The sequence below is a fragment of the Miscanthus floridulus genome, chromosome 2 (genome assembly GCF_019320115.1).
Source record: "Miscanthus floridulus cultivar M001 chromosome 2, ASM1932011v1, whole genome shotgun sequence".
Taxonomy (NCBI): Eukaryota; Viridiplantae; Streptophyta; class Magnoliopsida; order Poales; family Poaceae; genus Miscanthus; species Miscanthus floridulus.
This window is the reverse complement of record NC_089581.1, coordinates 73,231,632-73,353,854: the sequence shown is the minus strand read 5'-3', so window position 1 is coordinate 73,353,854 and position 122,223 is coordinate 73,231,632. Positions and strand designations below refer to the sequence as shown.

At 42.1% G+C, this 122,223-nt stretch overlaps 6 protein-coding genes, 2 non-coding genes and 3 pseudogenes across 13 annotated transcripts; 6 read left to right on the top strand and 5 right to left on the bottom strand.

Annotated features, from left to right (window-relative positions):
• The first annotated feature begins 733 nt into the window (after nt 1-733).
• On the top strand, nt 734-12,169 carry LOC136539124 (ent-copalyl diphosphate synthase AN1, chloroplastic-like). Of its 6 annotated transcripts, none has more exons than XM_066531064.1 (13): nt 734-1,103; nt 1,615-1,797; nt 6,403-6,506; nt 6,648-7,350; nt 7,442-7,562; nt 7,713-7,825; nt 8,740-8,966; nt 9,137-9,252; nt 9,363-9,461; nt 9,553-9,789; nt 10,547-10,673; nt 10,757-11,002; nt 11,780-12,169. In XM_066531064.1, exons 1-13 carry the CDS (start codon nt 1,040-1,042, stop codon nt 12,002-12,004), a joined length of 2,565 nt encoding a protein of 854 aa, XP_066387161.1. In that variant the 5' UTR covers nt 734-1,039; the 3' UTR covers nt 12,005-12,169. The 6 variants fall into 6 exon arrangements, with proteins under 6 accessions (XP_066387161.1, XP_066387160.1, XP_066387163.1 ...); XM_066531063.1 differs by having other exon boundaries at nt 6,645-7,350; XM_066531066.1 differs by having other exon boundaries at nt 6,394-6,494.
• A 21,568-nt stretch (nt 12,170-33,737) lies between these two features.
• LOC136539123 (exocyst complex component SEC15A-like) lies at nt 33,738-37,871 on the top strand. The gene is made up of 3 exons (XM_066531060.1): nt 33,738-33,864; nt 33,945-34,038; nt 35,095-37,871. The coding sequence occupies exons 1-3, from the start codon at nt 33,766-33,768 to the stop codon at nt 37,470-37,472; spliced, it is 2,571 nt and encodes an 856-aa protein (XP_066387157.1). The 5' UTR covers nt 33,738-33,765; the 3' UTR covers nt 37,473-37,871.
• LOC136536715 (GABA transporter 1-like) lies at nt 37,867-42,663 on the bottom strand (annotated as a pseudogene).
• Nucleotides 42,349-45,370, bottom strand: LOC136539122 (probable myosin-binding protein 5). The gene is made up of 3 exons (XM_066531059.1): nt 44,514-45,370; nt 43,145-44,426; nt 42,349-42,719 (listed from the first exon to the last, which is right to left on the bottom strand). Exons 1-2 carry the CDS (start codon nt 45,022-45,024, stop codon nt 43,237-43,239), a joined length of 1,701 nt encoding a protein of 566 aa, XP_066387156.1. The 5' UTR covers nt 45,025-45,370; the 3' UTR covers nt 42,349-42,719; nt 43,145-43,236.
• Nucleotides 45,371-45,958: 588 nt separating this feature from the next.
• On the bottom strand, nt 45,959-51,620 carry LOC136539121 (flowering locus K homology domain-like; annotated as a pseudogene).
• Nucleotides 51,621-62,447: 10,827 nt separating this feature from the next.
• Nucleotides 62,448-62,556, top strand: LOC136540995 (small nucleolar RNA R71). The gene has a single exon (XR_010780111.1). It is a non-coding gene; the product is annotated as a small nucleolar RNA R71 (small nucleolar RNA).
• Nucleotides 62,557-66,880: 4,324 nt separating this feature from the next.
• LOC136539120 (probable glutathione S-transferase BZ2) lies at nt 66,881-67,880 on the bottom strand. Its single transcript, XM_066531058.1, has 2 exons — nt 67,446-67,880; nt 66,881-67,314 (listed from the first exon to the last, which is right to left on the bottom strand). The coding sequence occupies exons 1-2, from the start codon at nt 67,785-67,787 to the stop codon at nt 66,937-66,939; spliced, it is 720 nt and encodes a 239-aa protein (XP_066387155.1). The 5' UTR covers nt 67,788-67,880; the 3' UTR covers nt 66,881-66,936.
• Nucleotides 67,881-69,363: 1,483 nt separating this feature from the next.
• Nucleotides 69,364-71,427, top strand: LOC136536714 (LRR receptor kinase SERL2-like; annotated as a pseudogene).
• An 840-nt stretch (nt 71,428-72,267) lies between these two features.
• On the top strand, nt 72,268-73,237 carry LOC136536713 (zinc finger BED domain-containing protein RICESLEEPER 3-like). The gene is made up of 3 exons (XM_066528915.1): nt 72,268-72,607; nt 73,007-73,140; nt 73,226-73,237. Exons 1-3 carry the CDS (start codon nt 72,268-72,270, stop codon nt 73,235-73,237), a joined length of 486 nt encoding a protein of 161 aa, XP_066385012.1.
• Nucleotides 73,238-73,388: 151 nt separating this feature from the next.
• LOC136539119 (zinc finger BED domain-containing protein DAYSLEEPER-like) lies at nt 73,389-74,754 on the top strand. The gene is made up of 3 exons (XM_066531057.1): nt 73,389-74,401; nt 74,490-74,547; nt 74,732-74,754. The coding sequence occupies exons 1-2, from the start codon at nt 73,402-73,404 to the stop codon at nt 74,540-74,542; spliced, it is 1,053 nt and encodes a 350-aa protein (XP_066387154.1). The 5' UTR covers nt 73,389-73,401; the 3' UTR covers nt 74,543-74,547; nt 74,732-74,754.
• Nucleotides 74,755-106,612: 31,858 nt separating this feature from the next.
• Nucleotides 106,613-106,721, bottom strand: LOC136541002 (small nucleolar RNA R71). Its single transcript, XR_010780118.1, has one exon. It is a non-coding gene; the product is annotated as a small nucleolar RNA R71 (small nucleolar RNA).
• Between the last annotated feature and the right edge of the window lie 15,502 nt (nt 106,722-122,223).

The following is a 122,223-nucleotide window of genomic DNA, read 5'->3' as shown; positions in this document are numbered from 1 at the left end:
GGACGTGTCCGACTCCGATCCCTGCTTCCTCTTGCTTTTCTGCTGCTGCTGCTGCATGCACCTGTCGCTTTTTTTTTTATTTCATTATTCATCAAAATAAAGCAACCAGCAAGCTGCTTCCACAGTCTGAATCTGTGGAGTTAGAGAAACATTATTTATTATCCGTCCCTCTGTACGTCCTAGTTTGCCATGCATCTTTCCCTAAAACAAAAAGGAAAACACCCGTCCCTTGCTTGTTTAGCTATTTGTGTCATTGTGCGTGTGTGTATACGTACGTACGTGTGTGTATATATTTTATATATAAATATACCGGCTGTGGACGGATTATGGAGGGCATCTTGTTGTGACGGGGTGACGAATGTCCGTCTCTCACCACCCGTTCCGTTCACAACAAAGCTAGGCAGCAGCAGCAGCAGCATAGCGAGAGGGAATTAGGGAAACGGTGGTGGGTTTTTGTCCGCTAGCCGGTGCGTCCCCGCACGAGAATCATTCGGGCGGCCTCCTCGCCTGCTGGCTGCTGCTCCCACTCCCACTCCCACTCCCACTCCCAGTCATACACCTAACTCCTGGGTAGGATACGTGAGGTCAGGCCCGGCCCGGCCCGGCCCTCGCGCGCATCGCAGGCAGCAGACAACGCGCTGGCACACTCCCTCCCTCTCTTTGTGCTACACTGCTATATATACATACCACGCTACGCTAGCTATAGCTTAGGCGCTCACAATATAATATCATCTGCTGCTATCCTCTCTATATATCCCTCGCTCTCCCAATGAATTGAATGAAAAATGATTAGTTGCCATACTTGCTCCGCCTATTAATAGCTACCGTGCGTTTTTGGTGCCTTTTAACTGACTTCCTGGGGGCGTTTCTGTGTTTTACCGGGCACAAATTAAACACCCATCCATCCATCCTTATCGTCTCCCGGTCCCGTCGTCGGCCGTGCCGGTGCCGGTGCCGGTGCCGGTGCCGGAACCGAGCGGCGCGTGCCTGCATTGCAATTCCAACGATCGAGGGGCGCAGCGGCGGCGGCAGCGGCAGCATGCAGCCCCTCTTGCCGGCCGCATCATCCTCACCTTTCTTCCCTCCTCGCGTCGTCCTCAAAGGTACGAGCTCCGCCGCGCCCGGGTCAGCCGGCGGCCGGTTCCATGTCTATCGATCTCTATCTTCGCCTGTGTCATCATATATATATTTTGGCATGGCTGCGATCCAATCCAAACAATAACCTCTGTTTCAACAAAGTTCAGCTTTGCATAGTCCTCTCCTCGGTTGCTATACAATACAAACATTAATCTTGGCTGGGTTTAAATAAATAAAAAAATTGTACGTATCTGGGTTTGGTTCCTCGTCGTCTTAGGCTTAGGCCGATAGGCAATCGGACAAAGAAACAAACATAAGCAACAGAGACCTGCGCTGCTGCTGCTGCTGCCCGATCAATAATATCTCCTGTAGCTAGTCTCCTGCAGTGCTAGGGGTTGCTTTGTGCCTTTCTTTGTCTGTCCGGCCTGATGAGTTCCTGCTCGGCTGCTCCTCTTCCTGTACTACGACCGTCCGGCCTGCGGCTTCCTCACCATTGCTTTAATTTGCTTTTTCTGCTTTCACTTGCTCGTCAATCAGGTCCATGCCGTATCCGTATCCATGGCAAAGCAGGTGCTGATGCTGGAGGTGCGGGCGCGACGGGGCCCCGCGGCAACCTCAGGCTCGGCGGGCTCGCCGGGTGGTGGAGACCGCAGCAGCATCAGCAGGCCCCGTCCCCGGCGACGACAACGCAGCAGCCCGACAACGTATCCAGTGCTAAAGGTATAGTTGCATGGTCATTTGACTCTCATCATCATCCCAGTCAGTCACACAGATATATAGATGCTCTCGATCTCTTCTGTTTTTTTTTGGGTTCTTGCATTATACGTACGTGTTGATTTGATGAACGAAACACTCACAGTCACAGATGCTGTGCTGCGCCGCGCTGCGCCCGTCGTAGCCTCGCTCTCTTTCTCTGCCATGTTGCACCCGCGCTTGTCGCTTTCCTCTTACTATATCCCCTGCTGCTGCTTTTACTAAAGCCCAGAACAAAAAGTTTTGTGCTTTTCCTAATTTGGCTTTACTTATTAATCAGCCCGGCCGTTTTGTTTATATGACCCTATTATTAGCTTCTGAGTGCTAGGACTACTTATATATACTAGTATTCCTTTCGTTCTAAATTATAAGTTATTTACGTTTTTACCGACAAAATTTAGGAAACTATATACATATAGGATCGGAGTGCCATTCCCCAACAAAATCTAGCTAATTCATTATTTTGTCTTTCTCGTTGGCCGTCCATCGTCTCCTGCTTTGAGTAATATATAATAATGGAACGAGTATATTTTTTTGAAACGAACGATTATATTAAGAAGAAGATACCCAGACTGGGTAGTACAACGAGACTACAACACAACAAAAAACTACAACAACACAACTGAAGCGACCGAAACAACTAAAACAAACACCGTTACACACCAAAGATCCAAACCTCTATATACTCCTCCGCAATAGTCAGCCAAGTGACACGTACGCATCACACGGACAACAGGCGTTGTAAAAATACCAAAGTCGCACGTGCGCCGTCGTTCATGACCCCTGACGAAGAGGCAGAGAGGCCTCTGCCACAAAGTCCCAAAAGGCCTACTGCAAAATAGTTCCGTTCCCCTCAAATTTACCACACGCTTGTTCTATCACTACGGGAATCAAGAGATTTGCCGAGTGCCCCTGCCACTCGGCAAAGCCTAAAAAACACTCAGCAAAGGGTTTGTCGAGTGTGATACTCCGTAAACGACACTCGGTGAATTTTTATAGGCAAACAGACTTTGCCGAGTGTTTTTTGTCGGACACTCGGCAAAGATTTCGCCGAGTGCCCAAAATACATTTGGCAAACATTTTTTTTGAAAAAAAGCCACCACAAACATTTTTTTTGAAAAATAAAAAAAACCACCACCGGCCGGTCTCCTCGGCGGCGCCCTTCCCCTACGTCTCGCCTTCGCTCCCCGGCTTCACGGCCGCCGCCACGAGCCACCACCGGCTACCACCACCACGCCACCGCCGCCACCACCACCACGCCACCACCCGCCACGCCGGGGAAGAGAGGGAGAGGAGGGCGCGGCCGCCAGATCCGGGGAAGAGAGGGAGAGGAGGGGGCGGCCGGGCCGGATCTGCCGCCGGGGAAGAGAGAGGAGGGAGAGGAGGGGGAGGGACGCCAGCGGTGGTAAGAGAGGGAGAGGAGGGGGCAGCCACGCTGGATCCACTGCCGGGGAAGAGAGAGGAGGGGGTAGCCGCGTCGGATCTGTCACCAGGGAAGAGAGAGGAGGGAGAGGAGGGGGAGGGACGCCAGCGGTGGTAAGAGAGGGAGAGGAGGGGGCAGCCGCGCCGGATCTGCTGCCGGGGAAGAGAGAGGAGGGGGCAGCCGCGTCGGATCTGTCGCCGGGGAAGAGAGAGGAGGGAGAGGAGGGGGAGGGCGCCGGTGGTGGGAAGAGAGGGAGAGGAGGGGGCGACCGCGCCGGATCCGCCGCCGGGGAAGAGAGAGGAGGGAGAGAAGGGGGCGGCCGCGTCGGATCCGCCGCCAGGGAAGAGAGAGGAGGGGGCGGCCGCACCAGATCCACCGCCGGGGAAGAGAGAGGAGGGAGAGGAGGGGGAGGGGCACCGGCGGTGGGAAGAGAGGGAGAGGAGGGGGCGGCCGTGCCGGATCCGCCGCCGGGGAAGAGAGAGGAGGGGGCGGCAGCGCTAGATTCGCCGCCGGGGAAGAGAGAGGAGGGAGAGGAGGAGGAGGGGCGCTGGCGGTGGGAAGAGAGGGAGAGGAGGGGGCCTCCCCATGCGCCACCGTCGCCGGATCCGCCTGCGCTAGGGCCGGATCTGGTGGACGCGGTGGAGGAGGGAGGGAGGTGCGCCGGCGAGGGAGGAGGGGAGGGCGGACCGTGCCGGCGTCGGAGAGGGAGGATGGGAGAGCGGGGCCGTGCCAGGGCTGAGAGGGAGGAGGGGCGGCGCGTGCGCGGGGAGGGGACGGCGCGCGCCCATGCGCGGAGAAGGGGAGGGGGCGTGCGGACGCGGCGCGGGAAGAAGGGGAGCGTGCGGGGAGACCTAGGGCACGTCCGCTGGGGTTAAAAAAATATTTTTTTCGTTTGCCTAGTGTCCCAGATCTGGGCACTCGGCAAAGATTTTTTTTTTCTTCTTTCTTTCCTAGAAAAAAATATTTTTTTACTTTGTCGAGTGTCCTAGATCTGGGCACTCGGCAAAGATTTTTTTTATTTTTTTCTTCTCTTTCTTTCCCAGAAAAAATATTTTTTTTACTTTGCCGAGTGTCCTAGATCTGGGCACTCGGTAAAGATTTTTTTTTCATTTTTTTCTTCTCTTTCTTTCCCAGAAAAAATATTTTTCCCTTTGCCGAGTGTAAAAAAAACACTCAGCAAACCCCATCTTTGCCGAGTGTTTTTTTTACACTCGGCAAACTACCTCTTTACCGAGTGTTTTTTTTTGCCGAGTGTTTTTATGGCAGCACTCGGCAAAGAACTTGTTTGCCGAGTGCCCGAGTGAATACACTCGGCAAACACAAAAACACTCGGCAAATTTGACGTTTCCGGTAGTGTATATATGAGCGGTTAATATTCCAAAAAAATCTAATAATAGCTACTCCCCTTTGTCCAAAAAAAGGTTGTCACTTAGGATTATATTCATGTCAAACTTTCTTAAGTTAGACTAGACCTATAGAAAAAAAAATATTAGCATCATTTGTATCTCCAAATAAGTTTATTATAAAAATATATTTAAGGATTAATCTAATAATACTAACTAAGCACCATAAGTATTAATGATTCCTTCTGTATTTGGTTAAAGTTAAAAACATTTGACTTCTTGGAAAACAAGAGTGACACTCTTTGTGGGAAGGAAAGAGTACATACCAGGTTTACTACTATTTATGGTAACATGAATTCCTGGTATTCTGCACTGTATCAATACTGCAAAGATTTAATTTTTTTATTAAGTTCACAAGGTTCACATTTCATTATTTATTTATTCATTTGAAAAAAAAATCTGCTAGTTTATTTATTAGCTAGAGAGCACTCTCTATTTCATTCCTAAATGTTAGAAATAAAGATTTTGGTAAAAAAACTATCCTCCAACGACTTATCTAAATGGTTATCCAAATATAGCCATCTTCTATTCTGAATTTTTCGCTAGTCCAAAATAGAAAACGAGAATGACTCTCTAGACTGCTCATGAGATATAGAAAAACTATTGAAGAGTGAAAAGATATAGAAAATGATTTTTATGCAAATGACTCTCCAAATTATGATTTAGAGAGTGAGGATTTAAAGAGACTCTCGGAGAAGCTTTAAGGCGCTAACCATGAAAGGAACTTTAACCCATTCACGGCGATCGTTCGATGCATGTGTGGGTGATGGAACGTCGATCGCTATCAACCGTACTGCTCAACAGTAGTTGACTGCGAAATTAAGATTCTTGTTGTGTGATTGATTCTATGGTAACTGTTCACATTGTCCTCTTTGTTTCTTGAGCCCAAATCCTTAGTGGACTTTCCTCAATCACAAAGGTATCTCTATGTGTGGATGCAGCATGCTAAGGGATCCTGTCCTCTTTAATTGTACCCCGCTGTTCTTTTTAGCCAAGTAGCCAGTGGACCAACTTGGTGCATGATTGATGAACACAAAGATCAAATATCCAATCAGGAATATCGTCGTAGATATGGAATTTACAACCAACTGTCCGAAACAAATGATTAGACTGGACCGCAGAGGTATCTTTAGTTTTTGCCAAGATCATGCATGTACTCGCGCTCACAGCAGAGAATCTGATGGGTAGGAAAGAACTTTTGTAAGGAAAATTTTAGAGGCGGGCCCGGAACGTAAATAAGAAAAGTTAAATCTAATTGATTTTGGTTTCTTATATCAGGCCAACTTAACTTCTGATCATTATTGGATTCCTGTCTAGCTTACTGTACTTATATGGGGCCGGGAGAAAAGAATGCAATATGGGTAATGGAGTGCTGAATGTTCTGATGCTCTATTGCTATACTATAGTTGGTAGTGGGCATTGGACGGCACTACTCTGCTCAGGCCAGGTTCTTGATCCTTTGATGCATGTCTCATGCTGAACACTTACTAGAGATGTATGTGGGTACCTAACATCAACAGTAGCTCAATCTGATCACTCACATCATTTTCTTCAGTTTTCTTGCTTTGAAATTAAATCCAGTTTAGTTCATTTCCATGAGTTTCAGTTTCAGTTCAGCCCAATGGCTTAGAGTAATCAAAACTTGCATCCCGGCAGAAACTAACTACTTGTAATGTACAGAAATGTTTCAGTGTTGGTGTTGGGTTTGAAGCAAATAAACTAACTGAAAGTTGTCAGCACCTGCAGTGTTCCAGACCACCCGTGTCGAAACCGAGACTGAAACTGCGAAATGGCCAGGCAAACCACAAGATCTTGATGACTACCAAGTGATCCCTGAGGTGGTACATACCGTACGTCTTCTTTTCACAGATGTTTCTTTCTTTCTTTCTGGACGACATTTGTTTTCTGGACAGGGACGACAGATGGTATAATCAATCCCATAATTATAAGTTTAGTTTGTTGCTGAAATTAAATTTGCATGTATATAGCAGGCTGATGAGACAGAGCTGCAGCCACTTATCGATCAAGTGAGGGCGATGCTAAGATCAATGAACGACGGGGACATCAGCATCTCGGCGTACGACACGGCGTGGGTGGCGCTGGTGCCGAAGCTGGACGGCGGTGGCTCCCAGCCCCAGTTCCCGGCCACCGTGCGTTGGATCGTCGACCACCAGCTGCCTGACGGCTCCTGGGGCGACTCGGCCTTGTTCTCTGCCTATGACCGCATGATCAACACCCTCGCCTGCGTCGTTGCACTTACGAAATGGTCTCTCGAGCCTGAAAAATGCAAGGCAGGGCTCTCGTTTCTCCACGCGAATATGTGGAGACTAGCAGAGGAAGAGCAGGAGTCGATGCCCATCGGCTTCGAGATCGCGTTCCCTTCTCTCATTCAGACAGCTAGGAACCTGGGCATTGACTTCCCGTATGATCACCCGGCTTTGCAGAGCATATACTCCAACAGGGAAATCAAGCTGAAGAGGATCCCAAAGGACATGATGCATAGAGTCCCTACGTCCATTCTGCATAGCCTTGAAGGAATGCCTGATCTGGACTGGGCAAGGCTTCTGAATCTCCAATCAAGAGATGGATCATTCTTGTATTCTCCTTCGTCTACTGCATATGCACTTATGCAAACTGGTGACAAGAAGTGCTTCGAATATATCGATAGGATTGTCAAGAAATTCGATGGAGGAGGTATGTCGATCGTCCATGACATAGCATATATGTACGTGAATGCTCACAATATTAGATACTCATCTCAAATTGTTTGTCGTCACCATTTCAGTCCCCAATGTCTATCCAGTCGATCTTTTTGAGCACATCTGGGTCGTTGATCGGTTAGAGCGACTCGGGATCTCCCGCTACTTCCAACGAGAGATTAAGCAATGCATGGACTATGTGAACAGGTTTTTGCTTCTGCGATCGATCCCCTCTTTTCAGCACTATTGTTTTACCATGTAAAGGCAGATATATCATGCATGGCAACACTAAGCTTCAGTGACAGTGGGCACCAAACCTTATGGTGAATTTCTTTGGCTTGTCTTCTCATTTTGTAGGCACTGGACTGAAGATGGGATTTGCTGGGCTAGGAACTCTACTGTAAAAGATGTGGATGACACAGCTATGGCTTTCCGACTACTAAGGCTACATGGATACAATGTCTCCCCAAGTATAGAGACCATTCCCCTGTTTAATTTAAATATCTCATTGACTTATGTTTAGCTGAGTGCAAACACAAATTAAATAGGCTAATCATAAAATTAGTAGCAAGTTTCTGTGGTGAACCAACCGATGCTCAGCTAACTAGTGAAGTGATATATATATATATATATATATATATATATATATAGGGAGAGGCTATTCAGTAGCCGGCTACAAAATAAGTTATTCTGTAGCTACCTCCATTTACTATAATTTTATATACTAATTTACCATAATATAAATACATATTTACGATAGTTGGGTCACTATAACACATGGGGATATTTACCATAACGTTATATTAAACCACTTAGTAAGGAGTTACTATAATCTCGTAAAATAACATAGTAATTATCGTAACTCAAAGTGGCTACAGAATAAGTTATTCTGTAGCCAGCTACAGGATAGTAGTTCTATATATATATATATATATATATATATATATATATATATATATATATATATATATATATATATATATATATATATATATATATATATATGTTAATTTACGAGATTTACAGTAACTTCTTACTAAGTGGTTTACTATAACGTTATGGTAAATATTCACATGTGTTATAGTAACCCAACTATCGTAAATATGTATTGACATTATGGTAAATTAGTATATAAAATTATGGTAAATAGAGGTGGCTACAGAATAACTTATTTTGTAGCCGGCTGCTGAATAGCCTCTCCCTATATATATATATATATATATATATATATATATATATATATATATATATATATATATATATATATATATATATATAATGAACAGCATGATATAAATGTCAAAAGTATTTCACACAATCCCCTCTGCTCTTCAAACTTCATTAAGATGTTACATCTCAGACATAAGTCGATCGTGTTCTGTAGGTGTGTTTAAGAATTTTGAGAAAGATGGACAGTTCTTTTGTTTTGTGGGGCAATCAACTCAAGCCGTCACTGGGATGTACAACCTCAACAGAGCCTCTCAGATAGCTTTTCAAGGGGACGATGTATTGCACCGTGCTAGGATTTTCTCATATGAGTTTCTCAGACAAAGAGAAGCCCAAGGCATGCTCCGTGACAAATGGATCATTGCGAAGGATCTAGCTGGCGAGGTAATCCAAACTATTCTACATTTGATGATTTTAGATCGATTGAAACATGAATAGAGGCGAAAATATTTTTCCATAAAGGTCATGATTGTGCCCTTTTATGCCGATATGCTATGTACAAAAATATTTTCCAAATAATATATGATAACACATATGTCTATGTTGATCGATAGGTACAATATACACTAGACTTCCCTTGGTATGCAAGCTTGCCTCGTGTCGAGGCAAGAACCTATCTAGATCAGTATGGCGGTAAAGATGATGTTTGGATTGGAAAGACCCTCTACAGGTGCACACTTATACTTCATAGCTAAAAAATTGTTCATAAACTATGCTGCATATTCATTAGTCAAAGTAAGAGAGATGCTTTACTTATATGTGCGGGGCCATTTTTGGCAGGATGCCTCTTGTCAATAACGACACATATCTTGATTTGGCAATAATGGATTTCAACCGTTGCCAAGCTCTACATCAGCTTGAGTCTAATGAGCTTCAAATGTAAACACCATAATTTCATATTTCATTTCATGAATTTTATTTTGGAAGGTTAACTTTCATTTAATTTAAAATATTTTGGCACTATATTTAGGTGGTACATAGAGAATTGCCTTGACACTTTTGGAGTGCAACCGCAAGATGTTTTAAGAGCTTATTTTTTAGCTGCGTCTTGCATTTATGAACCTAGTCGTGCTGCTGAGCGGCTTGCATGGGCTAGAACATCAATGATTGCCAATGCCATTTCTACACATCTTAATGACATTTTGGCGGACAAGAAGAGATTAGAATGTTTCGTGCACTGTCTGTATGAAGGAAGTGATGTATCATGGTGAGTACTACACCTTACCTTAGTTGAGCATTGTATCCATTTATGAATCATCATGTGGCACAGGTCATGTACCAAGCATCATTGATGTTTAGTTTCTTAATAATATGAAAAATAGAAAATAATTTGAGTAATAGAGCAAATAACTTCCATAATTATAGGAATATCAATAATGATCATTTTAGCTATTAGGAATTATGTACTTACATAATATTTGGTATACTCATCACATGATATATATAACAATTAATTGTACCATTGATCTATGATATTCAGAATGTGCATTGTTCTTTCGATTCTAAATTTTAATCCTCACACTTATCATTTATTGCATGAGTCAATACTATGTGCATTACTTACATATATTACAAATGAGGTAAAGATGGCATCATATTCTTTGTTGTAAGCCCTGTTATGGTCAATAGTGGTAGCCATTTAACCTTCCTTTTTGTCAAGTCATGTGGATTGATTGTGCTATACTTCGGTGGCCAATATGGCATGCCACTTAAATTTTGATGTATTATGAATGCTTCATAAGTTATGACCTCCATGAAAAGTTGCATAAGTTTATTGTTGATATATACTCTAGATGCTTTTACGTGGATGATGCAATTTTTAATTCACATTGCATTTTACAGTGACCTATTTAATTGTAGGTGTTCCATTTTTAACATTTATCTTCCATTTTTACTATGGCACCTATTACGTACTATGTAAAATTGAGAGAAGATTATTTCTCTGACATAAGCGGTAAATTTAGGCTTAAAAGAAATCCTAATGATGCTATTCTCGAGAGGGCACTTCAAAGATTTATTAACTTATTGGCACAAGAAGCATTGCCAATTCATGAAGGACAAAGGTTCATACACAGTCTACTGAGTCTTGCAGTAAGTTATCCTCACTTGTGCTTAATTAGATTATACCGATGTCTTCTCAACAATCATTCTAATATCTTTGTCTACACTTATAGTGGACCGAATGGATGCTGCAAAAGGCAAATAAGGAAGAAAACAAATATCACAAATCCAATGGTATAGAACCACAATACATGGTTCACGACAGGCAAACATATTTGCTTTTAGTCCAGGTTATTGAGATTTGTGCTGGACGAATTGGTGAGGCTGTATCAGTGATAAACAACAAGGATAGTGATTGGTTTATTCAACTCACATGCAATACTTGTGACGGTCTTAACCACAAGGTGTTACTTTCCCAGGTATACCCTTTATCACAATAAAATTATTTTTACTCTTTGTGCATAGCTAGATATATGTATGATACAATGATTGTTCCCTTAGGGGAAAATAATAATTTGAGAATCAAACCATTGCATATATAACTATTTGTTAGCACCTCAATTCTGCACTAAAGACTAGAATTTGTTCCTAGTTCCTTGCAACCTCAAGTTAGGGGTCAGGTCAACTGTTTGTGTAGATTTTCTATACCTTTTGATGGCTTAGTGAGTTTAGAACCTAAGTTTACGGCTATATTTAACTTCAATATTTCGTGAGTTCCGATCTTCAAAATATCTACACTAGCAAATTACCTCAACCTTATTCAATGCAATATCGTACAAACAAACTTTATTTCCTGCAATTTAGATGCTAACTAAATTTCCATATATTGTTCTAGTTTCATCATCGCTATTACTCACATGTATAAGTAATCCTTCCTTAAGTCATATTTCCATCTAAGGACAAGTGAGTAAGTTTATATTTGAAATGCTATTGAATATATTTTTATTTACTTTTGAATCTCTATATGGTACATGACCAAAGTAATATCAAATCTTTCTTTTTTGTAATATATATTTAAGAAAAGTATAGATACTTTCTTTCTCGACAATTATAGCAATCATGAATTCTAATATGTTCCATGACCACTAATTTAGAATAAGTAAAATTGTTGATAATTTGTACATATAAATCATGTTTTCCATAAAATCTTTTTAGTTTTTCATGCCAACATGTCGAACTAATCATACCATGCGCAGGATGCCGAGAAGAATGAAGCAACAATAAATTGCATTGACAAGGAAATCGAGTTGAATATGCAAGAACTTGCTCAATCTCTGCTCCTGAGGTCTGATGAGAAAACCACCAATAAGAAGACCAAGCAAACCTTATGGAATGTCCTAAGAAGTTCATACTATGCTAGTCATTGCCCACAACATATCATTGATAGTCATGTTTCCAGGGTTATCTTCGAGCCCGTTTAAAAACGTTTAAGTGGTAGATCATTAGGTTTAGGTGTAAATGTGTACATAAAGAAAGTATCATAAGGAGTAATGGTAGTGGAAGCATGCAATTGTAAGTTTATTTGTAGTCGCTTAGGATGGAAATTAGTGTAGTTGTAATATCAAGAATGTTCTATATGAGTAATCATATTGTGGATAGAGGTGTTCATTTGAATAACAGTTTTGCATGGTAAGTGTTATCTAAGTTCATTCCTAGAACCTTTTGAATTTTTTTTGGAGAACTTCTCTGATTTCTTAGCATCAAAATACATTTCATAGTTATTAAAGAACTAATAAGAAAGACATGTTAAAATAACAAATTTATGAAATATTGAGAATAAATTCTTGGATTTTCTAGTATTTCAAGATATTTGAACCTTTAAACTAGAAAAATTTTGTAGAAATCATTAAAATTTCTAATTTTTTCTCTACAAAACCATGTCCATAGTTAGAGAGAACCACAAGCCATATGCTTCCTGGTTGTGACAGCAGTAATCTCCATCTTCAAATCACATGAAGCCCTTATCACATCGCCTAAGTCATAGCCCACTCACTTCAATGCACTACCCTTTGTAGCATCCCATTCCTAAGTGTAAATCACATTTATTAAACATTTGTAATGATAATATCTTCTTATATCCATTTTTGTTTATTGATTTTACTCACACATGTATAAGCTTGTGCCATTTCATTATAAACAGAAAGAAAGTACAAAACACAACATCAAAAGTAAAAGGAGGGAAAAGATTGTAGAAAAAGAACACATTGCGAGAACAAAACCAAGAAAAATAATATAAACAACAACATGACAAATAGAGGTTGTAGAGCAAGGTCATCTAAGCCCTAGCACACTTTCATAGGACATTTAGAATCTTTGTCCATATATTCTACATGAGGGCTCCAATGCCTATTGTACAATCATGTGGTCAGTATGTATATTGCAGATTTTCCCGAGCTCCCATGCATGCACCCATGCCAAATGAATCACCAGCAAGTGAGCCCTTTTCCATTGTACTTGCCAACCCATTGAATTGAACACCAAGTACAAATACAGTGCTCAGGAGCCCCTTCCTCCCCATTCTCCATGCACCCCTCATCCTCCTATGTTTGTTGTATTTGGACCTCTCTAATATACAAACTACTACATGCACCCCAAACTATATTATATACTAGATAACACCTCGTGCATTGCTGCAGGAATTTTGTAGTATTATATGAAAGGATTCATAGGGTGAGAAATAATGAAACCCTGAAAGAAAATATGCACATGTTTCTTTACAGTCTTCATATGAGATTCCGAGCACCGCGATGACCATATGTTGTTCCTTCGGCCATTCATGCAGTGTCTTTGTAACAACCTGGTGTTAAGATTTGTATTTGGCACTTATGTTTCATGAGCACAAGCATCATCCAAGCATGCATGAACATGAGCATATGAAATTTCATCACATTCTTATACATTATCACATGAAATGTTGATTTTATATATATGCTTATGCTTGCAAACATATATGATCAATGTATGAGATGGTTGTGAGGTCATGAAAACACCTTAGACACATCTAAAATGATAAATGGAACAATGTTTGTATTCAAGACATAGGCCACATTTGCTACTAAGTGTTGGTTTCATTTGAAATGTCATTTTCATGATACTAGTTTGACCAAAGTTGAACAGTAGCTTAGAGTGTTTGCATGGCTGTGTGACCTAAATAAAAGTTGTAGTACTTAACTAGGGTAACAACTTTTATTTTTAGGTCAAGTCTAATTCAGTGCATAGCATGCTCAAAAATAGCTCACAAGTATCAACAAAATGTTGTTTTGTGACTTAAGAAATTTTCTAAGTGTTGAAACAGTTTTTCAGTTTCAAAGTACCTCAATTTAGAGCAATGTAGTTTGTAAACCAGTGAAAATTTGATGATGGTTCCTAAACCAAAGTTGGATATCTCACGTAGCTCTACAATTGTTATTAAGGAAGTTTTTGTTAATTCGCCATGGATTAGGAGGTTATAGAATCGCTAAGTCACGTTGTCAGATGGATTTAGAGGCACCTAAATCGGCGCCGCACACGCGCGCGTCGTGGCCAACCGGCCATAGGCCGTGGCCGCCGCATGGCAGCCGTACGCCGACATTGTTTTTGGCCGGTCAGGCCAGAGCGGGCACATAAGCGCCGCGCCGAGCTCGCTATGCGCCGCTGCAGCTCCGCCGCAGCCGCTCGCCGCCGACATAGCCTCGCCGACCGATTCATCTCAGCCACAACTGCTCCACCATTACCTCCACCTCCTTGATCCACTAGCATCACCTATTGACCCTAGGTATAGTGGCATTTAGCCTCGCTGTAGCCGTCGTCATCACAGGAGCGCCGCCGCGCTCGTGCCTCACCGTTGCCCGACCATTCCACCACACCGCATGCCTCCATCTTCTCTGGTCTAGCACTACGCTAGAGTCTAGATGCTTAGGCTAGATCTAGGAATGATGCCACCGCTTGACTGTGTCGAAATGAGTCGCCGCTCCGAGCGTGGCCGCCATGGTCGCCATGGCACTCGAGCTCGCCGCCACCAAGTTGGTTCACCATCTCCCTCCTTTCTCTCGTGTCTTAGGTCGAGTAACCCTAGACCTAGCTAGTGGCATGATGGAGACCCACCTTTCACCACTGTCTAGCTAGAATAGTGAGTGCACCGTTGTGCTCCTGTGCGCCGCCGCACGGCCATGCACGCAACCAAGCTCACCGACGCCACCTCGAGCCCTCACCTGCATCGTGTAGCTTTGCTAGGTCACTAGGATGGAGTAGCCATCCTCGCCTAAGTGTGCCATAGCTGGAGATGGCCGATGTACCACTACCCAACCTCTATCGTCTGCCATGGCCGTCGTCGAGGTTGATCCGGTGAGCCACCAAGCCAACTAAGCCTACTAGTCGATGCGCGGAGGTGAGAAGAGTGCAACAGTGAAGACGCTACCGCTGGAGACCTCACCATCGGCGAGTTCTCGCTGGTCAGCGTCGTCCCCTGTCTTGGTCTCGCTGACGGGTGGGTCCCGTTGACCATGGGCCCTAGCTGTAAGTCAGATTTCGAATTTGATTTTCTAGATTTATTTCATAGATTTAAATGCATGTTTCAAAAATTCATATCTAGAGCTAGGAGTGTCCAAATGGGGTGAACCAAATTTTGTTGGTTTCATCTTGAAGTTTACTATTTGAAAAAAATATGAAATATACTATTTATGGTATTTTCTTAGAGAATTAAATTGGGCAAGATAAGTGCTTTTAAAATAGTTTATATCTTGTAAAATGCATAACTTGAGCTAGGATGGTGATAAAATTGTGATTCCAATTTTGCTGGTCTTGTGTTGACATGCTCTAGCTAGAAAAAATATTAAACCTATAGTAAGCATATTTAAATATGGTCTTCCAATTTAATCCTAATTAATTGCTAGTTTCTAGTGAAATTAATTAGGGTAAAAATACATAACATATGATCATACAAATTTTTTACATAGTATTCTTATGCTTGAATGAATAGCTTGACCTAGGTGAGTCTAGTGGGTTAGGTGTGGTACACACTTGTCAAATCTAGCACTAGGCAGCTCCAAAATAGCCCTTAGATCAATTGGAGCAAACTTCATTCACATATGATTACGAGTTTGAAGTGAATGGAGGGTTAAATATTGATTGGACACTAGTTCTGGTGTGATCGAACGCTGGCGTAGAGTCCGATCAGTTCATTTAATCAAGGTGAAGTCATCTGGAAGCGACCGAACACTGAGTAAAATGTGACCAGACGCTGGATGCTAGAGTCCGATCAACTCCTGTAAGGTTCCAGAAAGAGAGAATTCTGATCGAACGTATCTGGTCAGTGTTGACTGGACGCTAGTCAGGTTCCGGCTACTGATCGGACGCAGAGCAGCAAAGTAACCGAACGCTGGGTGCTAGAGTCTGGTCAATATCAGTAAGGTTCCACAGAGAAGTTTTTGTGACCGGACACGTCCGGCCAGTGCTGACCGGACACAGGTTAGAGTCTGGTCACAACTTAATGGCTCAGTGGTGGAGAGAACTGACCGGAGCATCTGGTCACCTTGACCAATGCGTCCGGTCACCCCACAGAATGCTGACTCAGGCACATAATGGTTTGTTTTGAATGAGGGGGTATAAATACTTCCTCTATTCATTCAAGGGAGTACTCTTGCCCATTTCAACAGCTGAGAAACACCCTTGAGAGTGTCAAGGAGAGTAAGAGCCTAGTGAGGTGATTGAGATTTGAGAATCCAACATTAAGGCCTCATTAGCAAAAAGAGAGTAGCAAGTGTGCATCCACCCTTCTCATTAGGCTTGTTGTGGTCAAGTGAGAGTTCTTGCTTGTTACTCTTGGTGATCGCCATCACCTAGACGGTTTGGTGGTGATTGGGAGCTGGTTGATCATCCGGCGGAGCTTGTGGATGACTCAACTCAAGTTGTGAGCGGTTGTGGGTGATTCACCGTGACGGAGTGTCGAAGAATCAACCCGTAAAGAGCACTTGATCCTTGCATGGATTAAGGGGGAGCTACACCCTTGCATGGGTGCTCCAACAAGGACTAGTGGGGAGTGGCGGCTCTCCAATACCTCAGTAAAATATCACCGCGTTCCTCCTTCTCTCTTTACTTTAAGCATTTACTTTGAGCAATTCAATTCTTGTCTTTATATTCATAGAATTGCCATGCTAGAGTAGGATTGGAACTTAGGTTGCAAAACTTTTGTGTGGTAGAACATTAGAAACATATTCTAGGCACAAGGGGTGAAGTGGGCTAAGTGTAGGGTTTAATTATTGCAAAGAATTTTAGAATTAGCCCAATTCACTCCCCCCCTCTTGGGCATCTTGATCCTTTCAATTGGTATCAGAGCCTCATGCTCATGTATTTAGGCTTAACCACCTAGAGAAAGATGTCTCACGGGGATGGACCTCCTCCTATCTTTGAAGGAGATGATTTTCCTTATTAAAAAATCCACATGGAGGCGTATTTAGAAGCTCTAGGTTTTGGAATTCTTAAAGCCGCCTCTCAAGGTTTCCCAAACCCTAGGGATCCCACGTACCGTCAAGGCGATGAACTACGAAAAATGGAATGCAAAGCCTAGAAACACCATCTTTAGAGGTTTTTGTAAAGATGTGTTTAATCGGGTAAGGAACCACAAGGACGTCCATGCACTATGGTCGAACATTTATGCGCTCCATGAGGGAACTAAGAGTGAGTGTAAGGAACGCTATCATCTCATAATGAAAAAGCTTAATTCTTTTGAGATGCTTCCTAAAGAGAGTGCTAATGAAATATACTCACGCTTCAATGTTCTTGTAGATGAAGTCAATGGGCTTGGACTTGCACAAATGTAACCATCTGATGTTGTAAGAAAGATCTTGAGTGTCCTCCCCATTGACAAATATGGGCACATTGTGACCGTCCTTCATCAAGGTGATCTTTCCACCGCCACACCAATTCAAATCTTGGGAAAGGTCAATGCTCATGAGATGTACATGCACATCACACCACAAGATGGCTCATCCTCTACCAAGAAGAAAGACAAAGACTTAGCATTCAAGGCTAGCCAAGAGAAGAGCAAAGTAAGAATTGAGTATGAGAGCTCAAGTGATGATGAAGTTGATGATGCAAGTCTTGCTCTCATGATGAGAAGAACCGCCAAGATGCTAAAGAAGCTCAACAAGAATGGCGTCAAGTTTGATGGCAAGAAAAAGAAGTTCTTCACTAGCACTAGAAGGAAGCCAATCTCTGAGATGGATTGCCATAATTGTGGAGAACTTGGTCATCTAGCACATCAATGCACCAAGCCCAAGAAAGAAAGTATAAGAAGAAGTACAAGGGCAATAAAGATGACTCAAGTGATGAAGATGAAGATGAGAAGAAGAAAAACAAGCCATACAAGAAGAAGGATGGCAAGAAGAAGGACTTTCATAAGAAGAAGAAAAATGGCAAGGCATACATTGTCAGTGATTGGCTCATGGACATTGATTCATCAAGTTACTCATCCGATGATGATGGTGACAATGAGAAGGTGGCCGCCATTATGATTGACTCTTCATCATCTTCACCGACACCACCGCTACCATCCTCCACACACCTATGCCTTATGGCCAAGGGTAAATGAAAGGTATCAAATGATGATGATAGTAGTGGTGATGATCATGCTAGCAATGATGATAGTGATAGTGATGATGATGAATTTGAATCACCTTCATATGATGATCTTGTTAAATTGCTAAATCAATACACTAGGATCATTAGAAAGTCAAGAGCTAAGAATGAAAAGCTAGAAATTAAGAATGACTCTCTTTTAGCTAAATGTGACATAGCGGAAAAGGCTAGTGTTGAGCTTAGAGAAGCAAATGATGCTATGTTATCCAAACTCAAGGAGCTCAAATCTTCTAAGAAAGAGCTTAAAGATAAACATGATAAACTTAAGGGGATGCATAAAGAGCTCATCACTAGCTACAACATGCTAAAAGAAGAATATACAAATCTCAAGATCAATCATGATAATCTTGTTATCTCTCATGAGTTTTTATCCAATGAGTCACATGATGCAACTAACGATGTTGTTAAGATTGATATAGCTACATCATGTGATGATTTGATTATTGAGAGCATTGAGCAAGGTTCTAGTAGCAAAGGCAAGCAAGTGGTTGAGTTCGATGACTATGATGAGTATGTCAAGATCAAGAATGAGAATGTGAAGCTAAAGAAAGATCTTGAGAAGCTATCAACCACCAACACCATTGTGTTAGAGAACCTTGATCATGATTATGATGTAGAGCTCAAGGAAGAGAATAAGAAACTCAAAGAAGAGAACAAGAAACTAAAGATGGAGAAAAATCATGATGAGCTAAAAGAAGAGAACAAGAAGCTCAAGTTGGAGAAAGAACATCTCAAGATTGGTTTGAGCAAGTTCACAAGAGGCAAGCATCTTCAAAGTGAGTTACTCATGAATACCGTCATGAAGATGGATAGAAGTGGAATTGGATATTTGGCAAATCAAGAGAAGAAGGCTCAAGCTCAACACCAACAACACAAGTCAAAGACAAAGCCAAAGAGGTGTTTTGAGTGTGGACAAGAAGGTCACTTTGCCCAGGAGTGTCAAACTCCACCACCACAACCCTTGCCCAAGCATGCTAGACCTTTTGCTTTTAATGCTCATTACATGCTTAGAAAAGGATTCTAGTGGTAAAATGAAAGTCATGTTCTTAGGGCCTCCCAATAAGAATAGGCCTAAGAAAATTTGGGTTGCAAAGTCACTTGTTGAGAAAGTCAAGGGCCCTCAACAAGTTTGGGTCCCTAAAGCTTAATCTCTTGTGTGTAGGTGAACTACAAGACTAATGGAAGTCATTGGGTAATTGATAGTGGTTGCACACAACATATGACCGATGATCCTCATATGTTCATCTCCCTAGATGAAGTAGATGGCCAAGAAAGAATTACATTTGGAGATAATTCAAAGGGCAAAGTCAAGGGATTGGGCAAAGTGGCAATATCAAATGATCATTCTATCTCAAATGTGCTATATGTTGCTTCTTTGAGCTTCAACTTGCTATCCATTGGACAATTGTGTGATCTTGGCTTCCAATGCTTGTTTACCGAGAAGGAAGTGGTTGTATCTAAGAAAGATGATGATCAAGTTATATTCAAGGGATTTAGATACAACAACCTATATCTAGTGGATTTTACCTCCAAAGATGCTAACTTGAAGAAATGCCTATTCACCAAAACATCACTTGGGTGGCTATGGCATAGAAGACTTGCTCATGTTGGGATAAGCTCACTCAAGAAGCTTATGAAGAATGAATTGGTGAGAGGGTTGAAGGATGTGAAATTTGAGAAGGACAAGCTTTGTAGTGCATGTCAAGCTGGCAAGCAAGTTACAAACACTCATCCTATAAAAGCTTCATGTCAACAACAAGAGTCCTAGAGCTCCTTCACATGGACTTATTTGGACCAACAACATACAAAAGTTTGGGAGAAAATCTTTATTGTCTTGTGATTGTTGATGACTACTCAAGATACACATGGGTGTTCTTCCTTCATGACAAGACCGAGTTGCTTCATGCTTCAAGAAGTTTGCCAAGAGAGCACAAAATGAGTTTGAAGTGAAGCTTAAGAAGATTAGAAGTGACAATGGTAAAGAGTTCGACAACACAAACATTGAAGCCTATTGTGATGAAGTTGGAATCAAGCATGAAGTATCCGCAACCTACACTCCTCAATAAAATGGTATAGTTGAGAGAAAGAACCGGACACTAATCACACTTGCAAGAACAATGCTTGATGAGTACAACACACCCGAAGCTCTATGGGCGGAAGCTATCAACACCACATGTTATGCATCCAACTGCATATTCCTTCAAAAGTTTCTTAGCAAGACACCTTATGAGTTGCTCAATGGGAAGAAGATGGACGTCTCCTTCTTTAGGGTGTTTGGTTGCAAATGCTACATCTACAAGAAGCGGCAACACCTATGGAAGTTTCAAAGACATTGTGATATTAGTTTTCTTGTTGGTTACTCACCAAAGTCCAAAGCATATAGAGTATTTAATCATACCACCGACTTGGTTAAAGAAACATATGATGTGGAGTTTGATGAATCTAATGGCTTCCAAGAAGCACATGAGAATCTTGACGATGTAGGTGATGAACCATTGAGGGAGGCTATGAAGAATATTCTGGTTGGAGACATCAAGCCTAAAGATGATGATGATGATGTACAAGTGATTGATCCACCTTCTTCATCAAATGTGCCACAAGATGGTGATAAAGATGGAAGAGTAGAAAATAAAGATACTCATGTCTCTCATGATCAAATGGTGGCTCAAGCATAAGATGTTGATGCTTCACAACCTCCCCCTCAAGTGGTTGATAGAAGAAATTCACCTCTACTACAAGCTCATCCACAAGATCTTATCATAGAGAGTCCATCAAAGGGTGTAATGACTCGATCTCAAAAGCTTGCTTCTTTTATTGAACATCACTCTTTTGTCTCTTATGTTGAACCTAAGAATATAGAAGAAACTCTTTAAGATTCCAATTGGATAAATGTCATGCATGAAGAGTTGAACAACTTCGCCCGCAATGAAGTTTGGACTCTTGAAGAGCGACCACAAGGTGCAAGAGTCATTTAAACAAAGTGGGTGTTCTGCAATAAGCAAGATGATCAAGGCGTTATTGTGAGGAACAAGGCAAGACTAGTTGCAAAGGGATTCTCTTAAGTTGAAGGGTTGGATTTTGGAGAGACCTTTGCACCTGTTGCAAGACTTGAAGCCAATCGTATCCTCCTTGCATATGCATCACATCATGAAATGAAACTATATCAAATGGATGTTAAAAGTGCATTTTTAAATGGCTTCATAAATGAACTAGTCTATGTTGATCAACCTCCTGGGTTTGAAGACCGTAGATATCCTAATCATGTTTATAGGATGTCCAAGGTGCTATATGGGCTTAAGCAAGCCCCAAGAGCATGGTAAGATTGCCTTCGGGATTTCCTTATTGAGAAGGGCTTCACCATTGGGAAGGTCGACACCATGCTATTCACCAAAAAGCTTGATGGAGAGATCTTCATTTGTCAAGTATATGTTGATGATATCATCTTTGGATCATCAAATGAAGATTCTTGCAAAGAGTTTGGTGAATTGATGTCGAAGGAGTTTGAGATGTCTATGATTGGAGAGCTTACATTATTTCTTGATTTTCAAGTCAAGCAAATGAGAGAATGGATTTTTATCTCTCAAGAAAAATATACCAAGGATCTTCTCAAGAGGTTCAATATGGATGAATGTAAGCCAATCAAGACACCAATACCATCTAATGGACATCTCGACCTAGATGAGGGAGGTAAAATGGTTGATCAAACTCTCTACCGCTCTATGATTGGTAGCTTGTTATATTTAACCGCATCTAGGCCTAACATCATGTTTAGTGTGTGTATGTGTGCTAGATTTCATGCTAATCCTAAGGAAGCTCATTTGATTACTGTTAAAAGAATCCTTAGGTATCTTAAGCACACACCAAGCATTGGCCTTTGGTATCCTAAAGGAGCTAGATTTGAATTAGTTGGCTATTCCAATTCGAATTATGCCGGTTGCAAAGTTAATAGGAAAACACATCCGGAGGGTGCCATTTGCTTGGTAGATCACTTGTGTCTTGGTCCTCCAAGAAGTAAAATAGTGTGGCTTTGTCCACCGTTGAAGCGGAATACATTACCGTGGGAGCTTGTTGTGCACAAATACTTTACATGAAGCAAACTTTGCTAGACTATGGTGTAGTTCTAGAAAAAGTACCACTTTTGTGTGACAATGAGAGTGCGGTAAAACTTGCTAATAATTTGGTTCAACACTCTCGCACCAAGCACATAGATATTCGCCATCACTTTCTTAGAGATCATATTGCTAAGAATGATATATCATTAGAAGGTGTAAGGACCGAGGATCAATTGGCGAATATCTTCGCTAAACCGCTAGATGAGGCTATATTTTGTCGGTTGAGGAATGAGCTCAATGTGCTTAATTTTAGCAACTTCACTAGAAAATGAGCTTATGTTGTCCCTTGTATTGCATTGTAATATACAGCATATTTAATTTTTGATAATGCATTTAGGGCTTGTCTAACATGGTTAAGATAACTGCCGAAATGCATGTAAAGAAGCTTAACCTTAGATCAAACTTGACAAGCAACTAGAATTACTTTCAAGTATTGCATTGCATATGCATGTATGTTGTTTTGTCGTTTCTCTTCAATTACCCTTTTATTGCCTAATTTCTTAAAAAGAATTATAGCCTAAGGCAAAATACTTGAAAATTTTGAGGGTTTGAGAGAGGTCACTCACATCAGTCCCAATTGATGTTTATTTGGGTCTTATTAAAGTTGGAACTTGATTGGGAATAGGCAGCACGAATGAACTTTGAAGATTTGCTAAAAAAGAGTGACCGGACGCTGCACCGGACTCTGAAGTCTAGCGTCCGATCAGTTCACGGGAGGTGAACCATTGCTGCGAAGGAGTGACCAAATGCTGAAACAGTTCTTTCCCTACGTTTGGTCAGATGATGTCCCAGCGTCTGGTCAAGCGAGGAAGAAGATCTAAGGATCGACCGGACTCTGGCTACGTCTGGTCAGTGGTGATCGGACGCGTCCGGTCGCGACTCAAGAGGTTTTAGACCTCTCTGGAGTTGACCAGACTCTGGGTGGCAGCGTTCAGTCATTGCCACCAGAGTGTCCGGTCAGTAGAAATCGTACGGGTTCCAAACTCTTATTTGTTTCCTTACCCATCACGTTGGGGGCCACCGTAAAATCGAGCCACGCTTTGACCTAATCCAATCACCCGCACTGACTTCACCGTGCCCTAACCACCATGCTCCCATGCTCGATTCACCGCCGTGCCTCCACTGCCTCGCACCAGTGTCCTAGCCACCGCCTATAGCGCCACCGCATCATGCCGCATTGTGCCTCCTCATGCCCGTGAGCTGCCTCTAGTCCCACGCACCGCCTGCGCCTTCTCCATGCCGTCTGTCACACCGCCTCCCACGCCGCTTGCTCGAGCCATGAGCCTATGCTCGAGCGTCGCCATGCCCCAACTCAGCCACATGCCCGCACTGCATCCTCGCTAGAGTCCCTACTGCCATCACTAGTGCCTACATCTTGATCCTTTCAATTGTGTTGATCGGCCGTCGCATTGCAATCCTAACCCTAGGCGATTCTCGACAATTCATTCCACTGCTCTTTGGTTCACCAGTTCATCAGGTAGCAAGCCATCGCCTCTAATTTCACATCTATTGCTTGCTTCTTAGGGTTTCATATCTCTGGATACATATTGAAATTATTCATATATCTGATCTATTCTATCGTGCAGCGAGTTGGTGTTTCTGAGGTTACTTTGGCAGTTGATAGTTAACTCGGGGCCAAGCGCGCGAGTATGGATCGAGGTCAAGCCTTGAAAGTGACAGTTGGTAGTTGATTCTTATCAGTGGCAATTGTTCTTTCTAGCTCTAGCAATGGCACATGTGAAGAATGCTGGAGGTGGTCCAGGTGATGAGGATCTGAGGCCTCTACCTCGCTTGCCTACTAAGGTGAAAGGCAAGGGGACAAAGAAGACTACATCCAAGAAGCAGAAGTTTGTAGATGATGATACAGCGAGAGTAGCCATAGTTGCAGCCACCGTAGAGCGTGCAGAGAGAGGAGGAGCTCGGAGTGGTGTTGTCATTGCAGATCAGCTTTCACCAGCACAGAGGGCAGCTATTGAGCAGGTTGAGCATCATCATGGTAGTCCAGCTAGGACTGTCATGCTTGAGGGATGGCATGTTGCTATAGAGGAGAGTCAGCCTCATGGGGAGCCACAATAGTAGGCTCAGTCAGCAGAGCAATCAGAGCAGACTCAGCAGGCAGAGCAGATAGAGGAGATAGAGTAGGCACCTTAGCCATAGTTACGCCGCTCTGGTCATACTCGAACCCAGGTGACACCGAGGCCAGAGACACAGAGGAGGGGTTCTCGTCCACCTCCTAGATCATAGGGTCTGCCTCCAGTGACTCACCTGGATTTGAGGGCTACCACGGCCAAGCAGGTGCAGCAGCTCAGGTTCATACAGTTCAAGGACTAGATCCCGCCAAGGAGGGATGAGCGTGCTTTAGAGGGTTTCTATACACCACTATAGGAGGATTTCTATAATGCTTATTTGAATAGTGGTGTGGCTTTCAGATCTCAGAGAGTATGCTCTATTGTGGCCATTGTAGCAGTAGCTAGAGAGCAAATCCACCCTCACCTATCTTATCTACCAGGGTTGACAGATTTACTTGGACGGACTGGCAGATATATTCCATCATAGGTCTGTGAGTTCTATGCTACACTTTGGATTGACCTAGGCCATAGGTTTATTCACTTTGCATTCAGAGGCCACGACTACAGGCTGATGAGCTTCAGGGCCAGAGAGATCCTCAGGTTACAGGAGTCACCCATCCGCATTCACAAGGTTTGCTATGGACACACAAAGCCTCCTAGACACCCTCATGGTAGTCTTGTGCCTCCCATAGATCTCATCTAACCTTGCTTCATAGAGCCATTCGGTGAGGGGTCGAGCAGGACACCCAAAGATCTTACTCCTATAGCTAGACTGCTTGATGCTATCATGAGGAGGACCCTGCTACCGAGGATGGGATATCGCGAGGGATTGACTCACATTCAGTTGTGGCTACTGAACGCTCTGATGCAGTAGACAGTGTTTGATGTATGGGATGTCATTCTTTTTGAGATGGAGGATACACTTGCAGAGGGATTCAGAGGTCACAGGCAGCTGCCATATGCTCACTGTATCACTTTTCTGATTCATAGGGCAGTCACAGTGAGGCCTCCTGAGATGTTGGCAGAGTATTTAGGAGCTACTACAGAGTTTCCAGCATATAACATGACTTAGATGCTCCACCACAGTGTAGCGAGGACACCTAGCCAGTCACGCCATCGCCTAAAGATGCCCAAGACTATAGCCCAGTAGGATGATATCATCAGGGGCATAGCAGCTATAGAGGAGGAGCAGTTAGATGCTCAGCAGGAGGATATGGTTGAGAGCGACCCCAGCGACAGTTCTGATGATGACTACCAGGATATCCCTTGGATGCCTCCTCGATGACATGATGGTGAGGCCAGTGGCTCTAGCTCAGCTCCACAGGCACCGTAGATAGACCCTGCTCTTCTTGCTATACTTGAGCGGATAAGGTAGGATCAGGAGACCATAGCTGCTCTAGCGTAGGTTCAGGCCAGATAGGATGAGTTCCAGTGATAGCAACAGGCTATCCAGCAGTAGCAGTAGGCCATGCAGCAGCAGTAGCTCCTCATGTAGTAGCAGTTATATGGATTCATGCAGCATGTCATCTTTGCTATTGGGGCTCCGCCACCATAGCTTACACCTCAGCTCGGCCAGCCTGCCACCACTTCACAGACTCCAGTTCTATAGCCCAGTGGGCTTCAGAGTTAGGGATAGCTAGCGACTTAGTTTGCTTCACCTACAGAGTAGGTGTCCTAGTGGTTTGCTTCGCTAGTGATAGCCCAGGGTCCGCAGTTCACACCGCTTCGCACAGGCTTCACACCGGCTCAAAGTTCATCACTGCTTGTGACTGACACCCTAGTTTTCAGGAGCCTTGGTATCACTTTCAGCGAGTTAACAGGGCAGCCTACATCGCTAGATCTACATGTCCCCGATCCTTCCATAGTTGCTCCTATTACTAGGACTACAGAGACACTCCCTTTATCTATTGCATCATTAGAGCCGCCTGCTTCAGTGATACCTGCAGAGTCACATGCCACACCAGTCCTAGATCCGACCCAGACCGCTTCAGCGTCACTTCCAGCGATAGAGGGTCATACAGCTTAGAGCTTAGGATCAGATGATGATGATGCCCACTTCTAGATCGCTCATCGCACCTTAGCGCTTGACTCGTCCGCTGCTGCCCCGCCGACCGACCCTTAGGTTTTGGTGTTTGACACTAAAGGAGGAGAGGGATCGAGTATGATAGACTTAGGGGGAATAATATATCTAGGGGGAGCTTATCTATTACATTTGGCTTTTTATGATTGATACATTATTATGCATTCATGTTTACTTTCATGCATTGAACTATATACGTGTGATCGTGATATTAATGTGATAGTCATATTTATGTGATATGTGATATGTGTGCTCTCTACTTTGATCTTTATATATGTCATGTCACTTGGTTATGCTCATTTGCTTTGCTTCCACATTTTACTCCAATGCAAATGAGCTTTACTTCTTGTACTTATGATTATTTCATATCTATTGAGTATATCATGTTGGCTTGGGTCATATAAGCTTGCCTAACTCTTTTGTTCTTATTGTCAAAAGCTTATATGAACTAAGCATGTTGAAAACCTCATCTCTTTTACATACTCGAGGTTGTATTGTCATCAATCACCAAAAAGGGGGAGATTAAAAGCATCTAGGCCCCTAGTTGGGTTTTGATGATTAATGACAATACGAGATTACTGTGACCAACGTGTGTTTTGTAGATGCAATTAAGTTAGGTCATGGTAATGGTAATTGATTGGGCAATCATGGTTGTCATGCCCCTACGATGGAAATCGTTTTGGTTTTCAAAGGATGGACGAGAAGGTTAAGGATAGACTAGTTCTAAGTGTCATTTGGTGTTGAAGAGACACTTAGAGTAGTTTAGGACTTTGTTTTTCCTTTGGTCGTACTATTAAGGGGGTATGGACTAGTAGCTTGACCTAGGTGAGTCTAGTGGGTTAGATATGGTGCACACTTGTCAAATCTAGCACTAGGCAGCTCCAAAGTAGCCCTTAGATCAATTGGAGCAAACTTCATTCACATATGATTGTGAGTTTGAAGTAAATGGAGGGTCAAATGTTGACCGGACGCTAGTTCCAGTGTGATCGGACGCTGGCATAGAGTCTGGTCAGTTTATTTGATCAAGGTGAAGTCATCTGGATGCGGTCGGACGCTGAGTGAAATGTGACCGGACACTGGGTGTCAAAGTTCGGTCAACTCTAGTAAGGTTCCAGAGAGGGAGAATCCTAATCAGACGCGTCCGATCAATGCTGATTGGACGCTGATCAGGTTTCGGCTACTGACCGGATGCTGAGCAGTAAAGTGACCGAACGCTGGGTGCCAAAGTCCGGTCAACATCATTAAGGTTCCAGAGAGAAGTTTTGGTGACCGAACGTGTCCAGTCAGTGCTGACCGGACGTAGGTCAGAGTCCAGTCACAACGTAACGGCTCAGTGGCGGAGAGAGCTGACCGGAGCATCCGGTCACCTTGACCGGAGCATCCGATCACCCCATGGAATGCTGACTCAGTCACATAACGGTTCGTTTTGAATGAGGGGGTATAAATACTTCCTCTATTCATTCAAGGAAGTACTCTTGCCCATTTCAACAGTTGAGAAACACCCTTGAGAGTGCCAAGGATAGCAAGAGCCTAGTGAGGTGATTGAGATTTGAGAATCCAATATTAAGGCCTCATTAGCAAAAAGAGAGTAGCAAGTGTGCATCCACCTTTCTCATTAGGCTTGTTGTGGTCAAGTGAGAGTTCTTGCTTGTTACTCTTGGTGATCGCCATCACCTAGACGGCTTGGTGGTGATTGGGAGTTTGGTGATCATCCGGCGGAGTTTGTGTATGACCCAACTCAAGTTGTGAGCGGTTGTGGGTGATTCACCATAACGGAGTGTCGAATAATCAACCCGTAGAGAGCACTTGATCCTTGCATGGATCAAGGGGGGAGCTACTCCCTTGCGCGGGTGCTCCAACGAGGATTAGTGGGGAGTGGCGACTCTCTGATACCTCGGCAAAATATCGCCGCGTTCCTCCTTCTCTCTTTACTTTAAGGATTTACTTTGAGCAATTTAATTCTTGTCTTTACATTCATAGAATTGCCATGCTAGAGTAGGATTAGAACTTAGGTTGTACAACTTTTGTGCGGTAGAACATTAGAAACACATTCTAAGAACAATGGGTGAAGTGAGTTAAGTGTAGGGTTTAATTATTACAAAGAATTTTAGAATTAGCCCAATTCACCCTCACTCTTGGGCATCTTGATCCTTTCAACTATTGTATGCTACTAAATAATATACCACATGTTTGGCATAGGTTAGATGCTAATCTAGAGATGAATAGCTAAAATTAACATGATGACCGAATTATAACTGTATACTTGAATTGGTAAGCTTTTTATGTAAAATGTTGTCAAGCTAGCTCCACTTATAAAACCTTGCATAATCCTTAGAGTCACTTTGTTTTTAGTTTATGATGGGTAAGTCTAGCAGAGTACCTTCTCATACTCAGGGTTTTATTCCTATTATTGTAGATGGTATAATTTATCATGGCTATTGCAAGAACTGCTTCTGTCCCGCCGTGGATGAGGAGTGAGCCCTGGGCAGGCATCTCTTATTAATACTTCTCATATGATTTTGTGGATGTGATCATGAGCAGGCACTGTATTTGAACTATAATGGCATATGTTAGTTTCAAACTTTAATTTGCTTCCGCTACTATTTTACTGAACTTGGTTTGTAATAACCTAAAGTCATACTCTGATGAATGAACTATATTTTGTGGACCTTATGTAGCATGTGATATGTATGTTGAATCATGTACGATTTTGGTTGTATGTTGATGGTTAATCGAGACCCTTCGTGGTACTCGACGGACTACCGGGTTTATATGGGCTTAAGTATGACAGAGCGATCACTTGCGCGCTGCCATTGTACTTGTGCTCTTATAAATTGGTCGGTTCTGCTATAATCTTGATTCGAACTACATGGATGAATATGCAAGAAAGATGATGCGTTATCATTTAGAGTTTCACACCGATACATTCGTGATACTACGCAAGAGAACCAACAGAGTGACCGTTGGAAGGTTTCCTCCATAGACTTGATCCTAATCACATAGACGTTGTTGGGAACAGCTTATCGGAGAATAAATTTTAATTTGATTAAGATTTTCTGATAAGCTACTGTCTAAAAATCTACAGTGTGAAAAAATTGGGCGTTTAGCAATTTTGATTATTGTCACATGGATTCTTCGTGTTGAGCGTAAAGTAACTTATATGCCCTTAGGTTGATAATAGATAATTTGTTGATCAAATATTAGTGGAAAGCGATTATGGTAATATTTTTCTTATTTGTTACACCACATAACATAAATAGAATTTGGATAGAAATTGAAATGAATAATCGATAAAATTCACGTACATATGTTCACTTATATAAGGATCCACTTCTAATAAAAAAATGACTTTGTCCCAGCCGTCGGCTCTGATTGGATCCTTTGCAGCTCTAATTTTTGGTAGCGGCGCCGACGCCGAGGTAGGAGGCCCAACTCAGACATCAGGTTATGCCGCTTCATCCTCCCCTGCGGGCATCGACAACTCTGATTTTAGGTGGCGTCGGCGTGGAGGAGGAAGGAAGCCCAATTCTTGTACACATTGAATTCTGCAACTTCATTGATCTCCTCTGCATGCTTGCGTGGTCGAGCGGGGCGGCCTGATGAGCGGGAGGTCAGTGGGAGCGGACGGCCTGCAGAGCAGGAGCTAGCAGCGGTCGGATGAGCAGGTGGCCAAGCGACCAAGCATTTCAGAGTACAAAAATAGCCTCTCAGCTGCCGCATAGTTGCAGGTGGGGATGATTTATTTTATAAGGAAGATTGGTCATAGACGTTTCACATCACGATGCATGCGTGATAGTGGCGTTTAAATTCATGATGCATGTGTGATAGCTAGTGTGGGGAGGGTAGGAGGAAGGATCGGTGGAGCACTGGAGCCTGGAGGAGAATCGCAAGCGTCAGGAAGTGCCGTAGTTGTGAGCAAGGGATGGATGAAATCTGATGACGTGGCTTCACGAGAAGCTAAGAAAAAACACCTAGTGGGGATCTCCTATTTAGGTATAGGAGATAGGAGATTTCTAGCTTGTCAATAGGTCCCACCAACTAGAGAAGATAATGGTGTCAAGCTATGGTACCAAAACGATATAACTCAAGCCTTTGTTATAGAGAATCATATTTGCTTCCGTCTGACAATGACACAAGAAACAAATAGGCAATGAATAGCCTCACCAATTTGATCACAAAAGTGGGCTTCTTATCAAATGAGGTAATTCACATCTGGCCACTCTATTCACCATTAGAAAATATTAGAGTCACAATACATAGGAAAACTTTGCATTGTAAAAGCTTGTAATATTTCCATACTCACTTCTAAGGCACCAATTTGATGATGGCACACAAAATTTACTTGTAGGTTGAGTTACTTAGGTATGTCGTTATCCAGACAATCTTGGAAGCCATTAATCCTACATGTCATATTGAAGTCACATCATCAAGTAAATCATATACTTGAAGGTATTCATCAAGAGCACACCCTGATAGGACACCTCTGAATATTCCTTATCTATAATGATCAACTGATGCATGTCATGGTACAACAGCTACAAGATAAGGCACTATCTTATTAGCATTATTAGCCCTGCTACATAGCAATAGGCCAACTAGAAGTTGGTATTAGCTATGCATTGGCCAACATCATAGTGACCATTACAAAATTCTAGTCTCAGCCTGTTGTTGAAGGAGGGGAGATTGTAGGCCCATTAGTGTTTCTAGTTTTGACCTGTCTATGGTCCATGTGTTGTGTTCTGGTAGAATTAATATAGCATAGGTTGTTTAAATAGGTATGGTGCAGTTTATATTCTTATCGCTCCAAACATAGCACTTCCAGGTTAACCTTTTTACATGAAGCGAGGACAAAAGTGAAAGAGAGGTCATGCGCATATGTAGGAATGTTCCAAGTGAGTGCGGTAAGCTTTAGAGGGCATCAACCCTAAAGGAGGGGAGAATTTAATACCTCATCCCATTAGTGTTTCTGATGGGGGAATGTAATACCCCGCCCCATTAGTATTACTGGTGTCAGTCTTTGTAGCCCATGTGTTGTGTTCTAGAATAATTAGCCCCACATCGGGGTTTTAAAATAGGTTTATGTTAGCTTATAATTCTTGTCGCTCTAAACATAACACCACTGGGTTGACACTATACAAAACAAGGACACACTCGCTCTACATGAGAAGCTAGGCTATAAGTAGATTTTGGGCGCTGGTGTCACAAGTGCTATTTGTATATGGCTACTTAATGGCTTGGTCCTATGGAGCCAAAGCCACTTATGAAGAGACCATCCAAGGGTAGATAAATCATCTGCACCTTGTCCTCTAAGTTGGATTGGTTGGCAAACCCTAGGGTAGAAGCTAAACAATTATGCCCATTATCCTATTTTGTCCCTTCAATAATAATCCTCTTCTTTGTTTGTCAATAGCCATTTTATTTAAGTCTGTTGAAATCAGCTAAAATATTGATACAAGATTAACCTACACAATAGATAAATTGGGGACTAACATATAGTCTATGCCTCCATGGAGAACAACTTAATAGGGGTTTGCCATACCCAAATTTCATGAGTATTCCGCATGCATTTCCCAAGTCAAAACTAGTAGCTTTCACAAAAGCCCCAATACAACATTTAATCCACTAAAATGTAGTAAAAATCTATGTACGGTGATTCGATCTATAGTAAAGAGGAATAATGAGATATCAAGTCATTAAAGGAGCTATCACCCCCATGATAGTTCTACCAAAGTGAAGAGGCACCATCACCATCTCAATATCCTTCATCTTCATCTCATGCGTTTAGGATCAATAGACCAAATTCAACCAATGTATGTGGACATCTATTAACTTTTCGTGATATTATATGTTCTTCATTCATTTTCTTGCTCACGTTTCATGATGTTCTATGTTCTTCATCCATTTCCTTGCTTGTATTTCGTGATATTCTATGTTCTTCATCCATTTCCCTGCTTGTGTTCTATTCATGGTGGGTTAGTAATTTCCATGGAGCAGGCGGACACACATTTTTGTGATGCGTATCTTTGTTAGAAAGAACAAAATAATTTTGTGTATCTTTGTCATGTTCTTTTTAAAAATTTTATGTTATGAGAAATTCTCAAAAGTGCTTTGACAAACATTGTCACTTTGTTTCATCTATGGGCCGCGTTCCATGATCTTGTGCATCTTTCTAATGTGATGTCTTATCATTTCTAAAGTTTTATTCACGGTGCATGCCTTAGGTTAACAACACGAGACCACCTTCAAAAGCCATTGCTTGATAGCATTGTACACGTGAAAACGTGATAAATTTCAAGATGCACTTATACCATAGTAAACTCCATTCAGTTATACAATGAATGCTGAATTCGGACATTACTTTTTGAAAATTATTTACAAATAAATCACACATTTCCTATTGAATATAACATCTTTTGTTATATTAACAATGAAGTCTGTTATTTAGGACAAGGCTCTTATTCATTGTGTCGGCATCGATAAGGCTATTAAAGCTCATCTTCTTCTTCCTCACAACTCCTCATATCTTTTTACCTCTTTCGCTTTTCTTCTCAAATCTCCCACCTCTGACACTATCACCCTACACCTGCCTCCCAATTGACGGTGGGCTTTTGTCCCCGATGCCATAGACACACGTCTTGCGACCGCTAGCCATGATTACCCCTACCACTTTCACATTGTCGTCTGCATTTTGCCCCACTGCTTCTACCCCGCGCTTCCTAATTTAGGCGTCCCTTGCCCCTACACCTATCCACAACCAGCCACCTCACTGGTTTGGCCTGTATCCTGGGGCTTCCTTTTCTAACTCTAATGGCCATAGAGCCCTCCCCGAACCCCGCAAACCCTAACCTCTCTTCTTCGACTCTAACTCTTTGGTCTCATGAAAGAAGACGACAATTTGGATGTAGGCTCTACTGCGGTCGAAAATTGCATACCACAATGTACATGCATCAAATAAGACTTTGGTATTTAGAACAACAACTTCCTATTCTTTGAGAATGTATTGCCATTTTTTAAAAAAAAAATCCTAAAAATTTATTTTCACTTGTTATTTATTGTTTTTAGAAACATTTTGAAGAAAACACTTTCGCTAAACCCTTTACGAAATGCTTTTTGCAAAAAAAAAAACGTTTCAGTCTAGTGTCTTTATTAAGAAAACTTTTTTCTAGATCACACGACGGACGCAGGCAGGCAACATTGGACGTAACCGGCGCGCAGCCTGGAACCCAAAAACCCATGGTCGCCTGCCTTTGTTTTCTCCAAGCAAAACCTCTGTGGAAGTGGAAGCCGCTAAAATCCATTCGGAACTGATGACACAGAAACGGACACCCCCTCTTCTAGTTTCTCTCTCTCTCTCCGCCGCCGTCCGCCGGCCTCCCGCACCCCGCCGGCAACGGAACCGATCCCAGGTACGGGCCGTCGCCCATTTCATCATTCTCCCATCCTCTCTCAGCCCTCCCTCACACCACCCTATCCCGTTCCCTCACAGGACGCCGCCGGTGGCCGTCAATCGTGCCCCACTCGACCCGGGGACTCTCCGTTCAGGTCCTCCCCCGAACGCGCACTGCTCTCCGTTGTTTCAGGTGAGGATCTCCCTTAATCCTTCTCCCTCTTCTCCTCCCGCCTCGTCCTGTACCTGTGTATGTGCGCGTGATGGGACGCGGGGGCCGTTAATGGTTGCGGAGGTCGGCGGCGGTGGAGGAACTCCAGCGGCTGCTACCTTGGCGACCGCCGCCTCCGGATGGGCCCAACCAGCCGATGGGAGCCCACTAGTACTTCCTGCCTGCCCTAGTGGCTGTGATCCTAGCACTCTGTTCCGTTCCGATTTCTGCACCGCGTGTTGACATCTAATGGAACACCAAGTCCATTTCCCTATCTTATTTTGGATCTGTTTTCCCATCTTATTTCGTGATGTACCTGTGTCAGTACAATGGTGAGTGTGGTGCGGATGAGATGATATATTGATTTCCTATTTTTAGGACAGCCTTTACCTGTTATAGATATGTTTTGGGCTTATGTATTCATGAAATTAGGAAAATTTAGAGATCGGCAAAATTGATTCTTGGTAATACTACTCATGGATGCATGATAACATCAACTTTTTTAACCTAATGTGCTAAGTTTCCTTTGTTTAGTATATATGGCATTTCTCTAATTGTCCACATAAAAGTATGAAAGCTTAGGCACGTCTACTTCCTAGGCAGAGCCCAACTGCTTGCCTAGCACTTTTTAATACACTACCTGTCATCAGTAGTGATGTGCTCTGATATTGTGCACTGTTGTGTATCTTCCATGTGCAATGCTTCTGCCATGTAAGACTCCACTATGCAGTCACTCAGATTTGTATCTGCTCCGGGCGCCTTTTACCAGCATGACTCGTCTGGGGGAGCAACGGTACTAAGTACCTGTAACGCACATCTATTCAGAATTTTCCCGCCTCTCTCTCTCTCAAAAATGATGTGGTTTTCATGAATTACCATTTCTCTCTCTCTCTCTCTCTCAAAAATGATGCGAATTTCATGGATTCCCATTTCTCTCTGCTTGGGTGGTGTTCTATTCTGTGCATTTGTGGCATCTAATAAGCACTTTGAAATAGTCCAAGCATGTCTTATCTTTCGGTCTTTCCTTTTGTTTTGCAGTTAAAAACATGACTGCTCAGACAAAGAAGAGGGGCGCTATGGAAAATGGGGATGGCGGTGTTGGTTTGGGCCTTGCTGCCTTCATTGCAAACAATGAGGATGTGGGTCCCATAGTCCGGCATGCTTTTGAGTCTGGGAAGCCTGAAGCCCTCTTGCACAGCCTCCAGAACATCGTGAAGATGAAGGAGGTTGAGATTGAAGAGATTTGTAGACTCCACTATGAGGAATTCATCCTTGCGGTCGATGAGCTTCGTGGTGTCCTGGTTGATGCTGATGAGCTTAAGGGCACATTGTCTGATGAGAACCTGCGGTTGCAAGAGGTTGCTAGCTCCTTGCTACTGAAGCTTGATGAGCTTCTTGAGATCTATTCTGTAAACAGTAATGTTGGGGAAGCCCTAGCTACATTGAAGATTTGTCTGCAAGTAACCAATCTCTGCAAGATATGCAACAGGGACATTGCCGACGCAAAATTACTTTCTGCATTGAAAACATTGGAGCTGATTGAGAAGGACTACCTGCAAAATATTCCACTGAAGCTTCTAAAAAAGATTATTCATAAACAAGTTCCTATGGTAAAGCTGTACATTGAGAAGAAAGTTTGTAGTGAGTTTAATGAGTGGCTTGTGTATATCAGAAGGACTGCTAAGGAGATTGGACAGGTCGCAATAGACCAGACATCTCTGACTCGTCAGAAAGATGAGGGAATGTGTGCCCGACAGAGGGAGGCAGAAGAATCTAGCCGTGTTGGGTTCGACGTGAATGCTTACACCTTGGATTTGGAGCACATGGCTGAGGAAGCAATGCTGGAATTTGATCTTGCGCCAGTGTACAGAGCACACCATATCCACATAGGCCTTGGTCTTGGGGAGAAGTTTCGAGAATATTACTACAATAACAGGCTCATGCAACTCAATTTGGACTTGCAAATTTCTACATCACAATCCTTTGTTGAGTCCTATCAACCTTTCCTTGCTCAGGTAGCTGGCTTTTTTATTATTGAGGACCGTGTCCTTCGAACTGCAGATGGGCTTCTATCTGAGAGCCAGGTTGATACAATGTTGGAAACAGCCATTTCTAAAGTTACTCTGATCTTAGAGGAACAGTTCTCCCTCATTGATGCTGCCAACCACCTCCTCCTCATAAAAGGATATGTCAGTCTTTTTGGTGCAACCCTGAAGAAATATGGATACCGATCCATGTCACTGGTTGAAATTCTTGACAAAACTAGGGACAAGTATCTTGAACTTCTTCTTTCTGACTGTCGGAAGAAGCTCAACTATGTCTTTTCTAAGGACTCATATGAGAGGATAGTTATAAAGAAGGAAAATGAATATGACACAAATATAGCAGCATTCCAACTTGAACCCATTGATGGAGTACCAAATTTGCCATATGTTGCTCCATTTTCCTCCTCTGTTCCCAATGCTTGTCGTATTGTGCGATCTTTCATTGAGGAGTTGGTCAGGTACTTGTCACACAGTGGTAGCACAAACATCTATGATGTGGTGAAAAGTTACTTAGACAAGTTCTTGATTGAGACGTTGAATGATGGTTTTCTGAACCTGATACATGGTGGTTCCCTGGAATTTCCACAGGTGGTGCAGATTGCAGGAAATATTGCCATTCTTGAGCAGTCCTGTGATATGTTCCTTTGGCATGCTGCTCGACTTTGTGGTGTCCCTAGGTGCCTCCTTGAGAAGCCCCATTCTGGTTTGACTGCTAGAGCTGTGCTCAAAGCCTCCCGCAATGCAGCATACAATGGATTAATTACTTTGGTCAATTCCAAGATTGATGAGTTTATGTTGCAGTTGACTAGCATCAATTGGACTCTGGAGGAAGCTCCAGAGCATGCAAATGACTACATGAACGAAGTTATTATCTATCTTCATGAGGTGGTATCTTCTGGGCAGCAGATTGTACCAAGAGATGCCTTATTCAAGGTTGTATCTGGTGCACTAAGCCACATCTCAGATTCTATAACAACGGTACTTCTTAGTGACCGGGTGAAAAGGTTCAACGCAAATGCTGTTGCCAGTATTGACATTGATCTGAAAGTGTTGGAGGGGTTTGCTGATGACACATACCAGATGACTGGGTTTTTGGACCTGAGAAAGGAAACAAGTTTCAGAGATTGTCTAGCGGAAATAAGGCAGCTAATAAATCTTCTGCTCAGCAACCAACCTGAAAGCTTTGTGAATCCTGTAACCAGGGAGCAGAATTATGGAGCCCTAGACCACAAGAAGGTTTTAATAATTTGTGACAAGTTCAAGGATGCCCCAGACAGTTTGTTTGGGAGCCTTTCAAGCCGAGCTACAGTGCAGAGCGCCCGGAAGAAATCCCTGGATGTGCTGAAGAGAAGGTTAAAGGATTTTAGCTGAGATTAGCTGTGCTACATCATTAAATAAGCTAGTACTCAGTTTTAGGAAAACAATGGTTCAGTGCAAGTCTTACCATTTCAAACTTATTTCCATCCTTCTTTACTCCCTTTTTAATCAACTTCTGTTTCGCGTTTGGGCGAAATCCTTGGATGTGCTGAAGAGAAGGTTAAAGGATTTTAGCTGTGATTAGCTGTGCTAGATCATTAAATAAGCTAGTACTCTGTTTAGGAAGACAATGGGTCGGTGTAAGTCTTAGCCATTTCAAATTTTTCTTTCCAACCTTACTTATTCCCTTTTTAATCTGCTTCCGTTTCACATTTGTTTTGGAGCTAATGTAGATGTAGTGATCTGTATAGATGAAATATTCATCATTATTATGATCAGTACACTTTGTTGTGATGTCGGGAAACAAGGTAACTTGGTGCCGCAAAACCATCACCATATCACATATCATGGAAGAACTTATAGGTTTTGACATCGAGCGCGATCGATCTGATTGCGCCAATGCATGCCAGGGCACCTATGATCGAGAACAAGATTGCGACAGCAGCGCCGAGCATCTTCACAGCACACTGCAATCCTGGGTTATCAGGCATCGTCGTGGTCTTGAGAAGTGCCAATGCAGGCAGCACGAAGTCCAAAGGGGTGAACCCAATTGCTCCGCAGACTGATACAAAGTCCCCAAAGAATGGCATTGCTGCGGAGACGAGCGTGATCACGGCCATGTATGCAGACGTGTATGTCAGCCGGCACAGGCAGGATCTGCAGCTCCTGTTCTTCTTCGCCTGAATCCTCTCCTCGAAGTGCGCAAACGTCGGCCTGCAGTATATCTTGACGAAGAATTACTGTTACTTTAGCCACCAAATTGATTGCAGATGGGAACAGCAGGTGTTTAGTTTACCTGGAAGCAACCTGCTATCTGAATGACTGCAAACAGGTTTGCCATTACAGTTGCCCATCTTGGAGCTGTCAGGGAGGACAGGATGTAGGGCTGGACCTGAGAGCCAAATGCCCAGTAGCCACTGAATGCGAGGGTCCAGTAGGACACGACGATGACCGTGTACGCTGAAGAGACGCCTCTGTACATGTTTGCCCTCACCGGTTCCCGCACAGTGCTCTGAATTTCAGATTTTCAGTCCAGAGTCTTGAGAATGGCAGGTTACGGCATACATGGATCTCATCATATGTGAACATCAGATCAGAATCAGATGGGCACCTGAATTTCTGGCAGCATGGCGTCGCCGAAGGAGAACGCTATCGTGCCCAATGCGTTGAAAGCTCTGAAGATCTTAGTTGCGGTGCTTCCTTGTAGACTGTAACTGATCCCCTTTCTTTCGATCCGATATCCTGGAGTAACCCATATTCATCAGTGACAATTCCACCCCCATCTTGTTCTGCAGACAAAAAAAAAAGTGTGCTAATACTATATTACCATCATATATTGTGACACCAATGGTTGTCCCCGCAAATCCAACGGTGCTGGCAGTGCAGATAGCATTGACCCACCGGAGCGAATGGATGTCAGGGAGCTGGGAAAGGAGCAGCTCCAGTACACCGAAGACAAGGATGAACTGCTGCAGGGTCATTGCGCCGTCGTCAGCGGTGTGGTAGTGCTTGTACACGGCCTTGAGGCTGCTGCCGGCTGCGATCTGGATTGCAATGTTGTTGCCTACCGATGCCACCTGCTGGAAGAACGAGACGTACCAGTAGCCCCAAGGACCTGAACAAATTAAAAGCACAGTTGTAAGTAACTTTTCAGTTGCAGTACTGCTAACAGTGTTACTCTGTACTGAAATGGAATTCACTAACGAGGAATCAAAACTACGTACAATGATCAGTCTCTTTTCAGAAAGTTTCTCTGTTAGAATGCTACTATCAGGCATAAATAAAGAGAGAAGTTTATTTGCTATGGCAAATAATGCTATTACTGACCAAAGATGCTCTCTGCCAGGAGCCGGTAGTTGGTGTGTTTCTCCCCATTCCACCGCCACAGCGAGGCCACGACCAAGCTCGAGCACCATGTAACCAGTGTCCCAATAACCAAGCTGCAGACACCTGAACGTGGTCAACCAATTAAGCTCCCGTTAAGTACCCAAGCAAGCACACAAGACAATGAAATGAATACACTGACGAAGCCAACCACTTGCACTCACCAAGAGGCCAGCCAAGGGAGGCAACAGCAAAGGGCAAGGGGGCGTAGGCCGCCGGCGTGGCGATCGTCGTCGCCACGTGGAAGGCCCGCGTGCCGCCACGTGCCTCTCCCAGTCTCCTCCACGTCGGCCTCCGCCTGATCCTCCAGTGCGCCGCCGGCTCTCGCCGGTGACGAACGACATGTGTGACTGTGAAGCTGCTGGCGGCGGCTGCTGCTGCTGCTCTCTTCACCTAGCTGCTTCAGGCAGACGAGACGAGCACGTGGTGCACCAGAGGGCAGACCGGCAGAGATGTCAGCTGTTTAGTGGTGGATACTCAAGTGAGTCAGAGATCTCGAAAGGGACCTACAAGGAAAATGGCGCACCGATTTGGCTTATCTTATTCTTATGTTGACTACAGAGTACAGAGCCGAGAGAAAGATGTCCGTCCTCTCATGTTGGTGTCGGACAACAGGGACACTGGAAACACAGCCTGTAATGACGTCGGACGACTCTCCTATGGAAGTAGTATCTCACTGACATTCAGTGCCACAGGTTAGCCTAGCATAGGTGGGCATATCGTCGATCTATCCAGTTTTGTGTTGTGTGAGCTTAAAGCGATATTAGGGTCACGAGTACATGAAGTGAGTTTGACGTCATAATTACGTGATGATTTGAAACAGAGGGTTTAGTTCATATGTAAGTTTAAATTTAGTCGAGGCAGAATATGCATTTGAAAGGAAGAAAAACAACTCCATAATCAGAACAAGCTTTGAGCGGCAGTGGAAAAATGTGAGCATCATATAATCATTGAGCAATCAACAGAAAGACTGACTTTCTAGACTAGGCTAAAATTTGTGAGCACCGGATGGTTCGGTACCCTTTTCCAGTTTTTCAGTGCTCAAAATATATATCCACTAGAAAGCAAGGGTAATACAAATCTTTTGGAGCTTCACCACACGAGTTGGGAGCTTCATCGGCGACGTCTAGCTGCCTGGGGGCAAAGCTGAAAGCATCTGGACCCCATTTGGGTTTTGGAAATGGAGTGAGAACATTAGTGGACTACTATGTTTCATGTGAGTGAAGGTGATGTTTAATCCACAAGGAATGTTGAGCTAAGTCAACGCTAGCCAATGGAAAATTTGCAGGTTGGAGACAAGGAAATTGGAGGAGAATTTTTGTTTTTTAATCTTTTTTATTCAATATTTTAATAATAATCACTCCTAATTTTTTTTACAGATTTGACCCTTTTGGTCGCGCCAGCGCCGCTGGCACAACCAAATAACGTTGTCGCGCTACATGCATTTGTGTGACAACATCTGCCATGTTAGACGGCGTTTCCGACATGAAAAACATTGTCATGCCACTCCCGCTGGCGTGACAGAATTGTTCTATCATGTCACCAGGAGTGACGACAAGACAAAACCTTTGAAAAATCATAACTCTTTGATACAATGTGAGATGAAGATGAAATTTATATGAAAACTGCAGCTCTTGATGAGATCTACAACTTTATAGTTTTGAGTTTTTTTTCATTTGAGGATGGTAAGATGTTAAAAAATATAATATAAAATTTTAGGAGCATAATAACCACGTACTAATACTTGTCGCATTAGAAAAATAATATCTTTTTTGTATGTCGTCAAATAAAGATACTTTTTACATGAAAGTTGTAGCTCTCAAGGAGATCTACAATTTTATAGTTTTCGGTTTTTATATTTGAGATCGTTAAGATAAACAAAAAAATAATATAAAATTTTAGCAGCATAATAATCGCATACTAGCGTTTGTCATATTAGAAAAATAATCTCATTTTTGTATGGTGCCAAATGAAGATACATTTTATATTAAAGTTGTGGCTAGTAGCGAGATCTACAAGTTCATAGTTTTGAGTTTTCATATTTGAGGTCATTAACGTACTCGAAAAACTAATATAAAGTTTTAGCAGCATATTAATCGTGTATAATAGCTTATCTTTTTAGAAAAATCGTATATTTCTTATTTGATGTCATATAAAAAATACTTTTTAAATGAACTTTGATATAAAAGTACCTTCATTTGACACGATACAAAACGATATTATTTTTCTAATGCGATAAGCGTTAGTATGCAATTATTATGCTACTGAAATTTTATATTATTTTTTTGAGCATCTTAACGACTCCAAATGTGCAAACAAAAAACTATAAAGTTGTAGATCTCATTTAGAGCTACAACTTTAATGTAAAAAGTATTTTCATTTAACACCATACAGAAAGATATTATTTGTCTAATACGACAAACACTAGTATGTGGTAATTATGCTCCTAAAATTTTATATTATTTTTTAAGCGTCTTACCGTCCTCGAATGAAAAAACTCAAAACTACAAAGTTGTAGATCTTATCGAAAGCTATAATTTTTATATAAATTTTATCTTCATCCAACATCGTATTAAAGAGTTACGATTTTTCAAAGGTTTGGTCTTGTCACGCCGCTCCCGGTGGCATGACATGTCACACCAAGTGAGAGTAGCGTGAGAACGTTTTCCACATCAGAAACGTCGTCTAACGTGGCAATAAGTTACCGCGCCAATACATATGGCGCGACAACGTTATTTTGTCACGCCGCTCTAGCGTGACCAAAAGGGTCAGATCCGCAAAAAAAAATTAGGAGCTATTATTATTGAAATATTGAATAAAAAATGATTAAAAAAACCGAAATTGGATAGTCATGACACCTTGCATCCCAGAATACGGGATATTCACTGACTTTACATGAACTGCATATATCATGTACAATTTAACTCCTCTTGGCAGGAACCATCAAGGTTGGTTACATCTACAGTACAGGCTTTGCTCCTAATTTCAACAACCACCATATCACATACACGAGATGTTTCATCTCTTTCAGTAATTCTTTTTACAGTTCCATCTGTTTCAGGTAATCTGCAAATGTCGACGAGAAACTCAAGTGCAAGAGATGGAAAATTTTGGTCTTCTATCGAGTCCGATCAGAAGTGAAGAGCATGGTATTCCTGCAATGGCATCCATCTTCAGGTTTGTACGATAAGATAGATCGCATTGTGGGCACTCACTGGAAGCGCTCTCTTTAGCCTGCATATATCTGCATGAGGAGACCTGTAAAGGCATTGGATATTTAGGAACTGTAAACACTAGTATCCACAGCAAAAATTTTGCTTCAAAGAAAATTGAAATGACAAATCAGTAGGTTTCTACTGTGTTGGGAAAATATCAAGAAAGTATATATAATCTAGGCAATAAAGTAGGCAGTTGTTAATCCGGGCAACTTCTGAAACCTCAATATGGTGAAACAGCTATATTTGTCATTTTTAGGGAAGATGCAGGTGGGCTTGAGTTTCAGCACATAATAAGCATAAGGTTTCCGTGATGAGCATTTTAAAGTTTTCATGCATCATGGCTAATGAAGGTTTCAGGTTCTCATTTGTTATGATGTTTGCATAATATAAGCAATGCTATAAAATTTCTTTGCTTTTCAGAACATGCCCCCCCTGCAATTAAAAGATGACTAGAATAGTTCTTACATCAGGATGGCCAAATAGTGTGAACTCGGGGCAAAACCATTTTCCTTAATGAGTCACAACTCTTCGCAACTCTGCTAAATGGCTGGTTTTCCTTAATGAGTCACAACTCTTCGCAACTCTGCTAAATGGCTGGTTATCTCCTGTATACACTGCAGTCCATCACTACCACATCGGAGGGAACTCAATACCTGCTTGAGAAACTCCTGATCCTCTTCAAGTGCCCTCAGTCTTATATTCAACAGAGAAATTTCAATCTTAAGACTTGCTACACCACTCAACTTGTCACTGTTGGAAGGAGATCCATCAGCTCTTGTATGATCTTCAAACAGTATGTCTTCTTGACTATTTCTGGCGTCACCAGAAGCAAGTCTGTTCGTGGAAATGCCAAGATTTTCCTCCAATCTGCTCAAGGATTCCAAAATGTATGCCTTATCGTCTTCAAAATGCGACATGGCGCTCCCCACAAAATCTGTGTTGTTCATTGTATCAGTTCCATTAAGTCCGTCACCATTGAATGGATCGTTCTGCAGGAGCCTCCTGCAGTGTGCAAGTTCAGCGTCCAAGTCAAGCAATTCTTTCTCCCTCTCTGTAAGTAAATCATGTAGATCCTGTATTGCTAGATGGTCGTGGTCCGCCTGCTGTTCCATCATCCTCAGGTACTGCAGTGCTTCCATCTGCATTGCAGCCTTCTCCTCCTGCAATCTATTGATCATGGCCATCGTCTGGCTAGCTGCGACTGCCGAAGCGCTCCTTTCTTCCTCAAGCTCTTTGTAAAGAGCAGCCATTGACTTCTTGTTGAGCTCAAGCTGTTTCTTTACGTTCTCGAGAGAACTCTCCCCTTCAACATCGTCGGTGAGGCTCCCGTCTGAAGGTTCCAGCACAGAATAGTTCCTCTCGAGATATGGCCTCTTGCTCGTAGGGTTGCTTTCTTCATTCAGAGCATTGATACCAGGGCTGGGAGATCCTTCACTGGAAGAACTATCGAGGCCCCGTACAGAAGATATCTGAGAAAGGAGTGCCTTCACTTCTTGCTGGGTTGTTGAGTTGCTGTCCCTGGCAGAGATAATTTCTGATGGCCGAGGAGATGTCAAGTTGACCCTAGGAACGGAAGCATTTTTCACGCTGCCGTTGCGGTCCACAGCAATGCGTGTTGGTGCGGCCGATCTATAGTTGCTCTTTGCTGTCCCAACATTCGCAGAAGGGGCGCTGTCCTTTCTAGATTGTCCATGTGAGCCTGGTGAGCCATCTGATTCATGGACTTCCTCAATACCCACCACAAAAGCTACATCAACAAATATGCGTGCAGTTAGTCAGAAGATCAAAATATATAATAACTCTAGAGTACAGCAGTATAGATAGCTACACATACTCTTCTCATTTGGATGATCTGCAGGTACACTATCCCAAGACTCGACAGCATTGGCTGCTTCAGAATGCTTCTGCGCGCTGCGAGCATTCTTGAATGGATCCGAGCAACAAGAACACAACCTTGTTGACCTGCTGGATGCAGACCGAGAGTTCACCTCCACACCGACACCTACCGCTTTGCATGAAAGTAGGCATGCTTTGCAGAGATCACCAGAGCGTGCAAGCTGGTCATGGCTCTTGCAGTGAGCCAGAGATGAGATCTCAGAGCGATGCACGGCACAAACCAAGTCCCCGGAGAACCATGGCTTTCCATGGAGGGCGCGGTCCAGCCTCGTGCACATGATGCAGGGCGGCCGGAGCCCGCAGATGCGCGCCAACCTTGTGGCTGCGTAGGATGCCAAGGCAGCCACGTAGAGCAGTATGATCACACATAGCTCGCCGCAAGCGTAGGACAGCATGGGCCAGAACCTGTGCCCCAAGTCTTGTGATCCCGAGCCGTCTTTCACAGCCATGTCTGGTCAGTTTACATCAAAATTTACATACAGTGACAGCGCTTTCTCAATGAATCACACCAATGCTTCAATGCAGCCTAAGGAAGTTTGATCTTTGCCTCAATGCAGCCCAAGGAATTTTGATCTTTATATATAATATAAGGAGCTTCCTTGAGGAGGCCGAACGAATGCCAGAACCAATGTATGAATGGCTGATTGCACGGAGAGAAGTGGAATGGATGAATTCGAAATTTTGCACCCGTTGCAGCAGAAGTTACAATTTTCCCTGCAAAAAGGCTGCAGCAACGTTATTATGTGGCATTCCACACTGGTCAAAATTCCTCTTTGCGGCATTTGATGATAAAAAAGAAAATCAAAACTTTCACAAAAAAACATTCCACATTCCAGAACATAGATCACATCCTGACGGATTATGATGCAGTACCCTATGGAGAACCTCGCCGGAGAATCGAATCGGAAATCCTAAAGAAAATTCGGTACAAACCCGTAAGAAATCGTGGTTTCTTGGCAGGGAAGAGGAGGTGGCCGCTCCCCTGTTTCTCTCTCTCCCTCTCCGCGCGGGAACGAAGAGAAGAGAGAGAAACGAGGAGCCGAATGCGTCTGTCTGCCTTGCAGCGGAGCCCCCAAACGCGGCGTTTTCCCTCTCTAATGCCTGCATGCCCAACAGCGTCAGGCGAGAGGTTTCAGCGCAGCCTCACACATCCGGTACCAAAAGGTTTTCTTTCCCATCATATCAAATCAGAATCAGAAAAATTAAAAACACACATGTGGAGCCCCTGATTTTCTCGAGGAGGTGCCTTTGTGCAGCAGCACCCAGACCCAGTAAACCAGCAAATATTAATACTAACAGATCGGGGACACTAGAGCAGCTAACAGAGACAACAAACAATAGGTATCTCATGGAGCAAAGATTAGTACGAATTTGTTTCAGCGAAGCGCAACCGTTCAATCATCTGGGCACACATATCGTGCTACCCCATCTTCGCAGAATCGACCAAAACTTTACTTCCATATATAGCATATGCTCAGGCTCTCTAGTTTCTAACGTTCAACCCATGGAATGAATCAAGGCTACAACAAAAAAGGGTCTAAAAGTAATCCAGATGAAATCCTTAGGGTTGAAATTGTAAAGCTAGATAGTCTCAGGATGAATATCAAAACATCTTCTGAATTTACTGTCTCTGGTATATTCCTGTGTTGCCGGTATTGGTGCTTGGCTATCTTTGGTGGTATGTGCAGAAATAAAACTGTTGGGGATATTCAGTAAATCATTTGCAGGCGTCGTTCTGGCAAACTGGACACTTCGCTTGTCCCAGGGGGAAGCAAGAACATCAGCTTGGGCAGATCTGAGTGCTGGCAAATATGATGGAATGAAGTCGAAACTGTGACCAGGGGAGGCGGCAGCTGCTTCGGCCATAAAGTTCTAGAAAAGGAAACAATGATCAAGAGTGTGAAAAGGCAATGTTTATAACCCTGATAACCATAAACAGAACAAAATTTAAAGCATCAGCTTAAATTACTACCTCCGCCCCAAAGATAATGTAATCCTAGGTTTGGACTAAGTTAAACTCTCTCAAGTTTGACTACTCCCTCAGTCCCAAAATATTTGACGTTTTCGGTTCAGACACCAGGCATTAAGAAATAGTGAAAATGTGTGATGCACAGAAAACAAAGAGAGAGATAGAGAGAAATAGAGATAGAGATGTATTGGGAAAAGAAAAAGGTTTGTTGGGGGAAGAGAAATGTGTATTTGGAAGTGAGTGTCAAATATTTTGGGACAAAATTTTAATCCTATAAGGTCAAGTATTTTGGGATGTAGGGAGTGCATTTATACTCCCTCCATTTCAACTTATAAGACATTTGGGCTTTTCTAGATACATTGTTTTTACTATATATCTAGACATAATGTATATTTACGTATTTAGAAAAGCCAAAACATCTTATAATTTAGAATAAAGGGAGTAGACATAGTATCAATATTTGTATCTCCAAATAGATTTACTATAAAAATATATTCTATGATTAATCTAATGATACTTATTGCGCATCATAAATATTAATTCTTTCTGTCTCATCAAAAAGTGAGGATTACATCCTTTTTGGTATTAAAAATGATCTCTTTGAGTAGTACAACAGCAGAAGATAAGATGGAATGCAAAAACAAGTAAATTTGAACCCTGACACTGTACACTGCTCACACTAACAAAAGTATTGAGTTGTTTCTTTGGTCAATCTCAATTTAAAATCAGGTTACAATTGAAAGACTCAATTGTAGTGCATTTGAACGTTAACAACTAGAATGTGCAAGCACGCTTAGACTAACATTGAGTATCTGAACAAGACCGGCAGCATCTGTTGAACGGAGGCGTATTCTTACCCGAATAAGTATCAATTAATCAAATATATTGAATACTCTAGACACTGAATGTAGGCCTCCCACCAAAGAAACTACTTTGTTTTAAAAAAAAGTACAGAAAAACTTTATGTTTTACATGTGTAACCACAGAGGAAAGTATTCAAATATATTGAATACTCTAGACACTTGAAGGGCGGGCCTGGTGCAAGCGGTATAGTCTTACTGCCTGTGACCGGAAGGTCCCGGGTTCGAGTCGCGGTCTACTCGCATTGCACAGGCGAGGGTAAGGCTTGCCACTAACACCCTTCCCCAGACCCCGCACAGAGCGGGAGCTCTCTGCACTGGGTACGCCCTTTTTTTTTATGTGTAACCACAGAGGAGTCAGATGGGAAATTTAAGTATTTGCTTATCATATAGCCTGGGAATGTCCTATGTAAATGATTAATATTACTATCTCAGCAGAGGTATGAAAAATTTCTTAGAATACCTTAATCAGCTGCTCTGCAGTTAGAACATCTGTTGCAGCACTTCCAGTGATCTCAATAGACATTGCGCCCTCAGAATTGGTTATCAAAATGCTCGACCTGCTGGTACGACGAATGTATTCAATTCTTTCACCAGCTGGGCCAATGACAGCTTCAGCATAGAATATTGGTACTTGCATCTTTTTCTTAACCTGTCAAACAAACCACCAACCAAATAGACACAAATCAATTTTTTAGCAAAACAATGAAAACATGTGGTCAAGCAAATAAATAAGACTCCTTGGAAATCATACAGACTTGAGAAGCAACTGCTCGACTAGTTGATGATGTTGGAGCCGGATGTAGTGGTAGTTGTGCTTCTGGTCCACATGCAGATACACGACAGTTTAGAAGATTTTCCACAGTAGTTGGTGGATGCATTCTGAAGCATGGAGATGCTTCTTGTCCACATGCAGAAATACCGGGAGATGGAGGATGTTCAGTAGAATCTCTCGGAGATACCCTAGTTGGATGGGCTTCACTTCCATGTAAAGATATTCCGAACCGTGGATGTTTACCCAGTTTAGCTGATTGACATGTCTGTTTCTGTAGCCGTGCTTGTTGTCCATACACAGATATAAGGGAGCGTATTCTTTCAACAGAATCTGTTGAATTAACTGGAGATGAATGCCAACCATTTTGAAGGTTGTGGTGTGAATGTAATTCCATAGGAGCTGATAGATATGCTTCCATAGGTGATGATGCTTCTGGCCCATATGCAGTTATAGCATGATTTGGTGGTGTAACAGATCGATATCTCCTGAAAGGTGTAGGTGCTTCCCATCTATATTCAAATGTATCAGCATGTCGAAGATTTCCCATAGGATGCCTACCCCTCAAATAGACAGTGTCAATCCATTGTTCATGTTGGAGATCTTCAGCAGATACAGAGTGATAACCTGGACTAACTGGATGCACAGGGCCCTCAGGATAGTCAATGTAGTGACATGGGGGCATGTCCATGTGCAAGATTGGCATAGGTACCTGAGAAGCAACGAGTCCTCAGAATTACATATTGGTGAGCATACAAATGTGCACCGTTTCCAGTGTGCCATTGAAATTGAATAACAAATGCTCAAAATAGTGGCTGACAACTTACATGACAATCAAACAATGGGATCACACTTCGATCAACCAGGTACTTTCTCAGATGAGAAGCAACAAGTTCCAAAGCCTTATGCACTCTTGCAGGCAGTCCCCATATTTCAACAACCCTATCTTCTTCCAGTGCAACAGGAGGCAGATCACCATCTAAACAGTGAATGGAACAATTTAGATACAGATAAGGTAAGAATCGTGCTTCATCAAATCAACAGATAGGTCGAGAAATCAAGCAGAGAAGTCAGTGTTATGAGAATTTGATCAATTCATACTTGCCAGTTGCCATGAGCAATCATTTTCAGTGTTAAAGTTGCTATTACAAGATAGGTCGAGAAATCAAGTAACAAAAATAGTACATGAAAATTAAGGAGCTCAAAAGTTATAGCACAGTTTTATACTTTATCAGAACTCTTTGAAAGTAGCTGAGTCCCAGTTCAGTACAAGAAGAGACCATGTACACTGACTTCTCTGCTTGTTCTGTAACTAATAGATTGATTGATTTTTGTCAGAATATACCCAAAGACTTAGCCTTAGATAGGAGTGCTTGGAAAATAGCTATTCACGTGCCTGTACCCCTTGATTGCTTCTGCTGGGTTTCAACTCTAGCCTACCCCAACTTGTTTGGAACTTAAAGGCTTTGTTGTTGTTGTTGTTGATTTTTGTCAGAATCAAATGGGTAGGCACGACCATTAAAGGATACGGATATCTGACAGCATATAGAGCACATGTGTCACTAACAATTGCGACAGCAACAGTGCAACACTACATTTCAAAAGTGCATCTTCTGCCTAGCGTTTCTAAGTGCAACCATGTTTCATAAAAGATCCAGTTTGCAATATCAGTTGGACCTCTGTGATGGTAGCAAAACATACTTTATCTTTTCAAACATCAGATTTACCAGAGCAAAGTTCTGCAGCAACAGGACTAACTATATTTCAGTAAAACACAAAATCTGATGCTTCCTGGCAGATTACTCATATTCCAATTACTTCAGTGCAATAATCGATACACAAGCACTGAGCAGAAGCAAATAATAATTGTCAAAAACTGAGCTGAGAGGTTACATCAAATTAAGTTACCAAGGACAAAGATGTCGGTTTGAGAAGCTTCCATGATTGAATTAATCATCACACCATGCTCACCAATAAGGCTTGCTGCCTGTTCACTGGGTGCAAGAATCCGCCTCACAATCACACTATCGGATCCCACATCTAAAGAGTCATCGTTAATAGTTTGCTGATATACTCTTAGTAGGGCATCCACGGCTGGAGGTAATGGCTCATCAGGCTGTTCCCTTCCAAAAATGATTACCTTTCAAAAAAAATGAAAGCAAATTTTAGGATTTCTTTTTTGAATTGAGCCAAAACGTAAATCATGTTTTTCTTCTCAGGCGCCACCAGGACATATTTAAAGGAATTTTTAGCTGTAGAGGATCAGATGATGGCTATCTTACAGCTTGCTCTGCCGCACAAAGATGACCGCCAATAATACGAACACAGGCTCTTGTTTCCTCACACAGTCTTCTGACCCTCTCGCCTTTGTGGCCGATTATTGCACCAACCTTCTGTGCAGGAATCAGCATCCTGAAGACACTAGTTCCAGGCCAACCAGGATACTTGCTTTCACCAGCAGAGGAAGTGGTATCACCAGAGTCTTCATCGTCAACAGCGTCTTGTTTCAGAACAGTCTGCTCATTAGATTTCCTGGCGACTTCATGAACCTCTTGCTCCTTCGAACTTGACTGCATCTGAGCCATGGTCACCAGCACTGAAGCATCAAACAGATAGACAGCACAGGTGAAACAACGCCCAACAATAACAATAGGCGTATCCTAAATGGGTAGAAGATATTAGAATTTTGAAATTAAATATCAGTGACATATATGTGTTGGCAGAGTGAATGAAAGCAAGAAGGTTGGGTAATGTACTAATACAATCAGGGTATTTCCACAGATAAATAATAGAACCACACAACAGAAATATAACCTAATAGGCCCGGAAATCAGTGTTACACGCAGTCTCACAAATACAATACAAGTGAAATTCACACTCAAATGGCAGGTGCATAAGGCAGCAACGTCTGATGCTGCTCTCAAGCAACAACATTCATCGTCCAGACCATAATCAGTCAAGCACAGTTTTTGAGTGGCAAAAGGGGGCCCAACGCGGGCATCAGATGAGGAGAAATCCGCATACATAAACCCAAAACTAAGCAAGCATCAGAAAAGAACAAAAGGAAGAAAAACAATCCAGCAACATAGCTTGCGATTGGGTCAAGTTGACGCGGTTTTGCACCCCCAAACGCTCAGGTCTACTCCGTGTGCTCCATCAACCCAACCCCTTCCCCCAAACCTTAGAAACGGAAGCGCCGCTCCTATCCGCCGACCGCTCCGGCTCGCTCTCCGAACCCGCCGGAGTTCACGCCGCCGCCCAGCCCAACCAGAGGGCGTGATCCCCGGGACGCGCGCGCACTCACGCATGGGAAGCAGGACAGGTAGTAGGTAGGGGAGAGGCTACCCTTACCTCCGAGCAGCAAGGGGGGCGGTGGGGAGGCATACACGCGGAGCACGTGGAGGAGGCGGCAATGGCGGCGGCGGCGGCGGCGGCGACGAGCCGCGGCGCGTCGGAGCACGTGAGGGATCAAGTGGAGAAAGGAAGAAAGAAACGGGTTTTTAAAGTTGGTGGAGAGCAGCAGCGACCAGCGAGGGGTTTTGTTGTTCTTTTCGGATTTTGGATTTTGGATTTTGGATTGGAGCAGACCACAACTGACACTCGGTCGGCGCCGCGAGTCTGTTGTTGGGCCCTGTGCGGCTTTATAGTGGGCTGCGCTGAAAAAATTGCTCATGCATTGTGAATGGTTCGGACCTAGGACGTTGTGTGCCTAAGGATAGGAGGGATGGGCATTTGGATAACCAGAAAAATTCGGGTAGCAGGTATTTAGAAATTCAGGTATTGCGAATACTCGATATTAAAATGCGGGACAAAGACAGAGATTTTTGCTATTGCATATAAATATAGATACATAACAAAATTTTATTTTATATTAAAAGAGTCAGGACGACTTTTAATTTAAAAATAGAGGGAGTATTAATTTTGTCCTTTTCCTATATTAATCATATATTTCTTAGGTGCACACACCTAAAACATGAAACTTTCCTTTGCGTTTAATTTTATAGGAAAAAAATCATCCACTCAAAACCTCGTGTGCTTGGTTCCTGTGTTTCTCCTGTAGTTCATCCAAGTACCTATTTCTACAAACTCCCTGTGTTTTTCATTTCTCTGTTTTACATATGCATTCTTATCTTATTACTGTGTTTTTCCTATTCCTATATTTTTTTCCAATCCTGCGTTCCAAAGGGGCCTAATCAGAAGGTTAGAAGAGTCTAAAGTATTGTACTCTAGAGAATAGATATTGGGGGTAAAACAAAAATAAATATCCACTAAACATATAATTAACGTGGATTTATTGGTCCAACTCAGTTCTTTAGAGATATTCATAGAGATAAGATGTGCATATGTACATGCGTTTATAGGGATGAGTATGTCGTCGCGCGTATAAGCGTTTTTGTCCATACTTTTTAGTTAAAAAAAACGTAGACTAATAACAAAGGGCAAATTGGGCAAAGTACATGTTACCGACGTCCGTACCTGATGTATCGTCTCGGCGTCTGACATACTCACGTGGCGTCAGCAGGCCAGCAAAATTTGAGCCTCTGCTCGGCCTTTTTTTTTTTTTGTCTTCGTCCCAGTACAGAGGACGTACCTTCAGCGGCAGCAGCAGCGCAGCCGATCAGACAAAATGGTGGAATTCTCTTCGGCTGTGAGGAGAAGAGAGGCTCTAGTTTGATGAGCTTTGTGAAAAGAACTAAGACTATGAATGCTCAAATGAATGGCGTTCATCTATTCAGTTGTTCTAGTCATCGTCTGTGATTATCGAGTCATGTTATCAGACGACCGACGGACATGTGAGATGCTTTAGTTGCAATGTTCGTCACCTTCTTTTGTTGGAGGATAAGTCAGAGTTTTGAAGGCTTTGCCCATATTTCACTTGGTGGCACAAGAAAATAGAGGCAACCATGTCAAGCTATTTCTTAGTAGTTGGACTATAGGTTGAGATACGTGGTTTTGAGCTGTATATTGAGTCTAAGACCCAGATGCTTAGTGCTTATTGGATCCCATTCTTCTTTCTTTCTTTTATTGTAAGGCCTGTTTGGAATACACAAATATGTAGGAATTTTATAGGAATCAGTTCAATTTCACTGAAAAAACACAGGAAAAGGAAATTTTCCCGCGTTCCGAACAGGCCCTTGTGGTTGTGTTTCACTTCATTACAGAGACCGGAGCTTTATTTTTAATAAAGCTTCTTTCATAAAAAAAATTCTAAGTTTCTAGTGCTTAGTTAAAATAGTGGCCTTGACAATATAAAAGGGTCATTTGTTTTCCTTTGACATTTCTTGTGGATATCTAGGTCAGATGTACACAGTAAAAATTACTCCCTCTGTCCCTAAATATCACTCTTTTCGCTTCTCGAGAAACAACTTGGACTTAATATATATTAAAAAATATTAATATTTATGTTACATAATTAGTATTATTGGAAACATATTTGAATGTAGTTTTTTAATAAATTTATTTGGAGATACAAATATTGCACGTATTTTCTACAAATCGAGTCAAACCGTAAGCACGTGCACTAACGACGACAGTTATTTAAGGACGGAGGGAGTAGTAGTATGAGTAAAGTTCCTTTGATGAATATTTTAATGGATTTTTTTGGCACAATAGGGGACTGTGGCGGATAATATCAAAATAGTTTTACTACATTCTAAATTTATCTTTCGGTAAACTTGTTTAAGTCTTGGAACTTAGTAGCCATGTTGATGCCAGATAGGCAGTAGAACATGAACTTGATCTCCTATAAACCAAAAAAGCTTTACATTTAATAAATTCTAACAAAAAGAACAGAGAAATGAAAAAAGAAAGAGAAGGAATTAGGCGAATAGAATGGATCTGTTCATGACTACTCTTAAGAACACAAAAGAAATATCTTCAAAGCTTGACAAAAGGACCCTCCTGCCATCGCAGGGCGTATCTCACTTGTGGCCATTTAAGTGCCATTGCAGGCCGTTTTTCCAAGTCTTTAAGTGCCATTTAGGTTCCACAAATATGTTAAAGTTATTCAAGTGGGTTAATTAAGCAAAGAAATAACAAAAGTCATCGAAAAGCCTGACAGTGAAGCTCTGCTATGGTCTACCCACCAAAAAAGAAATAACAAAAACAAATTAGGCGATCTTTTACCAAGATAAATAAATAATTTAGGTGAAGAAAAATATGTTGTTCATTAATGCCAACTGGCAATAAAGAAATAATAAAGAGGAGAACAAGACTGTTTTTCTCTGTCCGTTTGTAATCCACAGCCTCAAAACCAGAAAAAAGAAAGGCTCTCTTTTCTGTAGCAGTAGGCAGCAGGAGCACGGTGCCTGAAGGCCGTAGTTTCTTAAGTGCTAAGCCTGGAATCAAAACAGCCGGGAAATGCAATGCAATGCAATTATGCAAAGCTAATATAAAGAAGCCCCCTATAATAATTTGGTCTTTGCTGGGGAATAAAAATCATGAACTGATGTCAGAGTCAAGCACTCCTGAAAGAACAAACTTTTTTACTAATCCCTTTCCCCTCAGCAGCAACTCAATATTATGCTTAATCATAGCCAAGAATAATAAGCGTAATGATGATGGCTAAAATTTCACAAAGGACTAATTGACTTTTGTGTCTATAATCTTATCTGCTTAGTTGACTATTATTCACGGAATCTTGGTGCCAAGTTTTTGCATAATCATCATAGCTGAACATATATTACTCATGATTTCGATTTGCGACTAATTAAATGCATAGTATGCCCATATTCAAATGCATGACCATGATTAAATGTCTCGGTCAGTCCGTCCCCTTGACATAAATCTCCTTTTGACATTGCAGACATGGCGTTGTGATGCGTAGACAACGCAAAGATTTGTGTTGGTGTACTTGTGCAGGCAATGCAAGGGGATTGCTTGTGCACTTGACGCCATTGCCTGCCACAAGGCAGCATCATTTGCCGCAGGCCGCAGCCTGTATAAGCTCGCGATCGGTCCTTTTCCTCCTCCGTCTTCCTTCGTTCTGACGATCGTCTTGTTGAGGGGAATGTCGTCTGGCGCGAGACCGGACAGTCGGCCGGCGGCGTCCTCTCGATTGGACGGTCTCGGACCAGGCTTCATTCCCCTCAACAGCTCAATCCATCACAGAGTCAGGGAAGAAGACGGTGATCTCTGCTGTGATCTGAATAACTCGTGCTTGCTGCTGGCAGCAATGAAGTCTTCTTGTTTGCAGTAAGTGTTTCCATTCTCGTTTTGATTTTTTTTTTCAGAGTTCCAGTGTTGATTCACCATGAATCTTGCAGCCGGTTCGTCCATCTTCAATCAATCGTGCTCTATCTTCAATCAATCGTGCTCTGAATCTTCCAGCTAGCGTCGTTTCAGATCAAGTCAATACTGTCCATGTCTTGATGAAGATTATTGAAGAGGAATGCGTAGAGGCCACACACAGCTTCAGACCTGCATCTTCTCGAGCTAAGCTACCAGTATCAATTATTGTATTCCAGTGTTTAGTTCCGTGGTTCGTCACCGCAGCCAGGAATGGGTATGTGATGAACGGAGCAGCATAGTAGTTTGTAGGTTTGGTTAATCTTGAGTCGTCGTGGGGCCGGGCGGGGCGCCGTGACGGTGACGGTGATGGTGATGATGACCAGTGTGGCCTCATCTGCATCGGTTCTCGTGTCGTCCTCGTTACGAATCTTTCCGATCATGGAAAGATGGCTTCCAAGATTGCTTCGTCAGTCGTCTACACGTGCGCGTGCCAACACCCAGCTCCCCGTGCGTCCACAGTTGAGCTGGCGGCAGATGCAATGCAATGTGCGGGGTGACATGACAAACAGGCAATCATCAAATTCCAAACGCCAATGCGCAGCACCTACTCGTACTAACATAGCAGAAGGACAGGGTTTACAAGGAAAATTCATGGACCATGTGCTCCATTCATCAGATAAAATAATCGTCACTGCTAGCGTTCAGACGGACGCGCAGAGGGATGTGTGTGTCCGGACGCCCGGGCCTGCTACACGCTCGGGGCAGCGCACGCACAGACAGGGGACCACCCGCGCCGTTCTTGTGCTTCCGGCTTCCCCTCCCCCTCCCCTCCCCTCCCCTCCCCTCCCCTCCCTGCCGCTCCAAGCACTTCCCTGCTGCGCTGCTCCCCTCCACGCCTGCTGCTCCCTTGCTACCTGCGCGCACACGGGACCGCATGCGCCCGTGCCGCCATCTTCCTCTCCTTCCCCCACCCGCCGCCGAGCAATGCTCCATCCCTCCGCTCCCCCACGCGCATGCACGACGCCCCAACAAACTACAATAGGAGGTTGTGGCAGGTGGGGCACATTGCAACATGTGGAGAATCCCAATCTATTATTGAAACATTCAGATGAAACACTTGGAACATACATCCAAAACAGATGAAACGTTTGCAATATAAAACACTTGCAAAAAACACTTGAAACATGTGTGTAGCAATTGTAAAACATATGCAATATTCAGATGAAACAATTGCAACATACGTATCAAACAACTGAAACACTTGAAACAAATGCTTGCAACATCCAGATCTACTTATGCAACATTTAGATGAAACACTTAAAACATATGTTTGAAACACCTGAAAATACTCAAAAAATACGCTTGCAACATGCATATATTGTCATTACAACATATGCAACATGCCAAAAATATATTTTTACAACATAAAGATGAAACACTCGAAACATATGAAACACTTAAAATATGGTGTCGCCGGTAGCCACGGCCTACCTGGTGAGGAAGTGCAGTAGCCAGCAAGCTCGGGTCAGGGGACATCGAGAACAACGGCCCAGCATACCCCCAAGCGCAGGTGCACTGGCGGCGACCTCCTCCTAGTGGCGCCGGGGTAGTGGTGGTGCGATGAACACCATAGTCGCGACAGACGAGGTGAGATGGGGGTGCGGCGCGGGATTGGGGCGGGCGCGGTGTGGGATTAAGAGCAGCGGAGGATGGCCTTGGCGGTGAGGCAGAGTAGGTGCGGGAGGACGGCGCGTCGCAGGCGCGACAGGCGGATTGCACAGTGACGGCGACTGTTGTGTATGGATGGGCGAACGAGAGTTAGGAAGGCCAGATGCCGATGGGCTGGGCCGGTATGCAAGCCCAGTAAGCAAAGCGTCCACATGATTCCCTGACCCTATCATTGTCGTAAAATAAAATGACCGGGCCTCTAGCGTTTAGTCCAATCAATATCCTACCTACAGATTTCCTTTTTTTAACGAACCGGCTGAAGACGGTGTCCAATTCTATTGATAGATAAGAGAGGTACAATCCCTAGGGACAAAGCAAAATCAAAGAAATCAAAAGCTAATTACAACATAGCCGAAAGATTAACCATGTTGAAGGAAGAAGATAGAAAAGGAAAAGAGAGGAAAAAAGAAGGATATTATCGATATTTCATCCTTTTATCTATCGGGAGAAAATTTTTTCTAATAAATGTTTCTCTAATCAATGAAGTCGAAACCATGCAGTATCATAGAAGTTATAGTTTTAGTTATTTTGGTGGGAACTGGAGCTCTACAAAGCATACACTTACTATATATCTAGACATAATATATATTTAAATGCATAGCAAAAGCTATGCGTCAAAAAAAGACAAAATATCTTATAATTTCGAATGGAGGCAATAACTTTTAAATTATATAAAAAGGGTAAAATATAGATAGGTATGTACTCCTCCGTTCCAAAATAAGTGTTGCTCTCGCTTCCTAACGAGTCAAACACTTTTAACATTGACAAAATATATATACAAGAAAATATTAATATTTATAGTACATAATTATTATCATTAGATACATAGTTGAATATATTTTTATAATAAATTTATTTAAAGATATAAATGCTGGTAATATTTTCTATAAATCTAGCCAAACATAAAAAAAATTAAGTTTAACCAACATAAATACTATATCAACACTTATTTTTGGAATAGACAGAGTATCAATCACGTTCTCTTTTTTCTATGAACGTTAGATAGTTTCTTTTCTCGTTACGGTGCAGGACATATTAGCTAGTCATATCAAAAGTTACGATAAAAATTAGCTTATTGTTTGGAAGGGAAGGAGTATATTTAATCGATAGAGCTTAACCAGTAAATGAGAAGACAACTCATCCCATGAATCATGATAACCAAAGGGGCGATCTCGACCGTCACGATCGAATCAACGGTGCCTACTGCCCGTGCCTTCTCTGCGACTTGGCAACTGACAGGCCTCCCAGCGCCGCCGTGACTTCAGAAGTCAGTTGATTTCATCACGTATGGCAGCTCATTTTTCTGATGTGTAGCGTCTTTGCTTCTGTCTAACTAGTCGGGCGCTAGCTAGTAGACCAAGTCTATGCTTGATTACTTCTCTAGGGATCCCAGGCATATCAGACGGCTCCCAAGCGAACACATCCTTATTTGCCAGGAGAAAAGCAATGAGCTTGAATTCCTATTTGGGATCAGGCTTGACCCGATATTGGTGGTTTTAGCCGGATCAGGATCCATGACCTCCTTCATTTGAGGAGTTGAATCGATAACTTTCGCCAATTCATCGTCATCTTCGTGGCTTTTGGTGGCAGTGGCCGCTAGTTGCTGAGCTGGTGGTGCCAGGGCCTTAAGCCGCGTTGCAGCTGCTTTGGAGCACTTGGGGTCTTTAGGTGCCTCTTTTGTCTTCTGGGTTACTGGAGTCGAGGTCACAAGTGTGGCGGTCTTGTACTGTTTGACTAGTGGTTCTTTTGGGTTTGCTGGAACTTGCTTATACCGCCTGATCATGTCAAGGGTCTTCATATCATAGACAACAGCACCCTTGCGATCACCATGTATAGTCATCGGACCATAGGGACCGGTAACTTAAGTACCAAGTAAGTAAAATCAGCGACTACCATGAATTTCTTCAAGACTGGCCGACCCAAGATGCAGTTATATGCTGACTCGAAGTCTATGACCTCAGAATTTGGACCTAGTGTTCTCACCTTCTTTAAAGGTAACTTGTAGGTCGATTCTCCTGAGATGGTACGCTAACATGCCCAGCATTATCCCATAGAAGGGCTCTTTGACTGGGAGGAGACGGTTTCTGGGCAACCCCAAGTTGTCATATGCATTTGCAAAGAGCAGATTGAGGCTGCTGCCACTGTCAATTAAGGTTCGACCGACCTTGTAATTCCCGATGTAGGGTTTAATGATCAGCGGAAGCAATGGACCATCGTAAAGATTTAATGAGTGATCCCGAATATCGAGCTGTATCGGTACCTTTGACCACTTGAGCTTTTTGTTTGAGGGCTGGGTGCTATTCATCTAGCGCTCGACCGACTTTAACTTGGTCTTGGAGGCTGTTGTAGCCATGCCTCCATAGATTATGGCGATCTTGTTGTCCCCCAAGATGATCGGATCATCATCATCATGGGGGTCAGCTCGTCGTCTAGGAGGCTCTTGCCTGACGAGACCCTCTGGCTTGCATGCCTGTTCCTCCTCCTGCTTCTACTTCTTGTAGACGGAGCACTCCACAAAGTTGTGCTTGGTAGAATGGTGAACAAGGCAATATGTAGGAAGGTCTTCAGGTTTACCTTGGTGTCGAGGTGGACCGAGCACTCCACAACATTGTGCTTGGTAGAATGGTGAACAAGGCAATATGCAGGAAGGTCTTCAGGTTTACCTTGGTGTCGAGGTGGAGCCTTTCCCTTTGCGGTAACAAGGACTTCAGTTTCTCTGGTCTTGCGCTTCTTGTCCTTATTCTTCTTCTTGTCCTCTAAGTCAGACTGTCCATGCACCCGTGCTCGGGCGTCAGCCGCCTTTACCATTGCATCAAGGATCTTGTAGAGTTCAGCAACCATCTTCAGGTTCTTGGTGGCAAGCTTCTCCACAGTTCGCTCATCCTTGCACCCTTACATGAAATCCACGATCACCCAATCTTCACTCATGTCAGGGACTGTGTTACGGATCTCGCTGAATCTACGGATGAAGTCCCGAAGATGCTCATCGAGCTTCTAAACACAAGCGAATAGATCGTCCTCATGGCCTGGGTGATCGTTGAATGAAAGTTGGCTTCGAATAGCTGGCATAGATGGTCCCAAGATTGTACTGTGCACTCGGGCAGATTCATCAGCCAAGTTCAGGTAGAACCTTGAAGGACAGTTGGTAGGTAATTGGCCTTTACATGTTCATCGCCTGATGCTGCCTCGATCACCATAGAGTAGATCTGAATCCACTCCTTGGGGTTGGTAGTCCCATCGTATTTTTCAATGGCCCCAGGATGGAATTTGTTAGGCCAAACCACCTGGTGTAGCCTGTGCATGAATACTGAATAGGGGGTGACCGAGTAATTCCTATTCTGAGCCTTGTTAACATTGATGGTTTCTCGAGCATCGCAGCCTCTGCGATGCATCTCAAGTTCACGCCGTAGATCTCGACCTAGCCTTGGTTGATAGCGGTTTCCTACCGATCGATTAGATCTCTCGGGAGGAGGATTGCGACCTCTAGAGTGAGATTGGGATTGGACTGCCTTGGCATCGATACGCTGTTTCATCGGGATAGCCAAATCTTGCGCTTGTTCGATGATTTTTGCCAAAGGTGTACCCTCTTCTGCTAGAGCCCCTATTGTGCCTAGGATCGTTCTGAGCTAAATGTTGTCTTCCTATGCTGCTAGGAAGTCAGAACTTAGATTCCTTGGAGCCAGGGTTGACTAGGTCACCGCTCACGATGGAACCGTATTGAGCGTTGGCACATTGCTGAGACATGGAGGTGGCCGATAGCCTCATCTGCTAGAGCCTGATCAGGACTAGCCATGTAGATTCGACAACTTTTGAAAGGATTAATCTCATCTTGTGAGTCCTCAAAGTCTAGATCAAGTTGAGTGGTTTTGTCGTTCATCTCCTCTTCAGTTGGGTGTCTCCAGCACGAGTGAGATCGGGATCATCGATTCCCATCCACTTGAGATTGAAATCTCCATCATGCTCGAATACCAAACTTCCAAAGTGGATAGTTGGTGGCATGTTATAGGATGACAAATAGATTTGAGGCCCTGAGTGGTAATCACCCATGATCTCACATTTGGCTAATGTAGGTAATGCCTCAACGTCGGAACACATCGGATCGGCATACCAAACTCCACTGATAATCGGCATGATCAATCTTTTGCATGAAATCCCCCTACTTGGTGTGACTCTGTCGGTGTTTTTTACCGGTAGATATTCGGTTCTTAGAGGAACTCGCTTGGTGCAAAGAATAATCACAATTGAGACATGAGATTTATATAGGTTTGGGCCCTTGGGAAGCATGTAAAAGCCATACATCCAGTTGCTACTTGTTTGTATCACGATCTCGTCGAATAGCGAGATGGCGATTACAAGATGGCTATGTATATGAGAGTTTTGATGATTACAACAGGGGTATGGCTAGCTATTTATATCTAAGGCCTACTTGCCCTACAAGCTACTTAGTCATGACATAGTCAGAGTCTTGGCGTGATCTTGAGATATGCTTCCTTGAATGGGTGAGTCATGAGGCTTCGGGTCTTCCTCGGTATGGATTCGGTAGCCAGCATATCCGGTAGTCGGAATTTCTAGAGTATGGCATCGTCACTTACCTTTCTTGTTTGGGGGATAGCAGCAGCAAGCTGAGCTATTTGTGATTCTAGCATTTTATTAAAGCTAAGCTGATTCTTTATAGTAGATGAGAAACTCTCCAACTTATTATTTATGCTTTCTAAGATCTTATCATTAGAAACAAGCTTTCTAGAAATATTGTCATTAATTTTAGCTTGTCCAAAAAGTAGATTTTTCAAGGATGGTTGATTAAAAGAATTATTGAAGTTATTACCTTTATAGTTACCTTGATAATTACCTTGATAACTAGGCCTTGATTGTTGATTTCACCCTTGTCCTTGTTGCTGAGGACGATATCTATTAGAATTATTGTTGATGAAATTCACATCCTCTTGTGTCTCAGGACAATTGTTACCCGAATGTCCAGTGTTTCCACGTACTTCACACGTCATATGTGAATGATAGACTTGCATCACATCATGATTTTCATTAGGTTGATTTTCAAGTCTCTTCATGAGCAAATCCATCTTAGCAGACAACATATCTACTTCCATAAGTGTGTGCATTCCTCCTCTTTTGTAGTGTTGAGGTGGTTGAAGAAAATCTTCTGACCAGCCTAGGTTTGAAACCATTTTCTCTATCAAAGTTGTTGCATTGGTAATTGTAAGCGATAAAAATGATCCTCCAGCAGCAACATCCATATTTTCATGGGCACTATTGGTCAACCCATGGTAGAAAGTCTGCATGAGTAACCAATTCTCCATCCCATGATAAGGAAATTCTGAAATGTATTCTTGAAAACGTTCCCTAGCTTCAGGAATTAATTCATCATGTTGCTGTTGAAAGCTTGAATTTCTTCCACGTAGAGCATTGGGTTTCCCCATTGGAAACAACTTTGCTAAAAATGCACTGGAGCACTTTCCCCATGTATTGATGTTATATTTGTTGGCGTAGAACCATTGCTTCGCCTTTCCCAAGAGTGAGAATGGAAAGAGACGAAGTAACATGACATCTCGAGTGACTCCTTTGATAGTAAATGTGCTGCAAATTTCTAGAAAGTGCTGGAGATGGGCACTTGCATCTTCATGTGCCTTTCCACAGAATTGGCTAGCTTGCACCATATTGATGAGAGTTGGCTTGAGTTCAAATGAATTTTCTCCAGTGTTCACCGTCAGTCTAGTGCGAATATTTACGATGCTCGGAGCAGAGAATTAACGGAGAGCCTTGTCAGCCATGGCTTCAAAAACTAGTGTTGAGCTTCCTCCTAATTGGTTTGATTGAGAAGTTGATGCTTCTTCGGTCTTACTCTTCTTGCTCTTCCTGATAAGAGATTCTAGATTTTCAAGAAAATATGTAGGAATGTTGAATCCGGTCATGCATTACCCTAGATATAATATAAAATAAATAGAAAACAAGGGTAAGCAGTGGTGAATAGTTTTGGTACACCAATAAGTATAAGTTGATCAATTCTTTTAATTGCCTTATGCCTTTCATTCTCTGGCAATGGTGCCAAAAATGCTTGTTGGTATTTGATAAAGTGCATAAGAAAATAAGGAATTCTGCAAGCGCACAGAAATACCATTGTAGCATTTTAGGTATCGTTATTTATATTTTACCACTAGGAAAGATGGTGGCAATAAGAGATTGATAACTTATACTTTTGATGAACCAATGGACTAAACACATACTCTTAGATAGGGGTAAATCAAATGATATAATATATATGATAAGTATAAATACTCAGAGAGACTCCTATAAAGTAATAGTTAGTTTAATTAGAATGCAAGTGAGTTAAATTCCTAAGTTATCTTAATTACAAGTCAAAACAATATATGGCATTGTATATACACAATATTAATAGACTTAACTTGTATTTATACCAGGGGACATCATCTATAGACAAGCATATAGTAATAGACTTCTCTATAGTGAACATTATCCTGCTAAACATACACCCAGGGAGTGGACTACAAAGGATCTAATTAGGTCACTACCACATAAATCCACCACTTCCCAAAGTATAGTACACCTCCACTAGCAAGATAATGTATAAGCACCATGCTTACACATGATCTGGCTACCCAACCTATTCAAACACTGAGTCGGGCGCTCTGTGAACCAAAGCATAGATATAATGCTATTTCTAATTATACCAAGCATAAACTCAATATATACTAAGAACATAATAACCAAGATATTAATATAAATGAAGAATAATGTCATCAAGTAGATAAATATAAAGGATACAAGAGCTATACCAAGCCTCCAATGACTAGATCTAGAATGCCAAGCAGTGGCTTGACTCTACTTGATCTAACTAAACTAAACTAAACTATGCTATGAATGTATGTGGAGGTCTTCTCTCTTGAGTTCTTCGGTGTTCTCTCAATTATGAGTTCTGAGTTAACTTGAATGAATTTGAGTGCCTTCTCGGAGGGGGTCTGGGGGTCCTTTTATAGGGAGAATTGAGTAGGGAGCAAGCAATCTCCACGTCATCAATCCTCACCAATTATTACGCCCACCATTGGATCAAACCGACTTGAATCAAAAGTGGAGATTAATCCTCAAGGTCGGTGGAGAAACCGTAGTGCCGACAGGTGGGGCCGGGGAGGTCGACCGACCTATATGTAGGTAGGGTCGGCTAACCCCACCATGGCCCCCATCCATGTGGTGCTCCTTCTCTGGCCTGTGAATGATGGTTTAAGGCCCAGTAGAGTTGGTTCCGTCGCGATTGGTTCTGATCTCTTACGATAATATGGCCTGCTTTAGCCTGTTTTCTAGATAAATTCTCTGTAATTATAAAATCACCAAAACTTGTGAAAATAGTTAGCTTCAAATCACTAGTCCTATATTGATGATTGATTTTAAATATAATTATATATTATTTTAATAGATTATAGTTGACATTATCGACCGTCAACACTATCTTGCCACCCAAAGGGAAGGAGAGCGAAGCAATCCATGGGTCAACAAAGAGGTCCGTTGCACCCAGCGGTGGAGGCAAGATCGGGCGCGCACATCCATACAAGAGACCCACCAAAGGTACCCTTGGCCTCAAGAAGTTGCTTCCTGAAGAAGGTGGTTCGAGCCGCAAAAGGAGTGAAGGCTAAAGGCCCTGGAGATCAGTTTGAAATGCATGAAGAACTATCCTCAGGAAATGTGACTGAAGCAACCCACCAGTTTGAAAATGCAGTTGACTCCCATTCACAACCATCATCCCATGGTAGCATCCCTGCAAGTGGAATTAAATCTGAAGCCTGCCGTAAGAGGGTGTTTCTAGGTGATGACATGTTTGCATCGGAGTTTTCTAATATTTCTAAAGCACTCAATAGTCTTGTGCAAGTCGAAGCAGCCAATGCAGAGGCTATGAATCCACTGCAGTCTGCATTTACCCATGAACTTGAGGCTGAAAAGCGAACTGCTGAAAGGAGGGAACAATTGTTCGCCGTGCTTACAAAGTTTACTGAGTTTACTTTAGATCAAATCGTGAAAGCTGCTCTAATAATTGGTCAGAACGAGGAAAGGGTGAATCTGTTCTTTACTACTCTAGATGAATTCAAATCTGAGTTTGTTCAGCAAGTCCTGAAAAAATCTAAAAAGAAGCTATAATTTAGTCATGCATATGAGATCGTGTAATCCCTTTTGTGTAGTATATAATTAGCACACTAAACTCCAAGTTAGTGGAAGTGGTCAACCATGGTTGACCAAAACTATGAACTTTCTTTTTGCATGGTGGTCATTTGTATATTTTGTTATGTGTAGTAAAAAATTCCATGTCAGTTCCAATCACATGGAATCCAGTGGAGATTGTGTTCTCACTGCATGGTGGTAAGCTGTATATTTTAGTGTTGTGAAGTCAGAAACAAAGGTGACTTCCGGTTACTAGGAGTCTTGCTGGAACTCTATATATTTTGGTAAGTTGTATACTTTGTTGCTCAAGTCAGATGATGATTTCCAGACACTTGGCATCTGGGTGGAAATTTGTTGGCACTGCAATATGTACAGATTGAGTGTATGCATGTATGCCTTAATAAATCGATGCTTCAAAAAACTTGTTTTAGCCTTTGCACATTTATTTTATTTACATGCCAAGCGATTGATCAGAAGTGAGCTATAGCTTTGTGATGGTTTATTCTTTGTTCTGAATATGGTCACTAAAATTTTTATTTCCATTCCCTATCCCACTCATGCCAAACAAGGGTATGGGTTTGAAGTCTTATATTCCTACCCCGTATCCACCTCTTCCGATCCCTACCCATTTGCCTTTTCCTTTCCTAGGTTCTATCCAAGCGCCACCTTAAGAAACACATTATGTACCAGAGTGGATTCGGGCTAGGTCCACTAGGGCTGGCCCTAAGCGTGGCTCAAAATGATTTGGAAATGTGATTGATGCACGAACTACTCACTTCAGTCCAATTGTATCTTAAGTATCAGCGTGTAATAAAGATAGTATATAGTTGTAGGCAACAGTTCGATTGGTGTCAAGTGACAACCATCTAAACAATCCACACAAAATATCTTAATTTTAGAATATTCTATACTTCTCGATATATCATGGTGATCTAAATATAATACGTTCTATGTTATTCTAGACTTTGTCATGTTCTTGTCTTTATTATGTATGAAAAATGTCTAGTCTTCAGTCTCCAAAGCCTTGTAGAATTTTCTTAAATTCGCCATGAAGCTTGATTGCTTATTCTATTTTTTTCCCTTTGTTTGTCATGAAGATGATTTTGTCCATATGTGGCAAAGGTATAATGTTATTACGATCTTCTATAATGTTCTAGGTATGTATTGCTATTTTTCATGTCCATAATTTCAAATATAGTGCATGATGAAGACATAGTCCATGGACAATTTGATGAGACCAATTTGATATTGTGGATGTTGATGCATTTTTTTTTTGTAAACCTTGTTAAAGTTAGAAAAGTTTGGCTTAGACAAAGCTAAGTGTACTATTTAGAATAGAGGGAGTACATAGAAATTCTTACGTGATTCTTATTTGCATGAATTGATTTATGTGAAATTTATGTATGTTTCCTAAAAAGTTTATGTGTTCCAAACAGTTATTGAGTTGTCGGTGTTGCATAAGTTTTTATTCGCATAGGGTTAGACTGCCAATCCCACCTTTGGAAACGGAAAGTGACCATGACGATTTCTGTTTACAAGCATCTACCGACTTTGTTGCAAGCAAATTTCAAAATATGCATTGACAACTTTATTCCATTTATTTATACGCAGTGAAAATTATTTAGGACTCGTGGACCCCGAACTTTGCCTGGAGGAACCTCGTGAACTGCACCACCTTGTCCGTGTCCGGCAGGATGCGCTTGGCTGCGGGGTGCGCGGCGAAGCGTCGGCTCCACCCGTCCAGGAGCGGCGTCGTGGACGCGTCCATGAGGGAGAGGCCGTGGAGGCGCTCGCAGGACCTGAGCGCCGGCAGGAAGCAGCCGAGGGCCAGGTCCAGGAGGCCCGGCGCCGTGTCGCGGCCGGAGAAGAAAGCCGCGCCGTTGCTGCGGTCCTTGAACGCCTCCTCCAGGCGGTTTAGCGCGGAGCGGGTGTCTACCACGGCCTGCACGCGTGCGTCCTTGGTCGGCGCCAGCGAGACGGCGTCCAGCGCCGGCCAAAACTGCAGAAATTAAGCCACAGCAGTTGCATGTTACTGTTAAAAGACACGCGCCGTCTCCGGCGGGAACAAGGCGCCCGACAACAAATGTGCTAGAAGATAATTATGTGCTCTGCTCGGTGGTCGGTGCTCACCTTGTCGTCGATAAAGACGGTCCAGAAGCGGTGCATGGCACGCTCGTAGGGGTCGTCCGGCAGCAGCAGGACGCCAGCCTCGGCGCCGCCGCTTCCGCGCGCGACGTCCTCGACGTACTGGACGATGACGGCGGACTCGCATATGGCGCGGCCGTCGGGGAGGAGCAGGACGGGGATCTTGCCGTAGACGGGGTTGGCGGCGAGGAGCCTGTCGCTTTTCTTGGGCCCGAGGGGCTCGTCCAGGAGCTCGTACGCCACGCCGCGCAGCTCCAGCGCCAGGCGCGCCCGCGCCGTGAACGGGCTGACCTCCCCGCCCAGCACACGCATGGTCCCGGCCGTCATCGACGACGACGACGAGATGCAGGCCCGTCCGGCTGGTCCAGACGTGACTTTTGTTGGGCTCCTCTTCTTGGGATTTGAGAAGCTCGCGTGCTCTGCCTCAGCTTGATGCGGCCGGCTCGCCTTCAAAACGAGAGCCGGGAGCGGGGAGTCTTGTCATTGACCGGTCGCTCGGTGCTCGTGCGGGTTGGTGCGAGCTAACTCATTCTGGTGGCGAGGTTTGGCGGCCGCCACACGGCCCACACCTAAAATACGTGACAGTATACCAAATATATATATATATATATATATATATATATATATATATATATATATATATATATATATATATATATATATATATATATATATATATATATAGAACAACTACTCTATAGCTGGCTACAAAATAACATATTTTGTAGCCACCTTGAGTTACTATAATTACTATGTTAATTTATGAGATTATAGTAACTCCTTACTAAGTGGTTTACTATAACGTTATGGTAAATATCCCTATGTGTTATAGTAACCCAACTATAGTAAATATATATTAACATTATCGTAAATTAGTATATAAAATTATGGTAAATAGAGGTGGCTACAGAATAACTTATTCTGTAGCCGGCTGCTGAATAGCCTCTCCCTATATATATATATATATATATATATATATATATATATATATATATATATATATATATATATATATATATATATATATATATATAGTCACTATATATATATAGTCACTATAACACAATATACTTTTGCTGACACTTTCTATTGTAGGCAAAGGGCACTTTTGCCGATAGATAACCTCCTGTGAAAAGTTTTACCGACAATTTAGAAACAGTCACGCTAGAAGCCGTCGGCGAAACTTTTGCCGACAGTTAACAGAATCCCTGACACTTTATGTGTAGGCAAACGGTCTACCTACGCCGACAGTTGAAACCTTTGCCGACAGTTAACCCTTTTCCGACAGTTAAGACCTTTCCCGACAGTTTGTATGTTGGCGAAACCATTTCTAAGCATTTTATGAAACATGTCCTCGTCAGCAAGTAAACCGTTGGCAAAACTATATAGCAAATATAGATATCAATTCAATTTGAATGATTTGATAAATCCACTTTTGTTCATAGAGAAGGCATCACATTGAGCAAATTCACTTGATTTTATAGAAATAATATATTAAATATTCCATACATACATCAAATGTATATTGCAAGTCAAAGTGATGATCATAGTACATAGAGCCATACATATACAAGTCCAGGATATAGATGAGCCACTAGAAAACATATATAAACATATACTACAAGTCTTGTGCTAACCGATCATTAGCAGCTCTAAACTTAAAATCAGCCCAGCAGTATGTTCATTAAAATAAAAGCATTATTATAGAACATTGACACTTGCTATATCAAATGATACCAACAGTATCTTTAGCTTTAGCTTTCAGAGCATATCAATTGCCTCCTTGTCCAGCTCTCGCCCCTACTCCTTGCATGATTGATTAGCTCATATTTATCAATTGCCTCCTTGTCCAGCTCTCGCCCTGCTCCTTGCATGATTGATTAGCTCATATTTTTGAGCCTGCATGTTCAACTCGTGCAGCATCTTGCATTAGCATTAAGGAATGTATGTAACACCAGATGTCCTGCATGAACATGAGGAAAAAAATCATCACAGTATGTTGCATTAGAATGAAATCATCACAGGTGTTATGGGTCTTTACCTATGCCAATGTCTTACGGCCTGAATAACACACAGGGTATGCAGAGTTAATCAGTTCATGATGCTAGCAATTGTATTAAGGACACTTGTGCTCAATTATCTCACAGATTCAAGTATAATTTTGTAGATAGCAAATTGATCTAATGACAACTTTTATCTAAAGGAACTCTGGTGCCTGCGAAAGCAAAGAGCCATGAAGTTGCAATTGCATTTGGTGCTACAACTGGCTTCATCAGCCTCGTTTTCCTTGCCGTTGGTTTGCTATTCTGGTGGAGGTGTAGGCGAGACCGGAAGACTCTTTTCAACATTGATGGTAAGTAAAATGCTTAAGTTACTAATCAATTAATGAACTAAGTACCTTGATCGTGAATCTTGATGGTCAGTGTTTGATCCTCATCTTACTGTATTGGCTACTGCAGACCAGCACATAGAGAACGTCAACCTCGGAAATATGAAGCGGTTTCAATTCAGAGAGCTCCAGGCTGCAACAGAAAACTTCAGCAGCAAGAACATATTAGGAAAAGGCGGGTTTGGTATCGTTTACCGGGGGCAGCTCCCAGATGGAAGTCTTGTAGCCGTCAAGAGGCTCAAAGATGGTAATGCTGCAGGCGGGGAAGCACAGTTTCAGACTGAAGTCGAGATGATCAGCTTGGCAGTGCACAGGAACCACCTGAGACTCTATGGATTCTGCATGACCGCCAGTGAGAGGCTACTGGTCTATCCATACATGTCGAATGGGAGTGTCGCATTGCGCCTGAAAGGTAAGCAGTTTTTCAAGTTATGAATGCACTAGTCACCAGTGTCACGCGCCTGTCTTTGTTGAAGATTAAATTTCCTCAAGTAAATGTATATGGAATTAAACATGACTGCTTGATTTTATTCCCAAACAATGTGACTGCCTGATATAATTGAAGGCAGAACCTACCCAAGCTGAGAAGCAGAACAAAAGAAGATTTGAAATTTGATTTTTTTCGTTCTGTTTCCATTTCCTCTCCTTTGGGCAGAATATTAGAACAAAGAATATGATTCCCTTATAACCAAAACATTAACTTTTTTTTTCACCAACTTAAACTACAGGGAAGTCACCACTGGACTGGATCACCAGAAAGAGGATAGCACTTGGTGCAGCACGAGGTCTACTGTACCTGCACGAGCAGTGTGATCCCAAGATCATCCACAGAGACGTTAAGGCAGCAAACATACTGCTAGATGACTGTTGCGAAGCAATTGTAGGGGACTTTGGGCTTGCAAAGCTCCTAGACCACCGTGAATCACATGTCACCACAGCTGTGCGGGGAACTGTCGGCCACATCGCTCCTGAGTACCTCTCCACCGGCCAATGCCCCATTCTAGTTTCTGACCCTTGGGAGGAATTCCAATTATATAGACAAGCTAGTTAGAGGTTTACTAGCTACTCCCAAAGGGACATTGATGCTGTTCAGGGAGTAGTTTACTAGCAAGTAAACTAATAAATAATAAGTACCCTCCCAAAGTTAGGAATTCCCCTTAATAGAGAAGGCATGGCATATGATCATTCCTGAGCTAACGGACATTGATGTTGTTCAGGTGAAGAAGATGCACCAAGAGAAGCAGCTGGACATACTTGTCGACAAGGGCCTGGGGAGCAAATATGACCGCATTGAGCTGGAGGAGATGGTGCAAGTGGCACTGCTATGTACTCAGTTCCTCCCTGGTCACAGGCCCAAAATGTCAGAGGTGGTCAGGATGCTGGAAGGCCATGGGCTTGCAGAGCGGTGGGAGGCGTCACAACACACTGAGTCACACAAATTCAAGGTGCCCGAGTTCTCCTTCAGCCGCTGCCACTCTGACCTGACGGATGACTCGTCGCTGCTGGTGCAAGCAGTGGAACTTTCTGGGGCGAGATGATACCATTGGAGACGGTCTGAGGCAAGAAGTATTCAGCAGTTGTTTCCCAGTAGATCAGCCTGGGCGTTTTTTCACCGAAAACCGAAAACCGAACCGAACCGAACCGAAACCGAACCGAATAGTAGGTAGTTCGGTTTTTCGGTTCGGTTTCGGTTTCCAATTCCGTGAATTTCGGTTATCGGCTTCGGCTTCGGTTTCAAGTCCATACCGAACCGAAGTACCGAACGCTAAACTCGCTGAGCGCCTGAGGCCCTGAGCCGCCGCTGTGACGCTATCCGCTGACTCTGACTCGCTGAGCGCCAGCCCAGGCGCCAGCCCACCAGTGACCAGGCACCGGCCCATCACGGCACCACCCATGGCAGCACCCGCACCAGGCACCCGCACCACTTGACCACTTCACTCTTCACTTCCTAACCCTAACCCTTCACTCCCCAGTTCCCCACTTCTGACTTCCCCGCATCGAATCGAGTCGCACCGGCAGTAACCCTAACCCTTCACTCCCCAGTTCCCCAGTTCCCCGCATCGAATCGACGAATCCAGTCGCACCAGCACCGCATTCCGCACGCACTCTGCAGAGCCTCGCACTCTCGCTCCTAACCCTAACCCTTCGGAGGCGCGGCAGGCGGCGCACCCAGCAGTTCAGGGCGCCAGGCGGCCAGCAGCGGAGGCGCCACCATCGACCGTCGTCAAGCTCCTCAACCACGGCCGCAAGAACAGAGCAGTCCTCCAATGTAAGTCTTTAGTTCTTCTTGTTCTTGCTTAATGCCTAATAGATCCAGATGCCTGTTGGTTGCTTTGTGACAAAGCGAGTTGATTAGTTAGTTAGTTTGTACCCTGACTAAGTTTTTAGATGGCTGGTTTTTGTTTTGATGTCTTGTAGATGGGGGACACTGAAGAAACAGTGGCGCATCTAAATGTTCAAGTGAATGAGAATGAAGTTGTAAATGGGGAGAATGACAAGCAGGATGAGCAGCAGCAGTCCAAGGATGGAGAGGAAGTGGGAGATGAGGGAAGCAAGAAAAGGAAGCCCATGGTTCCAAGATCAGATGTTTGGGAACACTTCAGCAAGATCAAACTTGATAATGGGGAGGAGAGAGCCAAGTGCAAGTACTGCGGCAAGCAACTCCGCTGTGACACAAAGTTAAATGGTACGTCCTCCATGAAGGCTCATTTGAAAATCTGCAAGAAGAATCCTCACAAACCTGTAGTAGATAATCAAGGTACTTTACAACTACAACCTAGCCCTAGCAATAGTAGTGTTGGTACTCTATCTACTTGGAAATTTGATCCTGAGGAGTTAAGGAGGAGTTTTGCTGAGATGATAATAGAAGATGAGCAACCTTTTGTGTTATCTGAACGTTCTGGCCTTAGAAAGTTTATGTCAAAAGCATGCCCACGTTTTGTTTTGCCATCTAGAAGAACAATCACTAGAGCCTGTGTGAAAGTGTTTGATGATGAGAGAGAAAAACTTAGGAAATTTTTGAAAGACAACTGTGAAAGAGTTAGCCTGACAACAGACACATGGACGGCTAAGAACAGTCATAATTACATGTGTGTTACAGCATATTTTATTGACAATGAATGGAATTTGCACAAAAAAATTATTGGTTTTTTCTTAGTTAAGGGCCATAGGGGGGAGGACATTGGGAAATCTTTAGAGAATTGCTTGGCTGACTGGGGAATTGAGAATGTTTTTACAATAGCAGTAGACAATGCTAGTGCAAACAACACTGCAATTAAGTACATGCAGAGGGTCCTGAATGAATCAAAAGGCTGTGTTGCTGAAGGAGAGTACCTTCATATGAGGTGTTTTGCACATATTATCAACCTGATAGTAGGTGATGGGCTGAAAGAATCTGATAGATCAATCGCTCATGTTCGGGCTGCTGTTAAGTATGTTAGGAGTGGACCATCTAGGTTGGTAAAGTTCAAGAAATGTGCCGAGTTAGCAAAGGTTCAGACCAAAGCATTTTTCAACCTAGACGTCTGCACTAGGTGGAACTCAACTTACCTGATGCTACAAACTGCACAAGAGTATGAAAAGGCCTTTGAAAGGTATAGTGATGAAGACCCATACTATAGTCTAGAGTTAGAGAGTGAGAAAGCACCAGGAGTTCCAATCAAATCAGATTGGGAAAAGGCAAGGAAAATGGCTCAATTTCTTAAATACTTCTATGAGCTGACCCTCCGTGTCTCTGCCACAAGTCGCCCAACATCTCACACATACTTTCATGAGATTGCTGATGTTTTGGTTCTGCTGAGACAATGGTGTCATAGTGAAGATACATTATGTAAGGAAATGGGCCAGAAAATGTTAGTGAAGTATTACAAATATTGGGGAGAGAAGTATGGAGAAAGGCCGGGGGATAGAGAGAAGAGAGGAGAGAAAGACAAGGGGGATCAATTGCTTAACATTGTTATTTTTTTCTGTGTTGGTATTGATCCTCGGTTCAAACTTTCTAACTATGTCAAGATGGCAACTATGGTAATGTTTGGTGATGAAATAGGTCAGAAACTGTGGGCAACAGTCAACACTTATTTTAGTGCTTTGTTTGAGGAGTACAGAGAATTGTATGCTCCATCTCCAAGTGACAAGGTGCCTGCTGAAACTCAAGAAACACCAGAATTTTGTTCTGGATTGATGAGCTCCATAATTGCACAACAGATGAGCAATAAGGGGAGTGCCAATACCACTGTGAAGTCTGAACTAGACAAGTACCTTTCAGAAGATAATGAGGAGCTTAGTAAAAGTTTTGACATTATGAAATGGTGGAAGAACAATGCTACTAGATTTCCCATAATGTCTCGTATGGCCCGTGATCTTCTGGCAATTCCTATCTCAACAGTAGCCTCTGAGTCAGCCTTCAGTTCAGGTGGAAGAACACTTGATGATTTTAGGACATCACTCACACCAACAATGGTTGAGCGGCTCGTTTGTACAAATGATTGGCTTCGTGGAAACAACTACATCAGTGTTGAAGAGGACACAGACGAATTGGCCAAGCTTGAGGAAGGTAATTTTTAATGCTAAGTCTAAGTTGTTATCATTTCTATTATTTATCTTGATAGCTTATTGCAGTAACATGACTACACTTATTGTAGAAATTGGTGCCCTGGCCATTTCTAAGGATAGCACTACTGCTACTGCATCTTGATAATGGTAAGTTGGTTAGCTGGACGCCTGGATTACAGGTGATGCACTGCTACTGCTGGACCCTTTTGAGGATCATAGAAAATGCACTACTACTGCTACTGCATCTTGATATAGTGCTATCTTGATATAGCACTACTGCATCTTGATATAGTGCTATCTGAGTATCTTGATATACTGCATCTTGATATAGTGCCCTGGTGCTTTGCCAACAATCTGGCTGGACACATCCTGGTGGCTCGAAGTCTATTGCTGGTGTAGTGGTGTTTGGTTTCTATTGGATATTGCTGTTGTTGATGCAAGCTGGCTGCCGGCTGGAAGTCTGGAACCTGCATTGATTTCCTGTTGTTTATCCAATTTGTAAATTTGATTTGAGCATTGAACTGCAAGTTTGTAATATTTGATTTGAGCATTGAATTGTTAAGCTTGTAACGGTCTTGAGTATTCAAATAATGTCTGTTGTTCTAAATTGAGTAAATTCTGTCAAGAATGAACTGCTGTCAGTTTAGCCTGTCTGTTGTTTTATTTGCATCGTTTTTTTCGGTTTTAACCGAAAAACCGAACTAAAAAAACCGAACCGAAATTGGTCGGTTTTTATAATTTCAACAAACCGATCGGGGGTCATTTTCTGAAAAACCGAAATTTTGAAAAACCGAAAAACCGAACCGAACCGTCGGTTAAAACCGAACGCCCAGGCTGACCAGTAGAATATGTAAATACTACAAAGTGAAGCAACTGATGCTGCATCCTGTCAGAAATCGAAGCAGATCTCAATCAGCTGAACTGTACATTACTACATCTACAGGTTATGTAACTGTTGGTAGAATAAGACCATAGAGCAATATTTCCAATTTCTAATGTAATATTTTTTTTATTTTTTTTCTTTATATTCTATTACTAGTTATAATTTGTAAAAAGCAAAAACTTTTCCCATTGGAATGCAGAGGCTTGGAAGTGTCCATGTTGTCTGTGCATTGGTCAACTCTCCCAGATTGTCGTCGAAACTCAACTTCTGTCCTACATCTATACAAATACAAAATCTTCACCAGAAAATAGCAAATATTTTGCGTGGATATCTGACTCCATGTAACAGAACATTGTATGATGGCAATAAAGGAAGAGGTGCACATCAAATCGTTTATACTCTCACCTAAACACCACAGGTCTTTGACAGGCTAAGATTGAAGATCAACCATATTTTCTGGCCGCTAAGTGATCTCCGACGTAAAGCGGGTCATTCTCCTGCACCACATCTGGTAAGAAGCAAGCAATGGTTAGTAGCGCCTAAGCAAGATTTTAACGGAACAAGCATTTCCCAAGGACATAAAACTAGAGCAGTACTGCATGGTGTTCTTGATGGAACCCAAGACTATAGATGGCAACAATATATAAAAATTGGTTCACGGTTCATTCCCAAGGACATAAAACTCGAGCAGTACTTATCTAAGAATGTAGAGCAAATAAATCAATTGTTGGCAAGCTACGGCGTCGTAGGAGGAATGTTTAAGGGTCACTTGGCGCAGCATGTAAGCTGAGGTCAACTTCAAAATTGGGTTTTGGTACAGCATCTGATGGGACTTCTGACTACTGCTCAAATGTTCCTATAGAACTGGTAAGCACATCACACCACAATTTGTCTGTAGCTTTAGCACAAATCTGAGGACGTATCTCACAACCTTGTTCTGGCATATAATACCGAAGCTAAAAATATTAGAACCTGGCACACCCGATTTACATATGTTCAACATGATTCAACATTAGGGGCACAATTGAATTACACAATATAATGGAAGCGGAAGGGTGGAAAATAGTCTCACCATTTATCCTTTTCCTTTTGCTGCGCCCTCTAACTTCTACTCTGAGAGAGTAGCTGTGCTAGCCAACGCCGCCCAATCACCTGCACAAAGGGGAAAAGGTGGAGGGAGAGAGGATCTGGGGGAGGAGTTAGGAGACCGAGGAGGAGAGGAAGAGGGTGACGTACTGCCAGATTTAGCGGGCGAGGTAAGGCGCCACCGCCGCAGGCGATGATGAGGCCACGCACAGGCTTGGTCGGCCGAACTGCACCGGTCGTGGCTCGCGATGCATCCGGCATCATTGAGATGAGGCAGCTAGGGTTTCGTCGACCACAGTAGCACAGGTGGATCGGTGGAAGGAGGTAGCGCGCGGGTGGCACCTGCGCCGGCAGCCACTGGCGGGCCCCAGGCGCGTCGCCGAGGAGGGGGCACTGTCGGCCGTGGCCGGGGCGGCCACCCTCCGCACCAGCGCAACACCCGATGGGGGGGGCGTCGGCCCGCGCGGCCACAAGGCATGAGGAGGGCGTGGAGAAGGAGGAGGAGGAGGAGGAGGAGGGCAGCCGCCGTCGCGTCGAGGGTCGGCGCTGTCGAGGTGCGATGGCGCCGCCATGGCCGCGTCGGGAGAGCTGGGGAGGGAGAGAGCGCGCTACGGGAAAGGAAGAGACGGATAGAGGGAGAGAGAGAGAGGAGTGGATGAGATATTTTTACCCGCGAGTACTCCTTGGCCGACACTTGCCCTGTATAGGCTACGCCGACACTTTCTAAGTCTTCTAATTTTTGCCGACACTTTTTCTGCCAGCAGAGAAACGCCGATAGATAATTTGTAGTCTTACGGTCTTATTGCTGACAGATGATTAGACATTAAAATGATATACAATTGCTAACACATAATATGTCGTCCAAACCTGCATTTTGCCAACACATAAGTGTAGGCAAATGTGTGTCATGGTGTAGTGTAAAAGGACCTAACCTCATCATCCTACTCGGTGATACCAAATTTTGATTCCTGCTCACCTACGTGTCCGCGAGCTCAACACGTCCGTGTCCAACCTAGTTCCAATATAAAGATAGGAGCCCTGTATCCATGTCCGATACGAAGTCTAGGTTCAGTTCAAAAATCATGACCCGGTGCAACGCACAGACATATATCTAATACATTAAAAAATAGGGAAATTTTGCTTAGGGACACTAAAGAATGGCGTTATTTGCCGTCGGACACCGCCAACTCGCTTATTGGCTCAGTACCATTATGAATCACGATTTATTTGGCAGAAGACACCGCAGTCATTACTTTACTCTTTTCTGTCATTTTGGAGAGAGAAAATTTTGAAAATGACGCTCGATGCCCCTAGTTGAACCAGACTGCATTGGTCAAAGGCACACATCCCCTTCTTTCTCTCTCTGCGCGATGGGCCAAGCAGTCAGCGACTCCGGAACCTTCTTCCTCCTCAAGCTGACGCCACCTCCCTTTACGTCCATGGCGAGACGGCATCGAGCCGGCATCCCAGCCCACCGCGCGCCCTATCTCTCGAACCCGACAGAGATCAGCATGCCCCGCCATGTCCACGCCCTCACTCCGCCTCACCTTCCTTCTTCCCCCTTCATTTTTTTCTTCTTGTGAAATCTCCGGCCACCATTCCTTCCATGGCCGCCCTAGCCGAGCCCTCCCTGCAGGCCTCTGCCTCTGTAAAGACCGCGAGAGCTCTGCGTGTGTGCGATGTTGTCGCCTTGCCACTACCCATGGCCTCCATCCCGCTCCAGCGCCCACACTCGCTGCCGCCGCCATTGTCGAGCTCGTCGATCTCCGCACACAGCTCGGCGGCGGGGTCGCCGGCTGCTGGGATCCGCGAGATTCTCCTCGTGCGAGACGCCGGGGAGCAGGAACGGGAGAGCTCGGCGCCAAGTTCATGGCGGCCGGAGCTGGGCCAGTTCGACGGGTGGGAGAGCTCCGGGGAGGAGCAACGGGAGCGCTGGGGCTGGTGCCACCGCAGCTGCCGCGGAACCCAAGGGCGCCGACGACGACACTGCGGTCGCCACCGGCCACCGTATCTGCATCTGGCCTGTCGGGACATGCCGGCCGCCGCCGCCGCCGAGGTCACTGTCGACACCTCCACCAGCAGCGCCAGCACGCACAGCGGTAAACGTCTCTCTCTCGGTCACCAGCAGGATGTTGCCGATGGCCATGAGCTTGGCGTCGAGGCAGACTTCGCCTTCTGCTCCTCGGCTTCCATGGCTGTCTGCGGACCACAGCCGTCGCGGGCCATGTTCAAGGACGGGGTGGCCCCGGACGCGGTCGTGCTAAACATGGCCATCGCGGCGTGCGCGCAGGCAGGGCGCTGGAGAGGATGGCACGGGAGGACGGAGTGCGGCCAGACCACTGCTTGTTCTCAGCAAATACATGAGCTAGGGGCAACTTTGTCCATCCATTGCTTGTTCTCTCTCCCAAATGATAGAAAAGATTAAAATAATGGCCACGGTGTCTTCTGGCAAAAAAACAGCGATTCATAATGGTACTCAGTAAAGATGGCAATGGGCAAAATGCCCGCGGATACCAGTGTCGTGTGCCCGCGCCCGCGACGAAAATTTCGTGCCCGCGCCCGCGCCCGTCACCCGCCACGGGTGTCATCCTGTGCCCACGCCCGCTATCCGCGGGCATGCCTTGCCCGCGGGCATGCCCGTGTGCCCGCCAGATCTCGTCGCCGGCCACCGGGTCCCCTTCCAAGTGCTGGTTCTGGCTCCCTGGCTCCTTGCGCGCGTGTGTGTGAGACTGTGAAGACTGAAGATTGGGAATTTGGGATAAGGCCGAATGGGCGAGTGGGTAGCCGGTGTGAGGATTGCTCCTGACGGCTCCTGGCTCCCTGCGCGTGTGTGTGGCTCCCTAGCTCTTTGTTTTATTTTATTTAAAAAAGCTTTGCGCTCTCTCTGCAGCCAAACGCCACCTCAAAGGGATAAGGTTGTGGAGCGGGTGTGGCGGGTATGCGGGTGCGGGTAGAACATTTTCTTGCCCGTCAGCTAATATCCGTCGGGTTTAGGGACGTACCCGTATCCGTGCCCGCGGGCAGACTCACGCACCCGTATCCTTGCCCAACGGGTCGATTGCCCACGGGCATGCGGGTATTTTGTACCCGTTGCCATCTTTAGTACTCAGCAAATACACGAGTTGGCGGTGTCCGGCAGCAAATAAAGCCTTTCTTCAGTGTCCCTGAGCAAAATTTCCCTAAAAAATATGTGCTGGCCGCTGGCTGTTGCCTCTTTTGTTTCTGGTCGTTTGTTGGCTGGGCTAGTGGGCTTTAGGGTGATGGGCCTACATAGCAATTATAGCAAAAAAAAAAAACGGAGGGAAGATAATCTGTCGAGAGGCCAAAGACTATGAGGATGTGGGAGAATGAAGAGGAAATTCATGTTGATGATCCAATAGCTAGCTAAAGGGGAAAGGGATGGGCATTTAATGAGGTATTTTAGGGGACGGTTGGATAGCTGGCCACGTACTGTATAGCCTTGCTAGTGAGAGTAGTGAAGAAGGTTGGGCATTTGGATAATGTGTCAGACTGCCTCTGAGGTCTGTGTTAGCAAGGACTCACCTTGCCAATGCCGGGGAGCAAAATTTGCTCGCCTACCTTAGCAAAGTTTGCCTTATCTGTCAAAGCAAAATAAGGCAAGCTAGCAAACGACACTACACTACAACACCGTATCACCGTCAGACATCTAACGCTAAAAAATATATTTATCATTGGATGATCTGTCGCTAAAGATAACTCACAGACCATCTGTCGCTAATTCCTCATTTAGCGATTTATTGTCTGTCGCTATAGATACTGATATTTAATGTTGAACTGTCTATCGCTAAAGCCAAGTATATCGTCAATCTATCTGTCGTTAAAGAAAATGGGCCCCACGCTGAGCTCGCGTGCCCCACCTCTATCTAGCTCGCTCGCAGATTTTTGTTTGGCCCACCAGTGAACCCTAGACTCTTCTCTCCCCGAAATCGCAAATTCAGCTTTTCCAAATCATGAACAAACCACTAAGCTATGAATATGTGGTTAAATGTACTTGGATTCAGTTTTTTTAGTATCTATCTGTGAACATGTAGTCCCACTTTATGAAATGATCATGGACCAAAATTTAATATAAGCACGTAGAAATTTGAAACACGTACTTTTATTTGGAACTTAATACAGACAAACCGAAATTTGTTTAAACTATAGAAAACAGTAAATGATTTTCAAAATTTTGTGTACTTTTATGCAACAACATATATGTGGTCCGTGATCTCGCAGCGGCGCCGGTTCGAGATGTGGCAGCGGCGCGGGATGTGGCGGCGCAGGCCCATCAGGAGGCACTCAGGAAGGAGCTGGTGGTTCGAGCTCTAAGGAGGACGAGGCCACGGCGGCGGCAGCCACCACTACCCACGACGGCGGGCGCTCCATACGTCACTACAATGTGAGACAACCCTCCATCTCCCCTTGTGTAATTTATCTGCTTGTGTAGATGCAATTATGGTTTGATCTCGTCATCTCGTGTGTGTTTATGGCTGGCTGCTAAGTTTGGACTTGATTTCGTATTGATGAATGTTTAGTGAACTGCTAGATAAATTAATCTTTGATTTGTAAGTGTACTACTGCTACCTATTTTTTCATCATTTGTAGAACATGATTTTGAACTAAATGCATGTCAAAAAATACTGGTCTCAGATGTGACTTAGTTTTCTCAGTAAACATCACCGAAGAGAGCACTAGTTTGCTGACAAAAATAATTTTGCCATTAAGAACTAGTTACCTGTCACACACCTTATGTAGTAATTCTTATTGTTATATTTTTCCACCAATCTAAGATTTCTGAATTGGTCTCTCTTGTTTCTTGAATTGATTGCAATATTAAGTAGAACAGAAAGTTGTGAACAGTAGCCATATCTGTAAGATGACAATTTTATAGACAGATATATAGTATTCCATGAAACAAGTAGACTTGCATCTATTTTTTTTCTGAAAGGGCCTCTCATGATATATTTGTACCATTTAATTGTTTGAGCATTAATGAAGTGTAACTGTTTTGAGTCATTATTTTTAGAAGGTTGTACTTCGTTAGTCAAACTTTGATTTTAAATGAGCAATACATTATAGTCACTGTAAATGACTAACTGCGGTTGTGCTTGTAAAACATGCCATTTTGTTTCAAAGTCATTATCAATTTTCACTTTTTTTTGAAAACTTTTCACTATGGAATACCCTTATATTCAGATACCTAAATTCCTTTCAACTTTGTACCTTGGCATAACAAATTCTAGTGTACTAGGATTCTGAAAGAACCAATATACTAGTTTGATAAGTATAGTTTTAAGTCTTGGAAGAAACATGATTGATAGTGGTCCAAAACATGAGTATATCCAGCATGAGTAATAAGTGTAATTGTTCTGCTAGTTGACATTGCTTGTTCTGCTAGTTAACAATTTGATGTTGTCTCTATGATTTTCTATTTTATGCTAAATTAACAGCAAGTACTTTCTTATTGTTTCAGTTGCAGTCTGAATTTTCAGCATGTTTGGATCTGACTTATATATACTATCTCATATATTAGGCTGCAATCTGAATTTTTAGTAAGTCTTGATCCGAATTATACTAATCTATATTTTAAGCAGTATTCAAAAAGGCGCTAGGCGATTTCTAGATGATGACCCATAGCCTAGAGCCTAGGCGGGCCTAAGCGAGCCTAGACATTTTAAGGCGTTTTTCTAGGCGTTTTAATGTTTTAACTTTAATTAATACACATTCATATATTACCTTAGATTATCTTAAATAAAATAAGAAATATGGGACATGTGGACCTAAAGTTGGAAGAAAGGCTCATCAAAAGAGCTCAGCCCATCTTATCCATACTCTTCCCAGCCTCTTGCATCCTTTTTTTATAAAAAAGAAAGAAAAGAAAAACCCCCTTCCATCCGCATGAACTAGCTTATCCTTATCCATCCGCGTCTCCTTCTAGCCGCACACACCCTCTGTAGCCACAAACGCCTAACTCTGCCCTTCTCTGTCGTCGCCCGGCTCTGCTTCTTTCTCCACCACTGCCAGCCTCCTCTCTTCTGCAACACGTGCCCGCACGCGCCTACCGCCGCCGCCCGCACGCGTCCGAAGCTCCTCCTCTATCATCGGCGACCTCTTCCAGGCGCTCCTCCTCCCCCACCGTCGCTGCCAGCGAGCTGGCGCCGCCTAGGGGTCCGCCTACCCCCTAAGCCAGGCGAGACCCCCTCGCCTAGTGCCTAGTCGCGCCTAGGCGGATGCCTAATGTCGCCTTTTTGAACATTGATTTTTAGCAAGTCATGATTTAAAATAATAATATCTCTTATAACATTCATTACCTCATGTTCCAAGATTTTCTTACAATATTTTATTTAGATCACAAGCTCTTAATACTGATGAGAGACATCATAAAGCCCCACGGGATGCTCCAAACTTCTAGTGAACCACTGTCTTTAGGAGTCAAGACCCTATTTGAATGGGAAGTAGTAAGCCAATAATAGTGAAGGTAAGCTCAATTGACTTCTTGGATATCTCAAATTTCTTATGCTAAACTACTGTCTTTAGTGTTAGGCCTCCAAACAATGTCACTACCTCTGAATTTTTTACTGCATATGTGCATTAGTAACTAAGATATAAGTTGATTTGTAGTAGCTGCTGCAGCTATCAGTCCTCTATGTGTTTAATTTCAGTATGTAATCTGAGTTTGTAGCATGCGTCAAAACGGTTATTTGATTTTGAGAAAAATAATATATTGCAGTCTGAAAGTCCAATGCTCCAAGGGGACTATGTGGAAGATGCAATCACTACATTGAGTAGTGACACACTTTTTGGTACACCGTACACAGGAGTTGCAGCATGTGTCAAAACTGTTTATTTCGATTTTGAGAAAAATACTACTTTGAGTAGTGGCACACTTTCTGGTACACCGCACAAAGGGGAGTAGGGTGTTCCATCTCTATCGCACTTGGCTTCCACATTGATTCTTCTATGTATAGTTGCTGCTTTCTACTTGTGTTGCTTGCTCGGCCTTGAACTCGAAATAATGGCAGAACTTCTATTCTAGCATGATAGTATCCTAAGTTTATCGTCTTTGCACATCGAAAGCATGAGTTTTTTTTATATGGTCACATATGCAAAGCCATGCTATTTTTTATAAAAAATGTAGAGGTGTTGTGGCCAAGTGGCAATAATGCTAGTTGTCAGTTGCTGATCTTATTTCTAATTGCTCTCTATTATGAAATTTCGTAGTGTGAACAAATATAATCTAAAATCTGTTCGCTGTGAAGACTCATGGATAAGACATGGATTAAAGATGTGCACTCATGTAACTTTTTTGGTGCTTCACTTTGCTGGTTGATGTACACAAGCAAATGGTGTACAAGACAAATTGGATATAACATGTATTGACCTCTATCTATGTGATATATATGTGTTTGGGACATGTGGACACTATATTAAGCTTGAATCTAGGTATGATATGTGATATGTGCTACATGTTTTCTCATTTTATTTATTTTTTTGTATATTTATATTGTCCCGTTGAACCATCTGTCGCTATAAATACATGGGCTATTGGATGGTTTGTCGGTATATGCTTGGTAACAGGGCATCTATCGCTAAAAACTAGCAATGGACTATTTGTCGCTATAAATAGTCAGGGCAGTAGACTTACTGTCTCTAAAAGTACTGTCTAACGCTAAAGATTTTTAGCGACAGGACTTACATCGTCTGCACAAGTCTATCGCTATAACTTTTTAGCGACAGATTGTCCATCACTGTATCCGCTTTCAACGTCAGATTGCCCATCGCCAATCTCGGTGTTGTGGTGTAGTGCAAACGGAAGGGTGCCTTAAGTGCCAATGCTTTACTTTATGAATTTCTGTTATATTTATTCATCACAAAGTAATATATTTATACAATATTGTTAACCCTTATATCGTTTCCTACACATATTATCTTTATAAAGCCGCCACACCTGAAAAATATTCCTGCCTCCGCCACTGCAACTTCGGCTCGTGCCCATGCTTTCTAGCTGGACTTTACACTGGAGCGGAACAGCATGTGTGCCGAGTGCACAATAACACTATCCTAGGTTGTGTTTGGATGCGAGGACGAGGTGGGACTGGACGGACGGCTTCGGGATTACCTGCGTTTGGTTGGGAGGCTTCCAGGGACGAGGACGTCCTACCCGCAAATATTCGCGAGATGCGGGCTCACCTCGCCCCAGACAAGGAGCGGACCGGCGCGTCCCACCTCAACGGCATCGTTAGCCATCCCCTCTCCACGCGTGCTGCAGGTGGCAACGGCGCAGGTGAGCCCCGAGCAGCCGTCCTAGTGAGCTACGTCGCGGCCTGCCAGGGGAGCTCCGCGGGGACCGCCATGGCACACGGAGCAACTAGGTGGCGGGCGGGCTAACGACCCCCGGCCTCTGGCAGGGTAGTGGGCGGCCAGCGACCCCAGGCCTCCGGCGCAGTGGCCGCATGAGCTCGACGCACGCAGACGGATCTTCGTGGAGAATGCATGAGCTCAGGGCACTTGCTGTTTTCTAGCAATTTTTGAAAACACACTATTGGGTAGTATCTGCATCATGGTTGGACAATGCATGTAACTGCGCAAACTGACATAATATAGCTATTTTTCACGCTGGCTGGTCAGAGATCACAACTGGCTGCACTTCCTTTATTTACTGTCAATGAAGAATTACTCATCCTGCATAGGTCTGGTCGTCTGGACTCTGTAGGGTGTGGCTTGTGTTGCTCAAAATTAATTTCTTCCGGGCCTTCAGTCTCCACCAGATGTCCGATCCTAGAGACGCAAACCAGACCTCTGATCAAATCCGATAGAGGCTCTCGGGTTGCTCGAAAATTTATTTTTTGGACCTCCGATATTTATCGGATTTTTGGTACGAGAGTTAATTGGGTGGTTGTTACACTGTATTTCCGGATGTACAGTCCATATAACTGTTGTATTTTAGGGGTCAAGTACATATACTCTAGCACCACCTTCTCTAGTGGCTGCTCTTCACAACACAAGGACACACCTTAGAGCCTATAAAGAGTAAAGAAGCTCTCTTTCCTCTTGTGAGACTTCTGCGATCTGTGAGAAATCTGAGGGTTAAGTTCAGAGGTTGGGTGATTAAGGGCAAGAGAGAGCAATGGAGCACTAGTGGGCTTTGTCAAGGGATTCATGAAGCGTTTGTTACTCTTGGAGGCGAAGGGCAAGAAGTTACCCGATGAGCTTTCATGTTTGTGGTGAGCCGTAGACAGTTTGTGAAGGCCCCTATCTCACCTCTACAAGGGGAAGAGATCAAGATGATAATGAAGCGAGAAAAGTGGTTGAAAGCGACCCAATTCCCTTGGGAACTCCTCAATGGAGATGTAGGAGTCACGGAGGTGAATATGAACTTCGGTAAATTAATTTGGTTTCTTTTTGCTTTGTTCTTGTGTTTTTATTGTGCATTTTGACTTTTGGGCAAATTTGCTCCAATCTACTTGTTTTTGTGTTTCTGCTTGTATATTTTGGGAGGAATTAACTCACTGTGTCTCCATACAACCTTTGGTAACAAGTAGAAACAATTAAATAGGTAAAATCCCTTTTTATTTGTGATCTTTCCGTCATCCAGTATCAGACCTTCGATCTAGACATACATCCAGTATAACATAGATATGGTGGAGATCATATTTCATGTCACTTTTTCTAGGAATGCTTAATTCACCTTCTCAAGATTATCTAGATCCGTTTGGAAGGTAAGTTAAACAATTTTGAGAGTTGAAAGAGTTAAACAATTTTGAGAGTTGAAAGAGGTGGTTTACCCAATTATAATATTTGAACGTGGAGTATAACTGTAGTTCATGGCAAAAAGACTTTTCCTCCATGTATCTGCCATAGGATTATCCTAGATTTAGGTCTAATTTTAGGAAGAAGTCCAATTTACCTCACATAACTATCACAATCACCTGATTTCCCTCCCTGATCTACAAATCAGTTTTTCAATCCGGTGATTCTAGCGCCCGGATGTCCGGCGCACGAGTGCGTCCTGACGCTGGTCCGCTTCCAAAACCCGCCCGCCCCTCGCGCGGAAATAGAATGGAACCCGTCCGCCCCCACGTATAGAACGGAACCCGCCCCTGTCCTTCGCTCCCCACCACGTCCCTATCCCCCGTTCCCCAATACACCCCATTCCCCCACCGTGCCCTTGTCCCAAAAAAGAGCACAAAACACTTCAAGTGCAACATTGCAAACATATCGAAAAACTATGTAATGCAACAACGGGATATAAATACTGCAACATCACAAAAATATGTAGTGCAACATTGAAAAACATGTGTTGCAACATCAAAAAATATGTACCGCAACATCGAAAAAACATGTACTGCAATATTGAAAAACATGTACTGCAACATCGAAAAAACATGTATTGTAAACATAAAAAAAGATGTGCTGCAACCACAACTAGAAATATCCACTTTTATGACAAAAATGCTAATGACGAATACAAAATCATCATAGAAGATTGTTTTTTATGACGAATATTTTCGATTCGTCATAGATCAGTGGTGATGATCCTACAACCCTCCCTTTCTATGATAAAATCAGGCATCGTCACAAAAAATGTCATAGAAGAGTATGGTGTTTCGTCATAGATCACTAGCGTGACTCATCTGTGATGATCTCGTTTAAACCTATGACAAACAGAGCTTCGTCATTGAACTAATTACACATCTATGACGGAGAATATTTGATCTGTAACGAACGGGTTATCATAGATTTTCACACTATACTTTCTCCATCCGATGTCACTACTAGAGAACAGACTTTAGAACGATGTCCCAATTTAGCATTAGCCTCGGCATTTTTTACCCCCGGGACTAAAGGTCACTGCCCAACGGTCGTCCGTGGGGCAGGGATCTTTAGTCCCGGTTTGGGTGATGCCCTGTGAATAAAGATTAATCTTTAGTCCCGGTTTGGACCCCTAACCGGGACTAATTATCCCGGCCTATAATTCAGCTCATTTCTTCCTCCCCGAGCCCGAGCCATTCCATTCAAACTCACTGCCTCTGTTCTTCAGCTTGCTGTTATTCTTGCTCTCTCCCCCTCCATTGGTGTTGCTCTTCGATTTTGGAGGTAACAAACTTAATCCTCTTATGTTTTATTAGTAGCTTATCTCATTTTGCGATGTAGATGCATGTGTAACTTTATATGTTGGACTTATTATGATTTTATATGTCATTTTTGCTCAAAATCACATGATGATTTGCATATATGTTTGGATAAACAAAAGTTAAATTAGTTCATCAAAATCACGCCTCGCTCGTCCTCGCTGGAGCACGCGCCATCCTCGTCCCCGGTGGCTTATGTGATCTTAGAATTAATTTTTCTATGAATAAAAAACTTAGAAAATTGTTAAAAATTATAGAAAATCCGTACTAGTTGAACTTGCGGACCGTGTTTAGCTCGGCAAGCATGTTCTCTACCGAGCGGTAACGGACGTCAAGGAGGAGCTTTGATTCTACGAGGGAGAGCGGCAACGGTCGTGGAAGACCGTGTTCCCTTTCTCATAGAATCGGAGCTCTTCCTTGATCAAGTACGGTGCCGTCCGGTGGAGAAATGCTCGCCGAGATGATCACGTAAGCAAGGTCAACTAGTACGGATGGTTATTTATTGAAACATGTTTTTGAGCTATAATTTGATGGATATTTGATAACTTCAGACCTACAAATGTTATCTACAAATGTTACTATCCTCAGCAACATAAACGCCCGCGAGCTCGCCGATATCGAGCAGGTCACTTAGAATTATTTTTTTCATGAAATGAAATACTTAGAAATCATGCCTTTTATTTTTTAGAATTAAATTTTCCATGAAATGAAAAACTTATAAAATAGTTAGAAAATTGTAGAAAATCCGTACTAGTTGAACTTACGGACCGTGTTCAGGTCGGCGAGCATGTTCTCTGCCGAGCGGTAACGGACATTAAGGAGGAGCTTTGATTCTATGAGGGAGAGCGGCAACGGTCGTGGAAGACCATGTTTCATTTCTCATAGAATCGGAGCTCTTCCTTGGCCAAGTACGGTGCCGTCCGGTGGAGAAATGCTCGCCGAGTTGATCACGTAAGCAAGGTCAACTAGTACGGATGGTTATTTATTGAAACATGTTTTGAGCTATAATTTGATGGATATTTGATAACTTCAGACATATAAATGTCATCTACAAATGTTACTATCCTCGGCAACCTAAACGTCCGTGAGCTCACCGATATCGAGCAGGTCACTTAGAATTATTTTTTCCATGAAATGAACTACTTAGAAATCATGCATTTTTTTAGAATTAAATTTTTCATGAAATGAAAAACTTAGTAAATAGTTAGAAAATTATAGAAAATCCATACTAGTTGAACTTACGGACCGTGTTCAGCTCGGCCAACATGTTCTCTGCCGAGCGGGTAACGGACGTCAAGGAGGAACTTTGATTCTACGAGAGAGAGTGGCAACGGTCGTGGAAGACCGTGTTCCCTTTCTCATAGAATCAGAGCTCTTCCTTGGCCAAGTACGGTGCCATCCGGTGGAGAAATGCTGGCTGAGATGATCACGTAAGAAAGGTCAACTAGTACGGATGGTTATTTATTGAAACATGTGAAATCCGTACTAGTTTTATTTAAATATATCATTTTAGAAAATATGAAATTTACACTAGTTTGCAAAAATAAATATAAAAAGTAGATGACAACTAGTACCGGATCCTCGACCTCTTGTTCGGTTGCGAAACGACTGAGGCCAGAACTCCCTCTCATTATCTGCGGCAAGTGTAAGCAGAATATTGTGATGGAGTACCGAGTCAAGAGACAGGGACCCAACAAGGGTCGTGTTTTCTACAAGTGCCCGGATCACGATGTGAGTTTCTTACGCATTTTATAATTATGGCTAATTGACCTGCTTTTCTTGAATATTTTTGACTAAATATTTTTTGGCTTTAATTTCAGTGGGAGGGCAATGGATACGATGGTTGGTACTGGGAGGAAGATTATGCTACATACGTGCAGAATTTGGGTGCGCTTGAGGTAGCGGCTGCTGCTGATGAGTCAGTGAGCCAGCAGGAGAAGTTTATTGGTATTCAACAGAAGAATGATTTGTCTATTTTAGTTGTGTATGATCACGAAATAATTATGTTACTGAAGTGCATTGTAGTTTTAGTTTGTTTAGTGATAGTTGGGATTGCTTACGTTGTAGCCAGGCTTAGTTAATTAATCAACCGTGTGTGTGTCATTTATATTGTGTAATAAAATACTTAATTATGTTCAAGGTTTTCATAATTTGTCGTGTAATACAGATTATGTCACGCCATTGGATGTACAATGCCGATCGCCGCTCCCAAGACTTTATTGAGGGCTTGCACTATTTCTTAGGTGTGGCCGAGGCAAATAAGCGAGATGGTTTCATGTGCTGTCCATGTGCCCTATGTAAGAATTTAAAGGAATATTCAAGCTCAATGAGTCTTCATTCACATTTGCTTAAGTCAGGTTTCATGTCAAAACAACACTTTGACTTTAGTATTATGAACTCTAAATGACTTCAAATTAAAAAGTTTTGAATACTAAGTTTGTTAAACTCAAAAAGATCTACAATTGTTGTTTTGGTCAACTTTCCATTTGAGAAAGTTTGGACGATTCAAATTTATGATTTTTAAATTTCAACGCCTACAAACTAGTTTTTGGGACCCTAGCTTGTCTCAAATTGAAAAGTTTTGAATACCAAGTTTGTTAAGCTCATCAATATCTACAATCCTTATATAGGCCATTTTTTCATTTGAGAAAGCTTGAACAAAATGTAGTTCAAATTTCACAAGTGTGTGACATAGTTTTAGAAAGTCTATATGAGATTCAAGAAGTTGTGACTAGTGTTTGATAAAAATTTCTCAAATGGGAAAATAAGCTATGTAACAATTGTAGATATTGCTGAGATGATCAAACTTGGTATTCAGAGTTTTTTCATCTGAGGTCATTTAGTGTCTCATTTGAGCAAGTTTGACCAAGTCAAATTTGGTCAAATGAAAAAACAACACTTTGACTCTAGTATTATGAACTCTAAATGACTTCAAATTGAAATGTTTTGAATACCAAGTTTGTTAAACTCAAAAAAATCTACAATTGTTGTTTTGGTCAACTTTCCATTTGAGAAAGTTTGGATGGTTCAAATTTGTGATTTTTTAAATTTCAACGCCTACAAACTAGTTTTCGGGACCCTAAATTGTCTCAAATTGAAAAGTTTTGAATACCAAGTTTGTTAAGCTCATCAATATCTATAATGCTTATATAGGCCATTTTTTCATTTGAGAAAGCTTGAACAAAATGTAGTTCAAATTTCACAAGTGTGTGACATAGTTTTAGAAAGTCTATATGAGATTCAAGAAGTTGTGACTAGTGTTTGATAAAAATTTCTCAAATGGGAAAATAAGCTATGTAACAATTGTAGATCTTTCTGAGATGATCAAACTTGGTATTCAGAGTTTTTTCATCTGAGGTCATTTAGTATCTCATTTGAGCAAGTTTGACCAAGTCAAATTTGGTCTAATGAAAAAACAACACTTTGACTATAGTATTATGAACTCTAAATGACTTCAAATTGAAAAGTTTTGAATACCAAGTTTGTTAAACTCAAAAGATCTACAATTGTTGTTTTGGTCAACTTTCCATTTGAGAAGTTTGGATGATTCAAATTTGTGATTTTTAAATTTCAACGCCTACAAACTAGTTTTCGGGACCTTAAATTGTCTCAAATTGAAAAGTTTTGATTACCAAGTTTGTTAAGATCATCAATATCTACAATCCTTATATAGGCCATTTTTTCATTTGAGAAGGCTTGAATAAAATATAGTTCAAATTTCACAAGTGTGTGACATAGTTTTAGAAAGTCTATGAGATTCAAGAGGTTGTGACTAGTGTTTGATAAAAATTTCTCAAATGGGAAAATAAGCTATGTAACAATTGTAGATCTTGCTGAGATGATCAAACTTGGTATTCAGAGGTTTTTCATCTGAGGTCATTTAGTGTCTCATTTGAGCAAGTTTGACCAAGTTAAATTTGGTCAAATAAAAAAACAACACTTTGACTCTAGTATTATAAACTCTAAATGACTTCAAATTAAAAAGTTTTGAATACCAAGTTTGTTAAACTCAAAAAGATCTACAATTGTTGTTTTGGTCAACTTTCCATTTGAGAAAGTTTGGATGGTTCAAATTTGTGATTTTTAAATTTCAACGCCTACAAACTAGTTTTTGGGACCCTAGATTGTCTCAAATTGAAAAGTTTTGAATACCAAGTTTGTTAAGCTCATCAATATATACAATCCTTATATAGGCCATTTTTTCATTTGAGAAAGCTTAAACAAAATGTAGTTCAAATTTCACAAGTGTGTGACATAGTTTTAGAAAGTCTATATGAGATTCAAGAAGTTGTGACTAGTGTTTGATAAAAATGTCTCAAATGGGAAAATGAGCTATGTAACAATTGTAGATATTTCTGAGATGATCAAACTTGGTATTCAGAGTTTTTTCATCTGAGGTCATTTAGTGTCTCATTTGAGCAAGTTTGACCAAGTCAAATTTGGTCTAATGAAAAAACAACACTTTGACTATAGTATTATGAACTCTAAATGACTTCAAATTGAAAAGTTTTGAATACCAAGTTTGTTAAACTCAAAAAGATCTACAATTGTTGTTTTGGTCAACTTTCCATTTGAGAAAGTTTGGATGATTCAAATTTATGATTTTTAAATTTCAACGCCTACAAACTAGTTTCGGGACCCTAAATTGTCTCAAATTGAAAGTTTTGATTACCAAGTTTGTTAAGCTCATCAATATCTACAATCCTTATATAGGCCATTTTTTCATTTGAGAAAGCTTGAACAAAATGTAGTTCAAATTTCACAAGTGTGTGACATAGTTTTAGAAAGTCTATATGAGATTTAAGAAGTTGTGACTAGTGTTTGATAAAAATTTCTCAAATGGGAAAATGAGCTATGTAACAATTGTAGATATTTCTGAGATGATCAAACTTGGTATTCAGAGTTTTTTCATCTGAGGTCATTTAGTGTCTCATTTGAGCAAGTTTGACCAAGTCAAATTTGGTCTAATGAAAAAACAACACTTTGACTATAGTATTATGAACTCTAAATGACTTCAAATTGAAAAGTTTTGAATACCAAGTTTGTTAAACTCAGAAAGATCTACAATTGTTGTTTTGGTCAACTTTTCATTTGAGAAAGTTTGGACGATTCAAATTTGTGATTTTTAAATTTCAACGCCTACAAACTAGTTTTCGGGACCCTAGATTGTCTCAAATTGAAAAGTTTTAAATACCAAGTTTGTTAAGCTCATCAATATCTACAATCCTTATATAGGCCATTTTTTCATTTGAGAAAGTTGTAAAATAAAAAATACTGTATTTTCTTTATTTTTATAGGTTCAACAAAAATTTCCTATCAATTTTGGTAAAAAACCGAGACAAAATTGAAACATTAATGTTACAATAATGTGATAATAAATTTCCTATCGAATAATATTAGTTTTACTAATTTTAAGTTACAAATATATTTTTGCATTAACAAAATACTTAGTATTAGTAACATTTATATTCTATATTCATAAAAGAAATTAAAAACTTTAGGTTACAAAATTTTCCTATTTATAATAAATAATTTGTTAATCAATAGTATTTTTTAAAATAAATATTGCAAAGTATTGAAGTTGCTATGGAATTAATTGATTAACCTAGTATTAAACAAAATCAAAATCCCAGGCCTTTCCAATTACGCTGGCGGGTTGCCAAAATTTTTAGGCCTTCAGTCTTGGCCCAGACCAAGAACCGGGACTAAAGGGTTGGCGGGCAATTTCGGTGCCCACCCAAAAATACCTTTAGTCCCGGCTGGTAACACCAGCCGGAACTAAAGGACATTTAGTCTCGGCTGGTGGCTGGTAAGACCAACCGGGACTAAAGGTCCAACCCTTTAGTCCCGGTTGGTCTTACCAGCCGGGACTAAATGTCCTTTAGTCCCGGCTGGTGTTACTAGCCGGGACTAAAGGGGTCGCGGCCTATATATAGAACGTCTGTTCTGTTCATCTTCGATCTCGCCTCCGTCGCTCAGCCCCGCTCGGCCACGCCATCCGCCGTCGTTGAGCTCGTCTGTGCCGCGCCGCCGTTGTCTACCCTCACCTGGCCACGCCATTCTCCCGGCCCGCAACGCCGCATCCCGTCTCCGCCGCCGCACCCGACCACACCCTCCGTCGCTGACGCTTCCCGCGCGCCCACCGTACAGCCTTCGTCGAGTACTCTGCTTGATCTGCTGCATGCTCTCGATCGGCCATGCTTTTTAGATTTTTTTTACAATGTCTCGGCTGTATGTTAGATTAAAATGTATTAAATTTTAATTAGTAGTTTATTATTGTTAGTTTTTTAGTTATTTCTTAGGTAGTTTTTGATATATTAGATTAAATGTATTAAAATTTAATTAGTATTTTATTTAAATAGTTTTTTAGATAGTTTTTTATTATAGTTTTTGATATATGTTAGATTAAAATGTATTATCTATTACTAGTTTATCTAATTTCATGTTAGATTTATTTAATTGGATTTAGTAATTATATATTCTATATATCTCTCTCTATATATTATATCTAGAGAGAGATTCTATATGTATACATATGTACTTAATTATTTCTTTATGTATATATACATGTACTTATTTTCATGTGTTGAGAGAGAGAGAAAATTGTATCTAGAGAGACATTCTATGTGTATCACATGCATATCTAGAGATATAGACATATGCACTTATTTCTATGTGTTGAGAGAGAGAGAAAATATATTGTATCATTATATGTGTACATGTACTTATTTCCATGTTTTTGGATTGAAAGTGTTTTTGATTCGATTCCAAAGCCTATACCTTATTATTGTTTATCCTTATGAAATATTATGTGTTATTATATTTAATTGGATTTAGTAATTCTATATGTGTTATCACATGTACTTATGTTATGTACCATAGTAATTCTATCTATGTGTTATCTTGAAGATACAAATGGCTGCTCCGGATGATAACTTGAGTGATGACATAATGGCGGATATTATCAACGCCGGCACCAATGTGGATGTAGATGACACGAGTCAGTACTTTGCTGATTATGAGGATATCCTGAATATGCCGGTGGTTGAAGATCAACAAATTGTCGCGCAAGAAAATACTGGCGAGGTATATTCAATTATCTATCATCTCTTATAGATGCATGCGTACGTATATTTGTTGTTAATCATTGTGTTTCTACTCATGTAGCCGGTCTCTGGATCTACATCAACCACCGACAAAAGTAGGAAAGTCCGAGGGCCAAAAAAGCCATTAGAGGGCCGTTTCATAATATTAGAATTCGACACCGACACCGGCAAACCATTGGGACCACATGCTCAGACATATGTCAATCAATGTGGGTTCATTATAAGGGGTAGGATCCCAGTTAGTGCTCGTGAATGGAAGCAGAAGATATCCACTCCTAATGTTAGTTTTGTATCTGATCGTGACAAGAACCTAGCTTGGAGAGATATCACTCAGCATTTCACATTACAAGCAGATGATGCTTTGAAGGAGCTAGTGAGGGATTGGACAATGAAGAAGATGGCAACATTGTTCCAAAGTTGGAAGAAGACATTGTATAAAAAGTTTATCTTGAAGAATGCTACGCCGAATTTCAATGCTAAGGCATTTGTCAAGTTGGAGTCCCATTGGGATGCCTTTGTAGAATACAAGACATCTCAAGACAGTGAGGAACGTGTGATGAGGAATCGGCAGAATGCCCGACAGAAGCAATACCATCATCGCATGGGATCAGGTGGTTATAGGAGTGCTATTCCCAAGTGGCAGAACCTAGAAGCAGAGATTACTGCCAAGGGAATCATACCTGAAACAATAGAGAAGAACTGGCCTCAACACGTGAAGAATTGATTCTATGCTCATGGGGGAAGCCTAGACCTAGACACTGGCAAGCTAGTTTTCGGCCAAAAAATTGAGAGAGCAACACAGAGACTAGCTTGTGCTAGGGAAGAAGCTGATAGTGGTGTTTTCAAGCCCAACAGAGAGAAGGATGAATTGACATATGCCCTAGAGAATCCCAAACACGGTGGTCAAACAAGAGGCTATGGGGCGGTTCCGTGGCTACATGTATTCCCAGCAGACAAGGATACCTACAGAAGCCACCAGAGAAAGAAGGATGAGGAGGCAGAACGAATCCATGCATTGGAGCAATTTGTTGATGAGTTACAACAAGCATTGCTTGAATCATGTGAACGAGAAAAATCTCTTGAGGCAAGAATGTAGGAGGAGATCAAGAGGCAAGTGCAGCTAGCAATGAGTCAAATGCAATCGCAATCAACGCCGAGAGTCACCATTAGCCCCGTTGGTCAGATGAAAAGCGGTTGTGCTTCTACGGAGCTGCCAGTTATTCAAGACAACGCTGGGTTGCGCTTCCCTGTTGATGACATTACCGAGCCTCTAACAACATGTGAGCTGCACATTCCAGATGGTAATAATGCATCAATCATGGTGGCTGTCGGGGTTGTATCTCCAATAGACTGAACGAAGACACCAAGAATCCATGGGTCAGTTATTCAACCTGGATATGCTAGCGTCTCGGTCAATAGAGTGCTCAAAGGTTACAGCAATGTTCCTCTTGACATTGAAGACAGTGATGGGGAGAAGACACTAGGAGAAGCAGAGAAGACATTTATTCAATGGCGCAAATGCTTCATCATCATTCCTGGGGCGCCACCGCTTCCCCTACCTCACCCTAGGTACGAATGAAAGTGAATGAAATATTATTTTCCATTAGTTTTCTATTGGCTTCAAAAATAATTGACACACAACTTATTTTTGTAGCAGGGTCTCCCCCCAGCCTAGCCTAATCATTCATTCCCCATCTCATCACAGCGTCGCGGGGGGCGAGATGACTTCATCCCCACGGCAATCGCCAACTCCTACACTGGCCCCATCGCCTCCACAACGATCTCCAACTCCTACACCGGCTCCACCACCTCCACAACGATCTCCAACGCCTCCACGCCGATCTCCACCAACACCGGCCACATCGCCTCCACGCTAGTCTCCAACACTGCCCCCACCCCCTCCACAGCGACGCACTACAAAGACGTCTAAGGTCCCAGTGGCAAAGAAGACCCTGAGAAAAAGAGTTATTTCTCAAGAAATACTTCCTGAAAAGACTGATGAGCAAATAGCAGCTGAAGAAGACAAAAAAGTGAAAGATTTTTTTATAGATACCAAAAACAAGAGTCAAGCGAAGCTTAAGGAGAAGCCATACTTTTACCTACCACAAGAGGTGCTGAGGCAGAAGGTCGATGCTCACAAGAAAAAGATGATTAAACTTCGTAAGTCTTCGCCACTATCAGACTATGACCGCTCCCTCGTGAAGTCACATGATGCAGGTAAGAAAAGGAAAAGAGCATCAGGGAAGGATGTCCCACAGCTCGGACAACAGAAGCAACCAATGCAAAATCTTGTTGTTGCTAATGAATATGGTTCCAACATAGAAGTCTATCGACTAGACAACTCTGGAGAAGTGTCGGTTCAAGCCCTTAATGCTTTTTTTAAAGATACTGGTTTAACCTTGGATCAATTGACGAGCAAAGCTCCAATCCAGAACCTGGAAGTTGATACCTGGAAGACTTATAAATATGGCAAAAGTCTATATAACCCTACGGCTCTGAATGAATTGGGTACGCAAATGTACTTGCTCAGCAAGTGGTACATGCAGGCGTGTGGCAGGGGTGAGCAGTGGATCTTTGTTAGATTTAGAGACCATCATTACTTCCATGGCGATGACATCTTACATATTAGTTTCGAAGAATTGCATCAACTATTCCACTTGGACGCTCTGGACAAATCAATCTTAGCTCCTTTTGTTTGTAAGTGATTCTTACTTTTATTTAATAAACTCACTTCCATGCATACGTGTATATAATTATCCTCACATGTAACTTATATTTATATACAGATTCCAGATGTCAGAGCTCCAAAGAATACAAGACACCAGTGTTGGCTTCATTGATCCTTATATCGTATTCAAAACCGGTATTATTGTCAAGGAGCGGTGGATATCTGAAGCACAGGAGAATATCATGATGTTCTTCGTGAAGCAGCACGACAAGACAACAATACTTTTCCCGTACAACTTTGAGTAAGTGTTAATAATAATGTAGTCTACACATTTTATGTAATATTAATACAACTTATATGCATGTATGTGTGTGTATAAACCAATGCAGGTTTCACTGGATACTCATTGTCATTGAGTTAAACTCAAGTCGGTTAGTAATCTTTGACTCGTTGAGAAAAGAGCAGGCACTATACCAAGATATGATAGACATTATCCAAGGGTAATTTTGATCTCTCGCGCACAACTATTATTGAATAGACTTTGCCATAATTTATTAACGATCGTACATTATTGGTCGCACAGGGTTTGGAAAGAGTTTATTCGGCAACATCATAAGGATTGCAAGGCACCACTTAATGTAGTTGAAATACCAGTAAGTTGTACTATATACACTTCCCCACGTGTCTAATTACTATATCATACTTCAATTTACGTGTGAGATGATGAGAATAATCTTCTTCTCGTACAGTGGTGTTTGCGGCAGGAACCAGGTAATAACTTGTGTGGATACTATGTTTGTGAATTTATCACTGCGCATATAAGAAGAACTCCTAAAGATGTCCTCAGAGTACGTATATATCAATTTTTTATTTATTTTTAAATGAATATATATATATATATATATATATGTATATGTATTAATACTTTTCCTTTTATTTCAAATGCAAGACTGAATGGTTGAAATGAAGGGTCATGCAAAAAGACCATCTGAAAGCAGTTCAAGAGTCAATAGTAGGATATCTTCTAGAAAAAGTGCTAAATTCCAACGGCGAATTCTACTTTGATCCTAAGGAATAAATGATGTAAATTAAATGTTTATTGATATCGTTATTTTTGAGAACAAATACGTTCATACTTTATTCGAATATAATAATGCTGTATAATAATGCTTGAGATGAGAATTAGATGTCGTTGTATATATACATATATATATCTATAATATATATAGGTTCATACTTTATTCGAATATAATAATGCTCGAGATGAGAATTAGATGTAATTATATGCGTGCGTGTATTTATATTAGCAGCGTAGAATACATACATAAAAACATATTATATATTAAACAAATACGTGTAACTGAACTGAAAACAAATTAAAAAAAAAGAAAAAGAAAAGGAACCTTTAGTCCCGGTTGGGGTTACCAACCGGGACTAAAGGGTGCGGCCACGTTTGCTCGGCTGGAGGGCCTTTAGTCCCGGTTGGTAACACCAACCGGGACTAAAGGTCCCTCTTTAGTCCCGGCTCGATGACCCGGGACTAAAGGTGGCACCTTTAGTCCCAGGATCATTGTCCCAACACGGTAACCGGGACTAAAGGCGTTACCGCCCGGGACAACAAGTCCATTCTATAGTAGTATGTGTACCTATGGGACCTACAGTTACTCATCTGTGATACTTGCAATTCATCATAAAAGTCTCCGCTCAATCCTTTCTCCATGCGACGTGTACCTGTAGAACCCTTCTCTATCTGACGTGTACCTGCGGGACCTGCAGTTACTCATCCATAACGCTTGCAATTCATCATAGAAGTCTCCGCTCGGTCCTTTCTCCATCCGATGAGTACCTACGGGACCCTTCAGCATCCGACCTATGGGACCTGATGGCTTATGTGTCACGTGTACCTGTAGAACCGTTCTCCATCTCCATCCGACCTGTGGGATCCGATGGCTTGCGTGTCACGTGTACCTATGGAACCATCTGACCTTTGGGACTCGATGGCCAGTGGGACCTTTCTCTATCTCCATCCTACCTATGGGACCCGACGGCTTGCGTGTCACTTGTTGTCGTTGGGGTTTAATAAATTCAAACTAAAAAAACCATGAGACCTGGGAGTGGAACCTAGGACCCAGATCAAGGAATAGACCATCTTCACCATTGCACTAGACGCCTAGTTGTGTTGACATGTCTTTGAAGTACTAATAGTAGTATATGGTCTCTGCGTGGATAGGTTGACTTATATATTGGATGTATCCCCTGCATGTGGAAAAAAAATCTGTGCCCGTTTGACTTGTGGTGACGGCAGCGGCGACAGAGGATCCCCAGTATGTTGTGGTGGCTCAGGCGTCCTTTTGGAGGCTAGGCGGCGGGTCTTCCCAGTGGAGTGCGGCGGCATTGGCATCTATGTCCATCATGTGCCATGGCACAGGCGACATATCTGATCCATAGGTCTCCTTTCTCGTCTTTTCCTGCCTTCACTGTTTTGGTCCTTGCTTGAATATGAGGTATACAAGAAACATTGTCGCGTTGTAGATCTAGTTAGGCCAATGCTAATGAAAAGAACTAGGAGGTGGCACTATTTGGTTTTTCTGCATATGTTTAGTGTTCTTACTGTAAATGCCTGTGTGTAATTAGGCCTATTAATTGTCAAGTGCTTGCTTGATTATACCTATCTATCTAGGCAAACATATAGGCCCTTAGCTTCTACCTTAAACTATTTTTTCTGTCTAGTGCTTGCTTTATTCTACATTTTTGTTTCATATGCTCTAGTGCCACCGGTGAGTCATTATGGTATTTTGAACTTGTAACATATATGAGGCCACATTTCAATGCCAATGGTGTCTACATGGTTGTTGGATGTATTAGGATGCAGCTCATATGTTTGCTTTCTGTGTCTTCTCCTTGTTGACAACCAAGTTATCCATTTGGTTCCAAAAAAGAGGAAGGCATCGAAAGCAAATCAATGCTTTGTGTCCATCATTCACATCTCTTAGGCCAATAATGTTTAAGCTGCACATATTGCTACTAATGCCAATGATGATCACTACCACTTGTTCACTGACATTCTACTTGTGAAAACTAAGGAAGCTCAATTAATGGCTAAAATTGTAATGGTTATAGCTCCATTAACTGCTACTCTAGTTTGAGTTATACATATCTATGTGGTGCTACTCTAAATTTACATGAGGTCATACCATGAAAATTGTTAATGGTTGTTCAAGTTGCACTTTGGTATGAGTTGTGGACTTCACTGACAGATCTTTGTTGGATTATTTTCCTCTTCAGTGATCTCATTACTGAGGAAGCTTTCATCGTACTACACACTAACAAAATGGAGGAGGCCCCCAACAAGAGGAATGCACTGGCCAGCCTTATGGAGGATGTCATTTTCAAGATCCTCCGCCACCCCCACCCCCGTTCGCTCCTTGTTCTGCTGCAAATGTGTCTGTCACTCTTGGAAAAACCTCATCTTGGACCCCAACAACCATAAGAAGTTGCTATGGGGGTATGACCCCTAGTATCCATAGGATAAGACATGGGCCACACCATCAGAGGTGGCCCAGCCTACAAGATCAAGGCATGCGGCACACGGCACTGGTCAGCGTGCACCGCAAGGCTACAAGAAGATATTGTAATACCAAATATGATATTTTCCTTGTAACCCTAACCCTCTAGAGTATATAAGGAGAGGCAGGGGTCCCCTAGTGGGCATCTCCATATATCTCAATGCAATACATCAGAACACATGATGTAGGTATTATGTCATACTGACGGCTGAACCTGTCTAAATCTTGTGTCTCGGTGCTTGTATTACCATCTAGTTCGTGTCTCGCGCACCTCCACCGATTCATCTACTACCATGGGCATACCCCTTGGTAGACTATCGGCCATATTTTGTTGATAGTGGCATGCCAGGTAGGATGCATGCGTGCTGATTCTATGGCGAACCAGATAGGAATCTTTTCTTCAACCAACGACACCGACAACTTAGCATTCGGTGGCAACTCAACGCTGGCATGCAACTGATTGCTTTCCTTGGCAAACAGCCACATGTGCTGGAGTTCGATGCCTTGCCATGCACCTCCAATAGATGAAACACGTGACAACAAGATTGGAGTCAAGCAATCTAAGAAAGCTAAGTCAAGTCGCTTCAAATTAAATATTGTTATTATACTTCCAGATATACTCGTATGTCTGCATGATTTCGGTTGGGATAAACCTAATCATATCTTGTTGTTGCTCATGATTTCTGATCAGATATGCAAGATCGTTTATGCGGATCATGATAACTAGCAATAGGAAAGGTGGCCGGCGATAACGCGATGTAGAGTAGTGTTTCCACCAAAGATGCTAGTCGGCCATACAAGTTAATTGGAGTAGTTGAAGAGATATACAAGCACATATGCATCTGGATCTACACCACCATGCAAGCAACCTCACATATCTCAGGCATGCAAGGAAGATTTTAGACTATGACCATGCCTTGGTCGGACACGCTCAAGGGCCCTCCCCATGCGGATTGACTCTGTTAGGCTCTGATTATGCTCGTTCGCCTACGATTTCACGTACCTGTCCGAGCTGTCAAGCGAGCCGTTCGAGCTACCAAGCGAGCTGTCCGAGCTGTCAAGCGAGCCATCCAAATCACACCCATCAAGTCAGACATCATGACTCATTGGCTCCTCTACTACACTCGATGTCAATCAAGCTAAGTCATGCTTTAATATTCTTTTAAATATTCTTGAATCTTCATGTCTTCGATATCGCTCCATGCTGTTTTCTCCATAATCATTCTCCAAATGAGTTTTTTCTCCACGTATACCATCTTAAAGATGGCACATGCTTGTGACTCAATAAATCCCCGAACAGGCATGTTGATGCTCGGATGCCCCTAGAGATGACCCTATTTCTGGCTTCTCCCTACACGTGCATGAGCATCTGCACTCTACGTTACGGGTGGTTGGCAACGACTCCTTGATGATGCTTTGTTCTTCCTATATGCACATGGGCTCTGCATTCCGTATTATGGTTAACGGGCTAGCCAGGGCTACAGACTCAACTATAAACTAACTGTTCAGATGGTTTATATGAAATATAAACACTTCATCTAAAAGGAAACACAATGTTCATCTACCTCTTATCACCGAGCTGCATACACTATTTCATCACTGCTGATTTTTCTCTAGGTTTCATATATTTTATTTTTACATCATGAAGTACCCATTCTGCATATTTTTATTTTAGGGGCCTGGTTCAGTCAACAAGCTTACGCTTGTGAACTGGATCCATTAGGAAAGACAAGAGGATCATCGTCTAGGTGGTCGCGCCACTTGGCACTCGAACTTCACTACCGACCAACTGGTCGGACCGTTCGGTTCATAGACTTCATCACCAACCAGTTGGTTGGATGTTCAATGCTCACTTTCGCTCAGGCATTCACTTCACTACCGATCAGATTGCTTGTCGCTTTGGCTTCATCGATAGCTATGTTGGGGACATGCCAGCTATGCTAGGCACTCCTCGATGCTTGGATTCTTCATACAAGAGTCGCCAGTTGAGCTAGGGACTCCCTTGGTGTTTGGATTTTGCTATGTCTCATCACTGTGCTTTCAAGTTGCTCCATGTTGTTCGGATTAGGGTGCTGATCTTAGGCAGCATGTCTGGGGTCTTGATAAGTACATGACAGATGGCATTATCAAGCTTTCAGATTTATTTCCTTTGACCCTGCTACAAAATTTATTTCTTCATCTTCCAGTAGGCTCGGGGACTAAGTGGCTACACTTCACCTGACGGTGAATGTAGTGCTTTTTTCTTATTTACCCTCCTTATTCACTAAGGAGTCCAAGTGGCTACACTTCACCTAAGGTGAAGAATTTTCAAATTTTATCTTGAGCCCCTTACATCCTTCTAGCAAGCCTAACTAATGTAAGTCTGAGGCCTACTGACCAGTTTGTTTTAATCTTCACCGCTCAGTTTACCAGTCAAACTGGTCAGTTTCAATCTTCACCGCTCAGCTTCATGATAAACGGCTCGGACTTGATTAAGACAGTGTCACCAAGCAGATATAAGGCGCTTAGGGACTAGCTGTGGGGGTATGACCCCCAGTATCCACAAGACAAGACATGGACTGCACCATCAGAGGTGGCCCAGCCCACAAGATCAAGGCGTGCGGTGTGCGGCACTAGTCGGTGTGCACCGCAAGGCTACAAGAAGATATTGTAATACCAAATAGGATATTTTCCTTTTAACCGTACCCCTCTAGAGTATATAAGGAGAGGCAGGGGTCCCCTAGTGGGCATCTCCACATATCTCAATGTAATACATCAGAACATAGGATGTAGGTATTACGTCATACTAACGGTCAAACCTATCTAAATCTTGTGTCTCGGTGCTTATATTACCATCTAGTTCATATCTCGTGCACCTGCACCAATTCATCTACTATCATAGGCATACCTCTTGATAGACTGCTAGCTATATTTCATCAATAGCTACCCTAGACTATGGTCGGCTTCTTCTACGATAGTGAGAACAGAATCGAAACTTCACTAGCATAGTTCGTGGTGTATGCCCCCACTCCTTGGAATTCTTGCCCTTCAACATTGATAATGTAGCTCTCTTAGATTGCTACAATGGCCTCATCCTATGCTTGTGCCTTGGGGCTAATGGATACCACTATGTTGTTTACAATCCAATGACCCAGAAGTTTAAAATTTTATCGCCTAACACCCATGATGTTGGCCATGCTGTTGGTGAGGCTCGCTTGGCGTTCGATTCGACAACCTCCTCGCACTTCCATGTGATTGAATATGTGGATGTCAACGCTGTGTGCATAGGTATGGAGATCTACTCATCTCAAACTATAGCATGGATCTATAGGGAATTTGAATGGGATGAGTATACTGATGTGACATTTTTACAGACAACCAAGTGTGTTTCTTAATGGTTATCTGCACATTATGGGGCACTCTAGGGGGTACTCTATGATACTTGCTGTGGATATGGATGGAAACACATGGAGGAAAATGGATAGGCCAGATGGTCTTCACCACTCCATGCATCAAGCTTAGGGTCACTTGTGTGTATGTACTGTTGATGGTCCCAATGATTCTAAGATTTCAATCTAGATCTTTGAAGACTATGGTACTGATAATTGGACATTGAAGCATACAGTCACTGTTGACGGTAGTTAACAACCATTATAAACCATCAATATAACATGCATAAGGCCATAAATATAATCACCAATGAAGGTCTAGGGGTTTAAACTAACAAATTCCATGACATTTGGTGAATCTGTACTTTCTATAGGGTTTATCCAAAAAACCATCAAGGTAGACCTAGATGTCAGACTTAATCATGCTTATCCATAGCGAAAATGACCCTAGAAGGTTCCAAAAGACTAGAGAGGACTCTACACCGAAGCGGGGGCCCACATGTCAGCCCCTCGTTGCTATGTCGGTTCTCCACCGCCTTCTAGATTGCATCTACACCATTTATTCAAGTTGGTTTGATCTGAGGGCTTAGGATTGATGCTCTGGCCTATATATACTAGCCTTTGTGACCCCCTAAGGCATAAGTCATTTGAGAAGATAGAAACCCTGATCATCCTCAGAGCTCCACCATATTCTAGGGCATAGCTAGTTAGGCTAGGTCTAGAAGGAGGCAAGCAGGCTTCGCTTGGATTCTCGATCATATCAAGAGCATGGTTTGGTATAATCTTTGTACCCCCTCTCTTTTGTATCTCTCATTACTTTTATATGTTTGCTACAATTGTTATGACATTCATCTTCATATTTATCATATTCCTAGTTATGATGTTCATCGTCTACTTTGATTATATACTTAGTATAGTTAGATTATCATCATGTTTATGCATAAGTTCGTATAGCACTAGCTCTAAAGTACAAGAGGTAAGTGGTAGACATTGTGTAAGTGTGGTGCTTATACGTTGTTTACCTATGGATACACCCTATATTTTGGGTCATGTGGCAGATTGCGGATGTGACACTCCCATTGAGTCCTTTGTAGCCCACTCCCCGAATATAGGTCTACAAGTTGGATCTAGTTATGAAGGAATACAAGCTCTATTCTTAATCTTCCTTAGTAATATCTCTTATGTGTAGATATGAAGTTAATTTTAGCCATGATTACTAGGTGTAATTGCACTAATCATTGTATGCTTTGACTTGTAATTAAGAATGACTTAGGAATTATTCCTCTAATATTCTACTTAACCATGCTAATGCCATAGAAAGGAGTACTCTAAGTTATTATGCACCTTTCATATATACATTTACCTCTTGACTTACCCCTGTTGTGAGTAGAATATTGGTTATGGTTTACTTCTCCATCAATAGTATAAGTTATCAATACATGTCCTTGCCAGACATTCCCTATGGTAAAAACATAAATAACGATACCTGAAATACTCCCGGGTGATGTGCAACACTGGTATATTATCTGTGCCCTTGCAGATTCCTTTCATTCATATATCTATATATTCTTCCTAGTCACATAAAATATTAAAGAACTACTCTAGTAGTAATACTAGGTAGTACCAACAAGCATCTCTGGCATCATCACTAGGGATGACAACCTGGTAAAGTAATGTTAAGAGATGTAGACATATATTAGGTGGCTACTAAAACAAATAACAAGTTAATAAATACCAACAAGCATTTTTGATGCCATTGCCAGGGAAGGTAGCTAGGAAAAGGAAGTATTGATAAGCTTATACTTATTGATGTGATCGAGATAACCATTGACCTCTGCTCAAACAGGCTTACCCTTGTGTTGTCTACTTGTGTATCTTATGCAGGGTAATGTATGATCGGTTTTGACCTTCCGACAAACTACATTGACGATCTAGAAGAATTACTTAAGAGAACTAGAGCTAAACTCAAGAAAGTTTTAGCTTTAGAGTCAGAAGACAACCGGATAAGGTGCAGCTTAACACCAGAATTTGAAGCTATGTCTAACAAGACTCTCCGTAAATTCTCTGCTCCAATTACAGCCAACATCTGTACTAGACCAACAGCCAATGGTGGAGACAATGGGTTTGAGCTCAAGCCAGATTTCATCAACATGGTGCAAGCAAGCCTGTTTTGTGGAAAGGCACATGAAGATACGAGTGCTCATCTCCAACACTTCCTCAAGATCTGTAGCACTTTCACTAGCATAGGAGTGACCCAAGACACCATACTACTTCTCCTTTTCACATTCTCACTCTTGGGGAAGGCAAAGCAATGGTTCTACGCCAACAAAGATATAAATACTACAATGGATAACCGCTCCACTGCTTTTCTAGCCAAGTTCTTTCCCATAGGCAAGACCAATGCTCTACGTGGGAGAATCTCAAGCTTTCAGCAACAACATGATCAATCTACCCCTAAGGCATGGGAACGCTTTCAAGATTACATTGCAGAATGTCCTCATCATGGGATGGAGAATTGGTTACTCATGCAGACTTTCTACCATGGGTTGACCAATAGTACCCATCAGACTATGAATGCTGCTGCTGGAGGTGCATTCCTGACACTCACCATACTAGCTGCAATACCTCTCATGGAGAAGATGGCCTCTAACCAAGGTTGGAATGAAGAACATCTTCAAATCCATAAGAGAGGTGGAGGTATGCATCAACTCATGGAGGTAGACATGTTGTCTGCCAAGATGGACCTACTAATGAAGAAGCTCTAAGACCGAGCCAATGAGAAGCAAGAAGTCATGTACATTCATAATTCCCGCATGACATGTGAAGAATGTGGAAACACTAGGCATTTAGGGAGCAACTGTCCTAAAACCCATGAGGATGTGAACTTTATCAACAACAATAACTATCGTCCTCAATAGAATCAAGGATGGAATCAGCAGCAGAGACCTATCATCCCCATTGCAATTGGACCTCACATTTTCTAAGAAGCTATTTGTGACTTTAGAGCAAGTGTCAACATCATGCCTAAGGTAATCTATGATAAAATTAATGGAGATACTTTGTTGTACACAAATATGCATCTACAACTTGCAGATCAGTCACTTTGCTACCCCAAGGGAGTTCTTGAAGATGCCATTGTTTGAGTGGGACAATCATATGTTCCCATGGACTTTGTGGTTTTTGAAACTAGTGGAGATGAAAGGGCACCCATTATCTTGGGCTGACCTTTCCTAAGCACCGCAAAAGCCATTATCTACGTGGATAGTGCCAAGATCTGTTTCACAATCAAGGATAAAAAGGAGAAGTTTTCTTTTAAGAATCGTATCCTACAATCTCCTAGACATCCACAGATGCCGTACCCATCCAAAGAAACAACAGTGACCAAAAAGAAGAACAATAGGAGAAGGAGGAAGAACAAGGTCAGGCAGCCACAAGAAGAATCAGTTAACATGATCAACACACTCAGATCAGAGTATGACCACCTCCTCACTTCACCATTCCTTGCTAAGAAGGATGATCCAGGTGTACCCACGATCGAGTGTACCATTGGACAAAGAATCTTCCACAAGACCTTTTATGATATTTGGATTAGGTGTCAATATAATGTCTATGGTAACGTATGAATATTTATTTGGTGACAAACCTTTGTTCCCTACATATATGCAATTATAGATGGTAGATCAGTCAATCTAATTTTCAGAGGGATTAGCGAAAGATGTCATGGTAAGAATACATGATCACTATGCCCCTGCTGACTCCATGGTTCTAGACATGGGTGAAAGAAGAAGATGATACACCCACCATCTTGGGAAGACCATTCCTCAACACCACCAACACGATCATCTATGTCAGATCTAGACAAGTCCACTTCCAATTCCCTAGAGAAAAGGTACGTTGTTATTTCAATAGTTATACCACTTATGAACAATAGAAGAAGTCCCACTCTAGGAGGGGACATTGATCATCCCAACGCCAAAAGAATCAATCTCAAAATGGATGGGAGGAAGATGAAGAACCTGCGAAAAAATGAACCTACTCCACCTAAGACCAGTCTACAAACGAAGCAGGTCTGGAAAGAAAAGGTGACATCATCCAAGTCACCATCACTTAAGGTGCAATCATCAAGGTCTCCATCTTCGAGACCAATAGAAGCACCAAAAGAATGAATAAGATAGGAGAAGAGTCCTATCCGGAGGACTTAAAAATCCGAACCCTCACCGGGAGGTAACATCGGTAGTTATCCATATTTACTTTCTAGCATTGCATGAATTCTTTTCACTTTAGCATATTTACTTTTCTGCATAAGCATTGCATTTAGAAAATAAAGATAAAAAGTTTCATAATTGCATCTCATTAATGCATTATAAATCCTAAGCCCCATGTGAATAAATCTATGGTGTAAATATCCATGGAAATATTCACTGTGGAGGCATAAAAATAAAAAAATATCATGCATACATATTTTTTTGTTCTGCATATTATAAATAAAAAATAATAAAATAATATATTAGGTAAACATCCTACTAAAATTCCGCGAATACAAAAATATTTCCAATCTCAAGAACAACTAATCTATGGACGGCTGACCGCTAACCCTTTATCCTAATCCATTTCATGAGTTTTGGTGTTCTTGTTTACATGTTGCAGGATGATATACATGATCAAGAGAAAGTTCATCCGGTCATCTTCATCTCGCTCCACTTCAGGACGAGAAGGGCATCTGCTAGCAAATCTGCTCTAAGAAGGATCACTCAACTTCAACATTCGACCGCACCAACATCCAGCTTGGGGGAAAGACATCCCCCATGTATCTAGCTAAGTATTTCTTTCTGTTTGCTATTTTTAAGTTTGCTATATAGTTGCTAAAATAAAAATAATAAAATAAAAAGATGCATAAACTAAAAGCAAAATAAAAATTATCTTTGTCTTATATATATGTTAGTAAGGTGTGATCTAAAAATAAAAACAAAATACAAGTGTGTATCTAGTTTTCTATTTTAAGAGCTAAATAAAATAAAAGGACTCTGAGGATAATCTCTTACAATGGAAATGATGAATAGTTGCTCTGTAATAATTCCTTTCAAGTACCTAGTTTTTAGCCTTGGATTCTCCTGAGTTTTGGATAAGTCTATTTTGATATAAGAATTTGCTCTGAACTTGAAACTCGTGGGTAGCATATGCTTAATCTAAGTCTAGGTAATTGACGGATATGATACGAGAAGGTCTGAGTTGCTGTTTATCTTGTTCCAAGTGATACTAGAGTTATGGAGATTTATCTTTTGAAAAACATAAAAATACTTTATGATGAGGTCCTATATGACAAAGCTTGAATTCCAACCAAAGCCATAAATGATATTTAGATTAAGAAAACTTCTTCATATATGCTGCTTGTTTTGCATTGAGTTTAGTCAAGCTTTGTTGACCTTTATGAGAGGTTTGTCATGCTCTTAAAATCAAAATCACGTACACACCATCCATATATGCACTACTCCTACACTGGGGGTAGGTACAAAAATATGCTATTCCATTTAGATCCACCAAAAAATGTTTTACCCCTACACTAGGTGAACACCAAAAACATGTTTGTTAGATTTCCATTCCAAATAAATGCTCCAATTCTTATTGCTATCTCTTAAAAGTTTTGTTGCAAAAAAGAGACATGGGGCTATGCAAAGGTTATTCATAAAAAAGAAGAGAAAAGAAAACAAAAGAAAAAAGAGATGAGATAAAAATGGATAAGTGTCTAAGATATTGAAAACAATGGGTACTCAGATGCGCGCCTAAAAAAAGAGAGAAAGAGAAAAAGATGAATAAGATAGCCCATGTTCTCTTGCAAAGTTGTTTCCAAGTTTCAAAAGAGAGATATGTTTTCAAAGAGCATAGTAGAAATAGGTTAGCCACCATATATATCCACCATACATCCACACACATGCACATCTTGATTTGATTATATGACTCAACTCACTTTGGATCCGAGGTTTGACTTTACAATATATGTATTACAAGTATGCTCTTTCATGCTTTCTTCTCTCCTATGAGCCCCACATAAGCCTTAGTTGTAGGAAGAGTAAGGCATAACATCACTATTGCCTTGGTGAGGATCCACAAATACCACATATATTGAGAAACTTGAGTGTCATACAATGGAAGCTCTGAGTTTTATTTTGAAAACTTATAAAAACTCTAGAATAATGGTTGAGCAAAGAACTTGGGCCATAGTGCTTGACTAGATCGTTCTGTCTTTCAATTGCTCAAGACCCAAGTGAAAGCTAAGAAGCCCCATGGTTGAAGGTAATATGTGTAAGTTTGAAAGTCAGATCAGTTCATTCTAATCCGAAGGAAAATTCTTGTTTGAACACATGTGTACTTTTGAGGAGTGAAAACATTGAAGCAACTCCTGATCCATTTGCTGAGTTTAGCTTTGCTAAGTGTCGGCGGTCACTAACGACCAAATCTGACCACCAATTATAATCCAAAATAGGAGAAATAAACATACTTTTGACACATATGCATGTACTATTGACCTAGTTCCACTTGTATTGGAGAAAACATGTTTTGCAAGTCACACATTCGAATACAAGAGGAAAATAAACAAAACTAAGCAAAAGGTGCAAAGAAGAAAGCGTATTGCAGAAATGTGTAAAGGAAATAAGAAGAGAAGCCCACCTACACATCTTACTAGGGTAGAACACCACTGAGGACACGACCCAGGCCCAGCCAGTAGCCCACCAGAGCAAGGCAGTGGCTAGCGGGGCCAGCCCTAGTTTGACCGCACTAGGGGTGCGCCTGCACTGCCAACACTGCCTTTTAGGCCCACACTTCTCTGATAGTTGCATGCTGCCATGCATAGGTGGTTCCCAGGTGTTTCCTAATTTATGAGTGCCAAACCATCATCACTCCACTATATAAAGAGAGCTAGAGCTCATTCTCAAAACACACAACATTTTGGAGCCATCACCTCACCTCTCTCTACTTGTACTCTCTTAGCTTTAGTAGTGACATCTTTGTATGAATAATACTATGAAGAATTCTTCCAAAGTCTTGCTCTCATATCATTTATATAGTTGTGCTATAGAACTAGAGTATAGTTGTCTTGTTATAATCATGATATATGAACTAGCATATAGTTTGTGTGTTCTGATCTTAACATGTTCAACTTCGTGCTTAATCATTCATATGATTTGTATGAGTAGAAGTAGAGCTAGGGTTAGGGTGATGGTTTGTTGTTCCTTTGGGTTTGCCCATATTCTTGCTTGTCGATCCTTAGGGTCGGACTCCTAGGGGGATTGATGAGGACATGACACCATCGGATATGACCATTGTTTATAAGGTGTTCAAATAACGACATGTACATGTGGAACCAAGTGAATTGTACCAAAAATCACTATGCAAATGTAGGAATGAGCTCACCTTATAAACAATGGTCATATCCGATGGTGTCATGTCCTCATCAGGGATATGGGTAGTTTCCTTGTACACATGAGTGGTGCTCGGGTACACGAGAACCTTCAGATATGATGGTATCCCACGGTTGAGGGGTAGGCAGTAGGTGGTGATAGTCCTATCCGTCCCTTGTAATCCCCCACACCCGGGTATTGTGTAGGAGTTTTAAAGTCTCCCATGCGCTAGCAGACTAGTTCCTAGAGATCTTCCCATATATCTCACACTTAGCTCTAACTTGTATGATCATTAACTGTTCTTTGCATGGCTATATTAGAACATGCTGGCTCCACTTAGGAACATTCTTTTATTCTTTGTTTTCCTTTTATCCTTGAGGTTGGCCTAGATGTGTGTCCACTATCCTTGATATACCATTTTTACCCCTATAATAAACTATTGGTTTACTTATGCAAGTATGTAATCATGTTTATATCTATGCTAGACTCTTATAGCTTGCCCTCCTTTGGGAAAATATAAATAACGATACCTTGAATGCTTCTTGGTGAAATGCTACAACGATAGATCCATGTGCTTATGGATATTCTATGTAATCGTTAAGAACTATCATAGTTGGTGTTTCTTGGTGGTGTTGCTAAGATTAACTCAATCTTAGTAATGGTGTTAATAAATACCAATAGGCATTTCTAGCGCCGTTGCTGGTGATGGACTTAAAACCTCCTCACTTGGTGATTGCGCTAAAAAATGCCAACAAACATTTCTAGCGCTGTTGCCGGGGAGGGCATAGGTTGAAAGAATCTAGCAAAACATGAACAATGATCACATGCATGTAGTGGTAGCCATAGTTTATGTAGGCTAATTTTGCTTGTTTCCCTCCTATTGTGGATGAAAAGAGGATAGTGTATGAGTGGTTTTGATCTACCAAACAACTACACCGATAATTTGGTGGCACTCCTAAGAAAGAACATGTCTTGTACCACTTCTTCTGCTACTCCACTGGTAGTCGAACCAGTCACCCTTGTACCATCTGCTACTACCAAAATGGCCAAGTCACTCCGTGACTACTCCACCCCCGTTGTTGCCAACGTGCCCGTTGGGCCTGCTGTCAACACGGGCACTAGAAACTTTGAACTCCAGATTGGCCTCATTATAATGGTGCAGGCAAACTAATTATGTGGTTTGCGAAGCAAGGACACAAGTGCTCACTTGCAGCATTTCCTAGAGCTATGCGACACCATCATCATCAAAGACATCGCACAAGCTAGCATCAGGCTCCGTCTGTTTCCCTTCTCCCTTGCGGGGAAGGCAAAATAGTGGTTTTACAAGGAGAAGGAAGCTGTCAACACATGGGACAAATGTTTCATGGCATTCCTCATGAACTTTTTTCCCATGGTCAAAACCAATGCCCTGAGGAGGAAATTTAAAATGTCTAGCAGACTTCACTAGAATCCATCCCTGAGGTGTGGGAAAGGCTCCAGGATTACAACCAGGTCTACCCGCACCATAGAATGGAGAATTGGCTCGTGCTCTAGAATTTCTATGAAGGGCTCACGCCCATGTCAAAGGGGCACATAGATGCTACTGCTAGAGGAGCATTCCTCTCCCTCACCAGCACTGATGCCACAACACTCATTAAGAAGATTGTGGCAAAGCAAAGCTGTGGGGAGGAACACAAACAACAAAAAGGCATGCATACCGTGAAGGAGATGGATATGCTTGCCGCAAAATAGACCTATTACTCTCAAGACTAAATGAAAGGGCCAATGAAAAACAAGGTATGTAGGCCATCATTCAGGCCATAGACTCGCAAATGACTTGCGAAGTCTGTGGAGAGGTTGGACACTTGGGGAACAACTCTCCTGAAACCCATGAAGAGGCATCCTATATCAACAATGGGTTCTAACAAGGTAACAATAATGGGTGGAACAACCAGTCCCGCCCACAAGGAGGTAATTTGAACCTCAACACAAATTAAAATTCAAATCAACCTTCCTTGAAAGACTTGGTCCTAGGCCAAGCAAAAATTAATGAAAATCTCACTAAAAAGCTAACTTATAATGATAAAATGCTAGAAAATATTAACTTTAAAATAGAAGGTTTAACTTCCTCTGTTCAAAATCAATTGAGTTTTAATAAAATGATAGAAACAAAATTAGCTCAAATTGCTGCTGCTATTCTTATTAATAATGAAGGGAAAATCCTAGGACAACCTGAGAATTCTCTTGAAAAAGTTAAAGCGGTGACCATGAGGGGTGGTAAGTCCACTCGTGATCCACCAAATCCTAACAATAAAGTAGGAAAAGCACAAGGGCAACAGGAAGAAGGGCCTTCACCATCAACAAAACACACAAAAGATCAAGAACAAGATGAGGAAATGGTACCATAAGACTTTACTGATACAAGCTACTTGCCATTTCCCACAAGAAAGAGGAAGCAGGCCGTGGATGATCAATTTGCTCATTTTGTTGAGATGATAGAGAATCCATGTAAGCATCCCACTAATGGATGTCTTACATGTACATTCTTATGCAAAGTACATCAAAGACATCATCAACAACAAACGACCTTTTCCATCCACAGAGGTCATCAAGCTGACGGAAGAGTGTAGCGCTGCTATACTCTACTGTCTACCTGAGAAGAAGAAGAACCCTGGGTGCCCCACTATCACATGTTCAATTGGCACCCAACAATTTGATCATGCCTTATGCGATCTTGGGGAAAGCGTAAGCGTTATGCCCAATATCGTCTTCAACAAGTTTAACTTCACCCACCTCATGCCAACACCAATGATGCTCTAGCTAGCTGATTCCATGGTCCGCTACCCGGCAAGGATTGCTGAAGATATCCTAGTGAAAATCTAGGTTTACTTTGTCCCAGTCAACTTTGTGGTGCTAGACATGAAAACAACAAAGGAATCGCTCCTCATCCTTGGGCGACCATTACTCAGCACTGTAGGAGCACAAGTTGATGTTGGAGCTAGAGAAATCTGCTTCAACATCAATGGCAAAAAGAGAAGTTTGAATTTTGGCCTAGGCTGGAGCAATGCTCCATGATAAGAATCAAGTATGGGCCAAACCACAAGGCATAAGGGAGGTCAAAATACAGCCTCAACTGGTGGACAGCCTTGTCAAGAAAAATAAAGAAAACAAAAAGAGGCCGAGTCAAAGAAGAACAACCCAAAGAAAAAGGAAGAAACTCCAAAGGTTGTTCCCACTCCACCAAAGAAGGAAAAGGTGTGGAAACAAAAACAAGAAGCTCCAAAGTCCACCACCACACCACAAAAAACCAACAAAATGGTGTGGAAACCAAAGAAGGCGGAACCATCCGAGTCTACTCCCCCGGGCATGGATGTACCATCCTCAAGCAAGAAATGAAGGGAGAGGAGTCCTACTCATTGGACTTTAAAACAGTGAGCCCTTGTCATAGGTAAATTGGTAGTTATCCTTTATACCTTGCTTAATAAAAAGTTGTTTAGAATTCTTATTTAACAAAACTATAAACTATGCTAAAATAAAAACAATTAGTTCACCTTTCATATATCTACACTTGAATGAATCTTGTTTGACCTTCCATAATCTATGCAAGCATGTTATGGTATGAGGTATGATTTGTAGCAATCATACTTTGATAGACTTTTCAAATTAAGCATGGTGCTTATGTTGATTAGTCTCCCTCGATCAGATAAAACATATTTGATCACTATACCAGAAACTGCTAAGTATAGACATGGATGAGTTAAACAAAATAAAAATTAACATAATAAAATAATAATCTACCTCGGAGTTTTCACCAAGCAACTGGCCTGGAGCTAGCTTGGGGGAGGACCACCGTAGAGGTACCTTGTATCTTTTAATTCCCACATTTTTATTTTTTGCATTTATTATTTATTAGCATATAAAAACATGATAAAAATACTAAAAAAATATGAATTCCACTCTCATATGTATTAAAGGAATGTTTAGTTTCTCCTAAGTTGAAATAATGAATAGTTGCTCTATTTATAAGTCATCTGTGCCTAGGTTATAACTTAGTATTCCCCAAGATTTAATTTTGTTGGCTAAAAATGTCTCATCCTAAAACTTGAAAACTTGTGGGTGGCAAATGCATGCTTCTTTTCTAAGTTGTTATGAGTTATGATATGGTACAATTAGAATTTGATATGACTTTGTTGTAAGAGAGACTTGACATCTAGAGATTTTACTTTCAAAAATGCTAAAATCAAAGTTCCTAAGTGATTATGAATACCTACCATGGCCATATGACATGATTCAAAATTCAAAACCTTAGTCATATGCTATTTGTTTGAACATTGAGCTTTGTCAAATTGTTATGACCCTCGTTGAGATTCTTGTCATGCACCCATGATCAAGACACACGTACACCCATAAATAAAACTGCTGACTCTTACACTGAGAGTTACATAAAAACATGCTTTTTCCGTCCACCACATAATTACTACATTCATTTATCATGTGTCTCTCTCTCAGAAATTTCATATGCCAAAAAGAATAGTATGGGCTATGCTAAAAAAAGAGAAAGAAAAAGAAAAAAAATATCCATGCCAAAGAGCATTAAGAAAAGAAAAGAAAAAGAACCCATACTTTCAAATAAAAGGCATTCATTCAAAAAGATAGAGATTCATGATTCCAAGGAGTACCAAAAATATTTAGAATTAGAAAGTTATGAAAATTCCACACACTTGCACGTCTTGATCAAAGTGTATGACTTGCATCTCCTTAAGGTCCGGTTTTTGACTTAGCAAATATGTGATGCAAGTATGCCCCACTTTCATACCTACCCAAAACTCCACTCAAAAGCCTTTTGTGGTAAGATATGAAAAGAAGGCAAAATACTAAATCCCTTTGGTAAGGTTTCATACACATTTGAGCAATCAAGAGAATCATTTGAGGAACTTACTTTTATTTTGCAAAACTTATAAAACCTTTGGATAGATGGTTGATCAAAGAATGAATGATTAGGTGATTCTATTATAACCATTCTATCTTGCAACCGACCAAAAACTTGGAAAAGCTATACGCCCCCACAGGGATCAAGGTAAAGGGTGGATAAAATGCCAACATATTTGAATCCTAGAAGAATACTTTGTTATAAGCATGGCACTTGTGAATTGTATTGGCATAGTAGCATCTCATGATCAACAACCAAGTACTTAGCTATTTGCTCGGGACGAGCAAAGGTTAAGCTTGGGGGATTTGTTGGCGGTCACTAACGACCAAATTCGACTAGCAATTGTAGTATAAAACAAGAGAAATAAACATACTTTTGATACATATGCATGTACTATTGACCTAGTTCCACTTGTATTGGAGAAAACATGTTTTACAGGTAACACATTCGAATACAAGTGGAAAATAAACAAAACTAAGCAAAAGGCGCAAAGAAGAAAGCGTAATGCAGAAATGTGCAAAGGAAATAAGAAGAGAAGCCCACCTACACATCTTACCGGGGCAGAACACCACCGAGGACACGACCCAGGCCTAGCCAACAGCCCACCAGAGCAAGGTAGTGGCCAGTGGGGCCAGCCTTGGTGTGCCCGCACCCCCAGCACCGCCTCTTAGGCCCACACTTCTCCAGCAGTTGCATGCCGACATGCATAGGCGGTTCCCGGGTGTTTCCTAATTTATGAGTGCCAAACTATCATCACTCCACTATATAAAGAGAGGTAGAGCTCATTCTCAAAGCACAACATTTTGGAGCTATCACCTCACCTCTCTCTACTTGTTCTCTCTTAGCTTTTGCAGTATTATTTGGAGCTAGCAAAGCTATCAAGGAGGGCTTGGGTCCTTGGAAGAAGAGTGACATCTTGGTATGAATAATACTATGAAGAGTTCATCCAAAGTCTTGCTCTCATATCATTTATATAGTTGTGCTATAGAACTAGAGTATAGTTGTCTTGTTATAATCATGATATATGAACTAGCGTATAGTTTGTGTGTTATGATCTTAACATGTCCAACTTCATGCTTAATCATTCATATGATTTGTATGAGTAGAAGTTGAGCTAGGGTTAGGGTGATGGTTTGTTGTTTCTTTGGGTTTGCCCATATTCTTTCTTGTCGATCCATAGGATCAGAGTCCCAAGGGGATATGGATAGTTTCCTTGTACATGGGCATGGTGCTCGGGTACATAGGAACCTTCGGATATGATGGTATCCCATGGTTGAGGGGTAGGTAGCTGGTGGTGATTGCCCTATCTGTCCCTTGTAATCCCCTAGGTTCGGGTATTGTGTAGGAGTTTTGAAGTCAATCATGCGCTGGCAAACTAGTTCCCAGAGTTCTCCCCATCTATCTCACACTTAGCTCTAACTTTAGTCATATAACTTGTATGATCATTAACTATTCTTTGCATGGCTATATTAGAACATGTTGGCTCTGCTTAGGAACCTTCTTTTATTCTTTGTTTTCCTTTTATCCTTGAGGTTGGCCTAGATATGTGTCCACTATCCTTGGTATACCATTTTACCCCTGTAATGAACTATTGGTTTACTTATGCAAGTATGTAATCATGTTTATATCTATGCTAGACTCTTATACCTTGCCCTCCTTTGGGAAAATATAAATAACAATACCCTGAATACTTCCAGGTGAAATGCTACAATGATAGATCTGTGCGCTTGCGGATATTCTCTATAATCATTAACTTTCATAGTTGGTGTTTCTTGGTGGCGTTGCTAAGATTAACTCAATCTTAGTAATGGTGTTAAGAAATACCAACATGCATTTCTGGCACCATTGCCGGTGATGGACTTAAAACCTCCTCACTTGGTGATTGCGCTAAGAAATGCCAACACTCAGGGACTAGCAAAGGTTAAGGTTGGGGGAGTTTGTTGATGATAGTTAACAACCATTATAAACCATCAATATAACATGCATAAGGGCATAAAATATAATCACCAATGAAGGTCTAGGGGTTTAAACTAACAAATTCCATTAGTTTTGGTGAATCTATATTTTTTGTAGGGTTTATCTAGAAAACCGTCAAGGTGGACCCAGATGTCAGACTTAATCGCACTTATACACAACAAAAATGACCCTAGAAGTTTCTATAAGACTCAAGAGGACTCCACAACAAAGAGGAGGGTGAGGCGCCGCCATGCCCCACCTGTAGACCGGCTGGCCCCTAGGGGCCACATGTCAGCCCCCCATTGTTATGTCAGTTCTCCACCGCCTCCTAGATTGCATCTATGCCATTTATTCAAGTCGGTTTGATCTGAGGGCTCAGGATTGATCCTCCAGCCTATATATAGCAGCCCTTGTCACCCCCTAAGACATAAGTCATTTGAGAAGATAGAAACCCTAATCATCCTTAGAGCTCCACCATATTCTAAGGCATAGCTAGTTAGGCTAGGTCTAGAAGGATGCAAGTAGGCTTCGCTTGGATTTCCGATCGTGTCAAGAGCATGGTTTGGTATAATCTTTGTACCCCCTCTCTTTTGTATCTCTCATTACTTTTATATGTTTGCTACAATTGTTATGACATTCATCTTCATATTTATCACATTCCTAGTTATGATGTTCATTGTCTACTTTGATTATATGCTTAGTATAGTTAGATTATCATCATGTTTATGCATAAGTTCATGTAGCGCTTGCTCCAAAGTACAAGGGGTAAGTGGTCGACATTATATAAGTGTGGTGCTTATACATTGTTTAACTATGGATACACCATATATTCCAGGCCATGTGGTAGATCGTGGATGTGACACTCCTGTTGAGTCCTTTGTAGTCCACTCCCCGAATATAGGTCTACAAGTAGGATATAGTTACGAAGGAAGACAAGCTCTGTTCTTAATCTTCCTTAGTAATATCCCTTATGTGTAGATATGAAGTTGATCTTAGCCATGATTACTAGGTGTAATTGCACTAATCAATGTATGCTTTGACTTGTAATTAAGAATGACTTAGGAATTATTCCTCTAATATTCTACTTAACCATGCTAATGCCACAGAAAGGAGTACTCTGAGTGATCAATGATTAGTTATTATGCACCATTCATATATACATTTACCTCTTGACTTACACCTATTATGAGTAGAATATTGGTTATGGTTTACTTCTCCATCAATAGTATAAGTTATCAATACATGTCCTTGTCAGACCTTCACTGTGGTAAAAATATAAATAATGATACCTAGAATACTCCTGGGTGAAGTGATACAATGGTATATTATCTATGCACTTGTAGATTCCTTTCATTCATATATATCAATATATTCTTCCTAGTCACATAAGACAATAAAAGAACTACTCTAGTAGTAACACTAGGTAGTACCAACAAGCATCTCTGGCATCATCACTAGGGATGACAACCTGGTAAAGTAATGTTAAGAGATGTAGACATATATTAGGTGGCTACTAAAACAAGTGATAAGTTAATAAATACCAACAGTCACCACGCGGATCCTGTTTGGAAGGATTAATATTAGATTTGATTACCCAGATTTTGATGACAAGGACATAGTGATCACAGTTCACCTAGAATGGAATTTGATTTTCTTTGCTAGGGAGAATGGAACAATCATCGCATATAACATGGACCACAAAAAAGTTCATGTCATCCCTGTCTGTGTCTTTTGGTATGGTAGACATACCGTTAAAAAGATCATCTATAGACCATACTATCTACCTTATGTTCCCTTGTTCTTTAACTCATTAGCAGAGCAGTAAATAAAGCTGCATTTGATGTATCTCTTTGTCAAGCATTTTTAATGGACCAATGTTGTTTGCTTGTCTATGGACATGTTAATTTCCTCAATGATGGATGTTGTCATTATTTTAGCTAAACTAGTGTGCCATCTTTGTTTTGTTTACAAATTGAATTATTTATTTGGTGTGCACATGTGTTATGGTGGTGTTACAGCTCCCATCGCCGTTTCAACTGTTAATTTAGGTGTAGTACAATACTTATATTGATTTCTAATGTCATGGGTACGTGGGGTATGCTGATGAGGGCACTCCAAAATACACAAAAAATGACACTTCAAAAGCACTACAATGCACCCGCCATGTTGTACTACTAGGCTATGCTACTATTAAGTTAGCCAAACTTAAAATCATAAATGACATAGTAACAAGCATCATAGGAAGATGAGGAAAACTATGGAGGATACTATCAGACACGTTCAAATGTACCGAGGTCGGACTTTCTTACGTGTGCAATAACATTTCAACACCAATGGCTCCTCCACTCTACATTAGACTCAGGTGAGACTTGTGGTCGAACTTTCTCATGTGTGCAATAACATTTCAACACCAATGGCTCCTCTGCTCTGCATTACACTAAGGCAAGACTTGCTTCTCGCTACAAGGTTCTTGCAAGTTCAACAAAGATTGACAAAGACACCAAGGCAACAAAAAATCAAACAGAAACCAAACAACCTGAGCTACACCACGCTAAGCAGATTGTAAGTGTGAGACTTGCTCCTGGTGCTAAAATTATAATGGTTGTCAAATGTACCTTCTTCAGATTTGCTTCCTTTAGGGAGCCCATAGGTATTCAAATTTACTGCACACACAAGAAAGTCTTAGCATCATAAATCAGACCGGGCTGGACACATCTCACGTTATACATAGAAACCTATTTTGTACGAGTACTTTCATTGAATCCCTAAAGGAAATAAATAAAATTGAAACAAAACAACAAAAAAGCAAAAGCAAAAACAATATTCTAGACTTGTTCAGATGAACTCCTCGCTGCATGGTTCTTTCAAGTTCAACAAATTTTATCAAAGACACGAGTTGGCTTCAACAGAGATCAAAGTCACTCATGAATGTTTAGCATATTATAGATCAAATCAAAGACAACTAGAAAGAAATCTATAGTGAAGAGCAACCAACAGGGGCTACAAATCAGCTACAAAATGACCAAAGGACCTGAGCTACACCATGCTTAAAACGATCTCGATTTTCCTCGAAGGGAAGATCCACAGATACGATTTATAAAGTAGTAGATCACGAGAACAATCCATCTCATTATCAATTATCAGCTGATATCATAGTCATACATCATAGATTTACAAGTTTACACAAGCTTTACAACACTGGTTAACACACCTATTACATCAATTAATCTAGCAAAAACACACACACATCTTCATCAGAGTCATTGTAGCGCATCAGCGGGTGAAGGCTCCTCCTTCACGACAGTCATTAGAGTTGGCATAGAATGTTAGCGGGCGTAGACTCCATCTTCTCAACCATACTTGAGCGTAGGCATGAGACCATCTACTCCTAATCCAAGTCCTCATGGTCTTCATAGATTTCATCCAAACCTATCCAAAATCTATCAGTATGATTTGTACTGGCCACTGTCTCCCACCCTATGCTTTTGTGTATGCTTTGTGGTAAGTGGAATGCAAGGGTAGATGAAAAGGCCTATATATGGCTATAGGTTTCCTATGCATTTTCAACAAGGTTTTATAATAATAGTTCATCAAGTTTTAACCCATCTCATCCACATGTTCACCCATCCCATCACACACATCTCACCACACTCTCACTCTCTAGGCGGCAAGGTCGACTCCCACTCGTACCTTGCCTCAATGGCCAATGCCGGATGCAACACCAAAACCCAAGGGGAAGGTTGAAAGGA

What these genes read in the sequence shown, in the direction of transcription:
- LOC136539124 (XM_066531061.1), top strand. Translation starts at nt 1,040, where the DNA reads ATGCAGCCCCTCTTGCCGGCCGCATCATCCTCACCTTTCTTCCCTCCT. An exon ending in TCCCTGAGGTGGTACATACC is followed by an intron (nt 6,507 to 6,644) that starts GTACGTCTTCTT and finishes GCATGTATATAG; the next exon opens with CAGGCTGATGAGACAGAGCT. An exon ending in TGGATACAATGTCTCCCCAA is followed by an intron (nt 7,826 to 8,739) that starts GTATAGAGACCA and finishes CGTGTTCTGTAG; the next exon opens with GTGTGTTTAAGAATTTTGAG.
- LOC136539123 (XM_066531060.1), top strand. Translation starts at nt 33,766, where the DNA reads ATGACACAGAAACGGACACCCCCTCTTCTAGTTTCTCTCTCTCTCTCC. An exon ending in GGCAACGGAACCGATCCCAG is followed by an intron (nt 33,865 to 33,944) that starts GTACGGGCCGTC and finishes GTTCCCTCACAG; the next exon opens with GACGCCGCCGGTGGCCGTCA. An exon ending in ACTGCTCTCCGTTGTTTCAG is followed by an intron (nt 34,039 to 35,094) that starts GTGAGGATCTCC and finishes TTTGTTTTGCAG; the next exon opens with TTAAAAACATGACTGCTCAG.
- LOC136539122 (XM_066531059.1), bottom strand. Translation starts at nt 45,024, where the DNA reads ATGGCTGTGAAAGACGGCTCGGGATCACAAGACTTGGGGCACAGGTTC. An exon ending in AGATCATCCAAATGAGAAGA is followed by an intron (nt 44,427 to 44,513) that starts GTATGTGTAGCT and finishes TTGTTGATGTAG; the next exon opens with CTTTTGTGGTGGGTATTGAG.
- LOC136539120 (XM_066531058.1), bottom strand. Translation starts at nt 67,787, where the DNA reads ATGACGGCCGGGACCATGCGTGTGCTGGGCGGGGAGGTCAGCCCGTTC. An exon ending in CCGTCTTTATCGACGACAAG is followed by an intron (nt 67,315 to 67,445) that starts GTGAGCACCGAC and finishes TAATTTCTGCAG; the next exon opens with TTTTGGCCGGCGCTGGACGC.
- LOC136536713 (XM_066528915.1), top strand. Translation starts at nt 72,268, where the DNA reads ATGGGGGACACTGAAGAAACAGTGGCGCATCTAAATGTTCAAGTGAAT. An exon ending in ACCTGTAGTAGATAATCAAG is followed by an intron (nt 72,608 to 73,006) that starts GTACTTTACAAC and finishes GTTTTTTCTTAG; the next exon opens with TTAAGGGCCATAGGGGGGAG.
- LOC136539119 (XM_066531057.1), top strand. Translation starts at nt 73,402, where the DNA reads ATGCTACAAACTGCACAAGAGTATGAAAAGGCCTTTGAAAGGTATAGT. An exon ending in ATTGGCCAAGCTTGAGGAAG is followed by an intron (nt 74,402 to 74,489) that starts GTAATTTTTAAT and finishes CACTTATTGTAG; the next exon opens with AAATTGGTGCCCTGGCCATT.